The sequence below is a fragment of the Andrographis paniculata genome, unplaced genomic scaffold, assembly GCF_009805555.1.
Source record: "Andrographis paniculata isolate CXL003 unplaced genomic scaffold, ASM980555v1 Contig86END, whole genome shotgun sequence".
NCBI lineage: Eukaryota > Viridiplantae > Streptophyta > Magnoliopsida > Lamiales > Acanthaceae > Andrographis > Andrographis paniculata.
Window position 1 is genome coordinate 5,245,520 of NW_026137624.1, and position 143,689 is coordinate 5,389,208.

The window sequence follows — 143,689 nt, forward strand, 5'->3', positions numbered from 1 at the left end:
TCGTATTTCTCTTTACTCAGCTCCCAGAGCTGCTTACCGTGGGAACAATCTACAACATCGTCGTCGGTGCCCTGTCAAACCCATAAAAAAAATGAGCCTGAGGAATGATAGTTAGACTTTCTACGGGCGTGTCAAATGGGAGAGTGCAAAATCTGTGTAAAAATATTGGCTTTTTTAAGCTACATAGCACAACAGGTAATTTCAAGGTATGCTACCGTATCGATTATAAATATTGTTTATAAAAAAGCGCATTCAAACAACATGGCTTACAAATTCCTCAAGCAAGCTATGCATTCGGGTTTCTTTTTTTTTTATCAAAAGAAATCAGCAATAAGCAATAGAGTAAATTATATAATACCTCATTGTGTTTTAGTAAAAATGTACAAAATTTTTATTTATTGCGTGAATCCTCCTTGTGTTAAATGTAAAGTTTACACAAAATACTATTTTCATCCAAAGCTAATGTTTGTTTATAAATACGAACTTAATTATGCAAATTTTATACAAATAGAAGAGGTAAATTTGTTAAATAGTTCTTTTTTAATATAATAAATAAATAAATAAATAATTGATTAATTATTTATTTTATAATCTTTTTAGAAACAAATTGTTACTTGATTTTTTTCAAAATTATAAAAATAAAAGATTGATCAATTATTTATTTATTTTATTAGCTTTGGACGAAAATGGTAATTTGTGCAAACTTTAATAACACAAAGGAATTTCAAGCAATAAATAAACATAAGGTGTTCTATGCATTTTTACTAAAACAGGGTGTTATATCTAAACAATGTACATGCATGTATCGTAATTTATTTATTTTTCTCACTTAGCTCTCTCTTCCTTATCGTTTTCCATCACATCTATCCACTATTTAAATAGAAAATCAAAAATAAAATTTAAAACCAAACACAAAAGGAACAAACCCGCACTTACTTAGAATTATAGACACAATTCATGAAATGAAACCGTAATGAAAAATTATGCAAACAAACTTACATGAATAACCAAGACTGGACATTGTACCAACGGGATTTTGTCAATATTCTGCATAAAAAAAAAAAGAGTTAAGTCTAAAAACAAAGATTCATCCACATAGTACACAATCAAAATTGAAAAAACGATTGCGGGTTATCCCGTTACAAAAAAAAAAAAACCTTGAAAGAACGATAGGGCAGGCAATTTATACCTTGTAAATGTCAAACCAATATGTTCGTTTAACAGGATACATAACTCTGAGCCCGGATAGAATCGGACTGTGAAGAACAACAGCCCTTAATCGGGGCAAACGAGATGCCAAATCCAACGTAGGCCCACTCCCGACAGACTGTCCGTATAGTATTATATCTTCTTCTTTTATCCCATAAGTCTTTTTAAGACATTCATATGCAGCTTCTATATCAGCATACGTGTTTTGCTCCGTTGGCTTTGAGAAGAAAATTACAATCGTGAGTAAGAAAATCTGCAATTCAACATTTTATAATTCCACAAAGGTTAATGAGCCCGCCTCACTTCCATACCTTGCCCGTCGACTGCCCATACCCCGAATAATCATACCTGCCAAAATAAGATGGTGAAATTCATAATTCACTAAATTTTTGTATAATTAAATTCAACCCAATGGTTTTATATAATTAAAATCTGCACTGCTATAATATATTTTTCTAAGCTTCAATGAGATAGATTAGAGTTACACATGAGCTTGATCAATGATCATAACTTAGATTAATATTGAAACCAAGCTTCTTCGCATCGTGTTTCTGAAATCAATTTGTTCTTTAGACGATAAATTAAGGGTGTATAATGTAAACATCTCCATTTTTCTTGTTTGTTTGGGTCAGATAAAATTAAAATTAAGAAATGAATTTCATTTCTCTTAATACTGCGAGAAATAGAGAGAAACAAAAAGGTAATTTTTTTCCCTATTCAACTTTCACACTTCTCTATAAAAATATGATATTATTTTATGTTATAAAACATCATATCCAAATTATTATTCAAATAAAAAACTAAAATCAAAATAAAGAATTACCAACTAAACTGGCCATATTTTTCTGCGGATTTCCACTCCTCTAAAACCCCCTTTTACATGTACCATCTCTTCGTCATGTTCAATTCATCCTTTTTTTTCACTTCAATAGAACACAATGAATCATCTCCGCTAGATCAAATCATCCATATTGTCAATTTTTACATTACATTTCGCAGCATAATTCTCTTTTCAAGAATAAATTCTCAGTCTCTATTAATTTTCCTCGCAATTTAATTCTTCATAATTCTATTCTCTTTAACCAAAGCACCCGAATACTACTTTGAGAATCTGCCCACTATAATGTCTTCTGGCAACCTTCAATGAGTTTTTTGCTGATCATAACCAAGATTAATACCAAAACCAATCTTCCCTTGCATTGCCTTTCCAAAATCAATTCATTGTCTAGATGATCAAGACCAATACTGTTCTATGAAAGCCTGCACCACTATAGCTTGTTCTTGTTAACTCGAGGATTCTGTTAGAACTACATATGTGTTGGATGATCATAACTTAGATTTAATCATTTCGCTCATTTGCAAGTTATGGAAAGACGCACACAAATTCATAAAAGATAGAGTCTCACTTCAACCTAAACCTATCACCATGTTTGAAAATCAAGATCAGTAGTGTTCTCTGAAAATCTGCAACACTGTAAAAACTTCTAACATTAATCAGTTCTGTTAGAGTTGTACATGTGCTTGATGATGATCATAACCTAGAATTAATACTTCTGCTCATTTGTATGGAAAAACGCACACAAATTCGTAATGATAGAATCTCAATTCAACATAAACCTAAACCTACCACCATGTTTGAAAGGGGAACGCATAGCTGAAATTTCGTAGATAATTCCGAAAATTACCCCATTAAATTGAGTCGAAGATGGATACTGAGCTCACTGAAGAGGTCGAGCATCTGCCCTATGTCAGCTGCGTTTCCGTGAGAATACAACATTGTCATCTTCGCCGATGGATTCTTCACGTACAACGCCACGATTTCCGTCTCTCTCTTCGTCTTCAACCTGACAACGTCGACGTTTTCCTTCTCCTCCACCCCTGTCATCCGCAAATTCCCCGTCTTCTCATCAACCTTTACTCCGTACGACGGCGGATCCGGAGGAAAGAACGCAAACTTCGCCGCCACCGACGACGTCACCACACCCATCTATATTCCAATAGCAAATTAATATCACCAGATCGAACACATGACATCAAAATCGTCACCCTCCACGGTGTAAGCGTACCCAATTATGGCGAAAGGAATTTCTGCGAGCGCGCGAGGGCAGAAATTCTCCCTATGGCGATTTTCTCGGCCACGAATGGATTAACTTCGTCACCGAACGCATATCTACCAGGCTTTTGGTCAAATAACAGAGCTCCTGGACCTGTGCGCGCTCACGGGGCTCGCACGTGCGGCAAAATCGCATTTATGGATTTAGACTTGTCCAACGGTTTACACCGCCAGGTTGCGGTTTGAAATGGTCTATTTCGATTTATCAAAAATAATAAATCGATTCATCTCGCATTGTAACAAAAAAAAAAAAAAAAAATTAAAATTTTTTTTATGGTATGAGAATTCGCGGCTGCTATCCGAAAGTACGTATTGGGTAAATTCGACCGAATCTAATACCCTGCAAACGATTCACGCTTCCTTCTTCTTCTTTTTTTAGTGGAGCAAAAAATAAATCCGACGAACAAAACACCAAAAAATTCGTTGTTTGTACTTTTAAAAATAGGTCAGAAATTTTAGGGTCGTATTTGGCCTAGAACGCTAAAGAATCGGGGTCGTCACTAAGTTCATGAAAGTCAAGTCGTGTCTGACCTGACCCGATTTTTAAAATTAACATTTGTTCCGTCCCAAATCAAAGTACAATTTTACTATTTTCGTTTGTTTTTCATTCCAAAGTAATCGGGTCAAAATACCAAAATATTTTAACTTTTACTCTCTCTGTCAGTCAAATTTATTTCTACTTTTATTTTAGTCTGTCCACTAAATTTATCACATTACTAATTTTGGCAAAGTCAACAAATCAAAATTTAATTATTACTCTCTATTCAACACTTATTTACAATAAATACATTTTTAATAAAATATTCATTTCTTAATTTTAGTGTCAGACCCAAATGGGTCAATTTTAATAGATTGTGGAGTATTTAAATTATAAATATATCAACTTACTTTTTACATAAACTCAAAGAAAAAAATATTAAAATATCTTATACATTTTAATTAACTAATAAAATACTATTATTTTTTAATCTACTCTAAACCAAAATAGGTTTTGAAAAGAGAGGGAAGTATTTAAATTTGAATAAATTATATATAAATTAATATTTAAAATAAAAATAAAAACTGGTAAAGCTCGTAGTAGAGCTTGTATATGTTTCCTCGTTGATTCAATTCCAATAATTTAAAAATTAAAAATAAAATAAAAGAAAACGGGCTGGCCCGAGCACCCGGTTTAAATAAAAAGAAATCGGGTCAGTACGGCACAATACAAAAAATAATCGGCTCTGCCCGAGTCGTCACCCCTATTTTTTTTTCTCTTTTTCTTTAGGGTCCGACCTTGAGGTTAATGCATGAAAAAGCCGAATCGCCGGTTTACGGTTCGAAGCAAAAGAACCGAACCGCACCGAACCATGAGAACCGATATCGGTTTTGGTCTACGGCGGTTTCGGTTCAAACCCGAAGCGCCGGTTTTAAACCGGAGAACCGGTTGGGCAAGTCGATTGCGATCCAGCACTTCACAGTCTTCACTTTCACTTCGAATCCCAAATTCTGCGTCAACCCTAACCTCCACAGCTGCGAAGAACGAGAGCTTCAATCTGGCCAAAATTGCCCATTCGCGGTTTCGCTTTGATCTCCGAAATGAAGAACGAGAGCTTCAATCTGGCCAAACTGCCCATTCGCGGTTTCGCTTCAGGTACTTTCTCCTCTCGTATCGGATTCACGCTGCTTCTTCTTTCTCCCTGTCGTAATTTTGGAACACACGCTGTGAGCAATTGCGAGACCATAAGTGGGTTAAACAATGCTCTGCATATGTTCGATCAACTGTCCCGAGCAAAGCCTTTACCTAGCGTCAAAGAGTTCAACAAATTGCTGTCCTCGTTAGTGAAGTCGAAAGAGTTTTCCGTTGCCATTTCACTTTTCAAGGATATGCTCTGTTTGAGGATTCCAATCGATGACTATACATTGAATGTTTCCATCAATAGTTATTGCTTATCTGGGCGGACTGACTGTGGATTTTCGGTTCTGGGTTGGTTCTTTAAGCTAGGACATGTTCCCACAGAGCATACCTTCAACCCATTAGTGAAGGGTTTGTTTAGAGAAGACAGGATCAGTGAGGCACGAATTTTGATTAAAAGAATAGTGAGAGAGAGTGAGATGAACGTGGTTTTATATAGGTGCATAGTAGATGGACTTTGCAAGACAGGAAACACTGCGGAAGCTCTCGAATTGATCGATTCGATGGAGAAAAGTGGTTTTCGAGCCGACAAGCATGTCCTAAGCACTGTGATTCACAGTTTGTGCAGTGACGGAGCTATAGACGTTGCTTTGAAGATATTCGACGAAATGCCTAGGAAAGGTGTCTTTCCTGATGTTGTAACCTACAATTCTTTGGTTTTTGGATTATGTAATTGGAATCGATGGGGCGAAGTGAAAATTTTGCTCAAGGAGATGATAGGTCGCAAAATTTATCCAAATGTTGTCACATTTAATACTTTGATTGATGTGTTATGCAAGAAAGGTTTGATGGATCCAGCGGAGGATGTGATTAATAATGTAATGAGGGGGAAAGGTGTGGATCCTGATGTTGTGTCGTATAACGCATTGACGGGAGGATATTGCTTGCGAGGGCGAATGGATGACGCTAAAAAAGTATTTGATTCAATGGTTTGTAGGAATATTTTTCCCGATGTTTACAGCAACAATATTCTAATTCATGGGTATTGTTTGCAAGGGCGAATGGATGACGCTAAAGAAGTATTTGATTCAATGGTTAAGAGGAATACATTTCCCGATGTTTACACCTACAATATTCTAATTCATGGGTATTGCATAGCGAAGAACATAGATGAAGCTTTGCGTGTGTTCAATGAAATGTCGCGTAATAATTTGAAGCCGAATATTGATACATATAATGTTTTGTTGAAGGGATTGTTTCATACACATGGACATTCGGCCGCGCTGCGACTTTTTGATGATTTGAAGGTTATTGGTGTGAAACCTGACTTTTATACTTATTGCAACACGTTGGATGGCTTATGTCGGTTTTGGGATGCCGAACAAGCATTAGAGGTTTTACATGCATTGGAAAAAAATGGCGGATCTCTTCATATTAGTTACTACAATATTGTGATGCATGGATTGTGCAAAGGGAAAAAACTCGACATTGCTCTTAATATTTTTCACAATCTCCATTGTAGAGGTGTGGAGCCGAATGTTGTGACTTATAATATCTTGATGTTAGGATGTTGCCAACACGGACTACTCAAAGATGCTCAAGATCTTCTTTCAACTATGAAGCGAGGAAAATTGGTGCCGAATCACAAAACCTATAATACCATCATTCGAGGAATTATATTACATGGTGAACTCAATGATGCGGTAGTTACTTGTGAAGAAATGTATGCAAAAGGATTCGCCATCGATTCGTATACGGTTTCCTTTCTGCTCAGTTCTCCAAAGTTCCATTCCGTTCTTCTTAAAATAGTTCGTAGGTTTCGTCGGATTACTCTTCAACAGAATTTAGGAGGATGAAAAGAAAGGTATGTTTCCGGTGCACCCTTGATGAGAAAGTAGTGATTATTTGCAACTGTTTTCTTGTTGCCCTATAAATTTATCAGTGCATATGGTATTGTTACTTGTTAGAGTGCAGTTAGTTCATCATTTATAGGTGTGTATAGTTCTATTTTTTGGGCAATGTAAATTTATTTTTATCCATTCTTTGCAGAGTGTAAATTCATTTATGGCTTTTCACATTTGAATAAATTTCTGATGCTCGAATCATGTATGAAAATCATCATATACTTAGTATCAAAGCCTTTCAAAATGCTAACCAGCTTAATTATGTGAACAATTTCTAATGAGAAAATCTCAAACATAAATGGATTTTCTAAATAAAATCGAACCAAAAGTATAAATTACAGAAATAATCCATGCCATCATCCTGCGGTTTATCCGCAAGCAGCTTGTTTGCTCCCACCTTTCAGCTCGAAGAGGTTTGGCAGTTTTTTCCTAACAATTTAACGTGTTTACACTAAGAATGTGCAGGAGTGAAAGTTACTAGGGTTCTTTCTGAGCTCAGCTCGATCCAGAGGATGTTCATCATCTCAAGCAATTATATATCCTCTCGTAAGGGTGGACTGGAATTGATGCGGATCATTCACCAATGTCATGCCAGCATCGGCATTATGTATTATTTGTTTTCTGTTTTTTTATGCGCACATTTTGTTCATTGAAATGTCTCTGTTGTGTTGATGCATTGCTTTGAGGTATTTCGGACACATGATTAGCTACTTTGGTATTAAAGCTGACGTTTGATGAGCTGGTTGTTTTGATTTTGGAATCTTTTGAATTTGGAAAAAATCAAATGTAACATAGGTTATGACTGCGATGAATGAATAGTAAATAGATGTTTGAACATATACTTTGTGTGGAAAATAGGAATGATAGATTGGTTGTTTTGATCTTGGAATGTTTTGAATTTGGAAAAACTGAATGTAACATAGGTAATGATTGCAATGATTGAATAGTAAATAGATATTTGAATGAATACTTTGTATAGAAAATAAGTTTGATGGACTGGTTTTTTTTAATCTTGAAATGTATTGAATTTGGAGAAAATCGAATGTAAAATAGGTTATGATTGGGATGATTGAATAGTAAATAGGTATTTGAATGAATACTTTGTATAGAAAATAGGTTTTGTAAACAGCATTTTGAATGTTGGATTCATAAATAAGTTATGTATGTGATGTTTTGGATGAAAAATATGTATGTATATACTTTACGGGAAAAGACTTCTTATGATTAGCTAATTGTTTTCTTGCAATTCACACACACACACATGTAAATTGGAGGTTAAAGACGCGGCGAGCATGTTTAATTGTGGAGCTGTGCCTGTTGGTGTTGTTTTAGTGTCGAATTTTAATTAGTTGTAGATTATTATTTGTTGAAGCATTGTGCTTTATTATATGTTGTTTCTTGTCTCAGGCTAAAGGGTAAACATACTCTTGTGGGGTGCTTTCTGTTCTCAAAGAGGCGCTGAACCGAACCGATGAGGGAAAGACCACATGCCTATCCAACTTGATGTCGAGTTGAGTGAGCAAGATAAGATGTGGCAGGAATCAGGTAAGGGAGCAGTTCCAATTCCAATGCCAATTCTCAGAACATTGTGAGCCTAAAAAATTATTTATAGGAGGCTTTTGGTTATATATGTGTGTGTATATATATATATATATTCCTGACTGACTAGAATTTGTTTGTTTGCATTGATTGATATATTTTGCATAGGATAGGATAGGATAGGGACACGAAGGAAGAATGGAATGGGTGAATGTGGTTGGCTATCATTGTTGAGCTTGAGCATCCACATCTTGTCAACTTTATATTGCGCCGAAGACGATGAGATGAGATGCCTTCCTTGCCTTTTGCCTTTTGATCTACGTATGAGTATTATTAATTATTATTCGGAGGTGGTTAGATTGGATTGGATGGATTTGTTTTTTACTTAGGCTTGTGAGTTATTGATTGATTTAGGAAGGGGAGGGTTTTGGTTTAGAGGTGATATCTAATTTCTTTTTTTTTTTGGATGAAATGTTGAAATTGCAGTTAAAACTTGTTCCCACACAACTATTATTGAATCTAATACTCTACAAAATAGATTTAAAAAGACAAATTTCACAATTCACTCTCACATTACCGAAAGCCAGATTGGATAGTCTACCTACCTTATCATGGATTATGAAAATGTTCAGGTTCGATTTGAACTTTTTTTTCTTTATTTTTTTTCACTCTGGGTAAACCCTGAACGAATCTAAGCCCGACAAAATAAGTTATACTAGACGAATCATAAGTGACAAAAGGTTTAAAACCAATACTTCACAGTTACAAATTCACTCCTCACATCATCAGACCATTCCTTATGGTACTCTACTGTTCGATGTTTGTTTGTAAGGCAAAGAGGAGTCCATATATTTGAGAACACACACACACATATATATATATACACATATACCAATACCAAAGCACAAACCACCATACATATAATGCTAATGCTCGAGAATTTAGGGTAAGCCACTTCCATTCCATGCTTACAACCATTTGCAATTTCATTCATAACAAAATTACTATGTATACATATACATTCAAATCCAAGTTTCAGTTCAGGTCGAGGAAGGAGTCGAGGGCGGCCGTGGTAGTCTCTTGGCGATTTCCTGCCCCCAATAGAAACAAAAACTCAAGTCATTCATTCGAAATCAGAGGCCCATATACCATACTAAAACTTTTATGCAGATGAGATGAATAACTCAGGGACTTGATCTCAGATAGACTTCACACATACATAACAAATTAGTTTAAGACGACAAGTCAAGCGGCAATGCGCACAACATTATGAATCATGCAAATATGGTTGCGGTTTTTCATTGCTCATTTTATGATCGATATGACCATCCAATAAATCAAAAACATTCAAGCCATATCAATAGTTGTCGAGAAATAAGTGATGAAACAATACCTCAGCATACCTGCACGAGCACCCTGATTCGTTGTTTTGATAAACATTAACAAATGCACTGTTAAGGGTGTGTTTGTTTAAAAATTCTAATATTCATCAAATTTATTTTCCCCAAAAATATCAAATCAAACACCTATTTTTTATTTTTTATATTATACTAAAAATTAATTTTACATTTAAAGCATTACATCAACACCTATTTATATCACATCATACCACTATTACAATTCAAAATTTTTACTATTAAGATCCAACTAAAAATGCAAACCTCCAAACAAACACACTCTAAAATAGCCCAAAATGGATATACATAGCCCTAAATAAGGTTTACTGGTAAGATTCTCGTATACATAAAGATTACATCACCCTGAAAGTAATATAGTCTTAAGGTATGTTTAATACAGGAGATTAAATAATTACAACCTAAAATTATTTTTTATAGTAAACATGCCCTTGATTGCTTATTGCATAGAATAATACATCCACCCCGACACTCCGAAAAATGCTCAAGTAAATTACGTATCAATTGCACGGACAAGAAATGCATTCCGTAATTTCTAAGTGAACTTTTCCAGATAACAATTACTCCACAGGTCTTAGGGATAGTTGTCTGATCCTACAAATTACTCACTAACACACACACACATTACTAGTTATAAACTGGTACAGTAAGAAACAGATTCCTAGGAATGCTGATAAATAAATAAATAAGAGCAGGGCACCTCAAAAAGCTGGTTTATGTTGTCAGCTGTCTTTGCGGAAGTCTCAATGAAGAACATTCCATTCTTTTCAGCATATTCAGTTCCATCCTTCATAGAAGAGAAATGAAGTGAGATATAACACAAATACTGTGATCTTACGAGGGAAAATAATCCAGAATGTATTGGCTCACTTGAACTGGCACTTCTCGTCTTTCATGGAGATCGGCTTTGTTCCCAACCAAAGCCATCACTATATCGGGACTACCATGCTTTTGTAATTCCTACCAACATCCAAAGAACCAACTTGGAATCAGAAGAATACCATTCACAAATCATGAAGCAAAGTGAAAATGTCAAGAAATATTTCTCTCATATTTCCGCGAGCACGCAAATAGTTTTCCTTTTACTTCATTCTGTTAATCAGTATCCAAAACAAAAGCAAAACGCATCAATCTTGAATATACCTTGACCCAATATTGTGCCTTAGTGAATGATTCGGGGCTAGTTATATCATACACAACAACTGCGACTGCAGCGCCTCGATAATACAACGGTGCCAAAGCTGCATACCTAATTAAAGACAACAGGATGGGAAACTTTAAAATGGCTTTCATAAATCCAGAAATCAAATACAGGAGAATCAAAAGGGAATGGAAAGGAAAATAAACTATTTATCTAGTAATAATGAAAAAAAAGTAAGAAAATAAGAATTGATAAGGGTTTGCCTTTCTTGTCCAGCTGTGTCCCATATTTCAAACTTCACAGTAGTCGAATCCTGTAAAGCTACTGTCTGAGACAAGAAAGACGCTCCAACTGTGACCTGAAATCATTCAAGATATTGTGAGTTTTAACTATCAATTGAACTTCAATCAATCTGCCTCCAGTTGCCACAGGTTATATATTATTACCTTAGATGTAGGATCAAACTGACCCCGAACAAATCGAAGAACAATACAGCTTTTTCCAACACCAGAATCTCCTAACAGCACCAACTGAATATATATATATATATATGATTGGAACAAATGAGTGCCTAAGATCACATATTTTATAGCTTGAAAGAAACGAGAAAACTCAGTGTGGCTGAAAAGCATAGACAATAGATTAATAGTACCTCACCATCCCAAAAAGGGAACAAGAATCACAAAATAGCAGATAAATCGCAATTTAAGAAAGATGTAAAAAGAGCTTAATCATCATCTTATGAGCCTCACCATACCAGCATAATTCTAATCTGCTTAACTATTATACGCAGCTTCACAAGATCATATTGACTGAATTCCCAAACTCAAATTCCTTAACAAATTGAAGATCACACTTGTGTCGTGCCCTTGGCTACAATCACTTTACAAGCACATAAAAATGAAAATAAGAAAAAATCCCTTGAGATTCAAATGTCAACACTTCAAGGAAATAAAAAATTCGTCCGTTCCATTCTTCCTAATGTATCGAACAGAACTAAAAGCAATTGCTTTTCAATGTCAAAAATATAACATAATGATCATATAAATTCAAAATATCAAACAGAGTCATGAAAATACAGTAATAAAGTAATAGTTGAGGACTTAGTATTCATCGAACCTTCATGAATCTGAATATTTCAACCAGTAAAGCTACTTTCCCAACTAATTCTATTGTTTGACATAACGAATCCATGAATTTCTTTGAAGAGAAAGTAGAAAACATCTAAACTCAAAATCTCAGTCCCGTATCTAATATAATTAAAATCCTATGTTCTACTGATAAAGAATTCATTATATTCAGGGACAAAACTCACCTTAACACGAAGGTTTTTAGCATCATTCACGCACCCATTTTCCCCATTATCGGTGTTAACTCCACCTACACGCCCAACATTTCTATCTGGAAAACAGAAGAGGAGAAAAATGCTAAGTAAACATCAGATAAAGCATACACCAGTGAATCCAATTCGAAAAGCCAGTTTAAAGTTCCCAACAATCCCCAGATCATAGGGGCACCAAAAAACCCCAAATAATAAAAGACAACAACCACCAAAATCGTAAAACAGACACCGAGCATAATTTTCATTGCATATCGATTATCCAAATATCGCGATGAAGAAAATCACAACTGAAAACAACGAACGTCGAAATTCACCTGGAACTGACGAGGAACAACCCATGAAATAGCGAGAAATCCGCGTATATATACGAAATTTATGCGTATATCGCCGGATTCGATCGCAATTTATTGCTTAGCTCTAGGGTTTATAGCGCATAGGAGATAAAATGGAATACAGCCGATGAAGCCAAAAAAGGGAGTGCTCGCCCTCGTGCGGTGAAACACACGAAGACGTATACGTGTACGTGTACAGATTTTATATATCAGTAAATATAATTAATTAATTAATACTAATAAAGCTATTTTTTTTTACACAATTATTAAAACAGTGTGTATTAATAAAATATATATTAATTAGTATTTTTTATGCAAATAAATTTGTATTTGAACAAATTATTAGTATAATTATTTTTAATACTGAAATTTAACAATATAAATATAAATTAAATTTATTAATACTGAGTGTAATTATTTTAGTTGAAATTTTTTCTAAAAATTTATATTATTCATCCAATTTTTCTCTTAAATTTATCGAATCAAACATTATTTTTATTTTGTATATTAAACTAAAAATTAATTTCAAATGGCTTGTTTTTTTAAGTCTTCAAACCAAACTTCCTGAAGTTTTTAATAAAAATATATATTTTCATCCGATTTTATGGGTCTTATCTACTTTTTGTCATTGTACTTAATATTAAAAATAATATAATTTTTTGTAAAAATATTCTTGTCTTTTTTTTTTTCTTAATTTGTACTATGTTTTCATATAATAATTAATATTCAAAATCAACACTAAATGAGATTCTTAAACCCTGACTGAGGTAATATTAATTTTTTTTTTCATAAAATATCACACCAAAATATTATTTAAACAAAAATTCAAATCAAAATTCTATTTCAAATTACAATCAAATAAACCTAATAGGAGGTTTGTTTTTTTACAATTTCAAATTCAAATCAACAATGTTCACCTTATAATTTTTAATAAAAATATATTCCTCAGTAATGTGTTTTTTTTCACGTAAATTTTTTAATATATTCACCTCGTATATTTAGAGCAACAACAATGGCCTCTTAGTAGAGGGTTTTCCTTCTCACATCACTTTTTTCACTTTTTTGATAAAAGAAAAATTACATAATAGTTTTATTTTTGTGGATGAAATATTGTAACAACGTGGGAGCAGGCTGGTGCATATGAGGCCAAGCCCAAGCCCAAGCCTGTGAGATCTCGTTTATTTTTCATAAACTATTTTTTGAAATGATTTGTGTTAGAAAAATAGAGAAGAAACATCAGTGTTAACTCAGCCGATGGAGACATATTTTACTAAATGTCACTGTAGATGCTCTTATTATATTGATGTATACTAGAAAATTAAAAAAAATAAAAATAGAAAAAGACAAATGTGTGACACATACGACCTCCGAATATATCCCCACATATTCGGGCCATTCTTTACAGACATCATCGGTTTATAATTTGTTTAACACGACTGTGGTTATTGGTAATACCAGATGTATTTTTGAGGAGGACGTCAAATCTTTAAGCATTCAAATGTCCGTGGGACTCATCACTCGAAGTTGAGCTCGTTAGTTTCAAAATTTCGTCACTACATTGATTAGACGATTTTTCATGGAGAATCAATTTAAGGATGATGCTTGGAAACCACTTAGCCCTCACCTGACGCGCTTTCAATGGGATCCGCAAGAATCCCAATTGAAAGATCAAGAGAATCGCTAATCATGGAAAATTATCAAGGGAATCATCACTTATGGAGAGAATCACTAATCATGGAAGTATATAAAAGGAATCATCACTTACAGAGAGAATCACTAATCATGGAAGATTATCAAGGGAATCATCACTTATTATGAGACTTCTAGAAGTACCTTAATATATATTTCTTTTTATTATAAATTTCCATATAATATAATTCCATATTTAGAATTTCCCTAGTTATTTATTTCCTTGTAGTTAGATTTATCTTTTGATTTGTTTCCTTTATTATTTGTTGTATTTTATTTTCCTCAAAGACCTCTATATAAGGTCCTTGCCTATCATTGTAAAGAGGACCATTTTTTACATCTTGAATTGAATTTCACATTTATATTTTCTAGTGTTAGGGAGTGATTTCCTCGCATTTAGAATCTCAAATCGGGTCTTTGGAGTGATTCCATCGGTTCGTGGCTTCCAATTATTTTCAGTGAAATTTAGCCTATTGTTTGTGTTTTACCCGTGGATTGATTTCAGGTCCGAGACTTATTCTCGTGGTTGGTTATCATCCATACTAATTCACATTCTCTGCACTATCTTTTTCTTCCTTTTCTTTTCTTTTATACATATTCTTAATCCATTTGTTCTATTGACTTTGTGGGTAAAAAAATTATGTTGGTTATAATTATACTCGGCCGGGCCGTGTCAATTTTATTCCAATAATTTGTCACGTAGACCTTTTAACGGACACGATACTTTCTTTTCTCTCAATGTTAGAAATGGGCAAAAGTTGATTAGATATATTTTTAGCATGACCAATTGTGGTGAGTATTTTATAATGGGATAAAAGCCGATCTTATGAGTTTACTATTGGACTAGAAATTATATTTTTTCATAGGATTATATAAATTTTAACACAAATACATTTGTGATAAATGATATTATCTTCGTCTCATTTTAAGATCTTATTTAGTTTTTGTGTGTTAATATTTAAATATTAATTATTATATTAAAAAATTGTACAAATTAAGAAAAAATTATAAAAATACTTCATTGTGTTTTACAATACTAATAAAAATGTGATCTCTATAGACGGACCGGAAGGAGTATTAATTATACATATTATTTATTAAATTTTAATTTTTTAAAAAAATTAATATATAAAATAAAATAAAATAAAATAATACTTCTTATAATATAACCTAATTCCACAAACAACAATCCAATTATGAATAATATAGTGATAGTAAATAAGAATACTATTAGAATTTTCTATTTGTTTTTACACAATTTTTAGTCATAAATTTGCCCATCACATAAACTCAACTACTCAATACAATTTTTAAATGATTTGTGAATCCCTGCATATCAGACTAATAAAATAAGTCACACTAGATATATTATTATTATTTACATATTTTTGATCAAAATTATTACTATTATTATTATTATTATTATTATTATTATTGCTGTGGTTGTTGTTGCTGCTTAGCGGTAAGGGTGGACAAAAAAATAGAACAAAATCAAATCAAATTTTCAATTAGTCGAACAAATTTGATTCGAATACAAATACTATATATTTGATATTTGTTCGATTCGATTTTGATTTTTAATATTTTTTCGATTCAGTTAACTGAACCAAATATATTTATATATTTATATTATTATTTTTAAAATTTATATTAATAATTATATTCCGTTTGATTTCGATTCAAATATTTGAAATATTTATAAATAATTTTATTTAATTAGAAATTTAATTATTTTTAATATATATTTTTTTAATTTAGGTTCCAATTATTTGTAAATATTTTTGATTAATCAAAATTTTTTGTTCAAATACGCAATTTTAGGTATTTGTTAGATCGGTTATCAAATAGCTGCCTATTTACAAATACTCGTGTCCACACTTCTGTGTGGCCGTAGTTATTATAGATGAAGAATTATTTATTGGTAAATACTGATAAGTTAGTACGTACATAATAAAGTGCAAGACTCCAACCGAAACGGTTTGCATCAGCGCAAGTCTAAACAAAGTCGCCGGAGAAGACGTCCGGCCGCTCTTATGGATTCCGCAAGTGGCCGAGCAGCCACGGCGGAATGACGGCGTTGGATTCCACACCGGAGCTCTGTTGGTCGGCGGATGTTTGGCTCCCTCCGCTACAAAAGTCCAAACTCAATTCAGTATTATTCCTGCCAATCGCAAACACAAACACATACCAATCGGCAGGAAAGCAGCAGCGGACCCAATTTCTCGCAAGTCTATAAAGTTCGAATCACCATTACGGTAGTTAGCATTGCAATCTAGCTCGAATCCTACAAATCGATCATGGAGTTAAATTCACCGCACCGTTAATTTATTTCAATTTTTCGTATCGCACGGTTTCGATCGTATGTGCTGATTTCTTCAAATTCGCACTCATTCAAAAAATAAAAATAAATGTAGATTGCGCGGAGACATTACCAGATAGTGAATGAAGGAGATGAATACAGTTCTGGAGGAGGATGTGGAGCAGCGATTGCAACAGAAGTTTGAGGTAAAATCTCTGGATCTTCGCGTCTATTTTCCTCCATTGTGTGTTCTTCATTCTCCCTCTCTTTTAGCTTTTAATTGGAAGATTATATCCACGTATTCAAATTAAACAATAATATATTCAATTGCAGGAAAAAAAAGCATGAAATTTAAGTGAAAAAACATCACCTTCACTGATAAGATGTTGTTCTTCTGTTGTAGCAATCTCTCCTGTAAAAATCCAGAATTCATAAGATAAAAACTTTACATTTTTCATCTGCTAGTGCTATCAATGTGTTATCTAAAGAACTTTTAACTCCACCATTGATTGGATACACTTGATAAGAAATAACTGGTTAGTTTCACCTTTTTCTGAAGCTGAGAAATCGACTCATGCATAACTTGATTCTGCAATAATTCAACATCAAATCATATATAGCAACATAGAACTGAACATTATTAGGACATTAATGTCATGTTCTAGAGAAATTCAAGTTACCTTCTTTACACGAATTCGCTTGAGAGCGGCATCCAGTTGTTGCTGTAAACTCTGGAGCTCCCTCAAGCTGAGAGGATCCAAATCTTCTCCAGCATAGTTTCTACAATTACACAGGGTTTGATTCTCAAAATTCATTAACCTTCATTGTCTGAATTGAAGTAAGCAAACCCCTACTTTAGGTTTCTCTGCAATAATTCGACTCGGGCCACGAGCTTAGGAAGCTGGGCATGCTTCTTTTCCTACACTTAACAAAACAATAGAACACTCAAGATAGAATTTTGTTGCTGCATTGTAATAAAATAGGTTGGAGGGTGTGATGTTCTTAGAGGGACTTGAGATATTAGATAGTTTTTTCAAAAAAAAAAAAAAACTGTCTTTCGTCCCTTCACTTCATAGACTCGTCTTATTAACCACACTGAATCAAATAGTAATGAAGACCCTTATTCCATATGAAACATAAATGGAATAAAATAGGGAAAAAAACTAAGTCTTTTACTTAAGTTAATTTGGAAAAGGTAAAAATTGCCCGAAGCCTTGCTATTTTATTGAGCTTAGGTTTAGTTCCAGGAGAATAATATTCTAAAACTATCAAGTGAACAAACCCGAATCATAGTGTGTAATGTTACACAAGAAATTAAATAAATGAACATTACATAGACATCAAAGACTTTTGTTATCTAAAACCTTAAGCTGCCAGAAGCCTTGCTATTATATTTGAGCTTAGGTTTAAGTATGAGGAGAATAATATTCTAAAAAGTAGCAAGTGAACAAACCCGAATCATACGTAATTGTAGTGTGTACATAAAAGAAAATAAATGAACATTACATAGAACAACATCAAAGACTCCTGTTATCTAAAACCTCAAGTTAATTTGAGAAAAGATGAAAAATTTCAGAAGCCTTGCTATTTTATTTGAGCTTAGGTTTAAGTCCGACAAGAATAATATTCCACAACTAGCAAGCGAACAAACCCGAATCGTACCTAATTGTTGTATGTAATGTACATAAAAGAAAATAAATGGACATTGCATTGCATAGAACAACCTCAAAGACTAATGTTATCTAAAAATACCTTTGGTGGTTCAGAATCAACTTTAAGCCTGTTCTCCTCGTAGCAGTGTCTCTCATACTTTGCTATTATATCATCCATACTACAACAACAAAAAAAATAAATTCAATATAAAAAAAATAAAATAAAATCGGCAGTACATTAGCCAACTATGGTTGGAATGTGTAAGAGTCTGGAAGCTGGAATGGCCCACTTCTACAGAGCTAATTTAATAAGCATTACTGAATTCACTATTCAACAAAATGGGACATACATATCTTGAACCAAAGAAATGGAGACAAATATGACAACACACAATAACAACATGAAAAAAGGGTACACAAAAGTAGGTGATTCCTTGTGCTAGTGTATATAAAATGATCAAACCAGACTTTGACACGCACCAGAAATATCCAAATTAACAACATTGATAGTGGGGCAATAGTATATGTACTGAATGTTGGAGTTGAATGAGACTCATATTATTGAACAGGCAAAAAAAAAAACTTAGAAGAATGTATGCAATATGAACATTTCCCAAAATGTCACCAAATCTATATGAAACATTAAATCATTTCTTCATTAAGGAGGGTTGATAATTGGCAGAAAGAACATGAAATGCATATATATATGATCATAATCCCATGAAAATTTCATATGAGATCATCAAGAAAACCTATTAGTGAATCATACATGAGAAAATCAAAGCCTCTACAAGAACTATGAACACCTTCAATACAATTTCCTGAAAAGAACAAAAAAGCTCTAAAACGGTAGAAGATTCGTGAATCTCTACCAACATTTATGGAGCAAAAAACTGTTCCAAATCAGAGCCAACACTCCAAAAACTAACTACACATTTTAAGAAATTTGAAACAAAACATAGGATCCAGGAACTAATACGTCTCAATTCCCAAAAATCTAGAGCCAAAAAGGCTGAAAACACAAATTAACAAACCCTAATTTTTGAAAACCGTACGTACCAGGAATCAGTAGCGTAGTGAAAGAGCTTTCCCTTGGTAGAGAAAACAATCAAACCGACCTCAGCATCGCACATGACTGAGATCTCATGCGCCTTCTTCAGCAGCCCCGACCTCCTTTTCGAGAAGGTCACCTGTCTGCTTATTTTGTTCTCGATTCTCTTCAGCTGAACCTTCCCTTGCCTCATCGTCCTCGATCGCACCTCGTTCTCCTTTTCCCCCCAATTTCTGAAAACCCTAATTTCTCACCGGCAACGAGCTATTCACTACTTGCTCCAAAATCCGGTGCACGCCAAAAAAGCAACAAAACAAAAATGGATGTCCGATGTCGTTCGTGTGTGGGGTTTTGAATTTCTGCTGCATGTGGGAAAGAGCAGAGGATCTTGGGGTCGGAGCAATGCGTTGTCGAATGCGTATTGAATGGAGGAGTTTGTAGTGAGTGCGAGTGTGGTTAAGAAGGTCATGGATTTGAGAACCTGGGTATGTGTGTGGTTGAGGGATTGGTGTGAATGGGGTTTGGAGTAGAGGTCCCGGGAGTGTGTGGGGTTATGCGTTGTCGAATGCGTATTGAATGGAGGAGTTTGAAGTGAGTGTGGTTAAGAAGGTCCTGGATTTGAGAACCTGGGTATGTGTGTGGTTGAGGGATTGGTGCGAATGGGGTTTGGAATAGAGGTCCCGGGAGTGTGCGGGGTTAGACCAATGAGAGGTTGAGAATTCGTACTAAGGTAGAGAGATAGGGGGCCCTTTCTGTTTTTATTCATTATTTTGGGTCCCCTTTTTTAAAATAAAAAAAAAATTGCTGCAGCATACGCATGAATGAACAATGAATGGTGACCAAAAACCAAACAATGAATGATGACGTGGTTTTTATTTTTGATTTTGTTTTACTTAAAAATGATGGATATTTTTTAGGTGTGTAACGAAACCATTGATTTATATGTGCTTTTGGGTTTGTTCACTTAATTAACTGCGTTTAGTTATCGGTTGAATTATTGAGTTATTATGTGCTTTTGGGTTTGTTCACTTAATTAGCCGCGTTTAGTTAAAGGTTGAATTATTGAGTTAGAACTTAATTTAAAAATAATTATTTAATTAATATTTGATTTATAATATATTTCTTAGTTCTTACATTTTAAGCATATATCCGTCTGCTTTTTTTGCATATATATATTATATTAATATATAATAGAAATAAAATAAAAATAATTAAAATAATATGTTATTGTGTGATATAAAAGTAATGATATTTGCTAATATATAATAATTAGTTGTAAGAGTATTTATAATGTTAAGTAGATAATACAGTTTACTACATAGGAAATTGATAAAACCAAAATAATAAAATAGACAATTTGTTAAGGGACGAAGAAAGTATATTATAAGATTAAAAAATTAAAATGAATTTTGAGTGGGTCTCATATAATGTACTCCCCGTCCCACATAATTTGTTCGTATTTTCTATTTTCGTCCGTCTCACATAATTTGTTCATATTTTTTATTTTCATTCGTCTCACATAATTTGTCATTTTTTAAATATAATTATATATTTTAATCATATTTTAAATTTTAAATTTTATAATTTTTTTAATCTTAATTAAACTATTTTGTTATCTTAATTTTAATTTATAATTATTTTTACTATATAGTAATTATCTTTACTAATATGATTATTAATTACTTATTAATTATACTTTATTTAAATTCTTTATGTCTACTCATAGTATATGGGACGGGACGGATGGAGTAATATTTATTTAAAAAAATTGAAAGGATAGTTGCAACTGACTCCGGAAAGCCAACCAAACAGAGCCAAATGTTTTTACAATATTTTCAATATATATAAAATTATACTCCCTCCGTCCACTTACAATATTTACATTTACTTTTGACGCAGTATTTAAGAAATAATAGTATTTTAATTATAATAAATAGTTAAAAGTAGTGTAATGATATTTTTGCCCTTATTTTTTTGTGTAAAAGTAATGATATGATGTAAAGTAAGGATATTCTTAGAAAAAAATAGGATATTTAATGAAATATTAACTTTGTAATTAGAGGTCCGAAAATATAAATATGTAAACATTGTAAGTGGACGGAAGAAATATTTTATTTTATTAGTCTCATTGGAATGTATGGTTCTGGTGTTTTGTAATAAATAGAAATAATAGTATTGATTTTGATATTTTTATCCATTTGATTTTATAATGATATATTGTAATTTAATTAAAAATTAAAGAGTATTTTAATATCAATTTATAATTATATTTATTAATATAGAAAATAGATACATTTGAGAGTGAAACATATAAAAATAATAAAATATACATTGAGTTGGAACAAATAAAATATTTTTTATAATAATAAAAATAATAAAATATCTTTTACTATAAAGGAGTTATTGGTATATGAAAAATAGTGATATATATGTATACATAAATTCGCTTCTTATTTATTTGTACTTAAGAATTGAAAGTTTTATATTAATTTTAATACTAAATAAAATATTTATTTATATTTGATAAAATAATTATTTTACATTTTAGTTATGCAATTTTAAATTAGATAAATAATAAAAATAATAACATTCAAATATATTGGCCTATTAGCTCAGTTGGTTAGAGCGTCGTGCTAATAACGCGAAGGTCGCAGGTTCGAGACCTGCATGGGCCATTTTTTTTTTTATTTTTGGTCCAGTGATCGCGTTTTCGTTGCTCAATAATTTCTACAGATGCACATAATCGCATTTTATGTTTTAGCGACTTACTTATGACATAGTCGCTTTTCTTTCCCCCAAACGCTTTTCATTATTTCGGCTCCACTACTTAAAATCGCATTTGATATCTCTAACGACTTTAAACTTCTTCCACCAAATCAAACAGATACAATTGCAGAAATCTCAACTTATTTATTAATCTCAAAAGTCAAAAGCACACCTTAGATACAAAAAAGATTCATAATTAACTATACCCACCTCAGATCAGACAACATAAACATTCCATAAATTAATTAAAACTAAAACTAAAATTAAAAATCCTCTCCTTACGTCATATGTATTTCTTGATAGCTCCCAAAGTTGTGTTCTTGATCATCAAAATTCCAAATCCCATCCCACAAAATGCAATCTTGTGGGGTGTTGTAATCCAACCACATCAATCCCATGTTGCAGCATATGTTGTCGTCTTCTTGACGACGATTCTCAGCAGTCGTAGTCGACGATTTCGTGTCCATTTCTTGCATGAAATGATGAGTGTCTTCTTCTTGTTGAAAGTGTTGGATTTGGACACTATTGTTGTTGTTGTTATTCATTTCATTTTCCTTAATTAGGGTTTTTCTCCTTTCTACCATGTTGTTGGTATTAGTTCTCTTCTTGAAATGTGTTCTCCAGTAGTTCTTGATTTCGTTGTCCGTTCTTCCCGGTAAATATCGCGCTATTGTTGACCATCTGCACCATATTAGCCCGATAATGAAAATCTATATATAATTTTATTTCCTTTTTTATGCATTTAAACAATTATTTCAATTCAAAAATTTGTTATTCGAACTCTATTTTTCTTTATTAATACAAATTATTGTTTATAATGGAAATATACTTATTTTTATACAAAAATATTTGAGTTTAACACTACTATATATCACTTAAAAAAATGACAAAATCAAATCACTTAAAACACAAAAGGAATACGCCCCTATAAAGTTTTTGTCGACTTTTGGGTTATTCTGAGAGTCATAAATAGGCGAATACATTCTTAATATAATATTTAAAATTAAAAAAATAAATATATAATTTGAATTTTGATGCATAATGCAATTAACACAAATTTAAAAGATATATAACAAAGAAATTTACTTGTTTCCCCAAAGGGCATGGAGCTCGATGATGATGCCTTCTTCTTGAGGGGTTAATTGCCCTTTCTTGAGGCCTGGCCTTAGGTAATTTACCCACCTCAGCCTGCTGCTCTTCCCACTCCTATTTAATCCTAATTTAAAAAAGAAAAATTAAATTAAAATTAAAGGTATGTTAATATGTGCTTAATGTAATATAAATAAATGTTAATATAATATTTTGAAGAGAACATATTTGTGATGTTATATTTTAAATAAAAAAATTTATGTAATTAATGTAATATTTAAGGGGGAAAAAAAGTGATAGTGATTATTACTAAAAAAAAAAAAAAAAACAAAGGTGAAATAAGAACAACACAAGTACATTATTGTTAATCATCAAAGTAAGTATATAAGATGTTAGATATAAACAATATAAGTCTCGGAAAATTGGCCTCAAATTCCGAGTCTTATGTTGTTTAATCGATATAGATTAAGGTTAATCCAAAGAACATATTCGATTTAAAATTTTTTTAGTATACCATCACGGTAATTTCTTATATATATATATATAAACAAACAATTTACTCTAACAAATTAAACATACAAACTAATTAAATTCCAAAAGAACACATGTATATATATAATACCTGTACAGTCCGAGACAGAGCTCCATCTTCCCTCTCCATAGTGAGTGACATACTCAAGAAGCAGCCTATCTTCTTCAGGTGTCCATGGCCCTTTCCTCCATCTAATTTCTTCATTACTATTATTATTCTTATTACAAACCCTCCATTTCTCCATCTTCAATTTTTGTATAGGGTTTTCTTCTAATTAATTTCTGAGGTTTATTGTACTTGAAATGCCAACACACACATATGGGTGTGTATATATATATATACATATATATATGCGGGGGTGATGAACCCTTTTGTTAATTAAATTAATTAACAAGTGCACTAAAAATGTTTCCACTTTGGAAGATTGTTAATAGGAATAAGAATAAATATATTTATAATAATGTGTTGTTTGAGAAGAGTGTGCCAAGTGTGAAGTTTTGTGTATGTATATAGAAATAGGGTTTGATTTGGAGCAATGATGTAAGAACAAGTGTTGGCAAGAGAGGATATATGTGTGCCAATATTGTACGATGAAACAACAAGGACAATAATTCTTCTATTTAATTATTATTTAAATTAAATTAAATTAAATTAATAATAATGGAGTTCCGTAAGCAGGAATTAGTTTGAATTCCTCCACCACACCACATGTACATTCACATATATATATATATATTATTATTATTATTATTGATTTTATTTAAAATTATCTATTTATTTATTTATAAGATCCTTAGGCTGCTGGATCGAATCTTTTGTGCGATCTTGGTATGGAATGATATGGTTCTTGGAAAATGGCTTATGCCCCAATCAATATTGGACACTTAATTGTCTACTTACTATATATATATATATATATATATCATATATTTCATCACTTCTTCTAGATTTTAATTTTTTATCATTACATCACCATGCAAACATATATATATATATATATATTTGTAGAGAGAGAGAGAGAGAGAGAGAGAGAGAGAGATTATGTTGATTTAATTTGTGAAGACCACGTCAATTAGTATTATAATAATAATAATTTAAAATAATTAATTAATACGTGACTACTCACTCACTCATGAGTCATGTACGTAAGCTGTCTTTCGTTTGATCGTACAAATGTGTGCTCATTTGATCGTACACAAGTTTTAATAAAAGTGAGTAATAATTATTAATTTTTTTTTATAGTAAAAAATAGTACAAAAGTGGAATTATTTTTTACTTAAAAAGGAAATGAGAATATTTTTCGATGACAATCCAAAAAGAAAAGTGAGCATATATTTGAATGAATGACTGAGGGAGTAATATTTTTAGTTACTCATAAGTCATAACTGATTTTGTTCTTCCAGTGTTTTTTCTTTCAATCTTTTTATTACTATATATTTTCATGGTTTACCATTAAAAACAATTTATACTCCCTCCGTCCTGTTGGAAGGGTGGCGTTTGCTTTTTGCACATAAACTTTTTAATATTAGTATTATATTAGATTGTAGTGAAAAAGACAAAAAATACCCCTATTAGTATAGTGTAATATAAAAGTAATGATATATGTGTAATATATTGTAAGTTGAAAGGTTATTTATTATGTTAAGTAGGTAGTACAATTACTATTAAGAAATGGTAACTTTGTTTTGGGACGGACGAAAATGAAAAATAGGTAACCTTTCAATGGGACGGAGGAAATATATCTTTTATAAAATATTACATAAATTTACGAAAACTTTAGTATGTTTAGTTTTTATTTTAAATCAAATTATTACTACAATTCTCAATGAAAATATATTAGTTTTTTTTTTTTCAAAATTGTATTAAAAATACTATTTATAATTAAAACTTAATTTTAATAAAATTAAAGAACATACAATAAGTTATGATGTTCTTAGATTCAAAAAGGTAATCAACTTATTGTGGTAAAGTTGAGATGAGAAAGTTTGAGGCCAATCTAGTTTGTTTGCTGTAATTTAAAAAATGAGATAGTGATTTAAATTTTTATTTAAATAATATTTTGATAGTAATAATATTTTTGTAAAAAAAAAATAATAATAATATTAATTTTATTGAAAAAGGTAAGATAAATAATAGCAATTTTATTTTGAAATCATAACCAAAGAAACTCTTATATTCAATTCTTTCAATTATAAACTCCAACTTGTCTAATTTCTTTCCTTTTATTTTTATTTTAAGATGTTCCAAAATTTTGTTAAGTTTTTTCTACTTTATATTAAGGGAATTTTTTGGTTTTAATTTGAAATCAATATATTTACTATTTGATTTGCATAATTTTAATATATATATATATATCATATTAAAATATTTTTAAATCAAAATTAAAATAAAAAACTAAAATTCAAACTAAAACTAAAGCCAAACAAACTAATTTCAGTTCCTCTTTTACATTTATCAATATAATTTGTAAAATTTCACACATAAAATAGAAAAAACAGAATGGTAAAAAATCTATCAAAAGTATACTCTCCCGTCCCGAATAAAGTATAAGTTTAAATTTTTATAGTAGATTAATAAAAAATAATAATATTTTATTAATTAATAAAAATGTACTCCCTCCGTCCCAAACATCCTACAACATTTCATTTTTGGTATGTTCAAAACATCCTGCAACATTTCTCCTTTTTGGTATGTCCCAAACACCTTGCAACATTTCCAAAATAGAAAATAATTAATTATACTTAATTTCTACCACACACTTTATCATCTTACATCATCCGAATAAAAAAATAAAATATATATTTCTCTCCCCATCACATCACCTAATTTCTAAATTATCCTAATTAATATACCCACCTAAAAACCCGTGCCAAAAATAAATGTTGCACCTTGTTTAGGACGGAGGGAGTATAAAATAATTTTAACATTTTTACCATTTATAATTTATGTAAAAGTTAAAAATTATTTTAGTATTAATATTTGATTATTTTTATTATAATTATAGGAAATTGTTATTTTTGAATACAAATTAAAAAATAATAAAAATCCTATTTTCAACTAGGACAAATGGAATATCATCTAAATGAAATAATAATTATAATAAAACAAATACTTGAAGTAATATATAATATTTGGATTGAAGGATAATATCATCGAGCATTAAGAAGGTTCTTGATAATTTGCCAAAAGAACACCAAAATAAAAAATAATATAATTGATGGGGCTGTAATAAAAAAATTGAGTTTAAAAAATAAAATAAAATAAAATAAAGGAGTGATACATAGAATGGACGCGTGGAATGAAGAATGACATATATGGAAAGTTGGCATATATTTTATATAATTTGATTAATTAATTAATAAGGACAATGCTATATATAGGTAATGATGTGTAAACTTTAACTTGAATTAAATATTCAAAAAATAAATTGTGCATCCAAAAGTGGTCAATATTTGGCATTAATACTTTTTTGATAATATTTTATTTAATTCCTAATTTTGGATGAGTTGGGGATGATGCAAAGGATGTTCCAAAGTGTTATGCTTTCTAGTTTAAATATGCTTTTTAAAAGTGTTTTTGAAAATTTATATTGATTTTTAAAAAGTAATTGTAAGATATGTATTTAAAGAGATATTAATATGTATCAAATATAATGTTTTGAATGTATATATATTACATAATATTTTATAAAAAAATAAATGTTTAATAACATATTTTAAAAAATAGATTTGTTAATAAAATAGCAACTATTTTTTTTTTCCCTGTGATATTAAATGAAAAAATATTACTCTCTCCGTCCCAATATAATAGTCTCGTTTACCATTTTTGTCCGTTCCAAAACAATAGTCTCATTTTCATAAATAACCATGTCACTATAAACAATTGCCACTACTTTTTACATTAATACACTCACAAGGGCAAAAAAGTCTTTTATCCGTACTTTTTACCCACTTCAGACTATAGTTTTGAGATAGAGAGTATTTACTATGCATATTTTTTAATAAAAAAATATATACATTACTTTTTTTACAAGATATCGTATCAAAACACTATTTGAATAATTTTAAATTAATTTCAAACTACAATTAAACAAATTGACAATATTTTCCCCTTCCATCTCATCGGTATCCGTTGAAAAAATACAAAAGTATTTTTCTAATTTTGGCATATGACCAAGACTGGAGGCCTGTTATTGCAACTTCTAGTTGACACCATTTTGGAAAATATGCAGACAAGACAAAATGTTGATCGAGTTGGTCACTTTGGTTGTATTGAAACATATTTTATACACGTTGAAATAAGAAAAACAAATTTATATCATGAAAAGAACATACATGACATTAATTGTCTTGAGCACACTGCCCCAAAGTTGTGTACAGACCAGTCTGATCAAATTTGTCTTTCTCTCTCTTTTTCATTTTCACAGTCTCTTCGTTTTTTAAACTTCCAAACACCACAGTGAATCCCCGTTTGTCCATCTTTCATCTTCTTCTCACGAATCAACACTACTAATATTAGTGATATTATTTTAAAAATATATTTAATCGTACATTTATAGAGCTTCTATTTTTGCTCAGGGCTCCTAAAAAAAATTGAAACAGCCGTGCGAATATCCATCATCGGTTTTCTTTTAGTGTAAGATATAATGAATATTGTATATTAATGTTATTTTATGATACTTTTTTGTACATAAAAGATTATTTTGTCATTATATACTATATTGATATAACAATATTGATTTAGATAAATATAAATTTTAAAATATTTATTATATTAGTAACTCCACATTGACTATTAAAAACAAAAAAAAAAAGCCTAAATTAGCAGATTAATGACTTTCAAAGGGAACAATGAAAGTATAAATAAACACAAGCTTATTATTTTAGGGTTTTAAATTGATTTGAAGCAGAATATTGATATGAGTTTTTGTTAAAATAATATTTTGATGTCATATTTTGTAAAAAAATAAATATATTTTCATTGAAAATTATGCAAAATGAATAAATGATGATTTGTATTTGAAATTGTTTAATTAATTTATCACTAAATATGCAATAATTATTATGTTCTTATTATTTTAATTTACATTTTCTAAATTCTTCTATTCGACGATTGATTGTTGAAATTTATTAGGAATTAAATTTTAAATATAAGATCTATCATGCTGAAATAAGAAAATAAAGTAAATAAGTTTAACTTTTTTCATTAACATAATCAAATTCAAAGTATGTGTTCATCAAGTTTGTGGCGTATTCCATGGTGAAAAAAAAATGTAATTTCACGTCTTTTTTCATAATGAGATATGAAATAGTATTTTTTGTTTTTAAAATTTGGGACTACAATCTTAATATATTAGTCTTTGCACATAAGACTACTGCGCTTATTAAATATAGAGTAAATTGTTTTTTTAGTCTCGTAATTGGACCTTTTTATCATTTTAGTCCCGTAAGTGAAGTCTGTCGCAAACTAGTCCCATAAGTGAAAAATTTTCGCTATTTTAGTCCTCCGGCGTCGGAGACGCCTGCGTGGCTTGCCGGAGGTGACGTGTCCGCCAGGTGTCCCGCCGGGTCAGCGACACGTGGCGGACACGTGAATTTATTTTTTATTTTTTCATTTTTTTTAATTTTTTTAATTAGACAAAATAAAAATATACAAAAAAAATTAAAAATAAATTAAAAATAAATTTTTAAAAAATGAAAAAAAATTTAAAAAAAATCCACGTGTCCGCCAGGTCAGCGACACCTGGCGGACACGTCACCTCCAGCGAGCCAAGCAGGCATCTCCGGCGCCGGAGAACTAAAACAGCGAAAATCTTTCACTTATGGGACTAGTTTGCGACATGCTATACTTACATGACTAAAGTGATAAGGAGGTCCAGTTACGGGACTAAAAAAAACAGTTTATCCTTAAATATATTTTAAGCCAAATAAATTTTAAAAATTATGTTTTTGACTTATTATGACTAATAGCTTAAATAATGTATATTTAACCTATTATTAAATTTTTAATTCAATATTGACAAATACTAAAATAAAATAAAAATATGTGGTTGGGATATGTATTAATATTAGTAGATTGTTTATGCGTCGCACAATATAAATTTTTGGTATGAAGTTTGTGTAGTTTGATATTTATTATTTTTTAAATAAAATAATAGTTTCATATATTATTTTTTTAAAAAAATTACAATATACTTCATCCGTTCTATGAGTAAATATTTATTTAATTTTTTAAGTAGTTTTATAAATATTAGTATTATATTGAGATATAGTAGAAATAAAGTAGAAATGACTAAAATAACCTTATTAGTATGCGTGTAATGTATTGTAAGTTGTAAGAGTATTTGTAATGTTAGGTAGACAGTACACCTACTAAAAAAAATTGATACTTCGTTAGGTAGGACGGACTAAAATAGAAAAATAAATACTTTGTTATGGGACGGAGGGAATTTTTTTTATTAAAATATTCAGAAACTCAAACAAAATAATTTGTTTATTTACATTGGATGAACGTTATGAGTCAAAGTCTTGTAGTTGATTTTGTTTTTGACCAAAACAAAAAAGAGGGCATATATTTATTTATAATTAATAAATTAATACCACTATTAGTGGCCATGAACGCTAATCAAATCCCCCAATGTTTTAGATCAATCTTTTTGCTTGAAAACTACACCCATAAAGATTTAGAGTGCGTTGGGTAAATAAAATGAAATTACGAAAAAAATTAAAAAGAAAAATTAGAATTATAGAAAAATAATTAATCTATGAGATGAGATAATAGAAAATTCAATAGAAAAATATAAAGGAAAATCAATTATCATTTAATTAAAAATAAAAAAAATGCACAAATTTATAAGTTAAAAGTATGTTGATAAAAAAAAATATATATATATATATATATGTAAAACTCTCAAATTATGGTAATATATATGTAAAGAAAGAGTTTGTTCACTAAAGTGTTTTTTAATAAATTTGTTTCTTTTTTTTTTTTTTTTTTTTAAGGTAAGTATGAAAAATTGTATCAATAATATAAAAATAATATTATAACTCAATTTACAATTATATGTTCAATAAAAATATTAATAAAACTAATATTTCCAAAAAATAATATTTTAATTATATGTTCAATAAATTATATTATTAATAAAACTAAAAATATGTCCCGAGCAAAAAATAAATTATACTTATGTTCTATAAAAATATTATTAAATTTATTTTTAAAATAATATCAACAAAAAAATATAATAATGAACAGTATAAAATTAAAGTTATTTTAATTATATGTTCAACAAACAAACATACACATAAATTATAAACAATATCTTAACTATTATAAAACTAATATTTCCAAAAAATAACACAACAATATGGTCCCGTTGGACCAGAGACAATTGTAAAAAAGACAACAAATCAAATAGAAGTATATTTGTCAATAAAATTTTCTTTTATATGATCCCGTTCAATATTTGTCAAAATTTTCTTTTATATGCTTGGTCATTTTTACCTAATTCATTATTATTGTCTTCAATAAAATTCATATTTTATCAATCCCACGAACAAATCAAGTTAGAGGTAACATATTAAAATTCATAAATCTTATAAAATGCTTCATAGAAAATACTAAAAAGAGTTAGCGCAATTATCTTTACCAGGCACAACATTATTACATTCAAGATCAATTTATACATTAGATCCAAGTATATCAAACCTAGAAATTATTTTCTCAAATACAATTGTTGCTTCCAACATCAAATATATTGAGTTTCATCGTGTAGGAACTTCTAAGCACAACAAACTTTTGATATGTTTTTTCTAACTCACAATATTCTTTGAACTTATTCAATATAAATCCCGAGTACCTACCAAACCGAACAACGTTTCTAATTTTCTTCACGAAAGACTCAATCTCTTTTAAATCATCTTACATCACCAAATTTAATATATGAGCTATGCATCTCACGTGCATATAATTACAAATTATGATATCTTCTCTCCAGTGATTGATAAACATGCTTATCAACAATAATAGTGAATATTTTATCCATATCTCAATCATGTAAATATTATTTAGTTTTCAAGTAATGCATTTACCCTTATGACTAGAATTTGGACAAAATTTAATAATTTTTTTTTCTTTTTTTTTTTGGACCAATTTTCAATCATTATCAATTTAATGATTTGTTAAACACTTGTAATTAACTTTTTGAAGAGAAGTCTATGTATTTGTAATAAGAAGTATATTTTTTATTTGTACATTTCAGCAATATCATCAATATATATATTTCATCTTTATACAATTTCGTAAAATTGTTTATTTAAATGAAACTTAAAACTTAAGACAAATATCAAACATGGAGTATTGAAATCCCTTTATGTTAACAAACTAAAAATAGAATTCATCAACAATAACCGTATGAGTTAATGTATTATTACCATCTTCTTGATCTGAACTTTAAGCACTAAAACATAAACTTCATTATATGGTAAAATCAATTGTGATTATTTAAAATTTATTATTATTGAGATTTTGCACCTTTTTTAAAAAAAATAATCTCTCATAATACACACATTTTGTTTTCTCTCTAGTATGTTTATCTGTAAGATGCTCAAAATAATCCTAAACCTATGATTTTTTTGCATAGCATTTCTTGTTTTACATTGTGATTGGGTAAGTTAAAAAATTTCATCAGTCATCACCATCGTGTGTAATGTTTTTAACTAATAATCCAAATGGACGAGTACATCCAAATGTATCTTCAAATATTTCAATATTATTCGACATCTACACAAAATAGTTTAAAAAATAAATGGGTTAGCAATATATTAATTGCAACAAAAAATAATACTCCCTCCGTCCACACACAAAGTAAACATTTTTTTTTGGCGCGGTGTTTAAGAAATAATAGTATTTTAATTATAGAGGGTAATTAAAAATAGTAAAATGACATTTTTGCCTTTGCTTTTTGGTATAAAAGTAATGATGTGATGTAAAGTAAGGGTATTTGTGAAAAAGAATGAGTAATTTAATGAAATGTTTACTTTGTAATTAAACGTCCCAAAATAGAATTATGTATACTTTCTAGCTGGACGGAGTAAGTACTATATATATATATATATATATAAACTTATATTATAGTAGTTTATAGTGTTGGTGAGAACAAATCCGTCCACTTTCTAGTTAAGGGTGTGTTTGTTTGGGGGATTGGATTGAATTTACATTATTCATCCAATTTTTCCCCAAAAACATCAAATCAAACGCCTCTTTTTCATTTTTTATATTATACTAAAAATCAATTTTACATTCAAAACATCACATCAACAACTATTTATATCACATCATACAACTATTCAAATTCAAAATTTTTACTATTTAAATCTCAACTCAAAATCCAAACCCCCGAACAAACACACCCTAAGGGTATCAATAATAAAAAATTCTCAGTTAGTCCAGCTGTCGTGTTCTTTTTACTGTAAATACGAGTATTTAGTAGGGTTATTATTAGTAAATAATTAATAATGTATTAGTAAAAATAATTATTATATAATACAAATAATTATAGATTAAAATAATTAATTAGTTTAATTAAAATTAAAAAATACATATAAATTTAAAAAATTAAAATAAGATTAAAGTGTATAATTTTTTTTTTTTTAAAAAAAATAGCAAAATAATTAAGACATACAAAAATAGAAAGATAGACACGATAAATGAGATGATGGAATATAAATTAACATCACATGTCAAAATTTTAGGGGAAAGAATACAAACCATTATGAAAACTTGATTAAAAGATCTATGCAAAGAACTAAAAACTTAAATAAAAGGATTAACCAAGCAAACAATAGATCGAAGAAAATATTCAATGTAAACTCATTTGTATTTAATATATTAATATACTTATTAATAAAATAAAACACTGTAGTAGTAAAAGGAATAACTTGTTTTGTTGAGCTTAGTTTGCCGACTATTAGATTCGATCGAAAATTTATTTTCTCTATCTCAATTTAAAGTATTATTTTTACTTATTTTAATTTATTTCATTCAAAAGTATCAATTTCCTATTTTAGTAAAAGACTAATATCAAAATATCATTGACTTTTACTTAAATTTCAATATACCATTATTTATATAATTATTTTATATATAAAATAAATCGGCAAAAATGTCAAAATTTATTACACATTTTCACTAATTAATAAAATTTAATTATTTTTTAATCTATTAAATAATCTCAAATTGGTACTTTCATCCGGGACGGAAAGAGTATACTATAATTTGAAGTCTCGATTTATTCCGATTTTTAGTATACTGATTAGAATCAATTAAATTTTTTAAAAATATTTAATTTGAACCAATCCCAAAATAAAAACTAAATTTTAAATTTGGTTTTGATAAAATATTCGAATTTCCAATATTGTACTTGCTCCTATTTACTTATGATCGTTTAAAAATTAATTGGGCCTATGGTTTTAAAAAGCCCAATATTATGAGCCAAGGCCCAACAGTACATTGGACCTATTTATAAAGAAAACCCAAACATTATGACTAAGGCCCAATCAAAAGAACAAATTGGGCCTTAGGGTTTGAGCGGAACTTCTCTATAAAATCGACCTTCGCAGCCGTTTCAGAAGCCATAAGCAAAATGCCAAAAACCCTAGAGTTGTTCTCAGCCGCAGCGGCGGAGATCGGGCGGAGGTGAAGCGGGAGCGAATCGTCGGATGCGTTAGGTTGGGGGTGATGGGTAAGTAATCCTCCGGTGGCGGAAAGTTCCTTACCTATACCCCCCATGCCGAAGGCTTCCGATTTTCCTCCCCGTTCATTCTCCAGCTCTGTAGAGCTATGTGGTTTCTTCGTGATTTCGCTAGATCTACTCGGTTCTTTGGTCACAGGTGTAGTCGGATTTATTTATTCATTCTTCAACTTTTTTGGTCTAGATCTGCGTTTCCTGTTTCGATATATATATATTATTTCTCTCTCTTGATTACCTTCTTTTCTATGTTTTGGTTCATTTTCTACTGCTGGATCTGTTACATAAGCGAACAAGGAATTGTTCCATTCCAGTAAAAGTAATGTTCTTCAGGTTTGGACTTTGGATCTGTATTCTGTACTTTCAGAAAAACAAGTATGAATTAATTGTTAATGTTGCAAGTACAAATTTTACAGTCATAAAATTTTCAGCATTTGAGTATTCACAGTTCGCGTGATTCCTACGCAGGTTCATTATTAATTACTTTAATTTCATAGGTATATGTAGCGTAGATAAGAAACTGAGGAATTGCAAGAAGGATAAGAATCCAAGCTATTTAGCAACTGACATGAAGGCCAGGTTTGTTGTAGCCAGAGAAACTCCCAGATGAGCTGCTCCAGTTCCACTGTATATATTCCTTTCGTGTTATAAACTGTCAAGCTTTGTCTGTGAATTTTTATCAGAGGAGAGAAGTGACCTGGGCGTGTAAATTGGGGACTATTATTTGTGTGACCATATGATAACACGGGCGTGTTTCGATTTATCCGAACTGGCGAATTTCATACTTGTATTTTGTATATTTTTTTCCTTAAAACTTTTGAGACAAATTATAATGGTATGAAAATGGACATGAAAACAAGTGTATTATACCAATTATTGATATTCTGAAAAAAGTACAATAAATATATATTTAACATAATAAATTTTTATAGGAAAATGTTAAAAGAACCCATGCAGAAACTGATGATTGTGGAATATAATTCATTTATCCTACTTAAATGATATAAGATACTAGGAAGTGATTTTGATTACATCTATATGTGTATTTCTTGAATGAATTTGGAGTTTTAAAATATTTAATTAGATATTTTGTTAAAAAGAAAATACTACGAATTTCTAATAATAAAAAAATTAGTATATAAAATTCATAAGGAAGCACTTATATTTATTATATTCTAAATTTTATATTCCCCCCTTTCCTAAGGGAAGTATGTCATTTTTTTTTTTAATTTATATTTTAATATAATATTAATATTTTTAAAATTACGTGAAAAAAATTAAATAGATATTTAATTCCAGAAGTTTATTTTCAGAACGGGGAGTACTAATAATTATATTATATTTAATTTTGATTTAATTTAGTTTGATTTAAATAATTTACAAATATTTTTATTAAATACGATTGACAAGTTTGAATATTTGTTCCTAGAAACATCCAAACTATTCTACCCTAATTTCACCAGGTGGGGTCTTCAGATATTGTAGACGAGACAATAGATTGTAACCGTTATATTAATAACGTACAGAAGGTTAGCATCGATGTCGTTGTAGTATAGTGGTGAGTATTTCCGCCTGTCACGCGGACGACCCGGGTTCGATCCCCGGCAACGGCGTTGACTTTTTTACATTTTTTTTTTTTTTCCCAATTTTTGCTAAAATACAAAAACTGTACGTAACCACTGGTTGAACTACATAAATACCTTTATTTTGTCCAAGTGAGAAAGCTGGAAAGTGCACATTACAAAATCATACACTAGAATAAATATTCAACCTAATGATTAATAAAACAAACAGTAAGCAAGATCACAACTTGTAACCAAATAATTCCCTCCAACAAAAAAATATCAGAAAACTAAACCAAGAAGAAGTCATACCCAACTCTTCAAAACCTGTTATTCATCATTTCTTGGCATCACTTTTGGGGCTGTTGATCTGATCCCAAGCTTCAATCCATGTCACCATCGCATCCGCAAGCTTCACAAAGTAGGGATCCACCTTCCCAAGCTTCTCCTCCACCTGTTTCGCCAGCTCGACGTAGCATTTCTGCACGGTGGTCGACTCCTTGGAGAGCGTCGCATTCTGGAAAAATGGGATCGCCTCTTCTTGCCAGAAGATCCCTTTGTATTCCTTCTTCAGATTCACAAATGGATTGCTTGCCTTGCTGTGCCATATGTATGGCAGCCCTGTTTTCACTCCCAATCCCAAATGATCACAAATCACCTGATCAAACAATCCACAATATCGTATGAAATCGATCTTATCTATCTATGAAAGTTGATTCAGGCAAGAACAGCTTGTTCATAGCTTTAGGCAGCACCTTAACACACCATCCTGCCCACATGTCGTCGTACCGACCAATTGGCTGCCCGTCTCCCATCAGGCCGAAGTACATTGCCGGCCCGATGAGGTCTCTGTCGAATGCCAAATTCATTCCACACATGGGAAAGAGTGTTCCCTTTGGTATAGTCATAACTGCATCCACATACCTATTCACATATTCAAAAATTCAACGAATAAGCAACTGATCTTCACCATCATCATCATCAACAACAACAACAACTATAATATCAACAAATGGTTAGGTTTAGAGTGGAATTTGGTTGTGTTGAATTGCTACTTGGTGTTTCTTTCAACAGGCTTGACAAGCTGTGTTGGGGCATCGTAATCAGGAATGTTCAACCACAAGCCATGGGAGACTGCAGTCGGAACGCCTTCGCGGAGGCTGAATGGGTAACCGCGCACGAAATCGGTGCCCTCGCGGTACGGATCGTACAGCGTGTTGAAGAAATAAGGCGTCGATGGACAGAGGAGGTTCTTAATGTGCTGGTCTAGGGCATTGATTTTCCTCCCCGAAGGATCGTCTGCGACCTAATTTCACCACCGCAATTTCAACGATTGATCAAATCCGAGTGCAATTGCTATTGCGATTTTGAATTTGAAAATTAGGAAAACCTAAACCAGATCTTACGAAGCAATCATCGTCGATGGTGTAGATGTACTTCTTCTTCGAAACCATGTACCCGAAGCACCGGCACGCGGAGTCCTTGAAGGAGATGCAGGAAGATCTCGGACCGAGGATGCGATTAATGTCGTTCCGATTGTAGAGCTCGTAGTCGAAGCCGTCGGGAACCTTGATTGTCTTCGACGGATCGCCGTCCTGGACTATGATCAGGTGGTAGGGCTCGAAGAACGGTCTCCACATCTCCAGGAAATCGAGGTTTCGGATCGTCGGAATGACGATGTCCAGCTCATTTTTGAGAGGAGGCGGGGCGGTGGCCATGGCGGATAACGGCGGAGCAAAATTCAATTAGGCGGTGGAGGGAAGCGATGGAAAGGTTCTGCAGTTTGAAGCGGGAGGGAGACAGGTATTTAAACTGATTTTCTGGACACGTGGCGCGCACGTGCTCGCGCGGGCGGGTGGCTCGGCACGTGCGGCGGGCGTGTGTACGGACGGTAATGAGTAATTTGAAACCGGTGGCGAGCCATAGTATTTGGAGGTAAATTTCTCCTTAATTATTATCATTATCCTATTTTTGTTATCGTTGTTATAGTAATCAATTATTATTATTATTATTATTTAAATATATAGATAAATTATTATTATTATTATTAGATATTGAGTAAATGACGTAGTCAGTAAGTAAATAATTTTTCAACGTATTCCATGAAATCTATTATGGCATCATTATCGAAATATTATTAGTTAAAATAATATTAGTGGAATATTATTGAGGGAATTGTATTATTATCAAATGTAAGAAAAACCAATTAGATTATGTATTTATTTCAGAATAAATTTAAAAGGTTGAATAAAGAACCGAAAGCCCATTAGTTTATTGGGCCTAAATATAAAACTTATGGGCCTACGTTTTGGGCTTATATAGCCATGATTTGGGCCGAAAGCCAGTCTTCTTACAGTTGACGGGTCAACATCTTAATCCTCAGATTTATTTATTTATTACTCTCTCCGTCCTACGTATCGTGTCTGCTACACGGTATTTTAGAAGATATGTAATTAGTAGATAATTAAGAATGTATTAGTGAAAATAATTATCCGATAATATAAATAATTATAAATTAAGATTAAGATAACTAATTAGTTTAATTAAAATTAAAAAAAATAAAATTAAAAAGTTTAAAATGAGATTAAAGTGTGTAATCATTTTCCAAAAAATGAAAGTGACATGGTATGTGGTACGGACAGAAACAGCAACGTGGATATGGTATTTGGGTAGGAGAGAGTAGTATTATTGTGATATGTGTGTTAGAAGTATGGTTTTGGTTTTAAATAAAAATATTCCCTTTTACCCACCACAATGATACCATTTTTATTTATGTATGTTCCGTTGTCCCGTAACAATTGACATATTTCTATTTTTGGTAAAAATTATTAAATCCAAATATATTTAACAAATATAAATCAACTTAATTAACTACATAACATAAAACATCATAAATGACATGACATAGGACCAACTCAAAACTCTTTTTGTTTCTACTCTCTTCTCAAAAGAATAAATATTTTTATCTATATTTAAAACTACACTATCTTTTATAAAATTGATTTATGTTAATTATAAATGAACAAAAATATTTTTTTTATTTACTTGTATTATAGAAGATTTTATTCTCTACAAAACGATATTCATATTGCATATATTTTTTAATTGCTATATAATTTTTAAATATTTAAATATATAATTGAACTTTTTTAATCATATATACTAAATTTACTTTAAAACTATAAATATTATTAATTATATAAAAAATAATATAATAATATCATAACTAATTATTATTAACTAATCAAATATATTACCTTAAATACCGTATTTCTAATCAAATAGTTTAATTTTGATGGGACGGAGAGAGTATTTACTATTCAATTTATATAATTTTTATTATATAAATATGTATATATATATTTTTTAATAATGTTCGTTGAAAATTGTGTTAGGAAAAATTTGTTGGGTGAACACGCTAATTTAAATAAATAAATAACAAATCAAATAAAACTTTTAGAGTCATTATCTTATTATTATTATTATTATTATTATTATTGTATTTATTTATTTTTCTTGGTGGCAAGAAAATTCTTGAACATGAATTAGGAACATCAAGAAATTTCAAGAAACAAGCATCATTAAGTGTATGAGCCAAGTTCTTATAGATCATGCTGCAAAATATTTTATTTTAATCTGTCCCAATAGTAATTATATTTTCTATTAACATTAAAAATATTCTTATAATTTAGGTTACATTTATGTCACACTAGATTATTTGAGTATTTTCTACTTTATTTATACTATATCCAAATAAAATATTAATATTTTTAAAACTCTATACAAAAAAGTAACCAGATAAATAGATAATAGATGGAGGGAGTATGTAACAAGATGATTTGAAAAGTGGAGTTGTGAAACCTGAGTTTGAAGATGATAATGATCAACTTTCCTTTACAATCAAGACAGATCTATTACATCAGTTTGGTGTTGAAAAACCCTCTGCCACTCCTTGCTTCAAGATACAGAAAATTTTATTATACTTACCCATCAAATTATACATGCACACACATATATATATATATATATATAGAGAGAGAGAGAGAGAGAGAGAGAGAGAGAGGGAGAGAGAGAGAGAGAGAGAAGAAAGGGGACTGGGCAACAGATCATAACAAGAAGCCAACTTCCAGTGGGTGAGATACATCTGAACAGGACACACAAAATACTCCATAAGCCTTTCACTTTACACATTCTCCATTTTATTACATTATATATATATATATATATATATATATACATATATTTGGACAAGATCAAGAATGGTTATGATCTCAAAATTAAACATGGAATTTCTTCCTGCTGCTTTCTTCCTCTTTGTCTTCTTCTCTTTTGCAGGTAAAGGCTACTTTTAATTTTTATATATATATATATATATATATAATGTTTTTGAATTGTTCTTTTCCATTGCCATTTTAACAAAATCTCATAGCTGATGCAGTTTCTTGATTCTAATTAATGTCTATATATACATATATATATATATATTTGTGTGTGTAGATGCATACGATCCTCTCGATCCAAATGGGAATATTACAATCAAATGGGATGTCATGTCTTGGACACCCGATGGCTATGTGGTTAGTAGTTTTTTTAAAATATATTCAAAACAATATTACCGATCGAATAAAAATTTACTGAACTACAGTTTTGTTTAGACAAGTTTTTTAAGTTTTCGAAAATTTGAAAGTAAGTTTGAAAAAATAAAAATGAAAATTAGTATTTGGTTTCATATTCTATAAAAGAAAATATGTATTTGATGTGAAAGTTGATAAATTAAACAAAGCTATAATACTTGGTATTTTTTTTTGTAAAATTATACTAAAAAAATAGGCAAAATTCAGCGTAAATACTTTTTTACTTTAAAAATTGCATATTGCTCCTTTATACTTTAAAAAATATTGTATGAAATTCCTTGGTGATTCCGAAACTCAGCGTAAATTCTCATTATATTTAAATTGTATGACACCTTTTTATACTTTATTAAGTTAATCTAACTTAAATTTGAATTTAAATTCAATTTGACATCCCTAGGCTGCGGTGACGGTAAACAACTTCCAAATGTACCGGCATATCATGAGCCCCGGTTGGACGATCGGGTGGACATGGGCCAAGAAGGAAGTCATTTGGTCGATGGTCGGGGCCCAAGCCACCGAACAAGGCGATTGTTCAAAATTTAAGGCAACTATCCCTCATTGTTGTAAGAAAACGCCTTCAGTTGTGGACTTGCTCCCCGGAGTCCCTTACAACCAACAGTTCACTAACTGTTGTAAAGGCGGCGTCCTCGCCGCCTGGGGCCAGGACCCGCAGTCCGCAGTCTCCGCATTCCAGATCAGCGTGGGCCAGGCCGGTACCTCGAATAAAACCGTAAAGCTCCCAAAGAACTTCACCATCGGTCCCGGCCAGGGCTACACTTGTGGCCCGGCTAAGGTCGTGCCGTCGACGATCTTCCTCACGTCCGATCGACGTAGAAAAACGCAAGCCCTGAGTAAGTCTCGTTAAAAAATATCGATCGTAGTTTAACGATGTTTCGTAATATTTACGATTTTTTATGTTTATTTTTGAAACAGTGACTTGGAATGTTACGTGCACGTACTCGCAGTTCATGGCGCGGAAGCACCCGAGTTGTTGCGTGTCGTTGTCGTCGTTTTACAACGAGACGATCACACCTTGCCCGAATTGCGCTTGCGGGTGCGAGAACAAGAATAAATGCGTCAAGTGAGTCGCCCGTTTGCTCGATTTTAATTACGAATCGATCGACAACGCCCCGATTGACTGACGGTCGCTTTCTCTTGATATATACTTAGGCCCGACTCGAAACTCCTAAGCGTCGTCGGGATCAACACGCCGAGGAAAGACAACGCCCCGTTATTGCAATGTACGCACCACATGTGCCCGATCCGCGTTCATTGGCACGTCAAGGTTAACTATCGGGACTATTGGCGAGTCAAGATCGCCGTGACGAACTTCAACTATCGGTTGAATTACTCGCAATGGACGCTCGTCGTACAACACCCGAACCTCAACAACGTCACGCAAGTGTTTAGTTTCGACTACAAGCCCCTCGTTCCGTACGGAAACATCAGTAAGTTAATTCTTCGAATTACGACTCTCTTGTTATTACCCTTGAATCTGTTCGTCATTTGTATTCGATTTCTTGCGTAGACGACACCGGGATGTTCTACGGCATGAAATTCTACAACGACTTGCTAATGGAAGCCGGACCGGCGAATAACGTGCAATCGGAGGTTCTTCTCGAGAAAGATAAGGATACGTTTACGCTTAAACAAGGATGGGCTTTTCCTCGACGAGTTTACTTCAATGGCGACGAGTGTATGCTCCCGCCGCCGGATTCCTTCCCTTACCTCCCAAATTCTGCTCGTCCCGATCGATCATTCTTCGTCTCAATCGTCGTCATTATCGCTACTGCGATAACTTCTCTTCTCATAGTATAGTGAGGGATGTTCAAGTTTTGATCGCGTCGGAAGTCTCGAGGGTTAGTATCGACGGGAGACGAAGGATATGTAAGTGAAAATCATAGATACAAAGACAAACGAATCGATATGTATTGATGACATCGTATCGTATGTTACAAATCTATCGAATGCTAACTTATCACGACAACATTTCAATCGTATCATCGTATCGTAGACATCCAAGTTCTTTTGATTTCAATTTCAGTCACGGCTGATCTCAATCGGCGTCGAAAAACTTTCAAATTGACGCGAAATGGATCGTTGCGGTCGCCAAGATCGTGATCAATAACGAGATGGTTTTCCGAAACCCGGAGCTCGGTAGATACGGATACTCGTCGGGAGGGGGCATGACGCAATTGTCGCCATTAAAGTAAATTCTTCGCGGGAAGGCCCAACCTTTCTCGAACGTGAAAGTCGACTTATCCTTTCGAAACAAAAGCTCCGACTGTGCGTTTCCGAGTTCGCCGGCTTGCATTAGCAAGTCGTTGTAGTATTGTACTCCCCACAACATGGCCGTGTCGTCTGTTTCGAAAACGAGTAATCGTTAAAACAAAACCCTCGAGCAAACATTTTCCAATCGACGCGATAAAGGCGAGGAAGACTTACTTATGTCGCCGTACGGAGTTAACGGCTTATAATTGAAGCTGAAAATCTGCGTCAAATTGTCGAAATTCGGATGTTGAACGACTAAATTCCATTTGGTGTAGTTCATCCGGTAGTTGAAGTTCGTTATTGTAACCTTGACGCGCCAATACTCCTTGTAGTTAAGTTTCACGTGCCAATGGACGCGAATCGGGCACATATGGCTCGTGCATTGAACCAACGGCGCGAGGCTATGGCTCTTTGCTTGCTCCGAAACTACCGAGGCCAAATAAGGCGAATCGGGGCTGCAAGAAACATTACATCCGAAAACTCAAAATTACTACAAAGAAACAATACGTAAGATTCGATCATTATGATCAAATCAGGTGATTAGATTGGATAAAATAACTCACTCGACGCAACTTCCGGGATGAGTAAGGTTGTTTTGGCATCCACAAGTGCAAGTCGGGCACGGAACAATCGTATCGTTGTAGAATGACGAGAGCGAGACACAACAAGTCGGAGTTTTCTGCGCCAGAAACTGCGAATACGTGCACGTAACATTCCACGTCACTACAAAAAAGAAAAAAATCGAACAAAACTGTAAGCGCACGTTAATACGGCGGGGATCCTCGATCTCGTGAACCTAGTCCTGTATACATAGAGCACGAACGTATGCAGCGGCGGAACCATAATTCGAATTATACTAAAAATATCAAATTATATATTATTACCGTACTAAAAATATTAGATCGTACTGATGTATTAAATTTTTTAGTATAACAAAAAGATTTATATACCAAAATTTTTATTTTTACCATATATAATTTAAAATTTATATTTTGTATATATATATTTAGTTATGTATATAGCCCGCCCATAACCCCATGTGTATATATATATATACACGACCATGTATCCTAATTATTATTTTGAAAAATTCAGTTAATTCCGATTACTAACTTACTCATGGCTTGCGTCATTCTTCTTCCGTCGGGCGTAAGATATTTCGTTGGCTTCACAATTTTCGCGGGCCCGCAAGTGTATCCCGGGCCGGGGGCCTTCAACGTGAAGTTCCGAGGAAGCCTAACGGTCTTGTTGGTGGTCCCGGAGCCGCCGACGCTGACCTGGAAGGAGCTGGCGGCGTTCGACGGGTCCTGGACCCAGGAATTGATGACGCCGCCTTTGCAGCAGTTGGCGATCTGCTGATTGTACGGCGTCCCCGGGAGAAGGTCGACGATTGTGGGATCTCTCTTGCAGCAGTGCGGAATGCCGGCTTTGTACTTGGAGCAGTCGCCTTGCTCTGTCGCCTGCCCGCCCATCATGCTCCAGATCACTTCCTTTCTCGCCCACGTCCACGATAACGACCATCCCGGCGCTTGGATGTGCCGGTATTGTTGGAAGTTGAACATAGTTACGACCGCCTGTGTTTGTTAACCGTGGCCGATGAACTTCGGAAATTGATAGTAAAATTTTGAATTGAAATAATAATACTAATGTGATTTTGAAAAAAATTTGGGTGTGTTTTGTTTTGCAGAAAAATAATCAAACTCGTTTTTCCAAAAAAAATTAATATATCACAATTCACACGTAGTCGTTATTTTTGTACTCCCTCAGTCTGTCTCATTAAAAAATTGTCATTTTTTATTTTCGTCCGTGTCAGAACAAAGTTACTATTTTCTAATTTACTAATTGTACTACCTACTTAACAATAATTACCCTTTCAATTTATAATATATTACACATATGTCATTATTTTGATATTAGACAATACTAATATGGATATTTTTGTGTTTTTTTATTACAACTCAATATAATAATAATATTCAAAAATCTACTTGAAAAAAGCCAACGACAATCTTTCAATGGGACGGATGAAGTATTTCTTACACAATTCTCTAGACTTCACATAAAAAAAAAAAAAATATCCTTTCAATATATTTGATTTGATATTTTATTTAAAAAAATAATAATAATAATGTCAAATTTTTGAAGTGAATAAAATATATATGGAAGTTGTACTTTGATCAAGATTCTGTACACCAATTTTAGTAATAAGACTAATGAATTATTGCAATAAAATTTATAAGAGACTTGTGTGATAAAGTTGCCATTCTTTGGAAATCTTAAGAATACATTTACTTACCACATAGCCATCAGCTGTCCAGCTGATGACATCCCATTTTATAGTGATGTTTCCATTAGGATCAAGTGAGTCATATGCATCTGATCATCCAAAGATTTTCAAATAAATAAAAATGGAAATTCAAAAATAAAAATTCATTGTCCACAAACTGTCATCATCCTCTTACATTGATCTCCCATTTTTACTAATTTAAACAAATCAAACCAATTAAGTATCAAATCAAGAACCAATTAAAGACCAATTTTTTATGCAAATTTAATCAAGAACCAATCAAAGATTAAAAAAATTTATGCAAATTTAATCATTAACCTATCTCTGTTTTACATACATGGAAAGATTGGAATTATTCAACAATGATTTTTTTATTTTTTTTTTAAAAAAACACTAAATTAAATATCTATTTATTATGTCAAAATATATTGCATCTAATACTTTTCTTTTTTAAATTCCTTAACTCCAAAAACTTGTAAGGAGCCCAAAATTTATATGCAATTTTAATGAAGAACCAATCAAAGATTTTTTATTTTTTATTTTTTGCAAATTTAATCAAGAACCACTCAAAGATCAATTTTTTATGCAAATTTAATCAGACCCATTTTCATTTAGGCAATGCTAAGTCTCGAAACATTCAAATATGCAAAACCCACCATTGAATCTTGAAAAAAATTAAATCCCAGATAACAAGATTCATCAGAAAATGTCGAATCAAAATAAATATTACCTGTGGAGGTGAAGACAAAGCAGGACAAGAACAAAAAAAGCAAAATGAATCTTGATCGAGCTTCGAAGCAAAACTCCATTTTCCAGACAAGAAAATTTCGAAAAGATGGAAGTGTTAGAGTGAGAAAATGAAAGGGTAATAAAAGAAAAAATGATCAGTTGGCAAGGCTTGTTTAAGACGAGTTTAACAGGAGTTTTATTATTGAAGGGTTTGTCTGTTGTGGAGTCCCGGGACTTCTGGTCCATTACTTCTACACCGACGGTGCGGTTGGTCTGGAGCTGGACTCCAGGTGCTCCCAAGAACCTCTCAGAAATTGTTCTTGAATTCTTTAATCCTAGTTTATTTTATTTTATTATTAACATTTTTTTTTTTTTGAGAATTAAAAATGTTTAAATTTGGGAATGGAGTGTGGGTTATGTGTTGGAGTGTCGGTTTGTAAATTGTAAGAAGTAAAAAAATACTGAAAATAGTTAGACTGAATGAATGAGTGGTGGTTGTAATGAAAAGGACATTGACAAAAAACAACAAGAAATAAGGGTGTTCATTAGAAAACAAAATAATAATAATAATAATAATAATAAGGCAAAAATACACAAAAAAAAAAATAAAATAAATTATACTTCATTTGTGCTATGGAAAGATTGTCATTTTTCATTTTTGTTCGTTCCAAAATAAGACTATCATTTCCTAATTTAGTAATTGTATTGTCTACCTAACATAATAAATATTCTTACAACCTCAACTATATTACACAAATACCATTAATTTTATATTACACAATACTAATATTAACATTTTCATCTTTTTCACTATAACTCATTATAATACTAATATTAAAAAATTTACGTGCAAAAAATAAATAACAACCTTGCACCGGAACAGAGGAATTATGTTATTTCACGATTTTTTTATAATTTTAAAATTATGTAAAAATCTCTTATAGTTTCATAAATTCTACGTTTAATTTCATTAATAGTTATTCTTAACAATGTTTGATCTGCACATCCTCAAATGAATTTCAAAATTTTTATTTTTAAATCTTTGAAATTTAAATTTATTTATTCTTTGTATATATAAAGAACAATAAAAATACACTAGAAAATAGTTATTTTTCTTTGGTTCTAAGAAATATTAGTATTTTTAGGCCAAATATAAGATGAATATATTTATAATTTCTAAGAGATTAAAAATGAAAGTTTTTAAATTTATTCATAGTTTAAATACAGACGGATCAAACATCATTAAATAAGGACAATTGACGGAGTTCGATACAAAGTTTATAAAATTATGAGAAAATTTAACGTAATTTTGTAGTATAAGAGATTTGTTGTAATTTAATATAACCACAAAATAATTTGTGCAATTTTACTTATTTATAATAATAATAATAATAATAAAGGGAATTCAATAATGGGAGAGACAAGGGCAAGTTTCTATACTCAATTATGGCCTAGTTTTTTAGTTTCATTATTTTAAGTTAATTTTGTATGTTTGTTTTGGAGTGTGGTGCGGTTTTTAAATTATTTTTTTTTTATATTTGTCCATGAGTTGGTGTTTTTAGATAATTTTTTTTTTTTTCAATTTTTGTTTGAAGTTGATGTTTTGATAGAATTATAAATATATAAATAGGAACAAGACCCTAAACCAAACATTAATTAATTGTAAGAAGAGACTTACCATGAGCATATAACATGATCTTAGTAATTAATAATTATCTTTAAACTTAGTAAATAGATAATATAATTGTAAAATACTATATTACAATATATTGAAAATTAATTAATGTATTTATCCAACTAATTTTTTTACCAAATAATATATATATAATTTTTCACAAAAAAAATATATATTTAATACAAAATATTATATTTTATGTTAATGATATAATTTATTGTGCTTCGTATAAAAAATAATTCAAATTAAAACATTAAAAAAAACACTAAATATAAACAATTTTTTTTAAAAAAAAACTCAAATAAAAGAAGATGCTTGCCGACACAAAAAAAAGGATTAGAAACACCCGGGAGCTTAACTCCCAGACGAATCTATTCCAGTATACCATTTTATTGTGGGCCCTAGGGTGCATAATATGCACGTGGTTTTTTTAATCCAGGAATTGCCTAGCATTTCATGAACATAACATTGATTTAATTCCATTTTTACCCTATAACTATCAGTCCGGGTATATTCGGAACGATCCTTAATAAATATCAGCCGTTCGATCAAAATTTTAATCAATACGTATTAACAAATTTTTATTACATCATATACCTATTTTATAAATATTATATTCTAAATATATATGCATCGTAGACATATTAGTCAATCAAAGTATCAATAGTTGTACACAAGAATTATTTAATCAATAGCTTAAACAATAAAGACTTGCAGACTTCCATTAATTCAATTAGATACATTAACTTTATCCTAATGGTCAAATTCAATATTTGTACGAATGATATGTAGCCTGAAATTTAAAAAAAATGGTTTACATTATATTTTGAGACGGTTTTAAATTTTATTACACTTTTGTAGAATTTATGTAAGTATTCACTTAAAATTTTTAATTTTCTAATATAATTTAATCGATTGCTCTATGAAATTATATTTGAAACCAAAAACATAAAGTGTTGAAATAAAATAATTTGCCCTTAAATTTAGGATCAACCTCCTACAAATACGAAGAGTTGAAACAATCTTCAAATTAAATTATATCTATTATTTTTTCATTATTTAAATGCCTAAAAAAACATATAAAATATTTATCCAATCATATACTTCGTAAAAAAAAAAAGGGAAAGCAAGTAATTTAGTTACTCAATATTCGCGCAGAAGCGACATATCATTCGACTCTTCAGGTGACGACTATTGGACCAATGCATCTTTTTCAAGCTGTACAAGTCAATTGTAAATATACGCATACAAAGATTTGTCGTGCAATACAAAAAAGCAAAAAGTGATACATAAAAAATATACAATACATTCATTATTGTCGCACTTTATAAAAATAATAGTAAATTTTACTCCAATAATAATTGAACATGTTCAAGGATGTTGCAACTCAATTATATATATAAATATAATGGTGAAAAATATATATAACATAATTTATCATTTTAACCTGACTAATGCATCATAATTATGCAATATATAGATCATAAATAGAAATTATAAAATGAAATATATCATAACTATGCGTGCAACATCCTTATATGCAAATTACATCATTTATATTTGATATATAGTCTACTATATTTGTAAATATAATGGTGAAGTAAATCATAAATATTAACTATAACATGAAATAAAAGTATGAACAATAAAGTTTAGTATCATCAGTCTATCGTAAGTTAAACAACATATGTGTCATGAATATACATTGTATGTATTTGGAGGCCAATAAAAAGTTTTTTTGGAATAACTATGTTATATTTTTTTTTTCTAAAAGAGACTTATCAAGAATGCACATATACACATAATCACCATAAAAACATTACGCAATATTGAAAATACAACCACCAAATTTGTCCGTTTGACCGAAAAAACTTTTCATTGTTGAAATCTGTTATCTTTCTTAGAATATATGGTACTTGAATTTGTTTCGTTATCTTCGTTTTGGGTTTAATAGAAGCATTGGGATCTCACTTAGTTGAATCCGTCATTGAAAGATTCGTCAAATGTGAACTTCTAAATAAAAGAGGAATTGTGCGACTTTCGTCAACTGCGGATGTGCAGATAGAGAGGAATCGATGGCGATGACGGTTATTTGACGGCGGTGGGCATGGCTGGAGAGGTCGGCGGCGGCAACGGGCGTGGTTGAAGAGGTCAGCATCGGCGGCGGACTATGTTGTAGACGAAGGCAGCGTGACCGAAGAGGGATATCTGCGGCGGACTATGTTGTAGACAGAGGCAGCGCAACCAAAGAGGGATATCTGCATGGTGAATTTAGGGCTTGCTAAATAAGATAGATGGAAAGGGTTAAAGAGTTAATATATATATATATATATATTTGATTTTTAATTTATTTAAATAATTGTCATATCTTAATCGGCGAGCGAGTTGATAGAATGTATCATAATGCATTTACTTGGACATTGTTTAATTAAATTATATAAGAAAAGTATTTTATGGAAAACATCATAATAGTATTACATAGACATCATTTTGATATTATATACATCTTTAGAATTTGAATTTATACGATTTTAAAAGTAATTATTTGCAAAGGTTTTTGTTTTGTTTAAGAAAAACTTAATTCCGAAATTATCGGAGATAGTTACAATAAGTTTTTCTAATTAATTTTTTTTAATTAAATATCTTAATTAATTTTTTGAATTACCAAAATACCATCAATCAAACTTAATAATTGAATTGTCAGTATAATTGATCCAACAGATCAAAAATATTTAGGATCCTCTTGAATTTTAATAAACATCAAGCAGGACAATACCAAAATTCCTATAACTTTATATATATTAGTATTAAAAAGTGTCGGTGCATTCTCAATTTCCAATTTTATATTTATATTTCAATAACTGCAGTTTTTGGCAATTGGTGGGGTCTTAAGCACTTTTAATGACATTTCTATATTTAATTAAAATAATTAATTAATCCTTAGGGTGTGTTTGTTTGGGGATTTGGATTTTAAGTTGGGATTTGAATAGTAAAAATTTTGAATTTGAATAATTGTATGATGTGATATAAATAAGTATTGATGTGATGTTTTGAATGTAAAATTGATTTTTAGTATAATACAAAAAAATAAAAAATAGATGTTTGATTTGATATTTTTAGAGAAAAAAATTGGATAAATAATGTAAATCCAATCCAATCCTCCAAACAAACACACCCTAAATGCACCGATGAATATGAAGACAAAGCAAGACCTTTGGTGCAAATAAGTTTAAAATCCGAAGTATACAACAAAGTAAAGAACTAATAAATTATTAAAAACTCCCCAAGTTTTTTAAATATATACTCCTTTCGTCCCTTGACAATTTATTTATTTTTTTATTTTGGTTTGTTCCATAACAAAGTATTTATTTTATTTTTTTTTAGTAATTGTACTATCTACCTAACATTACAAATACCCTTTTAATTTACAATATATTACACAAATATCTTTACTTTTATATTATACAATACTAATATGTTTAAATTAGTCTTTTTACTTTTATTTCAACTTTATTTCAATATAATACTAATATTTCTAAAATTTCGTACAAAAAGCAAATAAATATATAGATATAGATCGGAAAGAGTATATATTTTCATTTTAATCATGTGTTTGGTATATATACCATACAATCTTATTGATTAGCATAATAAACCCAGATAGCTTATGATTGTATGTAACTTTTGAATTAGGATATCTACGAGGATTAAATAATATAGAACAGTTATTAAATATTGGGAGGTACAGGGACCCCGAGACCAGATGCATTAGTGTATGGGGTTGGAGAGTGATTTGTTTGGCCGGACTAGGGAGGACAGTTGGATTCCAGCTCTACAAGGGCTCCATGCAACTTTGATAAAGGATTATTATTATTATTATTATTATTATTATTTTAAATGTATATATTTAATAAATATTGATTAAATATATTTTTTATCTAAAAATATTATATATAATAAAATTAGCTGTTTTTTCTTTTTTTTTTTTCTTTTACAAAAGTTTATCAATTTGTACTATCAATTCTCAAAACAAAACAAATAATTTGTCTTATAGAATATTATATCAAATATATTTTATCCCTCTCACATATAGTAATATATTATATTTTTGGCAAAAAAATTAGATAGATAGTATTAATTAGAATAAACTATTTCCTTCGTCTCAATTAATGTTGTCCATGTTACTGTAAATACGAAAATTTAGGTAAAATATAATTAGTAAGTATACTAAACAAACTAAAATAAAATATATTGTAATATATGTGTGACGGAAATATATACTACTTCATCCGTCTCAATTAAAGTATGCACGTTACTGTAAATACAAAAATTTAAATAAAATATAATTAGTAAATAATTAAGAATTATATTAATAAAAATAATTATATATTAAGATAATTAAATAATTTAAATTAAAATTTAAAAAATTATAAATTATAAAATATGATTAAAGTGTATAATCATATAAAATATATCAAAATTAAATGAAGGTGGACAAATGGATCAAATGTAAAAAGTGAATTGATTGAAATAGACTGTTGGAAGATAATGAAATGAACAAAAATTAGAAACAAATAAAGCATAAAAAAATTAAAATTTAAAATCCAAAAATAACATGTGAAAGAAAACAAACACACAAAAAATAAAGGACTAAAAATTGTACTCTTTTTGTCCCATTATTATGTATCCTTTTGCAAATTGTACTCTTTTTGTCCCATAATTATGTATCCGTTTATTTTTTTTTTACGTAATATAAAAAATATTAGAATTATTTTGGAATGCAGTAGAAATAAAATAGAAATGACTAAAATAACCCTATTAGTATTGTGTGATATAAAAATAATGACATTTGTGTAATATATTATTCTCTCCGTCCCACATATCATGTCCACGTTATCGTTTCTGTCCGTCCCACATACTCTATCACTTTCTTTTTTTTGGAAAATGATTACACACTTTAATCTCGTTTTAAACTTTTTAATTTTTTTTTTAAAAAAAAATTAATTAAACTAATTAGTTATGTTAATATTAATTTATAATTATTTATATTATAGGATAATTATTTTCACTAATACATTCTTAATTATCTACTAATTACACTCCTCTTAAAATACCGTGTCTACAGTGTAGCAGACACGGTATGTGGGACGGAGGTAGTATAAGTTATACGGGTATTTGTAATGTTAGATAAATAGTACAATTACTAACAAAGAAAATAGATACTTTATTATGGGATAAACCAAAATGGAAAAATATATACTTTGTTATGGACGGAGAGAGTATAATACTATAGAGAAATTTAGGTGTTTAATTATGTCTTTGTACATGTAAAACATCTAACTAATTGTATCATCATAAAATTATTACTTATTCATGCATTAGTATTACATAAATACGATTATTATTACTTATTCATGCATTAGTATTACATAAATACGATTATTTTTTTACGCTTAAATTAAAATATATTTATACGGGCAAAAAAATATTTTACATTTATTTTTTTTACCTACTATTAATCTAATATTAATGGAAGAAGTATATTTTATTTATCCATTTATTGTTAAAAATTTGTATCTTGATCGATATAATTTATTGAATAATTATATCATAAATAAAAATACGAGGTTCATTACCGGAAATAAAAGATAAAATAAAGTTCAAATTATTAATGCCAAATCAATCACCGGTGGCATTCAATTTTAGAGACTAATAACGGCGGCGGCGGCGGCTCCCGAACAGCCAGAACCGTCTGTTCTGCATCTCCTCCAGTGACGGCGCGGCTGGACAGCGGCGGTTCTCGGAATTTCTTGCGGGGAGGAGAAGGGACATCAAGTTTATTCTCTGTCCAGGCAATTGTGTAAGATAGTTTTGATATTTTTATCTTACAAATATAGATAAAATAAATGTTATTAGAAAAAATAATTATATTTTAATATATATATATTGATTAAATAAATATAATAATTAAAAATATACATCGAATTGAATTGGAACAAAAAAATATATATATTTCCATTAATAGGCTTAGCACCAATATTTATGAAAATTCATTTAAATCAATAATAAAAAATACTTTGCTTTATTCTACAGTCATATTAATTATATGAAAACTCATAAAAATCAACAAATAATGTTATCAATTATACTCTCTTTGTCCCAATTAAAATAGTTATATTTATTTTTTTCATATTAATATTTAAATAGTATTAATTATTATATCAAAATATAATACAAATAAAAAAAATTAAACATACTTTTATTAATATCTTATAATATAAATATAATAATTACAAAATTATACAAATATAAAAATATTTTAATGCTAAGTGGACCATTAGATTGTCCCTTACTAACCATTAGACTGTCCCTTACCAATCACAATGACCATTCTCTCTCTCTTTCTTTTTTTTTTTTATTTTTCTTTATATATATATATATATATGAGTGGATTCATGTTCAACCTATAACTTTTTGTTATTATTATTATTATATACGCGATATTTTAATCCCTCCGTTCCATGTATTATGGGTCTATTACTATAGAAAATTTAGGTAAAGTATAATTAGTAAGTAATTAAGAAGTGTATTTAGTAAAAATCATTATCATATAATAAAAATAATTGTGGATTAAGATTAAGATAACTAAATAGTTTAATTAAAATTTAAAAAATTATAAAATTTAAAATTTAAAGTGAGATTAAAGTGTATAATTATATTTCCAATAAAAAAATGGATAAATTATATGGGACAAACGAAAATAAAAAATAGAGATAAATTATGTGGGAGGGAGTATTTAAATTCCAATTATCCTCTTAAACTTGTAAATTCTTATTGGGTATAAGGGTGTACTTACATCTGTTGGTTGACTCCGTCATAATTAAATAGATGAAGAACTAATGTATTAAATAATATATACTCCCTCATTCCCAAGAGTATAATCTTATTGTGTTGGACACGAGATTTAAAAAATATTAATATTATATTGGTAGTTGGTAAAAAATAAGTTTAAATGACTTTTTTGTCCTTGTGAGTATATTAGTGTAAAAAATAGTAGCAATTATGTAATAATAATAAAAAAATAAAAATAATTTTATGGTAACATAGTTATTTATGAAAATAACAAAAATGATAAATAAGACTATTATATTATGACGAATGGAGTATTAAAATTAGTATCATATATAATACATATTTTAATATCATATTATATAATAAAATATGAAAACAATATAGTCTAATTTTAGCAATAAATAAATTATACAACACAATCCAATATATAATATACATAACAAATATTCATACAATATATAATATAACATATTATATAATTTCATGTAACACAATATATGACTCAGACAACATATGTTTCTATACGACACATACTATGATATCTATTTTGCGATGAAATATTAATTGTTTCAAATTAGTGTACCAACTTAGTCATATTCTATCTGTTTTATAATGAAATATTAATTATAGAAGATAAAAATACTCTTATCAATAGTGTGTAATATAAAAATAATAATATTTATATAATATATTACAAATTATAAGATGTTTATTATGTTAGATAATTAATACAATTATTAAATTAAAAACAATATTTTTATTTTAGGACTAACATAAATAAATAAATAAATAAATAAGAAATAACACTTTTCTTATAAGACCGGAAAAAGCATTGTATCCGACCATACTAATCAGTATCCAAATAATTAGATTTTACCTTAATTAAATAAATCACATACGACCTAGCTGGCACTCACTACATACGTAGTAGGCATGGGATCCACAGCCCCAATTTTGCCCAGTCCCGCCAGCCCTGTTTAATACATATATATATATATATATTATAATTTTTTTCGGTCTATAATAATTGATATTTTTTTATTTGTCATATAAAAAGTGATATATTTTTATTTTTGATAAAATTTATTTAAAAAATAGAAATTAATTTAATTAATTATATAATATATAATAGAATTTAATCAAAAAAAATTTATTTTTATATATTCTTTAAAAAGATATTTTTATCTACGTTTAAAATTCATATTTTATATAAATTTAGTTTATGTTAATTATAAATAAATAAATATATATTTTTAATTTACTTTAATTATATAAAATTTTATTTTTTATGCAATGATATCTATATTGTATATATTTTTTTATTTTGATATAATTTTTAAAATATTTAATTATACATTCTAATTTTTTAAATTATAAATATTATTTAATTATATAATAATATTATTATTTTATTATTAATTAATTAATTATTACTCGAAAAAGATTAATTATTTTAAGGCATATATATATATATATATATTACCTTTGGACGACGGAGCTCCGCAAAATTGCGTGTACATACATGCATGTGCGAATGGACCACTGACAACTACCCACCGTTCAATATTTTTATTTATTTTTTATTTAATATTTTAAGATAAAATTAATTATTATATACTCATTCCGTCTTAACTATAGTGTCAGCTTTACTATTTAAAAATTTTAGAAAATATAATTAATAAATAATTAAAAATATATTAATAAAATTAATTAAAATATTATACAAATAAATATAAATTAAAATTAAAATAAATAATTAATTTAATAAAAAAAATTATAAATTATTAAATTTAAAATATGATTAAAAAAAGTACTATGAAATAATTAAAACATATTTTTTAAAAAATCTACAACTTTTTATTTTTTTAGACGATCTAACACACTCTAATATTATGGATTTAATATTTAAAAAAGTTAAAATAAAGATAAATTCAAAAGAGATACAAGAAAATTAAAAGCTGACAGTGATGCTCACATGCCTTCAGAAAAAGTTAAATAAATAATGAAAAGTTAAACCACCAACAACCAAAACGAAATAGTTATTACTATTATTATTATTATTATTTAAGAGAGAAAAAAAGTAATATCTCCGTCCGCTTTTGGGCGATATTATTTATTTTTTATGTGTTGATATTATTTATTATATTAAAATATAATATAAATTAAAAAAATTACAAAAATATTTTTATTAATGCTTTATAATAGTGATAAAAAATATTTGTATAAAAATTTATACAAATATAATTATATTTTTATGTCAAATATAATAATGCAAAAGGTAAATGTGACCGATAGAGTATTATTTTTCTTAAATTTTATTTTCTAATTTAAGGAAAGTTTTTAGCGTAAAATTTAAAAAATAATTACCCTCTTTCGTCCATTTTTAAGAGTCTCATTTACCTTTTGCATTATTTTACTTAATATTAAAAATATTCTTATATTTGTATAATTTTTTATACAAATATTCTTTTATTGGTATTATAAAACACTGATTGAAATATTTTTCTCAATTTATATTATATTTTGATATAATAATTACTCCCTCCGTCCCACATAATTTGTTTATATTTTCTATTTTCGTCCATTTTACATAATTTGTCATTTTCTTTTATGGAAAATTAATTATACACTTTAATCGTACTTTAAATTTTAAAATTTAAATTTTTTTAAATCTTAATTAAACTATTTAGTTATCTTACTCTTAATCTATAATTATTTTTATTAAATAATAATTATTTTCACTAATATATTTCTTAATTACTTAATAAGTATAGTTTACCTAAATTCCCGTGTCTATACACCCATATTACATGGGACAAATGAAATAATATTTAAAAATCAACACGTTAAAAAAAAAAAAAAAAAAAAAAAAAAAAAAAAGAAAGAAAGAGTAGATGAGTCCTTAAGCCATAGTAATATTTATTAGATACATTTACTAGATGAAATTAACTAATGAATTAAAGCCAAACACAAATCAATAATAATAGTACAGTAATACAATTCATATTTACCAGTTGATAATGAAGCTAATCACTCGCCATCATTCTCATACACAACACAAGCACAAATAAATATATATATATAATATATATATAGCGGATGCGATTCCCATATCATAAAACTATATATATTTTTAAAATTCGATATAAAAATCCGATGGTGGTACTTACTAATGGCGGCCGCGGTCGCCGCAGCTGTTGGCGTAGTCACACTTGCGTTTTTTGGAATCGACGTTCGGAGCGCTGATGCAACTGCCGTAAATGTTTCTACTGCAAAATTCTTTGGTAGGATTGAGGGAAACGACTGATTTTCGCTGCACTTGCTGGAGGAACCTTCTCGAAACTTCGGATTCCATCAGGAACTCGACCTCCGGTACCGATATTCGCGACCTAAAATAACCGCCGCCGCCGCCGCCGCCGAGAAATCCAGTGGCGTCGGAACCGGCGGCGCCGATCAGTAGTAGAAGGATTAAAAGGAGCGGCGCCGGAGAAATGTTGTGGTTATGTTTTGCCGACATAATTTTGGGGATGAGACGTGCAAATAAGAGAGGTTGATTTTTGGCTACTTAGAAATTTATAGGGGTGTATTTTTTATTTTTTTTTATTTTTATTTTTTTAATGTTATTGTAGCCACACTCTTTGTCCTAATATAATATTTTTATTTATTATTTTTGTCCGTTCCAAAGTAATAGTCTTATTTTTATAAATATTCATATCACCATAAACTACTACTACTTTTTCATTTTTATTACACAATTGCTACTACTTTTTACACTAATACACTCACAAGGACAAAAAAGTCTTTTATTTGTACTTTTTATCAACTATCAATACAATATCAATATTCCTTAAATATTGTGCCAAACACAACCCAAACTATAGTTTTGGGACGGAGGGAGTACTATATATTATCTCCGTCCCATAAGAAGGGCACAATTTGTTTTTTGTGTCATTTTAGTTAACATTCAAAATGTTATTATATTTGTATAATTTACTCTACAAATGTTATTGTATATGTATTATAAAATATCAATAGAGGTATTTCTATTTTTTATTTTTATTTGCATTACATATTGATATAATAATTAATGTTAAAGATAAATGCGCATAAAACTCATGATACTTTTTTTATGTGACATAGATAGTACTAAAATTAAAATACGTAAATAGTTTAATTAAAATTAAGAAAATTATGAACGATGAAATTTAATAGATGAGTAAAGTTAAGAAAAAAAAAAGTGAAAAATTATATAAGACATACCGAAATAAAAAATAGAGACAAACTATGTGTGACGAATGAATATTATAATTATTACTTCCACCATCTCAACTAAAATGTTCATATTACTGTAAATACATAAAGTTAAGAGATATAGTAAAATAAAAATATTTGTAAAAAATAAAATATTTTTAAAATAATTACTTTATAATTGAAAATTCCAAAATAGAAATACATACTCCCTCCGTCCCTTAACAATCTATCTATTTTTTATTTTGGTCCGTCCTATAACAAAGTATTCATTTCCTTTTCTAGTAATTGTACAACCTACCTAACATTACAAATATCATTCAAATTTACAATATATTACATAAATATCATTACATTTATATCATACAATACTAATAGGATTAATCTAGTCTTTTTACCTTTATTTATACTTTATCCAAATATAACACTAATATTTTTAAAATTTCGTACAACAAACAAATGAATATATTGATATTGGGAGGGAGGGAGTATATATTGAGTTATGAATGTAGTCTATTAAAATTAGGGTAAATCTGATAAATTTATTAGTGAGAAGGAAAATTAAAAGCGGACAGTGATGCTCACGTGCATTTATAAAAAGTACCCCTCGTCCCATGTGTCATATTCACGTTGTCGTCTTTGTCTATCTTATATTTCATGTCTTTTTTATTTTTTGGAAAATAATTACATACTTTAATTTTATTTTAAAATTTTTAATTTATTTTTTTAATTTTAATTAAATTAATTAATTATCTTAATCTTAATTTATAATTATTTATATTATAGAATAATTATATTTACTAATAAATTCTAAATTATCTACTAATTACACCTCTAGTAAAATATCATGTCTACAGGTATATAGGATAGAGGGAGTAATAAAGATATGAACAAACAAAATCAAATTATTATTATTATTACTTAAAAAAAAATGAAAAAAGTGATAATAGAATTGGACGAGAGAGGAAGTATTTAACATAACAAACAAACACGGTCTTACAAGTAGCAGCAGAAACTGAAGAGAGTAGAAATTAATCAGGTGTTAGAATGAGTTGAAGAGAGAGAAATTTATTGAACTTTTACAATTGCAAATCAAACACCAAACACTCGAGCAATATTTATAAGATGAAATTAATTAATTAATTAATATATATATATATATATTCATTAATTCGAGATATAATCCGATGGTACTTACTAATGGCCGCAGCCATTGATAATATTGCCGCCGTAGCTGCTGCCGAAAATGATTTGTTTTTAAAATAAAAAATAAAAAGAGTTCGGATACTAGTAAAAGGTAAATTTAATATTGAATAAAAAATTGAAGAAGTTGATTATTTAAAAACAGCCCCGGCATTTGCAGGTATTATCGTAGCCGCACTTACGTTTGTAAAATTTGCTCTTAGGTCCAATGCAACTACCGTATACAACGTCCTTACAAAATGGAATGTTGGCTATGGGTGGCTTGAGACCGATGCTTACTTTTCCGTCTAGGAAACTTCTAGAAGTTTCGGATTCCATTAGAAACTCCTCGTAGGAATTATCTCCGGCGGCGGTGGCGTTCGCTGGATTCCTTAAGCTTAAGCATTCTCCGGCGGTATTAATTAAGAGGAAAAGAATCAGGATGATCATTGCCATTGCCGCCGAATTATTATTATTTTTATTATTATTATTATTATTATTGTTGTTGTTGTTGTAAAAGAGATAGAGAGGATGTAATAGATGGGAGGAGATTGTGGTTTATTTATAAGTGAGAGCGGGTTCATGTTCGACCGATCTTATAAAAAATTTGTGGAGGAGTGTGAATTTAGAAAATTCGATATAAAATTTGATTGATTTTATTTATTAATTTATATAAATTTTTAGAGACTTGACGACTTATTTATTGATTTACATTCATTTCATAATAAATGATAGGATTGTGAAATATATATATATATATTATTGATTTATTTCTGATTTTCTGTAAACTCATGTGAAAATATGTATGAAATAAACTTGTATATAAATAAATAAATAAATAAAATATTCAAATTATTTAATAAAAATATCAAAAATATAGTACTCCTAGTTTTTTTTAAAAAAAAATATATATATACTACCTTTGTCTTATAAAAATTTTGTTATTTGTTCTTTGCGTATTAAAATATTTTTATATTTTATTATATTTATAATATACAACACTAATAAAATGTTTTAGTCTTTTTTTCTTGATTTATACAACATTTAATATATTAATTAATATTCAAAAACCTACCCATAAAAAACTAAATGACAATCTTTTTAAGAGACAAAAAAAGGGAGGGAGTATTATTATTTATATATTTTTCTTATAAAAAAGAAAAAGAAAAGCAAATGTTTAAATAAAATCAAAATCACAATTCATGATTTGAAAAAAAAATAAAAATAAAAGAATATTTTTTTAAAATAATACTTCATCCGTTCATTTTCTATTGTCCTAAAGTATATTTACACGATTTTTTTAGGTGATTGTCTTTTTGTTATGAATGGACAAATTTGCCCTTAAGTGTATGGTAGAGATTAAAAGTAATAAATGAATGAAGGGTAAAAATGTAAAATTTGTGTTTAAAAAAGGAAATAGGACAATAGTTGTTGGACGTCCCAAATAGAAAAATAGGACATTAGTTTGTGGACGGAGGGAATAATAAATATAAACAGCAGTTCAAACATAAACCATCGAAATTGAAATCAATAAATACAAGTCCAAATCGTGACTAATTAGATAATTCAGTTTCAATTTGATATTTTGACAAACAAAAACGGCCGTTCGAACAGTTTCGATAAATATAATTGTGAATCATCGATTTTAGATTCGAACCGGAAGTTTATTGCTTTTTTTTATGACATATAATATATAGATATATAATTCACTTTTACCGTAATGACAATGTGGTGTATCCTAGAGCGGATTTATTATGATAAAATGTATCTCATTTGTCAACCAGATTGATTTTTGTTTTTCTACAAAAATTATGCACTTTTTATTAATAGCAAATAAGTTTTACATACTTTTTAATTTATACCATTCAATATTTTATTTATTTACATATATACCAGAAATATCTACCTACTTAATTTATCTCCTTTTTTTTTTTATATTTCATTAATTTATTCATATATTTTTTTAAAATATTGTTACTTTATATTACAATCAATCAATATAATATTATATTTATTAAATTTCATATATAGCTCATATGAGTATATTTTTTATGAACGGTGGAATTAATATATTTTAAATATTATATATACAATTAAAATTAATATTTTTATATAAAAATAATGTATTTAAGTTATGAGGATTTAACAATGCCTATTGGCCGAAAATTCCTTCTATATAGTTTCTTTATACTCCTTTCGTCCCATATATTTTAGGTGTGTTACGGTAGATACGAGAATTTAAGTAAAATATAATTAGTAAATAATTAAGAAATGTATCAGTAAAAACAATTATATATTAAGATTAAGATAAACAAATAGTTTAATTAAGATTAAAAAAATTATAAAATTTAAAACTTAAAATGTGATTCAAGTGGATAATTATATTTTCAAAAAAAAAATAACAAGTTATGTGAGACGGAAGAAAATATAAAATAGAGACAAATTATGTGGAACGGAGAGAGTATGTGTGGTTGAGATTCAATAAAATTTATGAATCTTTAAAGTTTATAATACTTAAATATTTTTAAAAAAAAAAATTTAAGGATTTTTTAATTTTTTTTTATGTACAACATACATCAAAATTTTAACACTTTTAAAAATCAATATAGAATACTTCTAGATTTATATGTTTTTTTTTTTTTTTTTTATATTCCTTTAAAAGTTTTCATGTTTTCGAATCAAAATTATACTCTTATGTCCCATATATTTTGGGATTATTATTGTAGATACGAGAATTTAAGTAAAGTATAATTAGTAAGTAATCAAAAAATATATTAGTTAATATAGTTATTATTTAGTAAAAATAATTATATATTAAAATTATGATAACTAAATAGTTTAATTAAGATTCAAAAAATTCTAAAATATAAAATTCTAAATGCGATTAAAATATATAATCATATTTATAAAAAATAAAATGACAAATTATATAAGACGGACAACAATTAAAAAAAAAAATACAATTTATGTTGGGACGGAGGGAATATCTAATAGTTGAGAATGATTTGCATTGTACTAAGTTACAGATTGAATTGAATTTTGAACATCATTTTAATGGTTAATTAATTTTAAATTTTTAACTAAATTCAATAATATAATTTTAAAAAATATAATGCCTTAAATCATAAGGTCGAGTATTGAATAATATCATCTACCTAAGGGTCCCAAAATGCTACAATTAATAAGGACAATTTAAAGTTAGGTGAAATTTCTCTTTTATTGTAATAAAGCATGCTTGGCCATGAGATGTCACTTGCAAATTTGTTAACTATATTTTAGAAATATTTTTAATATAAAATATATAGATATTTGATACTCTACTATTTAAATAGAAAATAAATTTTTTATTTAATATTATAAATAAATATATATTGAATATAATACTTTTAGTAGATAAGTTCTAATATAAAATATGCAAAATTAAATTAAAAAATAAAAAATAATAATAATAACCAAAAAATGCATGAGTGTGTTTTGATTCTATTTTTGCATCATGTTTTATCATAAAGAAAAACACACACACATATATATATATATATATTTTCAAAAGAAAATATTAATATATTATATATATATATTTATTATTTTTATATTATCTATAATTTTCTATACTTCACACAAAAAGTTATTTCTTCAAATAATTTTAAAATACATAAAATTTGTGACATCATGGTCACAAATTTACTTTCTACACCTAATTTGTCCCACTTTATATTAGGTCATCTCTTACTGAATAAAAAAAGTATTTCCTTCGTCCCACCTAATTTGTCCAATTTAGTTTAAACACGAAGTTTTAGGTATTTTATAATTAATAAATAATAAAAAATATATTAGTGAAAATAATTATAATTTAATAAAATAATTATAAATTAAAATTATATAATTAAATAATTAAAATAAAATTAAAAAATTATAAATTATAAAATTTAAAATATAATTAAAATGTATAATTATATTTCAAAAATAAAAAATAAAAAATTATGTAGTACATACAAAAATATAAATAGCGGACAAATTAACTAATAAATAGGAAGATAATTTTGAGTAAATAACTATATGCATGCATTGATCCAACGGCTACGATCTATTACGGAAAGATCCAACGGCCAAAGACTTTTCTATTATGACAAGACAAGTCATCAAACTATTCATGCTTCTGTATCGTTGCACATCTATAATTAAATTAAATATTTTGCTCGTTCCAAAAAAAAATAAATAAATAAAATAAAATAATATTCTTCTTTGTCTCATTGAAAGGTTATCATTTTTTATTTTCGTCTGTCCCAAAAATAAGATTATGATTTTCTAATTTACTAATTATATTACCTACTTAACATAATAAATATCATTTCAACTTACAATATATTACACAAGTGTCATTACTTTTATATTACACCATACTAACAGGGGTACTTTTATCTTTTTTTACTACAATCCAATATAATATTAATATTAAAAAATCTACGTGCAAAAAGCAAACGGCACCTTTCCAACGGGAGGGAGAGAGTATTTATTTTTAAATATACACCTTTCGTTCCGTTGCAAGGTTATTGTTTATTTTTTGTACATAGATTTTTTAAAATTAGTATTATAATAGGTTATAGTGAAAAAAAATACCCTTATTAGTATTGTGTAATATAAAAACAATGACATTTGTGTAATATAGTGTAAGTTGGAAAAATATTTATTATGTTAGATAGGTAGTATAATTACAAAAATTAGGAAATGATAATTTTTTTTTGGGACAGACGAAAATAAAAAATAACCACCTTTTAATGGGACAGAGGGATTATTATATTGTTTTAATATTAGTATTATGTTAATTTTATAGTAAAAAAAATAAAAACTCTTTTGTAATATAAAAATAATAATATTTGTGTCATATATTTTAAACTGTAAGAATATTTATTATGTTAAATAAGTAGTACAAATATTAAATTAGAAAACAATACCGTTTTTGGAATAGATAGATGAAAAATAAAATCCTTCTTATATATGCGGTACAATTGATATACATAAAGACTATTATACCTCTTAACATTATGATATTAAGTGGTGTTATTTAATAGCATTTGTGTAATATTATATAAAGGGTGGGGTAATTTTATATTTTAGTAGAAGGTACATTTACTAAAAAAAATGGATATATATGCGATAGACAGACTAAAATGACAAAATTGATATATTTGCGATGGACAGACTAAAATGGCAAAATGAATAGATTGAATGTGGACAAAGGGAATAATATATTATAAAATAGAAATATTTGTAAATAAATATGGAGTTCATAGTACTAAAAGAAATATACGATAACATAAGACAGACGAAAATAAAAAAATATATACAAGAAGAAATGAGTCAAAATATCTCATTAGTTCAAAATTAATATTTGATTGTAAATTCACGACTGATTATATAAGTTTTATACAAATACAAATGTTAGAATATATAAATAGTCATTCCGTTCACAGTTTTTAAATGAATTGATTTTTAGTGTATGATATAGGAAATTGCGTCAAAAATATAAAATATGTAATACTTACGTCCAGTTTTAAGAGTCCATTTTACTTTTTGTGTGTTGATATTTGAATATTAATTATTATATTAAAACATAGTACAAATTAAAAAAAATAAATTGCAAAAATACTTTCATTAATGTCTTATAATACTAATAGAAGAATATTTATACAAAAATATTATACAAATATAAAGATATTTTTAATGTTGAATACAATGACGTAAAAGGTAAATATAACTGTAAGAAGTGAACGAAAATTATATTATTTTAAATTGAATATTTATTGTAACACATATTTGAAGTTTTCTTTTTACTTTTTGACTTTTTGTATAATGTATTATTATTATTGAAAAATCGTAATTAAAATATTTATTGAGAGAACAAAGCCCACGGATGTAAAGTTATTATTATAATTATTTTAAAATTTTATCATATTTAAAATATATTCTTATTCTAAAAATTTTAAATTCAAAATCACTGACATTTTGAAATACTATGATTCATTACTGGACTCGGCCCAGTTTATATGTAAGGCCCAACAATACTTAGTTAAATTCTTTAGTAGAATATTTATTTGATTTTGGTTTCAATTTAAATTTTGACATTATATTTTAGATATATATATATATATATTTATGAAAATTGCATGAATATAATATTATTGTTTTAATTTGAATCAAAACTAATTATCCCTTCTAATATTTAAAAATAATTCCATTTTACTTTATATATATATATATTTTTGGGTTATTGTACAATCTTCACATATTAATAAAAACATAATACTATACATGTAAAAATAAAACACTAATACAAACCAAACAAGATACCATTGGGTTTGGGTTTCTATTTAATTTTCTATTTTAATTTAAATAATATTTGAATAAGATATTTTATAAAATAAAATAATTATGATATAATATTAAATTGTGAGAAATTATACTTCTACCGTCTCACTTCTCATATTCACCTTCTTATTTTCGTCCGTCCAACTTATTTTATCATTTTCTTTTTTTTTTGAAAAAAATTATACACTTTAATCTTATTTTAAAAAATTTAATTTATAATTTTTTAAATTTTAATTATACTAATAAGTTATCTTAATTTTAATTTATAATTATTTTTATTATAAGATAATTTTTTTTACTAATATATTTTTAATTATTTACTAATTATACTCCTCCTAAATTCTCATATCTATAGTAAAACGGACAAAATATTCGAGACGGAGGGAGTATATTAAAAAGAGAAATCTCAAAGAGAACAATAAATACTTGATTTTAATTGTATAAAAATATTAAATTGAAATGAAACCTTCAAGATAGTTTTGATTTTGGCTTGGTCACCTTCAATCGATTTGTTTAATTTTGATTTGAAATTGAAATTGAAATTTATTTTAAATGGTATATGAATCGAATATAGCGGTTCCTTCTGGTCTTAGAAAATGTCCGAAAAAACCTGCTAAGGAACTACCGCCGAACAAATATTCAAATTCATGAATCGTATTCGAATCGAAAATTTTTGATTAAATATTTATAATATTTATAAAGAATTCAAACTAAACAAAATAAATAAATAAATAAATAAATAAAAAACAACTAAAATTCCAATTAAATAAAAATATTTGCAAATAATTAAAATCAAATAATTATTAATATAAAATATAAACATAATAATATAAATATATTTATTTTAGTTTGGTTAACAAAAAAATATCAAAACTAAATCATAACGAACAAATATAAATATGCATTATTTTTATTCGAATCGAATATGCTCGATTAATTCAAACTTCGATTCGATTTAGCAATTCGATTCGAGTTTTTTTTGCCCATGTTCTCGGAGCATGTACTTACTAATTACAATAGTCGGACAAATTTGTTTAAAATGGTAAAAATTGTGTGCTTTTTTGTGTTTTGGTTTGAATGAAATTTTTTTATATGAAATATAAAAATATATATAAATAATTAATACGTGTAATATGTTACTTCTTTCGTCCCAACAAATTTGTTTACTTTAATTGATATATAAAATTTTAGGTATCATGTAATTAGTAAATAATTAATAAGTGTATTAATAAAAATAATTATGATATAATGAAAATAGCCGAGTCATTGAGTTTTAGATATTATATAATTATTAAGTAATTAATAAATAAATTAGTAAAAATAATTATAGATTAAATCTAAAATAACTAAATAATTTAATTAAAATAAAAAAATTATAAATTTAAAAATGTGATTGAAATACATAGTTATATTTTACTCCATCCATCCAGCTATAAAATATATATATTTCTATTTTGAGACGTCCAATTATAAAGTAAACATTTCATTAAATACCTTATTTTTTTTCACAAATACACGTACTTTACATCAAATCATTACTTTTACACCAAAAAATAAGGCAAAAAATGTCATTACACTACTTTTAACTATCCATTATAATTAAAATATTATTATTTCTTAAACACCGCGTCAAAACTACTTGTATACTTTATGTGTTGACGGAGGGAATATTTTTTTTAAAAAAAAAGACAAATTAAATGGACGGAAAACAATAAATTTTTTGGAAAAATTTATTTAAAAGTTTTTACAAAACGAACAAAGCTAAAACGAAACACAACCAAAATTGTTTAGATAGAGATTTTTTTGGAGATTTTTAAAATTTTTAAAAAAATAAAATTTAATACTATGTAATTTGGGGAATGTTTGAGAAATAGTTTTTTTAAAAGCTTTTAACTTATTGAACAACTTTGACTGTTTGATCAGTCAAAAAACTAATTTATGTGTTTGGTAAATTAGATTTTTGGAATAGCTTTTTGGACCCAAAAAACTAATTTTTGAAAATCTAACTTACCCAACGTTTTGAAATAGTTTTTTTTTAAAAAAAATTTATTCCTTATATGCCCTTAAAAATTTATTATGTATTTTACACAAATAAATATATTTTGATTTTTTATTAATTATATTAAAATATTTTATTATAAAATAGCTTTACTTTTATAAATTTAAAATAATTAATTTTTATATAAAAATTATTTTAATTGTAAAATATATAAATTTATTAAAATCAACATAAAATAGAAAATATAAATATAAATAATTTATTTTTATATTAAAATTACATTCTATAAATTTTATACTAAAAATAAATTAAATAAATTAAATTTATTAAAAATTATAGTTATAATGAACTAATCGATAACTAACATAATAAATATATATACACGAAAAATTTATTATTTTATATTTTATATTATTTTTAATAGAAAAAACTATTTATATATTTTAATAAAAAAATATTATTATTTAAAATTTAACTGTAATAAAAATAAATACTTTTATAGCACTTTTACAATTTTTAATAACTAATAACAAAAAAATTTTAAACATTCTAAACTCAAGAGAACATAATTGAATATATTAGAAACAAAAATAAAATAAAAATATCCTTAATTGTCATTTTACGTATAAACAGCTAATATCAAACAATTAACAATTGTTTTACCAAATATTTTAATACAAACAACTAATCGAATCAGTTAGTCAAACTAGCTAATTGAATCACCTAACAGCTAATTGAATCAGTTAACAGCTCTAAGCTAATTGCCAAACACGCCCCTTTTTATGAAATAAAAATGTATTTGATGTGATATTTAAAAAAAAAAAAAAAAAAAAAGTTGCGAGTTCCAAGTACGGACAAACTTTATGCAACGTGATAATTAATTTGTAGCTATGTAAACTAGGGGTATATGTGTAATATCACATACAAGGCTTGCTTGGGAAGTCAGTAGAAAAGACAAACACAATGCCTATTGAGGTTGGTTCGTTACGTCTGCGGCGCTGAAGAGGACCGCACAGTCTCCATCTCCTTTCCTCTCTTCGCTCGTGGAGATTCTTCCTCCCTGAAATTCACGACCTTCTGCTTCTGTGGAGAAGAATCAACGATCGCAAGGTCAACTGGATGGACGTTTAAATTGCGGAGAAGCTTCGTAAAATCATCCGTTTTTGAATGGGAAAGAAGCAGCACCTGGATTGGACTTCGCGATCGATTATGTCTAGTGGAAGTGAAAGAGTTTCGCTCTTAAGAAAAGAGGTCCATATACATATATATATATATAATTTCGTCTTTGAGGGAGTTTTTTAGTGCTCGAATGGGTTTTCGACTAAACTCCTTGAGATTGGATGGTTTATAGGATTAATAAGCTTTCATTTGGATTTAACGTTGTTTTGGTTGATTTCGGTAGATAAATTATGTGATTTTGAGGATTTTATGCGTTGGGTGTTTCTATGTAGTGAAATGGAAATCTGAAAATGATTCTCGCGCAAATTCTTTATTCCCTCGTTGAATTTTTACCGTGAAATGGAATCTGCAGTGACAAGTCAATTCATGAAATTTCTTTTTAAAGGAAGAACTCGATTATGTGATACAAAGATGCTAAGTTTTGGAGCCAAATGGCTTTCTATTTACGTAAAGGAGTTAAATCTTGATTTAATATTATAATCTAGATTCATATTTTACAATCTTTTATGTTCTAGTATTTTCTACTTGTGATTAACCATTCCACAAGTCTACTCTTGCTCACCTTGGGCTTGATAAGACATGTTAAGTGGAGCTATCTGCACCTCACATTATATACTTCTAACGAATCATGACAGGGACCGAAGAAAGATGAGGATAAAACACCTGGCGATAACCCGGAAACAGATCTTGAGCAAGGAGATCAAGTAGAGGTATTCACTGTTAAAGAAACCGATCCTTGCACACCCTAAATTCTAACATTATTTTGGAGGATAGCTTGATGGAATTTGTTGAGTCCTCCATAAATTTCAGGCAGCCAATGTTGGATTTTCCAGGGTATTCCTCCTGGTGAGTGAAAATTTTAAGCATTTTATGCCACATAAGCAATGTTTACTATGATTCTTGTTTTTGTTGACAATTATGCTGGAACAGGCAAAGCCTGATGCAGGGAAGCTATTCATCGGTACTATTGCATTGTTGATAGCATCCACTACTAGCCTTCTCATAGTAAGTCACTCCTTATGTACTTCAAAATATTGTATAAGTTAGATGAATATTAATTACCTACCTAAGCTGGAAAGGTTTGATGATGTGTATAGTTTTTGTAAATGATTCAGTTCTTGACATGAGGTTTTCTTGTGCTGCAGCCTAAGTTTGGTGGTATGATAATTGACATTGTATCTAGAGATATAAAGACTCCCGACGAGCAAACTCAGGCATTAGATGAAGTCAAAAGCACTATACTGGCAATCTTTTTGATTGTTGTTGTCGGGTACATGACACCAACATCTGGCTTCTATACAGTTCATTAAGGATCTCTTTGAGAACTATATTGTATAACAAAACTTCCTTTTAGTTCTATGTCCACAGCACTTCGTACATGGTTATTCTCATCAGCTAGTGAAAGGGTTGTTGCTCGTCTGCGGAAGAACTTGTTTAGCCATCTAATGCAGCAAGTATGGTCTCTGTTTCAGCATGATATCAAGAAAAAAAAAACTGCAATATTGAATCTTATTCGAGGAAAAAAGAGTTCACCTCATTATGTGCTAATGTACCATCAATTCCCTTCAGGAAATAGCGTTCTTTGATGTTACTAGGACGGGTGAACTTTTGAGCAGGCTGTCTGAGGACACTCAAATCATCAAGAATGCTGCAACCACAAATCTATCCGAAGCCTTGAGAAATGTGACCACTGGCTTGATTGGGGTTGGCTTCATGTTTTCATCATCGTGGAAATTAACATGTGAGTTATTCATATGCATGCTCAACAATAACAGAGATCTTGCGTGCGAATTACTGATGTCTATGATTTTCCAGTGTTGGCTTTAGCTGTTGTCCCTATAATCTCAGTTGGCGTTCGCCAATTTGGGCGATACCTCCGTGAGCTATCACACGCAACTCAAGCTGCTGCTGCTGTAGCTGCATCAATTGCTGAGGTATTATCACACATCACAAAGGACACTATTTTACAGATTGACTATTAGCTGAGACACCATGCGGCTTCAAATTTAGGAATCATTTGGGGCCATTCGTACAGTAAGATCTTTTGCTCGAGAGCAACATGCAATCTCAGGATACTCAGAGAAGGTTGATGACACACTGACGCTTGGACTCCGACAAGCAGTGAGTTCTTTAAGAAGCTGCCTTATATATATGATTGAACAAAGCAGTGGAAAGCCTAAGATCATCGACCAGTTGTTTTGAGATTATCCATTGTTTGATGCAGAGAATGGTGGGTTTGTTCTTTGGAGGATTGAATGCAGCATCGACTTTGTCTGTCATTGTAGTGGTGATATACGGAGCTTACTTGACAATAATGGGCCACTTAACTGCAGGAGCTCTAACATCCTTTATCTTATACAGTCTCACAGGTAACAACACTTGCTTAATTACTAATTACTATGTGTGACACTAAAATATATACATCAGCACTTCATAGTAGTGAGGCAAATCAAATTGCTTGATTTCTTTTGATTTACAGTGTAAATTTGTGACTATATATGTATATATACACACTTTAACTGGAAAATTTCTACACTGCAGTTGGATCATCAGTATCTTCGCTGTCAGGACTATACACCACTGCAATGAAAGCTGCAGGGGCTAGTAGGAGAGTTTTTCAGCTTCTGGACCGTGTCTCGACCATGCCTAAATCGGGTGATCAATGCCCTGTCAGGTCAATTCTTGCTGCTGTTGAACTTCCCCAATTAATAGGCAGTGGAGGAGTGTTTGCAAGAGTTCTTGGTTGAGTATAGGCATCTGATATATATGCTCATGTGAATTGGACATAGATTTTAATGAATATAGTATTATATTAGTTGATTGTGTATAAAGAGTATTTTGGGAAGTGTGTATAGGTGAGTTTATAAAGAGAGAAAATTTGGATAAATTGAGTGTAGAAGGTTTTTTTTTGTTTTTGCTATAAATGGAATATGTATATTCTACGCGGACAAACAAAAAAGCAAAGCATGCATAGATTTGGTGGATGAAGGGGATATTATTACAATTATTATTGTTTTTTTTTGCACAGCAATCCAGATGGAGATGTGGAAATCAATGATGTATGGTTTGCGTACCCCTCACGTCCGAGTCACATGGTTCTCAAGGTATATCATAGATACATGTTCGTCTATATACTTCTTTATCAATCAGTGAGATTTTAAGAATGTGTTTATTCATCCGATAACTCACTACTTTTGAATTGACAAATAATGTCTAATTTACAGGGCATAACTTTGAAACTCAGCCCGGGATCAAAAGTTGCTCTAGTCGGTCCTAGTGGTGGAGGAAAAGTACTACTCTCAACTTTCTTCTTTTACTCACGACCATTCTTGCAGATTTTTACGTCTTTTCAGGACTTCTTTATGTGTAACATCTTCACATAATGTTCGATTGGTTGATGCAGACAACGATAGCTAACTTGATTGAGAGGTTTTACGATCCAATAAAAGGGACAGTTACACTGAATGGAGTTTCTTTAGTCGAAATCTCCCATGAATATCTACACCAAAAGGTAAACAATGTCATGACTCCTTTACAGCTGTATCGAAAACCTCAATTTTCGTGTGCTACATTCATATTGAAATTTCCTTGATCGAAAGTTATTTAAGTAATTGTCCTAATGAAGGTTTTACATTGTCACGTTCTACAGATAAGTATCGTGAGCCAGGAGCCCGTCCTTTTCAATTGTTCAATACAAGAAAACATCGCCTACGGCTTTAATGGCGAAGCGACTGACTCTGACATAGAAAACGTAGCTGTATGTTCGATTATCCTCGACCTTCGCTCGGCTTTTCAAAACATTATTTTCATCCTTAATGCTAATATAATATGTCTCTCAACGCCACTGCAGAAAATGGCTAATGCTCACGACTTCATAACATCCTTCCCGGAGAAATACAAAACCATTGTAGGTGAACGTGGACTGAGACTGTCCGGAGGTCAGAAACAAAGAATAGCAATTGCAAGAGCACTCTTGATGAACCCTAGAGTTTTGCTACTTGATGAGGCCACGAGCGCCCTCGACGCAGAAAGCGAATACCTCGTTCAAGTAAGAAAATTAAGAAAATTTTTAACTAGCTTTGCTCGACAATTCTTTCTAAGACTAGTTCCGTACGGTATATTGAATTTCATACAGCATATCATACTGAAATTTTTGGTACGATATTTTATCATATTGAAAATTCGGTATGTCAGATATATATAGAGGATCAATATAATTTGGTATATCAAATTGCTCATACGGTATTTGTATATATTGTTTCATACCGAAATAATAAATTTAGTATCAATATACTGAATTATCGGTATTTACCAATATATCGAATATCAAGTTCTCAAAACGATATACGGTATTTTTGGTATGTATTATTATCATACAGAAAGATTCAGTATACCAAAATTTCTATAATTTTTATATTTTTTCAGCCTATATGTTCGGTATTTTAATAATTCGCTATTTTTTTCCACATCTAATGTTTTTTCACATGCACCCATATATATATGTATATATATCGACAGGATGCAATGGATTCGCTAATGGAAGGGCGGACTGTTCTAGTGATCGCCCACCGGCTTTCGACTGTGAAGAGCGCCGATACGGTTGCAGTGATAGCGGACGGGCAGATCGCGGAACTCGGCACCCATGATCATCTTCTTAGCTTGAATGGTATCTACACTGCACTTGTGAGCAGGCAACTACAGGCACCTAGAGAGGATCATGCTTTGGTCGAATCCTGAGAGAAATTTGCACGTAGCTTGCTTCTCCCACATCGAATGTTGTGTGTCTAATTGGTGTCTAATAATCACGAAAATGTCGTGTCTATGTTTTTGTTTTGTTTTTTTTTTTTTTTTTTTTTTTTTTTTTTTCTAGAATTTATGTTTACAGCATCGAAGAGTTGAACAGTTTAAAGTTACTACTAGCAATGAAACCTTTTGATACTTCTATGTGTTTTTTATTTTGTTGCCGGACAGTGCTAAAATACACTATATCTTCATTACATAGTTTCCATTTAACAAAGCACAACATGCCATAGTTGAAATTATCTGTATCTGTTCAGGTTCTATCTATAGGATATGTTGTATATGCATATGGCTGTTTGAAATTAGTGATAGTATGTATGATGTGAATAATTATAATATCAATTTAGACTGCCTACCACAGCGCTCATAATTTAGACTGCAGACCTTGTGTTTATCCGGCTTACCATCCCCGCTCATTTGATTGGATCAGTATTCTCTCCATCCTATATCAATTTGCTTTTTTACGGAATTTTAGATATAAAGATAAATAGAGTTAATTAACCCTATTAGTATTGTACGATATAAAAGTAATAATATTTGTGTAATATATTGTAAATTGGAAGGGTATATATAATGTTGGGTAGAAAGTACAATTACTTAAAAACGAAATTGATACTTTGTTACGAGACATATCAAAATAGAAAAATGGATAGATTGTTAAGGGACGGATGAAATATATTTCAGTATATGTTGTGTTATAAGATAGTATATATGATGAATTATAAATATGTTGAGATGTGTATAAATATTAGCATATGTTGATTAGGTAAATCAGCACTATCTTGACTTGACCGGATAACAGTTGATCCTAACCCATCAATTTTTGTGATATATTTATACGTTCCTTAACAATTTATTATCTTGGTTCATTTCATAACAAATTATTCATTCTTTTTAGTAAGAGTACTACTATCTACTTAATATTATAAATACTTTTATAATTTATAATATATTATACAAATATCATTATTTTTATATAATACAATTTACTTTAGTCTTTTTATCGTTATTTTTACTAGGTGTATAATATTAATATTCCTTAAACTTCAGTGTAAAAAATAAATTGATAAATAGATATGAGACTGAAGGAGTATTATATTAATATAAATGATAGTACTATTTGTTATATCATATGTATTATGTTGGGTGTCTTTGTTTTGTGAGATTATTTAATTTTATTTTTTTTATGTGATATATATTGTGTATGAACTATACAAATAATTAACGTGTGATATATTAATATTTTTAAAAATATATATATATATATATATGCATTTGTTGTTATAAGAACACGCCCATTGAATTTGATAATATAGTACAATAGTTGATTTATTATATTTCGTACATATCTTCGAATTTAGATTTTATTTACATTAATATTATTATATTGTTTTTTTATATTAGGTACAGTGTAGTATTATTATTAAAATATATTTGATTAATTAATTAAGTAAAAAGAAATATCAGTAATTAAAAACAAAAATATTATCCTAAGACATTTTTTAAACTAAAATAGAATTTTTTATTTTTTTTTATAAAAAAAACCCAAACAAATGGTAATTTTATGTATTTCAAGATGCACAAATTTTAATAATGAAAAAACTATTTGACACCATAATTAAACAAACACATCCTTTAAATTTTGGATAATTACACTTTTGTGTAATACTAACAATTTCATCAAATTAATCTTCCTGCCAAAAATATGGAAAAAAGCAAAAAATAAAAATAAATAAATCCTATTATTTCATTAAATACCATTTCAAAGTATATTTGTATATCATAATATGCATAGAAGAATGTTTATAATTTTGTAAAACATTGGAAAATATTTAATAATAATAATAATAATAATAGGGATGTATTTCGCCCTACATAAAGCCCAAAGGCCACGGCCCACGAGATTCACATCCCTTATAAATAGAGCGCTGATTAGGGTTTTCAATTTAGCCTCGCCGTCGAAGACCGCAGCAGCAGCAGCAGGAGAGTTCTCACCGCCGGAATCGACAATGGTTAGTCTTCTTATTCCGATAGCTTCTCTCTCCCGTCTGTAAATTCCGATTTGATTTATCCGTTTTGGAACGGAAATTTATGTGGAATTCGCCAACCTTGCAGCCGTCGCACAAGACGTTTGTTATAAAGAAGAAGCTAGCGAAGAAGCAGAGACAGAACAGGCCGATTCCGTACTGGATCCGGATGCGGACCGACAACACTATTCGCTACAACGCCAAGCGCCGCCACTGGCGCCGCACCAAGCTCGGCTTCTAAGCCGTAATTTTCGATCCTCTTTTACTTACGCTTTTGATTTTAAATGTTAGTATCGGACCGAGAACGTGTTTCTGTTGTTACGATGCGTTAGAATTTGCTTGGCTATTTTGACCAGGATTTCGACGGAACGTATTTATCTTTTTGTGCACTTTCAAGAGAATTGATTCAGTTTTTGTTTTGGAGCAATTAGATGTGTTTTGCTTGCTGGTAGATAACACCAAACATCATATGTATAATCTTCATCGTGTTTGTTTGAGAAGATTAATAAGTCACGAAGATTTCTTTTAGATTGAAACAGAACTTTTAACATCACGAAGAATCATCATCACTTTGTTTGTTTGAGAAAATTAATCAGTAGTGATGATTTGTTGCAATTGAAATCAAGTATCATTGTAGAATCAATACTGAAAATTAGCACTTTGTTTGAGAAAATTAACAGTCACTGTATATGTAGCTCTGTGATGGATTGCTGTTGGATTAAAACGTCCAGTTGAGGAATTCTTTGCTCGATCCTCATTTGAGAAAATAAGTGAAGCCATGAATTATATATTTGCTCTTTCATGGTGAATATTTGTTGTTACTAACGTTCTCATGTTTTGATTGTAAAGGTGTTTTGAAATTTCATTCATTTTTGAAATAAAAGATTATTTAGCTTTATAGTGTAGTGTAGTGGTGGTTAAAACCCTAATGCTGAAAATTATATATCTAATTCATGTTGGCTGTGTTTACATCTACAATTTTCTACCTGATATTATTATTTCAATTTTTTTTCTTCCATTAACAATATCAAATTAAACATTTATTTTTTATTTATTATATTATACTAAAATTTAAATTTATTTTTAAAATATCATTGATATATATTATTATTATCAAAAAATTATTTTAATTCAAATTTTTACTATTCAAAATCAAAATAAAAAATTAAAATTTTATATAGTAAAAGCATTCGTTGTGTTTTCGACTTATGCCAATGTTTGTAGCCATTATTTTACAATGGGGAAATTGAACAAAAGAGCCTAGCCGTACAATAATTTCCCAACGTATTCAGGCTCTTAGGTTATATTTTGTGGGATTTATTACAGGTTGTTCCTATTCATTTTTTTTTTTCTTAATAAATATTATTTATTTTATATTCAAAATATTACATTAATTTTTATTTATATCCAAATTCAAGTCTTACTATTTAAAAACTAAATCCCACGTAAAAACAATCTTTACAGTTTCTCTTCTCTCTCCCTCATCTCACATTGTGTTTTGTAAGTCTTAGGAGATGGAAGAAATGGCGCCGATTGGAGATGCTTATTATATCCATTCTATTTTTATTTTGTTTTTTATATATAATGTATTAGGATGCTTTTCTATTTTTCTCATTTTTCTTGGTTTTCTATATGTTTCTTCACACAAAATTTTTCAAATTTTATTATTTGTAGTTTTGCTTTTCTAGAAAAAAAGATATTTTTTCATCTTACAAAATATGTTATCAAACATTATTTTATTACCAAATTCAAACCAAATTTTAACAAAGTTAACCAAAAGAAACACACCTAACTATCAATCATACATTGTGTTCTGTTGGCCTACTTATTTCAATATTTACTATTTATCAAATTTTATTTCTTAAAAAATATATCAAATATCTATTTTATCATATCAATATCTATTTGTATAAATATTATATTATATTAAGATTATCACATCAATATCTATTTGTATAAATATAATTTTTAAATTAAAATTTTTACTATTCTAATCATAATTCAAAAGTCAAATATGCAAACAAACACACTTTCAGAGTGCTTTATGATGTTTGAGTTTGGGTTTTAGTAAAAATTTGACCTATTGTTTGATATACTCCCTTAACATTATAAATATTCTTCTCCATGTAATACTATTTCTAAAATGGGGTCCTTCCTTCGGTAGATTATTTAATTCTTTTTATTCTATTCCATTAAAAATTAAAAATTTATATTTTATATTAATTTTTACACAAATAAAAATAAAAATAATAGTTGACATATTATTTGTCTTCCCTCGGGTGTTTAGGGTTTATTTAGCATTGTTGTCTTGAAATTTGCTTAGGAATATTTGTATTTTGAATATATAATAAAAAAATAATAAATAGATATATCAATTTTTTGAGAAATATGTCTGAAATTTTTTCTAAAAACTTGAACGTATTATTAATTTTTTATATAGCACAATATAAATAAAAATACTTTTTTTATATATATAAAAATCAATATAATATTAATATTAGTGTTTAAGGGCTTCTGGTAAATGTAAAAGGGCAAAACAATCAAAATAATATATACAAATATAACGAATAAAACTAAAAACACTAAGTTATTTTTTCAATTTCAAATCAAATTCAAATTGCATTTACTATCAAAAAGTTGGAAGAGAGAACAATAAAATGTCCTTCAATGTGACAACAAACAAGAAAAGTTAACATACACACAAACAACCATAATATATCATTTGGTGCTTATCATCAACTTTTCTCTCCAACAATTTTTAGTACCAAGAAAGAAACTTATAATCAAATATAACAGCAAAACAACAACTGCTCAGTTTACCTGCCAATCGATCAAACATCTTTCTATCATCATTTGCTGCCATCACCAAACAGGTAATTCAGAGAGGAGTTCCCCCCTGGTGCAGCATGAACCTTTGTAGATGGTCGATCCTGCAATTATCCCAACATCAACAACAAATAATAATAAGGTTAAGTGCAAATGTCGAAAGTATATATAGGAAACTTAGGTAAATGATAAGAACAGATAGAAGAACGAGGAACGGACCGTGAGGAAGTTGCCGCAATTCTGACCATCTGCTCTATAGTAGTTGTTTGAGGAGATACCGGAGGCGGCGGCAGCAGCTGCAGGAGGAGTTGACTGCTTACTGCTCTCCTCCGGCGCGGCTGTTTCTGGTGAAGGTTTCAATGGAGGGTCGTTGTTAGTTGGAGTTTTAGTTGAAGTGTTGTTTGGAGGTTGAGGAGTCGGGGCTGCCTCTCCTCCACCAAAGAGGTATCCCAACGAGCTCTGACCGCCACCCGCGCTAACTCCGCGTCCCATTATCTCTCTCTGCTTTTTTCAATCTAGAACAAAAAAGAGAAAACACAAGATTTAGTGATGCAATTGATTTATATATATGGTGTAAGGTAAATGAGCACGGATTCTATAGAAAATTTTAAGGGGGTGTGTTGATTACCACAACCATAGTATATTTGTTCTTTTTATTATTACTTAATCATTTTTTTAAGAAATATGATATCAAATGACTATTTCATATCAAACTTCTTGATACTTATACTCACCAAAATTCAAACCCTAAAACTAGTCATTACCTTCTCATCATTCCATCATCACGTCACATATAGACAGAGGGAGAGAAACTGATCAAAATCATATTTGTATGTACGTATAAAAAAATCAATTCAACACTGTTCAATTTTATTAAAACACACATCCATCACTAACTGAAAACGAAATCCAGATAGAACCAATAAAATAATAAAAGAAAAGGCGTAATGATTACAAATTATGAGTTCAAAAATGGTAAGATAGGGAAACGCAGAATTTTCTTTTTTAAAAAAAAAAGTACTCAAAAGAAGAGCACGAAATGAATAATGCACTATAACGAAGAAACCAACATCTAACTTACCAAATCACATTTGAACAGATACCAGAATCAAAATGAAACAAATACATTAACCAATTCATATACCAAAGCAATAACTCCCAATAGCACGCAGAAATCCGCAATTTCAAACCACAAAAATCGATTTCTCCAATATATATTCAAATCAACAAAATCAGCCACCAAAATCAGATCTAACACATCATCGAGCAACCGATCAACACCAGAGGCGATAAAAATAAATCTAAATCCATAAAATAATTTACATTCAGATCTCAGATCTGCCAAAACCGTCGAATAAACCAATCAAATGCACGAAATGAACCGCCAAACGAATTCATCCAAACATTTCTAACAAAAATTTAAACAACACAGAGAGAAAAACAGAGAGAAAGGAGAAACCGCATACCAGTTTTCCGCCGATTCAAATGATGGAAAACCCTTCGTCGGCAGAGGTATTTATATACCACAAAATAAATTACTCATACCATTTTCATTTTTTATTTTTAAATATATAAATTTGAAATAATGGTAACGGCTAAGCGGCGCCTCAAAGAGAGCGTTAATTTAAGTCTACCATTTACAAAAATAAAGTAATACTCCCTCCGTCCACAGTCCCATCTTGTCGTTTCAGTCCTCCCACATACAATGTGATTTTCTTTTCTTTTAAATAATTATATATTTTAATTTTATTTTAAATTTTTTAATTTTTTTTAAAAAATTAATTAAACTAATTAATTATTTTAATTTTAATTTATAATTATTTATATTATAAAATTTACTAATTACACCACCGTGTCTACAGAGTAGCAGATATGGGACGGAGGTATTACTGTTTATTGCCTTTGGTTTAGTTATTTATTTGGTCAATTTTTAGTTATGGTTTCTTTTTCGAAAAATTTCTAAATCCATTCTTTAAAAATAATAATAATAATATATTAAGTACACTTCTTATTTTTATATTTATGTTACATCACAAAAAAAATTAAAAATAAAAATCAAACCAAATCACAAAACAAACACACCCTTAAATTTATATAATTTTAATATTTTTTTGTTAATTTTATCTTTATCTTTTATTACAATAGTTAGTATTTAAAATAATAAAAAATTGTATTCTCCTCGTCTCATATTTATATATCAATTTACTTTTTGCACAAAATTTAAAAATATTAGTACTCCCTCTCATTTTTCCATTTTAGTCTGTCTCATAACAAAGTATTCATTTCTCTTTTTAGTAACTGTACTATCTACCTAATATTACAAATAATCTTACAACTTATAATATATTACACAAATATCATTACTTTTATATCACACTTACTAACAAGGTTATTTTAGTCATTTCTACTTTATTCCTACTATATCCCAATATAATACTATTATTTCTAAAACTACGTAAAAAAAACAAATAGATATTTCTTAATGGGACGGAGGGAGTATTATATTGAGATGAAATATAAATAAATGTAAAAAAACTAAATTAACCTTATTAGTATTGTATGATATAAAGGTAATGACATTTGTGTAATATATTGTAAATTAGAATGGTATTTGTAATGTTACGTAAATAATACAATTATTAAAAAAATAAATGAATACTTTGTTATGGGACGAACCAAAATAAGAAATAGATAGATTGTTAAAGGAAGTATGGAGTATATAAATAAAAAAATTACATAATTTTTGAAATGATTTAATTGAACTTAAAAATCGCCTTTTATCTTTATCATAGTAATGGTTTATTTCATTTTAATTCTAGTTTTAATTTTTATTTGAATCTTAATTTGAATTTTCGTATTTTCTATCTAGGCTTTGTTGTTTTAACAAAAAAATTTAATATATTTTTTCAAAAAATTAATATATTGCACATATTTTTTATTTTTATATCACTTTAATAATTTTTTATATTTCACATAAAAAATATCAAAATACAAAACAAACATACTTTTAATATCTTATATACTCTCTCCGTCCACTTTAAAGGTTAACATTTATTTTTTGCATGTTGATCTTTAAATATTAATTATTATATCAAAATATAGTAAAAAAAAAAAATTTCTTATTAAGTAAAAAGACAAATATTTTTACAATACAAATATAATGACATTTGTATAAAATTTTATACAAAAATAATAATATTTTTTATGTTAAATACAATGACGCAAAGGTAAATGTAAACTTTGAAAGTGGACGGAGAGAGTATATGTTATCAAAAGTGTTAATTTTATCATTTACCCCCTAAATGTTTGGATATTAATTTTACTTATATAATTTATTTTTAATATTTTTGTTTGTAATTCCATTAAAATATAGATGATAAGTTTGTATATTTCTTAAATATTGTAGATCCTGCTGATTGTAATTTTTTTTTAAAAAAAATAATTAGATGCCCTATTTAGTGTTATTAAATTTATAGCTTTCTTTTAAATTAAATTTATGCATTATATCAAGGCCCAACTTTGTGACATAAATTAATATTATTATTATTATTATTATTATTATTATTGTATTTAAAATAATAAAGGTAAATTATTTTTTTAGTTTCGTAACTGGACCCCTTTATTATATTAGTCTTGTAAGTGGAGCCCGTCGCAAACTAGTCCCATAAGTGAAAAAATTTCGTTGTTTTAGTCCTCCGGCACCGGAGACGCCCACGTGGCTCGTCGGAGGTGACGTGTCCGCCAGGTGTCCTGTCAGGTCAGCGACACCCGGCAGGCAGACACATGGATTTATTTTTTTTTTTTTTCATTTTTTTAATTCGACCAAATAAAAAAAATACAAATAAAATTTAAAATAAATTAAAAATAAGTTTTAAAAAAAATAAAAAAAATAAAAAATCCACATGTCCGCCAGGTCAGCACGTCACCTATGGTGAGCCACGCGGGCATCTCTGGCGCCGGAGTATTAAAACAGCGAAAATTTTTCACTTATGAAACTAGTTTACGACAGGCTCAAATTACAGGACTAAAATGATAAAGGGTCCGATTACGGGACTAAAATGATAAAGGGTCTGATTACGGGACTAAAAAAAACACTTTATCCAAACAATAATACTAGACAAACAAACAAATTGGGCTTTGGCATAGTAATTCTATTGTTTATGAGGGAATATTTAGTTATTTCAATTAGAACTAGAGTTGAAATCCAAAATAGTAGTATTTTGGTTGTGAAATAATTTGAATGAATATTTATATATATATATATATGAAGTATATGAAATTATTAAATAATATAAAAATAATATATTTATATAATATATTAATTTTTTTAGAGAATTGTATATGTTTCTTTTGAAAAAAAACAAACAATTATCCCCATCTTAACTCTTTAGCTATTATTTTAAGTTGAAAATGCCTCAAATTTTTTACCGATTTAAATCATGATTAGGATTAATCAACACATACAAACATGGTTCTTTAATATAGAACGTTTGTTTTAATTGAAACTATATGTTGTCGGTTTACATTTTATTAATATATTGCTTTTATATTTAATATATAATCAATAATAGTATCCTTTTCTATTTTATCTTTCTTTTAAATATAGTTTATAAAATAATTACAAACAAATAATAATTAATAAAATGATAAAAGAATTTTTTTACTAAAACTATACTACTTAAAAAAATACCACATCAAAACTAAATGAGCTCATTTAGGGTGTGTTTGTTTGAAGGATTTTGGTGGATTTCCACTATTCATCCAATTTTTTCCCCCCAAAAACATCAAATCAAACACCTATTTTTCATTTTTTATATTATACTAAAAATCAATTTTACATTCAAAACATCACATCAAACCCTATTTATATCACATCATACAACTATTCAAATTCAAAATTTTTACTATTCAAATCCCAACTCAAAATCCAAACCCCCAAACAAACACACCTAATGTCTTAATATTATATAATTTCAAAAAATATTACAAAAATGATATATAATATATACAATATATAACAATAAAAATACATTTCCTCCTATCTCACAACAAAAATTTCAAATACTAAATAAACTGTATGATTAACAAAAATAATTGTCCCATAAGGATGGCCCGGTGGTATAGGAGTTGAACGTGTGATGATTATTTTACTGGTGTTTGTTTGATTGTAGTTTGAAATGAATTATTGATTTAGTTTATGTTTAAGTAATATTAAATATCATATTTTATAACAAAATAATAATAATAATATATTTTTATTAAAAATTATATTAAGGGAATAAATTTGTAATTTCAATTATTTTAAATTTATATTAAAATCCAATGTACCATAAAACTAAGCAGAATTCACTGACACCAACCTTATATTCTCCTTTAAAGTCTAGGCAGAATAATAATAATAATAATAATAATAATAACAATAATAATAATATGCATCCACATGGTTGATTTGGTGGAGAGTAAGTTGGTAAAGTGTCATGTGGGCAATATTAATACACTCATAAAAAAAATAATTAATATAATAGTTATTTTTATTTCATCTTAATTGACTTTTATTTTATGTCTTCTAACAATTTATACATTTTTATTTTAGATAAAATTTACTAAATCAAAACATATTTAATAAATATAAATCAATATAATTAACTACGTAACATATAACATCGTAATAAAAATAAAAACCAATCAAAACCTCATTATTTCTATATCTCCTTTAAAATAAATATTTTTATATACATTTAAAACTCTACATCTTTTATAACATTAATTTATATTAATCATAAATAAATAAATGTTGTTCTTTTATTTTCCTTATATTATATAAAAAAAATTATTCTCTATAAAATAATATTTTTATTGAATATATTTTTTATTACGATATAATTTTTAAAATATTTAAATATATATTTTATTTTTTAATCATATATATTAAATTTATTTTACAATTACCAATATTATTAATTATATAAAAAAATAATAAAACAACATCTTAATTCACTAATATTAACTAATTAAACATTATTATCTTAAATATAATATAGCTGATAACATTAAAACAATTTCCTAAAAAAACTGTGCAAATATATTCAAGACAATATAATTAACTAATACTCTTCCGTTCAGCTACAAAGTATATATATTTCTATTTTGCAACGTCAGTAACCATTTCATTAAATACTTCTTTTTCTTCTACAAATACCCTTAATTTACATCACATCATTACTTTTATACTACAAAGTAAAGACAAAAATGTCATAATTAAAATATTACTATCGTCAAAAGTAAATGTATACTTATTGCTTGGACGGAGGGAGTATGTCTTAAAAATTTATCTCAACAATCAAACAAAAAAATATATATAATATTAAACTTTAATTAAATAGTATTTTAAGTAATATTTATGAATTTTTTAATTAAAAATCCTACAAAATAAATAATAATGATTTGAATTTAAAGCTCATATAAACCATATCCTTAAATTCAATATTTATGTCAAACACAACTTAACCCTATCTCAAATAATTACTTTTTTTTTTCATATTATATAAAAGATAAATTTTATACTCAAAACATAAGAATCTATTTATATCACATCAAATTAAAATTTTACTATTTAAAATCCAAATTCAAAAATCAAAATCAAATCCATCACATACACCAATCATTTGTATCTCAATAATGCTTTTGTCCAAGTAATAATCTACAACTCAGCTAACTCCCATTCATTCTTTTCAAACCATTAGCAAATTCTCTAACATTAACATATATTCCTATGCAAGTAAAACACAAGTAGACTGTCTTCATCAAAACTTTGTATTGTATTGTAAAATCACAACAATCATCGCTTAATCCACACCCTACAAACTGCTAACTCAACCAATTTTCATTGACTTGGAGTAATAGCAAACACCACATTCAATATATATATATATATATATATAGAGAGAGAGAGAGAGAGAGAGAATTTTCAGTTTTAGTAAAGTTGCAAAAAATGTGGATTCTAAAGCTTGGAACAGTGGGATATGAAATTACAGCATACCATGGGACCGAATTGGGGCCAAGCTGACAAAAGATCATCGATAATACATAACAAAGTATCTATTTCATTTTCTAGTAACTGTACTATCTACCTAACATTACAAATACCCTTCTAATTTATAATATATTATACAAATATCATTACATTTATATCATACAATACTAAAAAGGTTAATTTAGTCTTTTTACCTTTATTTCTACTTTATCCAAATATAATACTGATATTTCTAAAACTCCGTGCAAAAAGCAAATGGATGAGACGGAGGTATAAGACACAAACATATATTACATGTACACAAAAGAAGCGAATGCTAGGCATAGAGCAAATAAAATCTATCCTCTTGATTATTGGAATTTTAAAGAGCCAACACAAATTATGTTAATATATGAAGTAGGATAGAAACTAAGAATATACGATAGGGTAACCTAGTTCGATCCAATTGATCTAAGTTCAGGGACTTCTGTCCACAATAATAAATATCTATCAAATATGTAAATCATACATCAATTGATCTCACACCCCAACCAATTAATCTTCGCTTTTTTATTGCAACTAAAGTGAAAGTCTGAAAGTCTGAAACATACCCTAATACAAGTGTGATGGAAGATATTGCTACAAAGGAATCCACTCATGTTACCTGACAGGAGTTCACATGGCTAAGCACAAACGTTCTGGGCACCAGAACCCATACCCACCCACCGACCCACATTTCAATGTCCATCTGGTAAAGAAAGAATATGAACAGTGAAGCTATGGATCACTGAATTCACACAAAGAGCAAATTCATTTCACTGAGATAAATCCCCAAAACTAGTCTAATGATCACTGGAATTCCTTTAAAGATGTCTTTTTTAAAATTGCAGCTTGTAAGCATTAATGATTTGAGCTTACCTGCGAGTGCTCTTCGTTGCAAAAGGATCGCGGAGATGGTGAATTCTTCAAAAGATGACAGACATGACCTGAAAATTCAGATTAGTTATGCATCGATGAATGAGGAAACACAACCATAAATGGCAACTTCAAGGTATTTTTGAGATCTGTTTGTAAGTTAAGCAGGGTAAAGTTTAACGATTTATGTTCTTATGAACAAATCAAAGACAGAAAGCTACATCTGTTAGCATAGCTCACATTTCTAGCACGTGTAAACATTAATTTACAGTGGATTGCAAATTTAATTTTGTATATGAATGATATGCAAATTATTCCTTGTTGCACAGAAGTTGAAAAGATTGAAGATCCTATCCAAACAGATTTGTCGACTTTTACTTCATCAAACAGCTTCCAGTTAGGAGGATCAATGATATATTTCAGTAGAATGAAAATGGGATTCGCCGTTCACCTATTATTTTGCAATGATTGCTGCATAGAGTTGTTTTCTTCAAGACTTCAACGTGTGTCGAACAGCAACCAGTCACCTAAAGAAAGAAAAGCTCTCAACATAAAGTAAGTGGACAATCTATTTATATCTGCTGTTACCATAAAAATGCTCTGGTCAGATATTATTGGATCACTTACATATGGGCAGGGAAAAGCTGGGAGATGCAGAAGGAGGAGCCCGTATCATCAACAGAATCACTGAAGTCTCCTCTTCATCTGTCTATGGTTTTGTCTTCACTTCCTATCACTTGATTAGAGCAGAAACTCCTTCACTACGACAAATCCAGATACCAAATAACATGTGTATATTCAAGATTTCATGAAGGACTCAATGTTCAGAAGCCCATGGCTGTCTATTAAGTCCTGTGTCAATAACATGAAGCTCAAAGAACTCCCAAGGTTATCACAAGACATTATATACCAAGCCCAACCGAGAAAAAACACAATTCTGCCATTGATCAAGATTGGGGTTTCTTTGGCAACAAAACCTGCAAGAAAACAAATCTAAGAAAGAACCTGAGAACAACACTTGATCATCATCCAACTTCGGAGCAAAGCTATTCAGTTTGGACTCTTTTCAGGTATGAATTTCACTGATAGGGTTGGGTTGAAAAAGCAGAATAATGTTCACACCCTACTGCAGCTATCCCTACAAAGAATAATTCAGAATGGTCCAAAAATGAAAGGAAGCTCAAGTTAATTCTTCGAACATATTTCGAAGAAGATCGATGCCCAATCTGTAGTCGAACCATCTACATTTTGCAAAGCTTCCAATAAAACCAGCTTTGAAGGATACAATGAGATTCTAGTCTAGGTTATGTGAAATATCTGCACACAATAGGAATGGTCCAGTAAATACCACGCATCAATCTTCTGCAGGTTATAGGCCATTTAAGAAAAGAATACCCGAGCTTGAATTTGCAAGTATTGGAGAAGATCTCAGAACTCTTAAGCAAATACTTGGAGAAATTCACAAGAAAAGAGAAAGCGAGAAAAGAGTGAACAAAATTGCATCAGGTCTGAATGCAGTTCCAGATTGCTGAGTCAAGGATTATAGCAAACATATACAGGATTGAAGGAGAATATCACCTCACCATATCAACATCATCACATTCGAGCAGGACAGAAGGAATTCCACAAAAAATCATATGGAGAAGTGTTCCCAAAGCTGAAAATTTTGAGTGATGAACAATAGTGTCAGATTAGTAGTCACGAATATATTTTCAACAGGACAAGGTGATTTATAAATCAGAAAGCAATAGCAGTATACTAGTTCATCAACAGCGATCCTAAAGAACTTCAGCAGCTTTTCAAGGTATTAACCCATTCTCATGAGTGTCACTGATCAGACTTGAAATTTGATACATTCATTGAATAATTGACACTATGCAACAGTTTCTGTTATCCAAAAAGTATGTTGCCTACTTTATGAGCAATCATAGATGAGTACCGAACCAAATGAAACAGCTGAAAATCACGGTCCACCAGTAAACCATGCCTCGATTCTGATCATAGAACATCAACAAGATACTATTGGAATCAGGACTCCTTAAAAATTCACGTATCATCCGCATGCCTGATCAGCTTCAATCTTCATATTACATGATCGATCCCAGCTTGTTCATATTGATTGAAGAAGCAGAAGTCCCTATTGATGAAGAAAATTGTGAGCTTGTTGGAAAGAATAGCAGGGGAAAGTTTAATCATATATTGAAGTTTTTTTTTTTTTTTTTTTTTGAATCTGGTAAGTGAAATATTGGCTTGAAAAATCATATTTCATGAGTATTTACAGTTGGAAGGGGAAGGATAAGCTCACAAGGATTCATGGAAGACATAAATTCAGAAATAGACCGTCTCTGCAGGACACCACGATGATGAGAAGGATGGGTTGATCAGATTCATAACATCGGATACAAAGTATCACTCAGATGATTGAACATCTTCCAGCTTTGGTGTTGGACATTGAGCAGCTGAGCAGCTATGTTTCAATGACCTGGTAAATCAGGTAGTAACAGGAGAAATTACTGCGATCATGATAGGCTAAAGAATGTCACCAACTGCTGTTTAGTGAATAGTAATTCCTGCCAGTTTTTTCTTATTATATGTGCATGTGCAAGATCTCAAAAACGGCGGTGACTCAGATTATATGTTGAGCAGCATAACATGGAGAATTAAGAGCAGAAATCTCCTCAATTTGTTAGTACTTTGTGTTTTCCTCACCATTGCTTCAGTCTACAAACAAGTAACTAACTGAATTAAGTGATTTTGTAAGTAATTACATTACAGAATGGGAATTAGCAAATAATAACAAGGCCAAATTATGTATAAATTCACTGATAGACAATGTGCATCTAAATGTATTAATTCATCACTCGGAAAGAGGCATGTCCGTGCATTGTACATTTTTAAGAAAGAGGTAAGTATATGCATGCACAATAAGCGGCGAGAACATTGTAGCATTGGGCCATTAAATATTAGAATGATTTCGATAACCATAATCTGGGTGAAAAAAGCATAAAGGCTAACTCAAAGTATACATTAGTAATCAGAAACTAATATATTAAACTTGGAGAAATTTTTGCAAACGCATACATCTTCAAAAGGGGATAAATCACATCGTAAAGAAATAAGCGACTGAAATAAAAACTAATGAATACAGTTACAAAAATTATCAATAACAAAGGTTAATGACAATTAATACCTCAAAACTCAGCTGAAAGTGGGAACACAGCCCAAGTAGAAGTTTAAACTGTCCAGTACGCTAAAAAACTCGAGCTCATCGCCTACAACTACTCAGGAGCAAATATCAGATGCTAGCTCCATGAAAAAATTACAGTCTCTAACCAAAGACGGCTAATTTACAAGAGAGTCAGGCGGCTGCTCAGTATCTTCAAAAATAATATTCTCAGCTCGAATTTCCGTCTTAGCATTTCTGCTGATATCAATATCAAACCAAGGATAAAGTCTCTCAGTACCCACATTCATAAGCTTGGTCGTTAAGTGATGCTTACTATTTCCGATCTTAAAATGTACAGTGGGCCTCCCACTCAGGACAATCATTTTCCCGTTTTCATGATCAGAAGGACGACTCTTCGTTTCATTAGCTTTCAAAGATGTCTCTAAGGTTATATGATCTTTCTCTGTAACTTCAGAACTTCGACGGTACCCAACATCCTCTTCCAAAAGCTTGGCCGGAATGACTGGCAAAGACACTTCCCTTTCCCAAAATTGTATCGGGGGAGCCAGAAATGGGTTGCTAGCTGCAGCACGATGTGTTTGTGTAGCATTCTCGTGTCCAACAGCTACACCTTCATATCCGTTATGAAGCAATTTCTGCTGCATATTCTGCAAAGGCATCTCCACCTTTCTGTGCTTCTCTTCAACCTGTTGAATTTCGCTGGCCATCGTCGTCTCTATGTCATTGTCTTTCCCCAAAGTTACAACGGCATAAGTTTCAGGATCTGGAAACTTAGGCAACCAACTAGGTATATGCCCGTGTGGCGGATTTTCCTTAGCCTGTGCAAAACTAGGGTTTAATGTCCTCCTTTTAACAAGAGGAAAAACAGGTATCGAATACGCGAAAGGTATTTCTTCTGCTTTGCCAATGAATCGCATCATATCCTTAATGATCCCCGAACCTGAAAATGGACGACCTACATCAGCTGCACCGGGGAACCCCTGAATCAAACCCAAATCCTCCAAGCTTTTGATCACATCAAACACATTGCACTGGCTCCGATTCGCGGAATTGCACGAAAGTACAGCTACCTTCCCTACTTCTCTAATGTACCGAACCCCGACATCGGCTAGGGTATCCAAGGCAGCCTGCTGGAAGGTCTGAAACCCCACACTCTCACAAACCTGAACCACTGCAATTCTAGCAATTGCCTCCGCGAATTCGTCGAATGCCAATTTCTTCTTCTTCCCCTTTCTCTGCGGACTATCTTTCTCGCTCAGGAACTTCACACTCTCCTTCCCATCCCCATCGCTCATATTCAGCAACACTTCATAATCTCACACCACACTCAAATGAAAGCACCTCAGTCACACTATAAATTTCTCCTAAACCCTAAAACAACGCTCCTTCAACAAAAAAATGAATTATCGTTCTTAGCGACAACCAATCGAGCTCACAAAAAAAAACCCTAGGCTCGTCGATCCCAGCAAGTTTAAAAAGAGATCGAAAACTAGTAAACAATGAACTGCTTACCGGAGACTTCCTAGGGTTTAAACACGGCGGAGTCGCGGCGGTGGAGAAGAAATTGAATCAATCCAATTGAGCTCCCTGGAAATGAAGCCGCAATGAGGCGTAGATCGATCGCCGACCGCAATTAAAGCCAGGTAATGAATCTTTAGCGATGAACAAGAATTAAACCCCCACCAAAACCTCGATTGGGATGATAATCTGAGTGGCGGGGAATGGATTTCTGGAGCGGTGGCTGCCGATTTATGGACGGCGAGCTCTCCGCGTAGCACATCCGTCGCTTGGGCAGCAACCCGTGGCCGAGTTTCGTTGATGGCGGTAATTGCGTAATGCGATTTCTAACTTTGTGCTTTCATTGTATGTAACCGCAGGGAAACAAACCGGAGGGGATCTCGTTGGGAGTATTGTAATTTATGGCCCATTAAGTTATTAAATGGGCCGCATTGGAAATATGTTGGTTTTGAGGGATTTCAAGGAAAGTACTGAGCATTTTGAGCCCAATAAAGCCCAAATGTGTTAAAAGTGTGTTTATTTATGGGTATGGATTTTTTAATAGTTGTTTTATGCATATAAAAAAAAAATATTGATATAATAGTTTAAAAATAAAATTGGTTTATAGTATTATATAAAAAAACTAATTATTTAATTTGATATTTTTTTTTTGAAAAAATATGAATATTAAAATATATGTTAAACCTAAAAAAAAATACATTTAGAACCCAAAAGAAAATGTTGGTTTTTACATAAATTTTTTAATATTAGTATTAATATAATACAAACAAATGACGTTTATATTCGTATTAGTAGTGTATATTAGCTATGTAATATTTGTTATATAAAAACAAAAATATTTGTATAATATATTAAAAACATGAATTTTTATTTCGGAATGGAATAAAATAAAAAAAATATTTACTTTTTTTTATGGATGAAATATATTTTTTTAATACAAATTTGTGAAATCAAATAGTAAAAATATTTTTAAAAATCACCAAAAGCTTTGGTTTGCACCCATATTTTGTCATATTATGCATAATTCTCAATGTTCTTTTATAAAATACATTAAAAAACTATTTAAATTAAAATTAAAATTTAACCACAAAACAAACAAAACACATTTTTATTAGAAATTTAGTTTACATATATATATATAAACATATTATTATATTTTGATCCGTCGCATAACAAAGTATTTATTTTTTTCTTTAGTAATTGTACTATCTATCTGACATTACAAATATCCTTCCAATTTACAATATATTACACAAATGTCATTACTTTTATATAATAGTACAATACTAATAAGGTTAATTTAATCTTTTTATCTTTATTTCTACTTTATTTCAATATAATACTAATATTTCTAAAACTCCGTGAAAAAAAAAATTGATATATATAGATATGGGATGGAGGGAGTATTATCTTTATCATTTTATCAAATTATTTAATATTTTTAAAAATATCTTATTGCACATTTATTTTTATGATAAAGATTACTTTAATGGTTATGTGTGTTTACTTATTTTTTGTTTTTGTAAAATAATTTGTACTAAAAATTTCATATGTTTTTATAATAGTAAATATGTATAGATAAGGTTACATAATAAATATTTTTCTCCGACTATAGTTATATTTAGATTTTTTTATTATTATTATTTTTGCTTTCCGTTAACTTATGCACAATTAATTTATAAAAAATAATTTTATTTACTGTTAATATTTTATTATTTCTATTTTAACACATAATTAATAATTTGTTACAATTTTTTCTATTTGTTACATTATTTTTTTAACAATTCTTTAATAAATTTTTGATAATGCATCTATTTTACTTTTTACCTAATTCACTTTTATATTCAAATATCATTATTTATTATGTTGTATTCTTTTAACAAAAAAAAAATAAAAATACACATATTTTTCAAAAAAGTTTAATATATTACACGTATTTATTATTTTTATATTTTTAAAATAATTTCTTATGTTTTACGTAAAAAAAAAAAAAAAAAATACTTATTCAAATTATTTTACAAAAACAAGCACATTACTACACTCTGTGCCCAAACAAAGTGAAATAAGCAGAGGGAGAAAATAGTTGATTATGATTTCAGACATATTTCAAAATTTTGAGCTGTATGGTAAGAATTTGTTTGTCTGTATTTAAAATACATTTTAATATTATTCATTTTTACGATTTTTGATAAAAATATATTCAATTGATTTAGCTTGTACAATATTACATTAGAATATTAATTAAACTAAAATTCGAATCAAACACTCAATTTCAAAATGAAACACATTGAAATTTTGAATTAAAATAATACTGATGTGATATATATTAATAAATACTAAATACTCCCTCTGTCCAAAAGAGTTGTCTTGTTTTTCATTTTTGTTTGTCTCAAAACAATTGTCTTGTTTCCTTATTTAGTAATCATAGTCCCCACTTTATGAAAAAATTATTCATACTTTTCCAAACTATCCCTAATTATTACTCTATCATACTTTTTAAAATCTTTCAAAAAGTAAGGACATTTTAGTCTTTTACATTCTATTTTATACTCGCTTTGAATTAAATACTATTATTATTCCTTGATTCTCGTACCAACTCCCAACAAGACGCTTCTTCTTCTGGGACGAAGGGAGTATTTGATGCTCGTACAGTCTAATAACAATAGGACACAGGAATTAAGAAATATGAATACTAAACTGATATTTTGTGTAAAATTATTTTTAAAAGACCAAAATGTCTCTATTCTATGTTATTATTGTAAAAAAATAGAAAGCTAGTTACCAAGTATTGAAATGTGCTAGTTTTTTAGACAGAATAAAATGACAAAATGAAACTATTATTTTATAAGAAAAAAAATATGATATTTGAATATAAAAATAATATTTTGGCATACAATATCGAATAATAAAAAAGATAAAAAATTATTTCATTGTTTTGAAAGATTTCTTTTTTTATGAATTGTATTTATCCAAAACCAAATCTTAAAAAAATAGAGTTGAAAAGATCTCAATCATTTTAATAATCATAATTAATAATGATGAGCATAATCTAAAAGTGTATAAATATATAAATATACATTGTGTTGATTCTTAACTAAGCTGGTTGGGCATATCCAAGCTACTGTTTAATTTTAATTTTTAATAATTTGGAAATAATTAGGATGGGTTACTTTCTTTTATTTATTTATATATATACTAGAACACGCTATTGCGCGGTATACCGCGCGACTATTCTATAATGTAATGTAGTGAAACATTATTTATTTGAAATATAAACTGTAAAACAAATATGTAATCGAATTATTTGCGCTCAGGTCGGTGGGTCAGGTCGTTTGGTTTGGTCGGTTGGTCTGGTCGGTTGGTTAGCGCTCGGATAGGCAGGTCGGAAGGTCCTCGGTCGGTTGGTCTGGTCGGTTGGTCCTCGGCCGGATGATCAGGTCGGTTGGTTAGCGAACGGATGGGCAGGTCGGAAGGTCCTCGGTCGGTTGGTCTGGTCGGTTGGTCCTCAGTCGGATGGTTAGCGGTCGGACAGACAGGTCTGATGGTCATCAGATCGGACAGACAGGTCTGATGGTCTGCGGTCGGATAAAGTAGGTCGGCTGGTCTGCGGTCGGATAGGCAAGTCAGCTGGTCCGCAGGTGAATAGACAGGTTGCTTGGTGGGTGCGGCCAAGGAGTCTTTTGGTCTAGCGATTGGTCTCTGGATTGGTCGGTTGGGCTATTTGAGTTCTGGAACTGGTGGAGGCGTTTGGCGAGGCGGTTGATGTAACCGACCAGACGACGTTTCAATATGTTTCGTCTTAGGCGGTTGACGGCGGTTGCTGGCGACGGTTCCAAAACGTCTTTTCAAGCCAGTACAAAGGTAGGGTAAGAGCTAAATTGTCATTTTCGAAATGAGGGGCATGATAGACTTTTCAAGTGACAAATCCATACAATCTCGTGTATAACAACATAAAAGTTTTAATACCCAAATCAACTAATACATAAGGTCTTGTTACGTACAAAAATAATAATAATAATAATAATAATAATAATGGTAGCAGTGTCTTGAAGGAAGGTAGGACCCGAAGTCGGGTAGAAAAGTAGAAAAATTTGCGCTCAGGTCGGTTGGTCAGGTCGGGAGGTCCTCAAGATGGAAAGTCATCAAGAAGGAAAGTCCTCAGGTCGGTTAGTCAGGTCGGTTGGTTAGCGGGTCGGAAAGTCTGTAGGTCTGATGGTCAGCAGGTCGGACAGACAAGTCGGAAGGTTTGCGGTCGGGTAGTCAGGTCGGTTGGTTAGCGGGTCGGATAGTCCATAGATCGGAAAGTCTGCAGGTCTGATGGTCAGCAGGTCGGACAGACAGGTCGGATGGTCAGCAGGTCGGACAGACAGGTTTGATGGTCAGCAGGTCGGACAGACAGGTGTGATGGTCAGCAGGTCAGACAAACAAGTCTGATGGTCTGCGGTCGGATAAAGTAGGTCGGCTGGTCTAGCAATTGGTCTCTTGAATGGTCGGTCGGGCCAGTTGAGTTCTGGAACTGGTGGAAGCGTTTGGCGAGACGGTGCAAGACACGTGTCAATAAAGGAGGAATTAGTGGGCAGTTGATGTAACCGACCAGACGACGTTTCAAAGCGTTTCGTCTTGGGCGGTTGACGGCGGTTGCTGGCGACGGTTCCAAAACGTCTTTTCAAGTAATATTTAAGGATTTAGATTTTTTATTTTCAAGCATCTTCAATCAACTTCAACAAAGCAAAGTCAGATTTGGGGATCACCACTTTAAATTTTCAGCATTTTAATTTTCCAATCAATTTCCTTTTATGTACCGTACAGTGTTTAGAGATTCCTAATCTCAGACGCTAAAAAATCAAATTTAAGGTGTTACGTACAAAAATAATAAATAATAATAAAAATAATGGTAGCAGGGTCTTGAACGAAGGTAGGACCCGAAGTCGGGCAGAAAAGTAGAAAAATTTGCGCTCAGGTCGGTTGGTCAGGTCGGGAAGTCCTCAGGTCGGGAGTCCCTCAAGACGGAAAGTGGTCAGGTCGGGAGGAACTCAAGACGGAAAGTGGTCAGGTCGGGAAGTCCTCAGGTCGGGAGGTCGTCAAGACGAAAAGTGGTCAGGTCGGGAAGTCCTTAGGTCGGAAAGTCTGCAGGTCTGATGGTCAGCAGGTCGGACAGACGGATGGTCAGCAGGTCGGACAGACAGGTCCGATGGTCAGCAGGTCGGATAAAGTAGGTCGGCTGGTCTAGCAATTGGTCTCTGGAATGGTCGGTCGGACAAGTTGAGTTTGGGAACTGGTGGAAGCGTTTGGCGAGACGGTGCAAGGCACGTGTCAATAAAGGAGGAATTAGAGATTCCTAATCTCAGGCGCTAATTAATCAAATTTAAGGATATTTTCCATATCTTTGAATTTTACTTTTTGTCTGTTGAAAAAATACATCAACACTTTATTTTCATATTTTACTTTTTATTGTTGAAAAATTGCATCAACAACAATAAAAAATAAAATATAGGAGAATGTAGATGAAATGTTTGAGATAAGAAGGGTGACCCTGCATCTCTTTATGAGTTTTGAAATGTCAAAAATAGCAAGGATATTTCAACTTTGATAATTGTTACGCACAAAAAATAATAATAAGGATAGCAGGATCTTAAAGGAAGATAGACACGAAGTCGGGTGGAAAAGGAAAAAAAAATTGCGCTCAGGTCGGTTGAACAGGTCGGTTGGTCCTCGGTCGGATGGTCAGGTGCGTTGGTTAGCAGTCAGATAGGCAGGTCGGAAGATCCTCGGTCGGTTGGTCTGGTCGGTTGGTCCTCGGTCGGATGATCAGGTCGGTTGGTTAGCGATCGGATTGGCAGGTCGGAAGGTCCTCGGTCGGTTGGTATGGTCGGTTGGTCCTCGGTCGGATAGGTAGCGGTCGGACAGACAGGTCTGATGGTTAGCAGGTCGGACAGACAGGTCTGATGGTCTGCGGTCGGATAAAGTAGGTCGGTTGGTCTGCGGTCGGATAGGCAAGTCAGCTGGTCCGCAGGCGGATAGACAGGTCGCTTGGTTGGTGCGGCCAAGAAGTCTTTTGGTGTAGCGATTGGTCTCTGGATTGGTCGGTTGGGCTATTTGAGTTGTGGAACTGGTGGAGGCATTTGGCGAGGCGGTTGATGTAACCGACCAGATGATGTTTCAAAACGTTTCGTCTTGGGCGGTTGACGGTGGTTGCTGGCGACGGTTCCAAAACGTCTTTTCAAGCCAGTACAAAGGTAGATTAAGGGCTAAATTGTCATTTTCGAAATGAGGGGCTGGATAGACTTTTCAAGTGGCAGATCCGTACAATCTCGTCTTTTCAAGCCAGTACAAAGATAGGTTAAGGACTAAATTGTCATTTTCAAAATGAGGGGCAGGATAGACTTTTCAAGTGGCAGATACAAACTCGTGTTTATAAGATATAATATATATTTTCAATGTTCAATTTTTAATAAATTAAATACAGTCATTCAGTGACAGAACCAACCCTAAAATTTAGGAAAGCAATATGTCAATTCATTTTTTTATTTAATATTATTTTTTTATTTCTCTAAATGCAATCGGATAAACAAGAAAAAAAAAAGCTAAAAATTAATTTTTAGAGAAATATTTAAAAAAATTTAATAAAATTCAATAATCTCTACTAAAAATATTAAAATCTAAAAGTATAAATCAACAAAAATACAAAAAATTTATTATTTTTTACACTATAACATAAAAAAAAATTGAAAAATAAGGGAAGCAAAATAATAAAAAATACATAATTTTATTATTTTTTACACTCTAAAAATCTTATATTTTAGGAATTGGAAGGTCAACTGCCCCTAGCTCCTATGCAGTTATGTCTATGATAAAGTTACTGTAACAATTTATATTATAAACCTAAAAATTAAATCATTTTATTTATACTTGTTCCCTCTTCAAATTCATATCTATACATACATAAATCTTAAATTAATTTGTTTTAATAAGGGTGTGTTTGTTTGGAAAATTGGATTTTAAATCCATTATTCATTTCATTTTTTTTCTTTAAAAAACATCAAATCAAACACCTATTTTTTATTTTTTATATTATACCAAAAATCAATTTTATATTCAAAATATCACATAAACACCTATTTATATTACATCATACAATTATTCAAATTCAAAATTTTTACTATTTCAACCCCCCCCCCCCCCACAAAAACACACCCACCCAGTCTAATTGAATGTTCATTTCAAGATAATGGGTATGTGTCTTTTTGTATGTGTAATTTAATTTTTTTTTGTTGCTTTTTAGTTAAAATAGTAGCTAGTTTAATTAAGGGCTTGTTTCTTTAGCTTAGGTTTAGACATTTTTACTGTGTAAACGGTATTTTACTGTATGACAAAGCCTAGCTTTGTCCCTTTTTTTTTTCTAATAAAATAATAAAATTTTTAAAATTATAATTATAAAAAAATTATAATAATTAAAATTGAAAAAAATTTATACAATATATATGTCATTTTGTAGAGAATAATTTTTTTTATAATACAAATAAATAAAAATTTAAATATATATATTGGGTATAATATATATTCATAATCAAATCATACAATATAAATTTTATCAATTAAATTTAATACACATTTATATTATTTTTTCATTATCCATCAAATCAATACACATCAAAACTCCCAAAACCCCAACCAAATCCAAATACAAAAAAACAATAAAATTCAAACCCATCATAAAATTCAAATAAAAACCAAACTCAAACCCAATTTATCCGAACCCCCCTAAAGATATTGTGAACTATAAAACTGCATAGTAATATAATATATAAAGCCCATATAATAGGGCTATGTTTTGTTTCTTATATCATTTTTTATATTATTTTATTTTTTTATAAAAATATACTAAAATAAATAAATTACACTCCAAAATAATATTATATTATTTCAAGGTAATTTAATTAAGTTTGTTAGTTCTAATTGCATTTCTCAAATTGTTCGATTCAATTCTCAAGATAGCTTAATTTTCTCATGGGGTGATGCAATTAATTTTATAATACAAGATTATTAACATATTTATTTTTTCATACAAAATATTATATCTAATAATTATTTATCAAAACTCAATAATAATATATATATATAAGTACTACATAACAATGGATGTTTTATAAAATTATTTTTAAAATTTGAATAATATTACAATACTGAATTTAAACCTTAAAATTTAAAATTTATTATTATAATTTTTTATATATATAATATGGTTTGAACTCATAATTTCACTGTCACGAGTCTATTTTCATACCATTTTTTTATTGAATTTATTATTGTAATCTTTAATTTATTATAAGTGGTACATGCATTTAATTATGTGTTTAAACAAATGATAAAATAAAAATAAAATAAAAATAAATAATAATAATAATAAAAGGTACACTTTGTTTGTTTGTGTTTTTCCACTTTACTTTAACTATGCCTTTATGTGCATAACAAATAACAAAAAAGTTTCGTCTCTTGTCTGGTTGTGTTTCCTACTTTATTTTTATCAATTTTTTATTTTTAAAAACATCATATATTACAATAATATTTTTCATATAATACATTATTTATAAAATTTATAATATTTTTATAAGTATATCACTTGAATATTTATTTATTTTATATAATTATTTAAAAATTAAAATCTTTATACTTATCAAGTGACGAATAAATTATGTTTTTAATTTAATTTTTACTTTGAATAAAATTTTGGATGAAGTTTTAGGAAAGAAAATAAATATATTTATGAGAAATAGCAAAAAAAATAAAAAAATATATACTAAACTTAAAAAATGCACATTTTTACACACATTCACCGTTACCACGTGCAACATGGAACAAAGCAATTTTCATAAATATTATAATATATACATATATATATATATTTTTTTCAATTCCAAAACAATCATAATACAAGCTCAAATTACACACAAAAAAATTTAAAAATAAATCAATATATATTATATATACATCAATCTCTATATACACACAAGAATACATACATATATTAACTATGCAAGTAGCTTATGCATGAAACTCACTATTATTTTGTTCGCCGGAAATATTTTCCGGCAACCCAAAAAAATTCGCCGTTGCCGCGCCGAATGCACGCATCATCGCCGCCGTCATCATTCCAGGCCGATCGCCAAATTCGCGGCCAGAATTCGACGAAAGATCGGAATTCGAAAAATCAGATAATTGCTTAGGGACACAAAACTCACCATTGTTCATCGTCATTACCTGTGATGGCTGACAAACAAGAACCTGACAATGCGACATAAATCCCGACGACGGCGGCAACGGAAAAAGACCCAGATCGCATCGAACGTCCTGATCGGGGACTCCAGGGCTCCCGGGTCCCAAATTGGACGTATCGAATCTCAGGATCGAATTGTACAGGCCTGGAACCTGGAAACAGGAGCTTTGGTCCCTGGATTGCCCTGGAATTGGGAAACAGGCCCTTTCGAGTTGATCCAACGGCCTGGATTCGTCGGATCCGGCGATTAGTTTGTCGGAATTGGGACTAGGGCTCCAGGGGAAGTCCCGGCCGATTTTAGGGTTTTGTTTCTGATGTAAAGTGTGAGAATTGATCATTTGGGCGAAGCATCCGTCCGGGACCTCGAGGGGCGGGAGCTCGTCGATGCCGTGCTTGGCGGCGTCGAGGAGCCAGTCGACGACTTTGCTGGGCTGGCTGAGGCCGAGCCGGTCCTGGAGCTCGTAGAGCTGAATGGCGGTCGGGACCGAGAGGCGGACGCGGCGGTCCCGGATTCCGCGGACGGTGCAGACCTTGCTGTGCCGGTCCTTGCCGCCGAAGGCACGTGACATGCACACGATCCGGGGGTCCTTGAGCCGGGACCACGTCGGCGGCGGAGCCGTGCCACGTGCCTTGCTGCCATTGGTGGCTGTTTCCTTCTTTGTGGCGCCCAAATTTGGAACCATCTTAATTAAATTAAATTAAATTATTTATATATAATATAATTAATGCATGTGATTTAGGGTTGGAGGAAAAGAATGTACCAGAAGTGATGAAGACTGTAATTAGGCAGTGGTCTATAGATATATATATATATATTTAGAGAGAGAGAGGAGAGAGAGAGAGAGAGAGAGGAGGGAATAATGACTGTTTAGGTTAATGATAAAAAGGGTTTTACTTTTTTTTTATTATTATATTATTAATCTGACCAATAAAAAATAAAAGGATGTTTTGTGTGTTAATATTTTATATATATATATATATATATAGGTAATATAAAGGTGGGGTTTATTTTTGATGCAAAATTTGAAAAAATGTCTAATTTGAAGACTTTATTGAAAACTACAAAAGGAATGGATGAATAAATTAAAAAGGCAATTCCTATCTTTGTGCACAATGAAGTTACATTAGAAGGCTTTTCTTTGGCACGCCCCCACCCCCAACTTTTAGTTCGTGTTGATTGAGATTTTTTTATTTTTTATTTTTTATTTTATTTTTTGAAAATAATGAAATATTTTCTCATTATTTGAGAAAACAAATTGGCTCCGTTAATAAAATACTACATCCGTCCCGCAAACAGAGTAATATTTATTTTTTACACGTAGATTTTTTAATACTAGTATTATATTTGTTTATAGTGAAAAAAAAAATTGCACCTATTAGATTGTGTGATAAAAAAAAATAATGACATTTGTGTAATATATTGGAAGTTGTAAGAGTATTAATTATGTTAGGTATGTAGTACAATTACTAAATTAGAAAATGATATTCTTTTATTGAGATGGACAAAAATGGAAAATTGTATTCTTGTTGTAGGACGGAGGGAGTATATTATTTTAAATTGAATATTTAACTTTTTATAACAAATATTTTGATTTTTTTAATTAGTATTTTAATTTTTTGACGTTTTATAATGAGTATTTTGATTTTTTTACTTTTGTATAAAATATTGTATTTTATATTATTACTTCTTAATAATCGCAATTGAAAAATTATGCCGGGCTATATTTTTGGTATTATATATTTATTTTTTTCTTTTAAAACTTTAACTGCATTTAAATTTCATATTTTATATATTTTTTTAAATTTTAATTAAATTAATTAGTTATTTAAATTTTAATTTTACTAATATATTTTTAAATTATTTACTAATTATACATTTTTCTAAATTATCTCGTACTTCAATGAAACTTGATTTGTTTTGCTTACTTGATGATTTTTAATTTTATTTTACTTTAATTAAATAGTGGGGTGAATGTGATATTCTATATATACATAAAATCAATGAAGTAAAAAGGGTGTGTTTGTTTTGGAGTTTGAATTTTGATTTGAATAGTAAATTTTTTAATTTAAATAGTTGTTTAATGTGATAATTTAAATGTAAAATTAATACTTAGTGTAATATAAAAAATATGTATTTGATTTAATATTTTTGTGAAAAAAATGTTAATAGCATAAATTAAATAATTAAAATCACTTACACGAAAAATATAGTAGTTGTTATTCTCATAAAATTTGATTTTGCATTCAAAATATTATTTCAATACGCATTTATATCATATCAAATTACTATCTCAATTCAAAATTTGATTTTGCATTCAAAATATTATTTCAATACGCATTTATATTTCAATACATGTGTTTGATTTTGTTTTGAAATTAGTTTTTTTTTTATTTAAATTATAATTTAAATAATATTTTAATATAATATTTATAAGAGAAAACTTATATATATATTTATTTTTAAATTAATATTTATAGTAAATTTTATATTTATTGATATATTAATTTTTTATAAATATTTGTTAGTAATTAGTTGTATATTGTTATTGTGAAATTGATATAAATTTATTTTAATTTTTTTTATGCTGTTTATATATTTAAAAAGTTATATAAAATACAATTAATATATATATATATAATATTATTTGACCCTACAAAAATTCAAAATATTATATAAATGACTTTAGACTCTAAACAATATTATATTAAATTATAGTTTCTAAGAAGTATTATGAATATTAGAAATGAGTTGGGACCTGGGCACCCGGGACCTGCTGTATGCTCTCTTATTTTACAACGGGCAGATGAAATTGAGCTTTCAAAGTTGTCTATATCCGAACGAGGAGCCGCGCCAATAGCCTAAGTAATTTCTGATTTTTTTTTCCATAAATCCCAAACAGGACTTTAGCAGGACCACTGCAGTCTCTGTATTCTGACAGGTGAATATGAACTACTGTCCATTGAAGTTAGTTGTGGTTGAGCATCCCTACTAAGGCCGTGTTTGGATGTTTCTTTGGAACGAAAAGGAAATTCAAAAGTTTGTTTATAAAAGAGGAAAAAAAAAAAGAGGCAAACGTAACAGATAAAGTTGTCTGTCATTTAAAAAATTATTATCATTTATTTTTTTTTGGTAAAATTATACTCCATCCGTCTCATTTCTATCTATCTATTTGTTTTTTTCACGAAATTTTAGAAATATTAGTATTATATTAGAATGCGGTAGAAATAAAGGTAAAAAAACTAAACTGCCCTTATTACTATTGTTATAAATGTTTGACATTTGTGTAATATATTATAAATTAAAAGAATATTTATAATGTTAAATAAATAGTATAGTTACTTAAAAAAAAGAAAATAAATACTTTGCTATGGAACAAACAGATAGATTGTTAAAGGACGGATGTTGTACAATTTTAAATTTTCTTACTATAAAAAAAAGTAAATTTTAGTAAAAAATGCATATTCATATTAAAATTCGTGTCAAAAAATTTAAACATTTTTTTAATGCAAAGGGATAATAATAATATAATTAAAATTATTATATGTCTATATATATATATATATTTTTTTTTTATATGGCAGCTGCCAAAATTGACAGTGCATGCATGCTGCATGGATCGTATATTGCAATCCGTTCTTGCCCGGCAACTTTTGGCATGTTTTGGTATTTTTGAAATAGGTAAAAGAAAATTATTAATTAAAATAATTATTTAATTTATATAAATAACTATTTAATATTCCTTTCGTGCCATAACAAACTACCAAGCTATTGTAAGACATGTGTAATATTTTTGTTTTTAATCATATATTTGTCTTTATATTATATATTTGTTAATATTGTGCTGAATTTTGTGTTCGGATGTAAATAAATATTAATGTGATATTCTACATATAAAGTTAATTAATTTTTAGTATAACATAAAAATAAAACAAGTATTGTATTTAACTACTCTCTCCGTCCCAATTAAAATTATTATTTTTACCATTTGCATTCGTCTCACTAAATAATGCTACTCTTTTCTATTATAATAAAAGTAATCACACACTAATACCAAAATATTATTTAACTTTATATAAATTACAAACATATCATTACATATACAATTAACTTATACTCCCTCTGTTCCAATACAATAGTCTTGTTTATCATTTTTGTTCGTCCCAAAACAATAGTCTTATTTCCATAAATAACCATATCACCATAAAACTACATTTATTTTTTCATTTTTATTACATAATTGCCACTACTTTTTACACTATTACACTCACAAGGGCAAAAAAATCTTTTATCCGTACTTTTTACCAACTACCAATATAATATCAATATTCCTTAAATCTTGTACTCAGCCCAATTAAGACTATATTTACGGGACGGATGGAGTATATTAAATACAAATAACAAAATATCTAAATCATCAAGTTTTCACTAATCAATAAATTATTATTTTTAAATATATTATAAAATATCAAAATATTTATTTAAATTGAAACATAAGGAATATATACTTTTAGAAAATACATCATCCGTCCCATAACAAAGTATCCATTTTTTTATTTTAGTCCGTCCCATAATAAAGTATCAATTTCCTTTTTTAGTAACTGTACTATCTACCTAACATTACAAATACCCTTACAACTTACAATATATTACACAAATGCTATTACCTTTATATCACACATACTAATAAGGTTATTTTAGTCATTTCTACTTTATTCCTACTATATCCCAATATAATACTAATATTTCTAAAATTACATACAAAAAGCAAATAAATATTTAGTTTCGGGACGAATGAAGTATATATATATATACATACGAATAATAAAAATTGGATTCAAGAAATACTTATCTTTATTTTCAATAAAAATAGATGGGAGTTATTTAAATATTAACATTCATTCAACTTTAATGATAATATATCAATCCAACTTTAATAAAAATAATGTTAAGTTAACATCTTCTACACACCTTTTTTTCTTTTTTAAGTAACAATCATTTACGTAGGTACCAACCCTATTTTAAAAAAATATATAAATAAAAATAAAAATAAAAATAAAAAATTGAAGGAGCTAGTGCATATAAACACATGTATAATACATATACTTTTTTCCCATTAGTTGTGGAGAAGGTAATCATTTGCTTTCTATACATAATTAAAAAAAATTAAAATGTTTCTATGTGTAAAAATATTAATATTGTTGGATAAAAAAGATAAAATATACTTATCTTTTATACTTTCTTTTTCTTTAAAAAAATACTATTTTCGTCTCACATAAAGTGTCAACTGTTTTAATTTCGTTCGCTCAGTATACTTTGATTTTTTTTAAAAAAATATATATAATTATATACTTTAATCACATTTTAATTTAAATTATTTAATTATTTTATTATATAATAATTATTTTTACAAATATATTTTTAATTACCTATTAATTATACTTTACCTAAATTTTTGTATCTAAACATAAAGAGAGAGAGAGAGAATGTTATATGCACAAATTTTTTTACATCAATTTTAATGTGAATATATACTTCTTCTTTTTTTTTAAAAAATTTTCTTTAATAATAGTAAAAAAAATGTAATAAAATATTATTATGTAAGTTACGTAGTACAATATTAAATTAAAATACGGTACTCTTAATTTAGGACGGACAAAAATAAAAAATAATATCGTTCTTATGAGACGAGAATATTTTTTTACTAAAAAGAAATTAAAAGATTTTAAGTAATAGAAACAAAATGAATAAAAATTTAGATAATAATTAACAATATATATTTATAAAAATATATACTACCTTTGTCTCGAAAGAAAAGTAACATTTACTTTTTGCACGTAAATTTTAGAATATTAGTATTGTATTAATTTATAGTAAAAAAAATAAAAATGGCCCTACTAAATTGTGTAATATAAAAATAATGGTATTGTAAAAGTATTAATTATGTTAAGTACGTAGTACAATTACTAAATAAAGAAATAATATCCTTATTTTAAAACAGACGAAAATAAAAAATAATATTCTATTTATAATACGGATAGAGCATATCATATTGTTTTTTTTTTAATAATAGACAAAAAAAAAAAAAACGGTTGGAGTATATTTATTTTTTTAAAATAAAATAACGCACTGTGCTGTTCAAAGCAGAAATTAAAAAAGGCATTATGGGATGATGATTACTCTGACCAAAAGGAATATGTCTGCCTGTCTCAAACCTAAGGACCATTTATTAATTACTCTATTTATTTGTTTTTTTAACGTAAATTTTACGGACAATTGGGCAAAAATCCCTCTGTCCATTTATCATTTGGGATTCAGTCCCTAATGATAAAAACTTGCTCTGCACTCCCCCCTTTTTCCTTCTTCCTTCTTCTTCCTCCCTAATCGTATTTCTCTTCATTCTGTTTCTCTTCGCGCAAAAAATTCTTGTGAAGCCGTTGTCCTCTTCCGTGAGCTCGAAAGCCACATCCCGCACAGGTAAGCTTCTTGTCTGGTTCGATTGAAAAATTTCCTAGGGCACTCTCCGAATCCTGTTCCGGTTCCCTGTCGTCGGCGGTCGGTTGATTCGGTCGAAGAACTACCGAAGGCTGTCACCGGTTCCGTGGCCCGTATTTCTTGGTCTCCGGTGAAATTAGATGTACCAAGTGTGTTTTTGTGTCGATTGATTCGGTCGAAGAACTACCGAAGGCTGTCACCGGTTCCCTGGCCCGTCTTTCTTGTTCTCCGGCGAAATTAGATGTACCAGGTGTGTTTTTGTATCGATATCTTAGTTGGAAAATTATTATCTGGAAGAAAATGTTTGGGTATTATTTTGGGTGATTTTGATAATATATTTTGTTGCTATTTAGGGTTTAAGGGTAATATTTATTTTGTGAAATGAGTAATTTGTTGCTATTGAGGATCAAGACATTACTAGAATTCCGTAAGAACATATGATTTTAGTGTATTTTGTGTAAGATTATCTAATCGCCCATACGACCTAATATAGTTCATACGTTCATCGGTTGGATCGCTAGGTTCCGATGGACATGGAGCAAAGTAGTCTGAAATTATTAATTATATGTTCCTACGAAGGTGAGCATCATGTAATTCGTTTAGAAGAGGGCACCACGCTGGAGGATCTTTACCGGAATATATCGAAAAGATGGAATAAAGTGAGTATTGAGGCGGTAAAACTCCAATATATTGCACCTATTCAGAAAAGCTACGTGACGTTATTGTGTGACGATGATGTCGCAAATATGTGGAGAATGCATATCTTGTTAAAGGTAATGTTTGTGGATATGATTGCACGGTGCAGAAGCGAGCACCAGAGCGTGCCTCTCAGAAGCACGGTTGGACGCAGGTACGTTACTCATCATTTGTAATTAAGTAGTCTTTATTAAACTTTGTTATAGAATGCAGTCACAATTGTTCCTTATGAAAGAATGCAGTCTGTAAGCACTTATAATGCAGTATGTAAGAATGCAGTCTGTAAGCGCTTATAATGTCATGTTCAACACATCTAAAAACATATTGTTTATAGGTTACGTTAGTAATAATTCTTTCATGATATTGGCATACAACAATACCGTGGTATATTGTTGCGATGTTGTTTGTAGGTAGTAAGTATCCACCTCCGCGATTTTGTAGTAGCGCGGTGCAGAACGAACCACTGAAGAGATTGTAAAGATATGTAGTGGGGATATAACGTCTTGAAGGTATTTAACGATTTTCACTCCTTCTTCACACGCCACTGTCAATATCCTCTAGCAATCCGGTTTAGGTAGGTGTACCATGATCGATGCGTTGAAATTTCTGTAGCCCATGGCATTTACTGCATCACGTAGCCTGCTGCGGTGAATAGATGCAGTTGTTCTTTTAAATACCCTGGATGACACGGTAGGTAACCATAGACACCGTGGACATACTCGGTTGAGTAAGATGGGTACCCATGTTTTTCCATTTACTCTGAAAATATCTATTACCATATAAAATTAGAACTACTTACATCTGATATAATTTTCATTCTTATTATTGTATTTGTAATGTAGGGGTGAGGCCGAATGTTCTGGATTGAACGAAGATTGCGCCGATGGTATCTTTATTCCCGACGAAAGTACTAGTCTAATTGCAATGCAGAGATGCATTGTCGGGGAAGGGCAGACATTCAAGGGACCGCAGGAGTTTAGAAAGTTACTGAAGAATTATTCTATTGCCACTCAGAAACACTTCAGGTACCAAAAGAATGATTCGAGCAAAATTATTGCGGTGTGCATCGACAAAGGCTGTGGTTGGCGTATTTATGCATCCTTCCATGCTCGTGATGCATCATTCAGCATTCGTAAGTGCAATTTACATCACACATGTACTATGAGTCTATTGCAATCAAGAGATCATCCAGCAGCCGATGCGAACTGGATTTCTGAGGTCTACAAAGATAAGATACGTTCTATGCCAGCGTATAAGGCATCCGACATCCGGGAGCATATCCAAACAGATTATGGGATTGACGTGAAATATCATAAAGCATGGCGTGGCAAAGAGAATGCGATAAGGGCAATTAATGGTGGAGGTAGAGACAGTTTCTCACAACTTCCGTGGTACTGTCATGCACTTCGGGAGTCAAATCCGGGAAGTATTATAGACTGCGAAGTTGAGCAGGCAACCAAACGTTTCCAACGCCTTTTTGTTTGTTTAGGTGCATGCCGGCTGGGTTTTTTGAGGGGTTGCAGGCCCCTACTCTTTCTTGATGGGACACATATAAAAAACAAACACAAAGGGTGTCTGCTAAGTGCAATTGCAGTGGATGGGGATGATGGGATGTTTACTTTAGCATTTTCTGGTACGTAATTTGATATTAGCTACAGTTGTCATTTTGTTAGAATGCTGGGTATAGCTGTTCGTGTATGCTGTTTTCCATGCTCTCTTTAGGCACGTATGTACCCTTAAATGTTGGAAACCTTTGTAGTTATTTGTGTTCTTATTTGTTGACTTGCAGCTGTGTCTACGGAAAATGATGAAAATTGGGAGTGGTTTTGCTGGAAGCTGCGATCTGTTTTAGAATGTGAGGGACGCACGGATTGGAAACAGTACACATTCTTCTCGGATCGGCACTCGGGTTTACTAAAGTCAATCTCGTGCGTCTTTCCCGGAGCACATCATGCGTACTGTCTCCGACACTTAGTGGACAACTTCCGTACCCAGGTATATGTACGTCAATAGTAATTTGTAATGAACATCACTGGTTATGATCAGCCATAAAATGTCTTTTTTTTAGGTTATGCGGAGATACCCAATGCATAATAAGAAGCGATGGACCGCTGTCTTCAATAAGGCCGCCTATGCTCCGTTGAGGAGAGATTTCGAAAACCACATTAGTTCTGTGGTCGAATCAATGCCATTGGCCAGGGACTTCATTACCCAATCACACCCAGAATGTTGGGCAAATTCACTATTCAGAGGCACTCGTTGGGGAATAATAAATAATAACATTGCTGAGTCATGGAATAGTTGGGTGAGGTCCGCGAGGTCAATGCCATTCGTTGGGATGTTGGATACCATTAGAAGGCAAGTGATGGTAATGATGAATGAACGCCGCGAAAAGTCGGAGATAATGCACGGAAGGCTCTGTCCAAAACAGGAGAGCAAGTTGGCACTATCGTACATGGCGTCTCGACGGCTACAGTGCAGTTCATCCTCTAGAACTGTATTCGAGGTAACAGATTGTAATGAAAGATACGCAGTCGATTTGGAGGCGCGCAAATGCTCTTGTCGAGAATGGCAAATGTTCCGATTGCCCTGCAAGCATGCCTGCGCTTGCATTGAAAAATGCAGTATGTCAATTTATGATTTTTGCGATCTTTACTATAGCATTGAATGCTACAGAAAAACGTACCAGGAGCCAATAAATCCCGTACCGACACATGATATGGACGTGATTGTTGAAATTGAGGCGGACCAAATTCACCCTCCTCCGTCGTCTGTCCAACCAGGCCGGCCAAAGAAGCGAAGGTTCGAGTCCCAGCAGGTAAAGAATGCACGAAAATGTGGTCGTTGTGGGCGTCTTGGACATAATAGAAGAAGTTGCAAGCAACGAATAGATTAGCGAACCTTTTTTTCATTGTACATCTTTTTGGCTTCCAGGAGTATATATTAAGACAGTAGGTACATATTCAATAGCTATATTGTAATTGTTTTTTGTGTCTCTAGGATGTAACCGGTTGGATCCATCGACTTATTTGCAGTCGTAAGTGGTATGTAGCCCTCTCACGCAGGTATATGATGAAGTTGTGAAGGTTCATAGTTATATTCTGCAGGTATATTTTTCATGTACTGAGGCATTTGATTATGTAGCTCTGTAGGGACGGATGGTTAATGTAATATCTAATTGTTTTGAAAGTACATGCTATCCTATTTTTGGGTTATTACTAGGAGGTATAGTTGTTGTATTAAACTCGTCATACTAACCAACTGCATGTGTCATACAACTTAAGTATTTGTTGATGCCTTCTTTAACCATCAGCAGTAAATACATGCTACTTGAAGAAAAGAAAAAAAAAGACCGTTTCCCCAGCCACAGGTAACCGGGGCATACATAATTGCAACTGAAGTATAATGTCACGGTTGTTTTAAGTACGCAATAGCTTACAGAGGGTATATGAATAATGATTCCAACATATAGGGTTGCGGTCCGAGTAGTAACCATATTTTATTTTGTTTATACAGTATTCAAATTGTATTACCGTGTAATAACTTGGAGGCGTAGTATTGATTAAAATTCAGCACACAGCTACGTACCAGACTTCCATATGCCACACAACTATATTGTGGTTATATTATCGTGTCTATTCTATTGTGTTCTAATTCAATTAACGGGTAAGCGATGTAAGTATAATCTGTGGCCTAAAACACGTATGTCAAGATTATGGGGTTGACGAGAAACGCTACCATGGTTAAGCCAATACACTCTTACCATCAGTTCATGAATATTTTAAGAGAAAAGGCCGAGTCCCCACCCGCAGGGCACCAGAGCATTTGAAATGGTAACGGAAGTATAAAGGCTATTTCCGTAGGTACATAATAGATACTATAGGGTATTTTTAGTAATGACTCCGTTACTTATGCATCTGAGCTAAGTACCAGACTCGCTGAACGGGGTACACAGATTGCGTATGCGGGCATCTGTGTTGTAGTTGTAGGTATCGTAGTTGTAGGTATAGTAGCACTTATCTGTAACCACGTGTTGCTTAGCATTCCGCAGGAAATAGTTGATTGTAATCTAGACGTTGGCCCACACGCAATTACCAGACACCTATGTCCCGCACAAATATTTTGTTGTAATATTATCATGTTTTTTTAGTATTGTTTGTTTTAAATTAACGAGTAAGCCCTTGCAGTATCTCCGGTCGATTAAAACATGGCGTCCAGTAGGGTTTTATGAGAAACGCCGACACGGTTGAACTGATTCAAAGTGAACGCTATTTCAGTGATCAGTGCAAAAGAAATGACCAGTCCCACAAACGCAAATGACTGGAGCATGTAATATATAAATGGAAGTACATACTAGTTTTCCGTAGGCACATAAAAGCTATCAACGGGTATCACCACACAACGCAGGTATATAATGAAGATGACAAATCAATCCACATAAAAGACATTTACCAATTCCATCACCTCGATACACAATGCAATAACTTCCCAGATCAATCCAAATTGAAGACATTAAACAAATCCATCACCTCCACACAACACAATAACTTCCCAGATCAATCCAAACTGAAGACATTCAACAAATCCATCACCTCGCCACACAACGCAAAAACTTCCCAAATCAATCCAAATTCATTACATGTGTTAACCTGCCCTATTTTTCCATCGGGGTCTACGTTTCAGAAGGGGGGACCTTTCAATATCCTCGCCGCAATCGTGCCTCGGTAGCTCTTGACATCGCCGAAGTCCTCGCCGAGGACACCAACGACATTGACATCTGGACCTGCCCGCGCATAACACTCTGCGAACATGCAGACTAAAGGTCCACAGTCCAACGTTTCACCCTGGTGTCGGCATCTAATGTACTCGGGCATGTCGCTGACCATAGGCCATAGTCGTGACGCGTTCATATACAACGATAAAAATCGCGTCTGCACAAATAACGTTACTCTTTCGTTAAGGCATTCACCCTACCCATAGGCAATTAATTATGATCATTCGAAAGACGTACCAATTTCTTTGCATTCCCCTGCCCGAAGGGGTCGCGCATTGAGTTACACTCCAACACAACACGTTTGACGGTATCCAGTATGCAGAGATGCCAGTGGAACCGGGTGTGTACGGGTAGAAATATGTACCGGCACCCAGACCGGATTTTGTCCATGATTCCGGCAATCTCTTGGCCTACGGTCACTTGCAGCGAGTTGGCAAACGCGAGTACATTACCCTTATTGATGCTCGGCTTTTTCGCTCCCCTGCTTGGTCGTGATAGCGCGTCGTTCACGGCTTTCTGAAAATCGAACACAGCAATCAACGCAATAATAACAATGTGATTTGTAATACTAACCGTATAAATTCCAAACAGGATACTCACCGCTACGAACCATGGCACACAACCACACCGCACCTGCGGATTGTGTTGGAGCTGATATTCATTGCTGCATAGATGATATAGGTACGCGTCGATGACTTCGCCTTTCACAGCTTCGTCAAACAGTAGTTCTAAAACGGCATCGGCCGAGACAGACACGACGCCCTGCTGCCATACAGTGTCCCTACAACATGATAGTCGCAAACGGATAAATACATTGATTGAGAAAAATATATAAAACCGTAAGAGTGAATAGCAATACCGGACAGCGAATGACGCGAGAAAATGTTCAATGGTGTTCGTCTCATCCTCAGATAAGGAACCCTTTCCACAGTAGCTGTCGTTATTGCGATATCCCTCCCACTTTTGTGCTCCAGGGTCTGCTACAACCTTAGCATCCGAGTCCCCGTCGTCGCCGACGACAAATGGTTCCTGAACCAACAATTAAGATAATCATGTTTCCGTAGGTATCTGTATTTATTGTACAGGTATTGACGCAGAAACACTAGGTATTTATGAATCTATCTGAAGTATTTTGAGCCAGACGACTTATATTTGTATGGAACTACGTACCTGCTCATTATTGACGTCGACCGCTGACTTTCCTTTCGCCCTCCGTGTTCTTCTCGCTTTCTCAATTCGCGGTGTCGACACGGGTGTCACGAATTCAGGCTTCTTCTTTCTCTTCCGATCCTTACGTGCCATTACACCACGTACAATCGATGAATCTGCGGCCCTGCTACAAGTCTCACGGTCGGAGTCATCGCCCTGCTACAATTTCAACAAAGCAAATAATCATTCAACAGATAGACAACTACGACCGGACAAATTGTAATTACTATATTAATTAGCTTACCTTGACATCTATCGGTGCAACATAAGGAACAATGGCCATCAATTGGTTAAACTCTAGCAGGCTACCAACCCCTTCGTCATCTGACTCGTTTATCGGATCAACTTCGGCCAAAAGGATGTCCATTTTTTTTTTGCTTCGGCGCTCGGTATTCGCTTGCTCTTCCGCTGCCTCCTCGGGATCCTCCTCAGTCTGCCTCTCCTCCTCCCCAGTTTTTTCCTCCTTCTCCTCCTCCTCCTCCTCTTCACCCTGACTCTCCTCCTCCTGACCTTGCTTCTCCTCCATGTCGGCCTGCTTCTCTTTCCGCTCAGACTCCACAGCCATCCGGTCTGCTGTCTCTTCATCCCCATAGTTTGCATCACCCTCCTCGCCATCGCTCTCGTCCTCACCCTCACCTTCACTGTCGTCATCGACAACACCGGCTCTAGATCTTTGTAATTTATGAGCAAGTCTGGCAATTGCAGTGTCTTTCTTCCGCAGCTCCACCTTCAAAGCCGCAATTTCCTGCGCTGCTTCCTGCAACATATGTTAATAATGTCATATAAGAAATTATTTTATCCATTTACAACGGTAGCAACATTGAATAATGCATTTACCTCTGAAGCATGACAAATAGCACGAACGAACTTTTCTTCCGTGCCTATCCGATAGAATTCCTGAACATCGGACCACTTTATGGAAGTCAGTTCATCAACTGCATGAACCCTGGACATTGGACCGAGGCTATTCAGCCACCGAAAGAGACGCGGTACCTTCGGAAGGCACCGTGCCTTGTCCAGAGTTGGGACCCTCTCATTGAACCAGGCCTGCACATATTGTAATAGACATTACTGCCAACAATAATACATATTGTGCAATATACCAAAATAAGTAGAAAAAATTAACAAATCCGATATTACATTGCTTACCAACAAACCCGCGGTGCAGCCTGTCAAATATTTTTTCCCGGACTTGAAGTCGCTTATAGACTTCAACAGATAACGGTGACTCGCGGGTCCCCACGCGTAGTCACCAATCGCACTCAGGTCTTCCACATACGGTAACAAAAAAAGGGGTACAGAATAATTCGCAGAACAAAATAAAATATTTGCAAAAACAAACATAATAAAAAGACGAGCAACATCCGCAACAGAAAGAGGCTCCAGCCCCTGCAACAGAGCCTCACGCAGCTTCTGCAACACCTGCCCGCGGGTTACAGAACGTGGCTTGCTCCCAAAAATTCGAACAAACCATTCGCTTTCGACCGATGTATTTTCGGTCACGTAGACTCCTTTCGCGTGTAATCCTAAGACTACAGAATATTCTTCAACTTCAAACGGAAGCTCAATGTCACTTCCAATCTTGAAGGACATAGATTCCGAACTGAAGCTATTGACGAGGGCAACAAGTCGGTGCCATGGAAACTTCATTTTCGGGCAATCCAGAAAATGCCCGAATGGTGTCATGTTTATAGCTGCGATGTGTTGGTCTCTCATGTGTTGCTTCAGTTTGGCCAGCTCATTATGAAAAAAAGGTAATGCAAATCGGCTGATCACCGATTTGTGCTCCTTGCCTGGCCTGTAAGTAAAAACCATAAGTCCACGTTACCCAAATCTCTAATTTAGTTAAAAGTTTTTCACAATTTAGCAGGAGTAAAAAAGCATTCTGAGTATACAACAGTGCCGTTCAGGTATATTAATTGGCAAATTAGACCAAACAAATGAAACTCCTGGTGCCTAATATTACCGCATTTATCAACCCACAAATATGACTATTTACCGAACAATCCACCAAAAAACCTAAAATATGCAACTTCGAGTAACTAAACAAAATATACATCTCCAAAATTAACAAAATCAAAGATAAAAACAGATAAAATCACCCAAAATCGGCCGAACCGGGTTTCCTGGCCAAAAATTCGAACAATTTCAAACCACCCGTTGAACTAACACAACACCGAACACCCAGGGCTCCTCATCACTAAACCGAGGCATACAAACACGGGACCAAGGCTTCTACCCCAAACAATCGAGTAAACTACGATATAAAATTCGATTGTCAACAAAATCATAAAACGAAAAGGGTTTCGACCAGACACTTACTTTTTTGAACTCCTCGTGGGGGATCGCGGCGGATTCGCGGTTTTTCTCACCATTTCGCTGAACAAAATGTCTTACTGCTGATCGTCGAGTTCGCGAGGGACGATTTCCTTCTCGAAGAACTAGGGCTTGAACGGAGAGTGAGTGAGGGGAGTTAGGGAATGTTTCAGTTTTTATATCGTGCATATTTTCTGTGATTTTTTTTTAAAAAAAAATCACAAAATAAGGTACGCAGTATTTAAATGGAATTATCTAATCGTATACTGGGGGTAGAGCGGGAGGTAATGTAGGTATATATTATAAAATTGGGAGTATTTATTAATCAATCGTAAGTACATGTTGCATATACGATGGTGATTGAGTAGAAAATACAAGAAGGGAGTTATAACATATCTAATCAATAAAGTAGGGACTGCAGATCAATTAATTTACAATGGGGACTGAATTGCAAGCAAAATACACTGACAGGGATTTTAGTCCAAGTCTCCCTAAATTTTATTACCTCAATCCCAATTATTTTTTTTTTTAAGTTTCATTAATGTTCGTCTTAAATTTGTTATTTTTTTTAAAAAAATATATAAATATTTATTTTAATTATATTTTAAATTTTATAATTTTAATTATATTATTTAGGTATCTTAATTTTAATTTAAAATTATTTTTTTGTAATATACTTTTTAATTATATACTAATTATACTTTATGTAAATTCTCGTGTGTACAATAATATGAACAATTTAAGGGGACGGAGGAAATAGAATATTACTTTCTTCATCATGTAAAAATATATTTATTTGGTAATATTTTGGATTTGTTTTTCACAATTTTTCTAAAATATATTTTCTCTTAAAAAAAATAATATATTATATATACTTATTATTTTTATATTACTTATATAATTTTCTATACTTTATATTAAAAAAAATTAAAAAAAATAAAAAATTCAAACAATATTAGTAAACAAACGCACCCATTGCGTTTTTTGTCTTTTATGGTAAAAGAAAAAAATAGGAAAAAATTATTAAAATGAATAAAAAGGTGATATGATTTTTTATTTTTTTTTAAAAAAAAGTATCCATATTTTTTATAATAGATAAATAAAAAATAAATGAGCACAAATATAAGTATACAATTTGCTATTTTTTATTGTGCAAATATAAAATATCTATTTTTTTTTTAATTATGTATGACTCCACTATAAATTACAAATCTCATCATATTTATATCAATACTTTTATTTTGATTTTACAAAAAATATAAAATAGTTTTTACATATTAAAACTATCATCAACTATTATTAGAATATAATATTTATTATATTTAATTTAAAAATAAATATTTTCTTTTCAAATGGACGAATTAAATAAAAGAATAAATTAATTATAGACAGTTCAATTTGAATAAATTATTATTGATTGTCATTATTATTATTATTAAATAATAATTTTTTTTAGAAAAAAGAATTAAGTATCAAATTAAAAATGCATAAAATACAATTACATTTTATATATTGCATAAACTCCTTTTATTTGTTCTTTTATAAATTTAAATTAAAATAAATACTACTCACTAATACAATTTTTAATAAAAATATATTATTATTTTATTTTATAAAATATCGCATTAAAATACTATTTAAATAAAAACTTAAATTAACTTTTTATTTCAAATCAATTTTAAATTACAATCAAATAAACTCTTTAAATTAAAATAAAATATGTATAAATATCATTTTTGTTTTTTAAAATATTAAAAAATAAATTGTCAACATCATCTATCCATACAATACAAGTAATATATAGGATATGTTTCTTTAGTATTTTTGTCTTTAGATGTTTATGATGTTAGATAAAAGAAGCCGAAAGCGTATAAATAAATATAAAATAATATTTTATATTAAATTATTGATTTTTTTATATAAATAAAATAATATATATATATTGTATGAATAGAGGTATATATCTAATTTTGGTAATAATAATAAAAAATTATACTATCTCCCTCCACCATCAATCTATCTATTTATATTTGGCGTTATCGTTTTTTAACATTAAAAATATCCTTATATTTGTATAATTTTTTGTACAAATGTAGTTACATTAGTATTATAAGACACCAAAGAAAGTATTTTTTTTATTTTTCCTAAATTTATACTACATTTTAATATAATAATTAATATTCAAATATTAATATTAAATGGATAAATTAACAGTGGACGAAGATAATACTTTTTTATAAATTGGATGAACAAACTCAATATATCATCTATTTTATTTATTTTATTTTACTAATATAAGATAACATTAGAAATTTTACATAGATCATTTGTATAATTATACCCGTTGTCTTTATTTATCATAATTGTTCACCCAAATTACTTTTAGATGATAAGATTTTCTACAAATATTATAAAATAATATGATATGTATTACTATAATATATAATACTCCTCTCCGTCCCAAAATTATACTTTGTGTTGAGTTTAACACGAAATTAATGAATATTGATATTATATTAGTAGTGGGTATAAAATACAGGTAAAAGACTTTTTTAGCATTTGTGAGTGTATTAATGTAAAAAGTAACGACAATTGTATAATAATAATGAAAAGGTAAAGATAATTTTACAGTGATATAGTTATTTATGAAAATGAAACTATTATTTTAGGACGGACAAAAATGGTAAACAAGACTATTGTATTGGGACGGAGAGAGTATAAATATATATATATATTATTCATCCACAAAGGTCAATAATTCAAAATACTATTATTTTTTATATTATTGACACGATTCCCATATATAATACAAAGGGTGTGTTTGTTTGAGGGATTTCCCCAAAAATCCATTATTCATCAATTTTCTTTTTCAACAATATCAAATCAAAAATCTATTTTTTATTTTTTATATTATACTAAAAATCAATTTTGTATTCAAAACATCACATCTCCACTTATTTATACCACATTATACGACTATTCCAATTCAAAATTTTTATTATTCAAATTTCAATTTAAAATCTAAACCTCCAAACAAACACATCCAAAAAGTACATACATAAAAATAATACAAAATTAATACAATTATTTTTATGAAAAATGGTTTTTTGTTTGTTGTTGTAATTTGAAAATGCTTTGAAATAAATTGTTCTTATTTATATAATATTTTGCTATGATGTTTTGTGAAAATAAACAATAATTTTTTTATGAAAAATTGTAATTATTGAATAATGTTAATTTTAGTTTGAAATCACCGTAAATCATTATTTTAAATACATTATTCATCCAATTTTTTAAATGTGATGTTTAATACACTATTCATCCAATTGTTCAATGTGATATTTAATACACTATTAACATAAACATAATTTTAAATTCAACGATCTTAATAAATATAATTTTCATTTAAATTTATCTCAACAAAATAGCAAATTTTCATTTATAGTCTGTATAGTCTCAAATTAATTATTAATTTATATTATTTTTTACTATTAATTTTATATTTTTGTAGTTATTTAAGTGGGATCAATGGAGAGTATATTTAGTGAAATTAACTAATTAAGTTATGTTTATATAGATACTTATAATTTTTTTAACATTATTTATCGATAATAATTTTTTTTTATAATAATTTGCATTAAATAATTTTTTGTTTATATAGAATATTACATCAAATATTATTATTTTTTAAAATAACTTTAAAACTTATATCTAGTGGAACCTATCGGCGTATTTGTTTAACGTTTTAGTTTGATACGTCTATTTTATAGTCATCGTATTGATAATATAAAAAAATAATTTATATTAAATGTTTTATTTATTTTTTAAAAAATATATATTATATATGAATATATTATATTTTTTATAATATTAATTGAAAATTATGTAAAAACAAAATTATTTGTATAAATACACCCTATATTTTGTTTTCGTTTTTTTAGGGCAAATGAAGGTGGGCGTGTAATGATGATATATAAAAGCCAAGCAAAATGGCTTTTGGCACTGTCTCAACAAAACCTATACCTTTCTTTGACTGCCAAACCTTAGAGAGAGAGAGAGAGAGTATTTTCTTAAATTTTAACATATTATGTATCTCACAATTATTTTTTTTTATATGATTTTATATATATATTACTTTTTTTAGAAAAATTAATATTTAATATAAAATATTATTTTTATATTATCGATATAATTTTTTATATTTTTCATATTAAAAAAATTTAAATTAAAATACTAAACAAACAAATATTTTTCAATAAAAATTCCACTTGTATTTGAAAAGTAAAAGATTACACTTCTGGCATAAAAATATGTTAACATAAATTTAAATGTGAATGAGGAATATATATGTTGGATTTTTTTTAGTGTAATAAAAATACAAGAAAAAAGGTAAATTTGATTTGATATTATTTTTTTGACTTAAAAGTGTGTTTATATGGGATTTCACTTTTAGTTTTACTATTTTAATTTTTTTTTCAAAAATATTATATTAAATTAAATAATTATTTCAATTAAAAAATTTACTATTAAAACCAAAAGCAAACAAAAATCCATAAATAAACGCACACATTATAAAATTTATAATGGTAAAACAAATATATATATATATACATATACATATATTTGAATGACAGGGTTCAATAAAAATTACCTCACTCAAAATATCATAAAATTTTTATTATATTTTTTATAATTCCTAATAATTAACACAAATAGTTCACAAATTTTAAAAATTGACACAGAGTAATACATTCCCTCAATTCCATCTCAATTGACATATTTTTTATTTTTATTTTTCTATTTTATAACAATTAACATTTTAATAACATGATAAAATTTATTAAATTAAAATATATTTAATAAATATAAATTAATTTAAACTAACTGCATAACATATAATATCATATTTCACGACTCACTCAAAATCCCTTGATTTTTATCTCTTCTAAAAAAATAAATATTTTTATCTACATTTAAAACAATATTTTTATAAAATTAAGTTATACTATTAATTATAAATAAATGAATTTTTTTATTTCTCTTTTATTTATATCTTTTTTTAAAAAATAGATTTTTCTTTTTAATATATACTTAAAGCTTCGATCTCTTTTATAAAATTAATTTATACTAATTATAAATAAATAAATGTATTTTTCAATCTACTTGTATTTTTTAAAAAAAATTATTCATGATATTTATATTGCATATATTTTTTTTATTACCATATAAATTTTAAAATATTTAAATACATAATCTAATTTTGTAATTATATATATTAAATTTATTTTAAATTACAAATATTATTAATTACATTAAATATAATAAGATAATATTATAATTCACTATTATTAGCTAATTAAATATTATTATTTTAAATAACGTTTCACTGCTAAAAGAGTTTAATTCAGACTTATATTATACTAAAAATCAATTTCACATTCAAAACATTACATCAAACCCTATTTATATCACATCATACAACTATTCAAATTCAAAATTTTTACTATTCAAATCCCAACTCAAAATCCAAACCCCCAAACAAACACACCCTTAGATTCAAATCTGACAATTCAAACCCAAACATAAAATCAAAATCTCCAAACATATATTTTTAAAATTATTTTTAATTATTATGCAGTTTGATAATATAAAATATAGACAGACTATAGACTATATAAGAGAACGAAGTAATTTTTATCTTTTGTCTTTAATAGTAAAAATATACTCCCTTCGCCCCATAATAAAGTATTTATTTTTTTCATTTTAATCCGTCTCATAACAAAGTATCAATTTTCTTTTTTTTTTTTTTTATTAACGGTACTATCTACTAACCTTACAAATACCCTTACAATTTACAATATATTACACAAATGTCATTACCTTTATTTCAGTCATTTCAACTTTATTCCTGCTATATCCCAATATAATACTAATATACCTAAAACTACGCATAAAAATAAATTGGATACTTATTAATAGGACGGAGAAAGTATATACTTTTGATAATAATTTCTTTTTATGACAATTCAAAAGATAATAAACATTTTAATAATGGAGAAAGCATAGGTGTGTTTTCTTAATAATAAAGAAAATACATATTTTTTTTTAAAAAAATATTAATATATTATATATTTATTACTTTTATATTTTCTATACAATTTTTTTAGTTTTCACTTATTTAATACTATTTAATTTTTTAAAAAATATTATATTTTTTCTCACAAAACATCAAATCGAATACTATTTCTTTTTATATTTTTTCAAACTTTCAAATTTTAAATTACCTCTAAAAATTCATATCTAAACAAACCTATATTTTCATGAAAAAAAGTTTCACTTTAAATTATCTCACAAAATAAACATTTTGTGTATGTTTGTTTGAAAATATTACAAATTTCAAATTATAAAATTTTAAAAAAATGTGTAAAATTATACATTTAGAATTTGTTTGTTTTGTAAAATTATTTTTTAAATTTTTTTTTTATATAAATTAATAATAAATGCGTGTGATATATTAATTTTTTATTAAAAATATGTATAATTTTTTTTAAAAATGAAAAGAACAAACCAATTTTTATTGAATATATATATTTATATAATAAAACAATTCCACCTAAGCAATTTATTACTGTACAATATTTGAGGCGGAAAAAGAGAAAAATAAATAGGAAAAACCTAAGGAGTCGTTGGAGTTCTTCGTTCGAGTCGCCGTTCTCTAAAGAAACTCTCCCCAAATTCCCCCAAATCGCTCGCTGTTCTTGCTCTCGATCGACATTCGTCTGGCCTGTATCGTACATCCTTATCGGAAGGAGTACGTTTTATTCTCGATCAGGTACGGTTGATTTCCCCAGATCGAGTTTGATTCTTTTTCAGGGGTTTAGTGATGATTAAGTACGAGAGTTTTTTTTTTTTTTTTTTTATTTTTTTTTATTGGATCGTAAATGTGTGTCTGCCTTAGGTGATAAGCTTGTTTGATGATCTGTTAACTGTTTGCTTCGAGGGTTTTTGCTGCTGTCTCTCGCTACAATTGGATCTGCTGGTTCAATTTGTGTAAATCTCTCAAGGCTTTTGTTATTGTTTGGTTTTCGAATTTAATTGTGTGTTGTTATGTAAAATAAATTGACATTCTTGGGAGATGGCATTGGAAGAGATGGTAATGATTGGGAATGAAGGGATTAGGGTTTTTGGGCGAATTTGGGTTGCTATACTGTTATTATAGAATGGGATGCTTATTGGCTTTGTTTAGTTTTTACTAATGATTCTGAGATATGATTTGGTAATTAGTAAACTAATGTTTGTGAATTTTCATCCCCTGATTTTTATTTTTATTCTTTTAATTATATTTCTTGTTTTGACTGGATTGCCTAGCTGATCCCCTGTTGTTAATCTTGACTTATTGGTCTGTATTTGTTGTATGCCCTGCAGGAAAGTGGGACTACTGAAGTTGCTTTGTTTTGATTTTGTTCTTTGTTGTAGTCTCTCGGAATGGCCACGGAAACTACAAACCCTGTGGTGGCTCCTAGTGCTAAAGTGGTTGGGAATGCCTTTGTGGAGCAGTATTACCATATTCTCCACCACTCTCCTGAGTTGGTTTACCGATTTTACCAGGACTCAAGCGTGTTGAGTCGCCCAGATCCAAATGGTTTGATGACTACTGTGACAACTATGAAAGTAAGTTTGTTTTTACCATATGCATCACTTTGCTATGCTGATCTTGACCATCTGGGCATATTTGGCATGTTATATCATTTCTTGGCACCTGAAGAAATGTTTGCTGTTGCACAATTAATCTGTCTTTAAGTCTTAACACTTGTTGTACTGCAGTGAACACCTCCCCTTATGTGCTAAGCTAGCTTTGTGAACTGTACTTGGCTGATTATGATGTTTTGGTATATTCATTTTTCCTCCTCTTCTCATAAATGGGTATTTCATTGTATGATATACCATGTTCGTGTCTTTCAACCACTTACTAGGTAGATGCGTTTGATGAAAGAATGACACTTGCCAAATGTAAGTGGGATTGAGGGCTATAATTAATATTTATGAAAGAATGATACTTGCCAAATGTAAGTGGGATTGAGGGCTATATAAGTAATATTTATGCATTCTTTTGGTATAGTTTAAGCTAGCTGAATACTCTTGCAGATAGTATTCTTCTAAAAATATTTTATTATGATTTATGAACCTCATATATGTACATAGCCATAGGTATCTGTTCTGAAATGATAATAAAGCCTTGGGAAATTACCCCATACAAAGTTGTAATGTGGTTCTTGTTTTTGCATAAGATAACGGTCTACAAGAATGCAGGATGAAGAACAAGGCAAGTTTCCTAAAATTTGGTCTTAATGGGGCACTATTTGTCGTGAAAACACATCACAACAAAGAAAGTAAAAGGGTTAATTTAAGTTTCCTTCATGTACTTTATCATTTCACCAATGTTTGAATTTGTAGAAAAGCCCTGTAGAAACAAATTGTTTCCATAGGTGATAAAAACACTAAGTTATCAATTGAACAATTATAGTAATAATATGTTGGAGTGCATGGCTATCTTTATCTCTTGGTACAGCAAAATAATGATGATGAACTGAAATAATAATAATATAAATTTGTATGACTTTGTTGCAAATAATAAAACAATATTAGGTCTGCAAGCAAATGCATACCCAAAGTTAAAAATTTCTACACCCTGTACTTTGCACGAAACAAGATGCAAGGCATGTACCAGAAAAATGCTCTTGTTAGATGCTTCTCTTGACGTTCTTCCACTACGATAAAACTATGAAACAAACACAATCAGTTAAAACCTTTCTCTGAAACAAGCCTTTAACACATTTTTATGTTTTATCCAACTTGTTACTTTTGAGCAGGTTTCCAGATGTTGAATGAACATAAGTTTGAATATCATATATTCATAAGCTTCTTGTGCATGTACTATGAGCCAGAATAGGGATATCCTAACAGTTCTTTCTTTCTTTTATCAGAGCATAAATGAAAAAATATGCTCCTTGGACTATAAAAACTACAAGGCAGAGATAAAAACTGCTGATGCTCAGGAATCTTTTAAGGATGGGGTCATTGTACTTGTAACCGGGTGCTTGACTGACAAGAACAACTTGGGAAGGAAATTCGCGCAAACATTTTTTCTCGCTCCTCAAGATAAAGGGTACTATGTTTTAAATGATGTCTTCCGATATGTGGAGGGCAGCGAACCAGAAACTGGTACTGATATGGCTGTTGGAGTTGACAATGCGCCAACTATTTCAACAAAAGATCCAGGTAGCTTTTACTTATCATTCTATCATGTTATATGGCTTTAAGTAAACACATTATTTAAATATTTAATATCTTCATTTTGTTTCCAGAGCCTGTTCAGGTTGTTGATTCTTCCAAACCAGACCTTTCAACTTCTCCTTCGGAAGAAAATGTGACTATTGAGGAGGAGAAAGATAACAATGAAGTAATCATTGAGGGATCATCTATTCACAACAGAGACGCCATTGTGGAACCTGAATCTCACGTCAGTGATAACCAAGCATCTGTCGAAGAAGAATCATTAACTTCTGCATCCCATGATGATGCTCCAAAGAAATCATATGCGTCGATTCTTAGTTCACAAGCAAAGAAAGGACCCACAAAAGTTTATGTACCTGCTGGCTCAGCCAAAGAAACTTATGTAAGGACTGAGAAGCAACCTGTTCACCCTGCTCCTGAGGCTTCAAGCTCTGAAGCATCCATAAATGATCCACCTGTTCATGCACCTGAGACGAATGATGCTCCGGATGAAGGTATATTTTGGGGGGCTATTTCATTACAGATCTGCAGTATCCAAGTTACTATTGCAGAGCTAAAGAAAGATGAGATTAACTCCCAGATGCTAAGCCAATTGCTTGATATCTGCTTGAACTCTTTGATTGTTGGATTTAATTTTTTTCTTTTATACTCCTTGTTGCTTTGCAGTTGAGGGTCACTCTATATATGTCCGCAATTTGCCCCTAAGTGCAACGGTTTCTCAGCTTGAAGCTGAATTCCAGAAGTTTGGACCCATTAAGCCAAATGGCATCCAAGTCAGAAGTAATAAGGTTGTCCTTTTTTACATTTTTTTTTCCATTGATGTCTTATGTTTTTGCTGACACCTTCCTTCTCTCTATAGCAACAAGGATTCTGCTTCGGCTTTGTTGAATTTCAAGACTTCAACTCCATGCGAAATGCAATTAAGGTTTGTACTTCTCTTCTGATTTTTATCGTTTGTCTCCCATGTTTATTTTACAATTATTTTTATTTTATTTCTTGTGTATTTGTTATGGGGTGAGGTCTAGCTTTTAGATGGCATATAGACAGTGTCTTAATTGCAGCAATTCCATCTCCCATGTAAGGTTTATGTTCATGAGAAATCTGTTCATGCTGAATGTCTTATGTGGGATGAAGTTTTGTTCATTCAAATATTTTTGCCAGTGATTACTTACATTGTATAACCCTGCATTTAAGACATCCTTATCCAATTTATTAATCTTTTTGTGTTGCCACTATGGTCATAATTTATAAACTCATCAAAGTGGCGTGGAAGTTTTAGTTTCGTTTTTTCCATTCCCCCTGTATCTCCACATGTATCCACCAAGAAAACATGCTGTGATCAATGTATTCCTTTGATAACTGCTTCATACTATCGGGTCATATTTGAATTTGCCATCTGTTTTTAGAATTGGGGATTTCTTGTTCTTGGTCATATCGCTTCGCAAACTTATTATAATAAAGTTATTTCAGTATTGAAGCAAAATACAATTGCAATCACTTATACATGTAGTTGTGAACTGTCATCTTTAATATTGTGCCTTTACATCACTGCAAGTTTCCCTTCCAGCTTATTATAACAAAATATTTCTTTTCAGGCATCTCCTGTAATGATCGGGGACCGACAGGCTTTTGTGGATATCAAGCGGACCACAACTCGAGGTAACAACGGATCTCGATCTTCACTAATTCAATCAAAATAATTTTGTTATTCTCTTACAATCTTACAATCCACACCTGTATCTCTTTATTGTGCTTCAAGGAAAACAAAATAATTCGGTTATACTCTAATTCCATCATTTCTTCTCAGTAGGGGGTGGGAGGGGTCGGTTCACATCCTCACGTGGAGGTTTCCGTAGTGACAACTTCAGGGGTCCTGGAAACCTCAACAATAACAGAACTTATGTTCGAAGTGACAGCTTCCGGGGCGGTCGGGGGAGCTTCAGCAGAACCAATGAAGGCTACCAACAAGGGCGGGGTAGGGGGAGAGGGAGTCGTCAGCCCGGCCCCATCCAGACATGAAAAGGTACACTGCTGCCAAATTTTGACTAAGGTTTTTAGTTCCTTATGTGATCTATGATGCACAGTAGTACTAAATTGCTGGTAATATTGAAACTTTATGGGACTTGAATTATTTTATTTTTGGGCTTCAGCTGTCTCTGAATGAGATATGACTGAATGGTTAATTGTTATAGTGTAGTTTTAGTTTCCTAACATATCTTTGTTAGGAAAATATTTGAATTTAAGAGAAATTTTAGACTTAAATGGTGGTAAGCTTCTTGTTTTATTGATGGTTTTGTTTTTGTTTTTGTTTTATTTTAATTTTTTCAAATTTAATCAAATGCTCCACTAATTTAGAAGCTATATTAATTTTAGGATTGTGGTTTTAAGAATTTTATTTTATTTTTTTATTTAAGGAATGCTTGCTCATTAGATTTATTTTAAATTATATTAATAATATAGAAATATGTATAATTTTTATGTGTTTTTATTTGTGTGTATGGTATAAATTAAGGAAAATTGCAAAACATTTAGGGAAGTTTTATATTAAGGGTGTGTTCGGTTGAGAGATTTGAACAAAATCTCACTATTCATTCAAAAATTTTCCCCCAAAAACATCAAATCAAACACCTATTTTTTATTTTTTATATTATACTAAAAATCAATTTTACATTCAAAACATCACATCATCACCTATTTATATCACATCATACAACTATTTAAATTCAAAATTTTTACTATTCAAATCCCAACTCAAAATCCAAAGCCCCAGACAAACACACCCTAAAAGTAATAACAAATATATTGAGATGGATTTATTCTCTATAAAATAGTACTTATATTGGATTTGTTTTATTAAAGTATAGCATTAAAACAAAGCTCTAATCTCCCCATTGGACATGGGGTGTGTTTGTTTGGGAATTTGGATTTTGAATTGGAATTTGAATAGTAAAAATTTTGATTTTGAATAGTTGTATGATGCGATATAAATAGGTGTTGATGTGATGTTTTGAATATAGAATTGATTTTTAGTATAATATAAAAAATAATAAATAAGTGTTCGATTTGATGTTTTTTGGGGAAAAATGAGATGAATAGTGTATTTAAAATCCACTCTTCCAAACAAACACCCTAAATAGTTTTTTAAATAGTACTCTCACCATCCCACCACATATGATTTTTTATTTCTATTTTTAGCACACTTAACAAATAACAAATAGTATAAGTTAATTTAATTAAAATTTTAACCTCTTATATGTAGGATTTATTCAAAACTCTTTTATTTTTATTTTTCTATTCAATTAACAAATATTTTTATTAGTTTTAAAACTTTTTATTTTTTTATAAAACTAATTTATGGTAATAATAAATAAATAAAATATATTTATTTATTATATAAAATTTTATTTTTTACAAAATATTATTCATATTGCATATATTTTATTAAGATATAATGTAAGCTTTTTGTTGTTAGATTGTGTTCTTTCTATTTTTTTTTTCTCCATACGTTTTCCAAAAAAAATTTAATACACTATGCACATTATTATTGTTATACTTTTTACACAATTCTCTATACATCACATAAAAAATTTTCTATTCCAAAATCTCACAAAACAAACACACCGAAATTCTGAAAATGTTATAGATATTGTGATTTTTTTTCTTCTGAAAATTAATTTTGTTTGGTGTGTTCTTTTTGTGAAAAAACATATTTCTCCCGAAAAATTAATATATTATACACTCATTATTTTTATATTTTATACACAATTTTCTATACTTTATGTAATATTTTATTTCTTCAAATCAAAATACAAGATTGTTTTTGATCTTTAATTAATTCATTATATTATAAATCTTAATAAAAATAGTAATATTATTATAGCAAAAATGATAAAAGAATTGTGAAAGAGGCTTGTATTGAAAATATTAACTAGAATTTATGTTTTAAAATATTAAAAAAAATAATAATAGGTTTTTTAATGTATAATTAATATTTATATTATCATTTATATACATGATGTGACCAACACAATACTTTGTTTACTATTTGAAGGTTGAGAATAAAACATAAAAATATTTTATGTTTTATAATTAATCATAATATAAAATTTTGTAACGATATATCTTATATTTAAAAAATATATATTTTAATGAAAAATTAATTATTAGACTAATGTTTTAATATGCATTTATTGTTGATCTTTACTCAATGTTTGTAGGATGTTTAGAACTTGTCGGAACAATTAGCCTATTGACGAAATGAACGACTAGTCTTTAGTTTTTAGATCGGGAATGATTGTAATGCGGCAATATCATGTTGATTAAATTATAGTTATTAGATCAAATACCGGTATAATGATTGTAACGATATATCTTACATTTAAAAAATATATATTTTAGTGAAAATAATCTTTCGACTAATGTTTTAATATGCATTTATTATTGATCCATACTCAATGTTTGTAGTATGTTTAGAACGTGTCAGAACAATTACTCTATTGACGAAATGAACGACTAGTCTATAGTTTTTATAGTTATTGAATCAAACATTAGTAAAATGAAGGATCGAAATTTAATAAGAATATATTAGTAATTTAATATATATATATAGTATGATGTTACGATGTTTACAATTGTTGAGTAAATGAAAAAAATGCCATGTTCTTGCATATTAAATTTGCTTATGCAAACAAAAAAGCAAAGTAAATAAAAGAATAATAATAATGTGTGATAAGTATGCTAAACATATTTAATTTAATTAATTAGATTTTCTTTTTCATTTATGAAATAATATTTGATGCCGTGCTTTTTCGCTTTTCAATTATCATTGTAATTTATTTGTGTGTGTTTTGAACAAAAACAATTAGAATCGTCGAATAGCTTATAACATAACTACTTTCTATATGAACAAAAAATATTGAATAGTTAAATTAAATATCAACGATAATCATTCTTTAGAATTGAAAGAGTTCGTCGGATTTCCTTGCTAGATTTATATGATGCGCTTATTCAGCGTAGATCATATGTTGAATGCATATGTATCATGTGCTGTGATACCAACTTTTAGATCAATCTCTAACTCTAATCATCATCTTATTGTTGTCTTTTAGATCGGGTTGACTGATGAGCTTAATTATGCATAAGCAATGTTTGGTTTATAGATAGATACATGGGAATTTGGAGATTAGAGGGAAAAAAAAATAAAAAAAATTCAATCATTCTATATGCCTTAGATTAATAGGTTGTTCTTCGAGAAGTTAAACTTGTGTGTGCATTCAACATGTTCTTTTGAAAGACTTTTGATCAAGAAGAAGAGTGGTGTAGTATACCATTCTTTGCTATTGAAAAAATGATCATTAGGACCACGCTTTTGAATAAAATTTCGATACTGCGATTTTGAAGAAGGTCCAGAAAAGACTGAATTCAAACAAAAGTAAAGCTGCAAATGTTCGTGATTTTGGATTTGAGTTAGTGAATGCTAGTTTATTCAGTATAGAGTAGTGAGATTAGATTAAACTTGATATGTTATAGAGTAGGATTTTAGAAAATCTAAATTGAAAGGAAGTAGTGAATTTTATTTCCTATTTTTTTGTTTATTAGAAACTGTGTAAAGTTAGCAGGGTGACAAACTCTGTTTGTGTTCATGAGTTTTGATTTGAGTTAGTGAGTGCTAATTTATTGTATTGAGTAATGAAATTAGATTAAACTTGATTGGGATTTTAGAAAATCTAAAGTGACTGAACAAATAATGAAATATTCTCTATGTCCGCATCTAGAGTCATATTTACTTTTTGTATCGTTGTACTTAATATTAAAAATATTTTTGTATTTGCATAATGTTTTGTATAAATGTCATTCTATTAGTATTATAAGACACTAATAGAATTATTTTTGCAATTTTTTCTTAATTTGTACTACGTTTTGATATAATAATTAATATTGAAAGATCAACACGCAAAAAATAAATGAGATCTTTATAACCGGACGAATGTAGTACAATGTATTGTTTCTTTCATTGTACATTGTATGGTGTTTGGATAGCCTTTGCCCTTTGGTTAACAATATTAGAATCGTATTGCAAAATATTTATGGTTGTTTGGTTGTTTGTACTTTAAAATTGATTTGAAACGGGGTGTTATATTGTATTTTATTTAAATAGTATTTTGATGTGATATTTTGTAAAAACAACAGAATCTGAAAGTTTTGAAATTTTAAAGAATTTTGAAAACAAAAAAAGTTTGTTTAGTTGTTCCAGTTTTTGTTTTTTATTTATGTTAAATATGGGGAAGCAGTAGTAATATAAGGAATGATATTTTGTATTTGAATGGTTGAATGTGAATGTTGGGTATATAATGTTTATTTTGGTATATATGGTATGAATGATTCCATTTTGCTAATATAATATATCCTATTATTCACTCATAAAAAAAGTAAATTATTCAACAAAAAATATCTAAAAAAAAGCTGAGTGAACATACTGATATATATTGTGTTTTTTCGATAATATTTTTGGAGAGTCTTCAGTTGTTTTAGTGAACAAAAAATAAAGTTTTGTTTACCTAGACATCAAATGAAACACCCAACTATTTGTAATGTGTTTGGTTTGGGTTTTAAACTCCAATCAACAATTATTTTATTATATTTTTAATAATAATATAGTCTCTTACAAAATATTATATTAGAATATTATTTAAATTAAAGTTGTAATTTCAAACAAAAGTAAATTTTAATATTTTTAAGGTTTAAAATTTTAAATTTTCTATTTAAAAGAAGTTAATTAGGGTGTGTTTGTTTTGTAAAATTGTTCGAAAGAAAAAATTATACTCCCTTCGTCCGCAGTTTAAGAAATATTGTGTTAGATAGTTAATTAGTTTGATTAATGAATTTAATAAAGTGTTATATTAAATATTTTTTATTTGATAAAATGTTAAATTAAAAGTGAAAATATTTTTTATTTAAATTTTTAAATATTGAATTTTTTTATTTACTGTGATTATTTAAAAAAAATAATAATAATTGTATTTATTGTAAATTAATACATGCATTTAGATAAAAATATATATATATATATAATAATAACAATAATTTTAATAACTTAAATGTAATTTATACAATAAAAAATATAATTAAAAAAATTATATAAACAACGCATAAAATTTTTCAAATTCGGTTGATGTTAGAGATAGTTTGTTATGACATACCAAATTTAATACCACACGCAAGGTACAAAATTTTTGATATGATATTTTACCGTACCGTACTAATATTTTGGTATACCGAATTTGCAAATAAAAAATATTGAATTACGAAAATAACATGCATACTCATAAAAAAATATACTGAAAAAATTTCAAAATTTCGATAGAATATGACTTTTTTTTATATGATGATGTATATAATAAGATATTTTCAGTGTATATAGATAATTTTAAAAAATGGTATTTTTGTATATACTGATTATTTGATACAATATTGATATTTTTTTTTTAATAAATTAAAAAATTTGCTACAATATACAATATATTTCGATATTCTCGTATACTAATCATCTCTAACTGAATTGTATACACAATATTAGAATATAATATTTTACAAATACCGAAATTAAAAATATTTTTTATAATTTTACTTCATAAATAAGTTCTTTTATTTATTTTTTTTGAAAAAAGAAAAAAATCAATCAAATCTCATTTTTAATTAACTTTTCAGTCATAAAATTCCAAATCAAACATCAAATTTTTATTATATATTACATTAAAATTTAATTTTAAAATTAAATGAATATTTATTTATATAATATTAAATATTTTTATTATTGAAAATTTCAGCCCAACTTCTAAATTTACAATTAACGAATAATAAAACTAAAGATACTAGTTAGTTAATAAAATATAGTTAAATTTTGTTTAATTAGAAGTATTAGTTATTAATTATTATTATAATAGGAAAGTTGACTAATTTCGTGGGACGGCTAAAAAAAGAAAAAGTGGACTAATTTCGTGGGACTGAGGGAGATAAATTATAAAAAATTGTATAAAAATATAAAATTAATGAATGTGTAATGTATTAAATTTTTTTTAAAAAACTATCTAAAAGAAATAACAGAAAAAACGAAGGCTTGATACTCTGTCTGCCTTACCACCCATAAGGTAAATCTTCTTCTTTATATATATATATATATATATATATTTTTTTTTTAGTAAGTTTGAATATATACATGTTATAAATACTTCTGAAATTGTTTTTATTTTTATAATATAATTAATCAAATTAAAAAGAAATAATTTTTACACAGAAAAGTCATATAAATTATTATTTAAATATTATTATTTTTTTAATATTTTTTTGCAAAATAAGAATATACTTTACTATCGGATGAAAGTAGTATGAATTTTTTTTAAAAATATTATTGAAAATAAATAATACTCCATCTTCAAAATTATTGTGTTGGATTTCTTGTTTCATTATTTGTTAAATTTATATATAAATTATTTATAATAACAAATTTTGTTCAATTATAAATTTATTATTTATATTTTATTATATAATAATAAATTTATTACTTTTTTTTTTTTACTTATACTATGAATTTTTATTATAATTTTTTTTTCTGTTTTATATTAAAACACCAGCATTATTTTAAAATTTTTGTATCAAATAAAAACGGCATAAATATTTGTACAAAACGAATAGTAATATTAAATATTTATTTTATTTTCTATTATATATGTTACCCTACTTTTTATTTTATTTATTATTATATATTACTCCTACTTTATATTTTAAAAGTATCAACGAATATTCAAATAAAATAAAATAAAATAAAAAGATATAATACTATAAGGTTTGTTTGTTTGGGGTTTTAGATTTTGAATTGAGATTTGAATAGTAAAAATTTTAAATTTAAATAGTTGTATAATATGATATAAATAGATATTTGATTTGATATTTTTCAAAAAAAAAATTGAATAAATATTAAATTTAAAATCCAATCCCCAAACAATCAAATTTTCTTTAATTAAGTCTCTAATTTCTAGTACTATTTTAAATATGGTACCAAAATCAAACAGAAGGAATATATGAATAAAAATTATTATTATTATTATTATTATATTATTATTATTATTATTTTGCATGATTGAGAGTGGCATTGGAGATTGACCTGAAAAGACATGTGGGTGTGAGGGCCATGTTGCTGTCGCCATCGGGCAAGTTGCACAATGGTTGCCTGCTGTCCATTTGCACCACTGCCCGACACGTGTAACATACCCCCACGTGTCTCACACACTCTACTACGTCCTATCTATTTCGATAAAGATGAACCATTTGGTTATAAACATGATATTTTAGATAGTTTAGATTATTAATTTATTAATGATATTCTCTCCGTTTTTTAATAATTTTTTTTTATTTTTTTATTTTGGTCTGTCTCATAATAAAATATCCATTTTTTTTAATAACGATATATTTTATTAACATTAAAAAATACTATTACAACTTATAATATATTTCTCAAATATCATTGTCTTTATATAATACAATATTAATAAGGTTAACTTAGTCTTTTTACCTTTATTTCTATTACACAAATATCATTATCTTTATATCACACAATATTAATAAGATTATTTAAATTTTTCTACTTTATTTGTACAATACTTCAATATAATATTAATATTTCACTACAAGAAAAAATTATTTTTGTAACAAAACATTTTTGTCTCTAAATCTACTTTTTCCGTTACTAATGACATTAGAGATGGAATTAGGAATGAAATTACGTTAGCTACGTGAAGTTTAGGGACGAAATTCCGTTACAAATATATTATTTTTTTGTAGTGTTTCTAAAACTCAGATATACACCAATAAGGGACGGAGAGAGTAAGTTATAATACTTTCTCTGTCCTAACTACGGTGTTATCTTCACTATAGATACGAAAATTAAAATACATATATATAATTAGTAAATAATTAAAAATATATTAGTAAAAATAATTATCGTATAATAAAAATAAAATAAATTAAAATTAAAATAATTTAATTAAAATTAAAAAAATTATAAATTAAAAAAATTAAAATATAAAAAAAAAAATTCAAACAAAAAAAGTGACATAAATTAAAATGTATAATTCTTTTATTTACTTTATTCCTACAACAGTCATGTTCTAACATCATCACGTTATATGGACATAAGCTATATACGGTCGTGTGACAATATTACTGTATATAAATTGTACACAGTCGTTTTGTATACATGTCAGTTGCCATGTTAATATCTTTATAGTTACGTTAGCAAGTTAAAAATTTAAGCTGTTGAAGATACATACTCCCTCCGTTCCACTTTTTATGTTCATCTTTTCATTTTCGTCCGTCTCACTTATTTTGTCACTTTTCTTTTTTGAAAAATAATTATACACTTTAATCTTATTTTTAAAAATTTAATTTATAATATTTTTTTATTTTAATTATACTAATTAATTATCTTAATTTTAATTTATAATTATTTTTATTATACGATAATTATTTTTACTAATATATTTTTAATTATTTACTAATTATATTCCTCCTAAATTTTCGTGTCTACAATAATGCGGATAAAATATCCGAAACGAAAAAAATATCATTTATTTACAAGCGAAAGTCAACCAACAACGTTGAATTCAAAATGGTCGTATTGTCTGTCTATAAAACTTAGTCATCGGAATTTTCAAATACGATCACATTCAATTTAATACGACCGTTTTCAGTCGATGTCAATTACTATAAAACTAGTGTTGGCACCCGTGCCTTAGCACGGTTTGTATGAATTGTTAAAATAATATTAAAAAATAATTAATTATATTCAAATATTTTGTAGAAAAATACAAATATTCTTAAAATTCATCAACAATTAATAGTAAGTTTACTATATGACAATTTGTTTTATTATGTCTATGAAGATATAGTAGTACTGTACATATATAAACATAATCTATAAATGTGTCAATTATATATTTATACGTGTAAAATATGTCTGATTTTGTAAATTTTCAAAATAGCATAGTTGACATCGAAAGATAAATTAAGATTGTTTGTGTGACAATTTTAAATTCATATTTATGGTATCGTCTTTTATTGACAAATTAGCATCGTACCCACATTAAATTTTTTATATAAAATATAAATAAAAAATTGCGATGTATTTATAGTTATATAAACATACAATTTTTGTAAAATTAATTTCACTTCAAATATTTTGAACATCAATATGGTTCATGCGTCAAATAATACGGAAAACTTAATATTTATATAAAAATTAAAAATTAAAATTTTAAATTGAAAAAATTAATTATAAAGTAACTATATATTGTGCTATAATTATATAACAATAACATACCATCTTTGTAAAATTAGTTTTACTTCAAATATTTTGAACATCAATATGGTCAATTTATCCAGTGATAGATAAAATTTAATATTCATATAAAAAATAAAAAAGTTATAATTATGAGTTGAAAAAAAATAATTATAAAGTAAGTATATATTGTAGGATAATTATGTAATTTTTAATATAATTATTATATATGACATAATTAAATTATTTATACACATTAGAACAACTACTTAAATAAAATAGAGAATTTGTTTTAAAAACTTATTTTTAGTATTTTTTTAAAAAATTTGTGGATAATTATTTATCTTAATTTTGTATTACAAATTTATTAAATAAGCAAAAATTTATTTACCTTTAAAACTTTCAATTTTTTTACAAAAATAATTTAGATTTATGATAAATAAATAATAATTTTTTTTATTTATATTATATATATTTTATTGAGATATATAATGTTTAAAATACTCAAACACATATTAAAAAAAAATTATTAAATAATAATATTCATTATTTAAATAATTAATTTATATTACATAAATTCTCGTGCCAAAATAAAATATTTCATCTTTGCCGGATGAATGGAGCATATTTTAATACTTATCGAATTCAATATTTTTTGGAAAGCGATAGAGAAAAATTATATATATATATTCATGAAAAAAAAAAAGTTAATATAAGAATAGAAAATGAGATTTAAATAATTTAGAAATTATCAATTATAAATATTATTAAGTTTATAAAAAAAAACTATAAAATAAATAAGATCTTGCAAAATATAAGTAAATATCATATTAAATTATTTATATACTATAAAAAAGTATAAAAATAAATACGGTGATTAGATATCTTCTCCAAAATAGTAAAATAAAAAAAGGAAAATCTTTATATACAATATGATTTGAATGCTTCAGGATTTGACACCAAAAACTATACTGATCAAATAGAAATAATTATAAAAATATAATCTATAAAACTAATGACTTTTTTTTTTTAAAAAAAAAATCGAAATTATAAACCTACACCCTTCTGAATCTTCATCTTTGTCTTTTTCTTAAATCAAAATAAATATAAAATTAAATTCATTGAGGAATATGAAAAAGAGATGAAAACATGAATTTCAAGCAAATAAAAAATAAATTTAAAAAAACTTTATAAAATTTAAAAAGTGTATATATCAACTAATACCATAAAAAAAATTATAAAAAATATACAGATTTTAAAAACTGTAAATACCCCATTACCATATGATACAAAACTGTAAAAAAAAATCAAAAAATCAAAGAAATCTCAAAACTCTCGTAATTGAGGGATTGGAGACTGATCTCAAATACATAATATACAGATAATTAATTTTAATTTTAATATTATTAATTAATAAAATTTTAATATAATTAGGGTGTGTTTGTTTGAAAGTTTGGATTTTGAGTTGGGATTTGAATAATAAAAATTTTGAATTTAAATAGTTGTATGATGTGATATAAATAGGTCTTGATGTTTTGAATGTAAAATTGATTTTTAGTATAATATAAAAAATGAAGAATAGGTGTTTGATTTGATATTTTTGGGGAAAAAAATTAGATGAATAGTGAAATTTAAATCCAATCCCCAAAACAAACGCACCCTTAAAATATGCAGTGAAATAATTTTTTCAAATTCAAAAAATCAGGCGAACTAACACACTTCAATAAACAAACAAGCCTCTCTTGCAATAAAATTGAGCACGCCACACAAACCCGATAACAAAAAGGATTTTAGGTAGGCCTCGCAAGCTGTGTAGGTGGCGACACGTGTCCATGCCACGTGTCAAATTAGCGAGGCTGTTACGTCACGCTTCACCTGCCCCTTTTTGGTCATTTCGTACGATTTCCAGCGTGAATTAAAATCCGTCATCCTTTTCAACCATTTCCTGCTCTCAAGAGAGCTTTTCGCTTTTCGATTCTGCAATTCATTGGCCGCCCTCTGCTCTGCTCTGCTTTTCTCGATTCCAGGGAACATTTCGTCGTTTTGATTCCTTTCTCCCGTGGATTTCAGCCATTGACGGATTGCGTCGGCGCGCGGCGGAGTCACGGAGGCGTTGAGAAGACTTTTGTGCTTTTTTATTTTTAATTCTGTGGCGAAATTTAGTTAGGCTCGTGATATTGCGATTTTTGTTGCGATTCGTTCGAGAATTTGAAGATTTTGTGGTTTTAATTGCGGCTGGCGATGGAAGGAGCTGAAACGAGCATAGAGAAGTTCAATCGCCTCATGAATATTGAGGTTTCCAGAGATCCGCCGGAGAAATTCGCGAATCGGAGCAATTTTCCGGCTGAAATCAAGCGCAGAAGAACGGACGACGACGAGGAAGAAGAAGAAATTGAGTTGAGCTTGGGGCTTTCATTGAACGGTAGATTTGGTCTGGACCCTGCGGCGAAGAGGCTTAAACGATCGTCTTCGGTGTCGAATTTAATCTCCACCGTTGATTTCTCCGATAACGGTAGTAGTAGCGGCGGAGGCGGCAATTACCAGATGCGTGGGAGCTACGCGCCGCTGGCGAGGACGTGCTCCTTGCCTGTGGTTTCCGACGAGTGGCGCCGGCGGAAGGAGTTGAATTCGATGAAGTCTATGGAAGCTAGAAAGAAGAGGATGGAAAAGCTGAAGAGTGGTAAAGTGGTGCGGGATAAGGAGGCCTTTACTGAAAATGTTCAGCCAGGGAATGGGTCGCCAGCGGACGCCATTGGAGTTCAGGCTACGCATCAATCGCATGGTTCGTCTGCGCTTTCTCCATTCCAGGGGCAAATGATGGATGGTATACTGTTTATATCCCTAAATTTCTTCTTCATTTTGCCATTATTGTTCTTGTCCATTTTTATGCTATTTCTTGAGCTTTTTTAATCTCATTTTTGCACATATAGTTATATTTGGTTTATGGTTTAATATTATCTTAAATTAGATTAATTTGTTACTATTTGAGTTTATCTTTTGTTTCTATCATTATTAATAACATACAACTCTGAACTTAGCAAAATGTAAATCTAGACAATGGAATTTTATTTTATTTTTATTTTTAATAATGTTGGAACCTGCAGCCGCCCGCCACTTCTTGCGCCGGTAAACCTTCGGTAAAATCTAATAGCCTGGAAACTAGCCCAAGGCAACTCACACTTGAAGGCGTTTGGAAGTTTAAACCATGATCTTACGGTTACGAGTTCACCTAGACCATCAGGCATCTTTTACGGGTTTAGGGTTACTTGTGGATTGTGTTTTGAGAAGGTTTCTTGTCAATCCTTACAGCCTTACGGCAACGCCTAAAAGATAGGCGGATTGCACATGTTTTCATTTAACGCAATACATATTTGTATTATTTGAAAACATGTAGAGTCAATTCATACTTGTAGGTGTGTTTATGAACATATTTCTTGTACTGGAATCAATCGTAGTATGTGTTGTGCGGATTATGTTACGTGTTGCATTAGTATTATTATGTTAACATAAATAGTATGTTGTTTGTTATTATATTAAGTGTTGTTTGTCTATTAAAAATCGTAACCTTAACTGTCGTCGGGTTCTTGTGATAGCTTATTTGCTTATGCTGCTGTGTTGAGACAATGTGGCCTGTGCATGGGTGAATCTATAAATAGTATGTGCTCTTTAGAATGTAGGTTTTCTAAAAGAAGTAGCTCCTTATGTTTTGTTACTATATATATATATATATATATTTAGAAGATATATATTTATATGTTATAATTATGCTAATAGCTTTATTTGTGAGATCCAGTAGGATTTTAAACTTTTTTTAGATAATTTCAATTTCATATTCTAATATGTTCTATTTTCTTGTTTTTGTGATATTAGGCAGACTGACTGATACAATGAGAATTTGTATATCGTGGAAGTTATTAGCATTTATAGGCATGTGTGTGATTTTGAATTGCTTTCGAGGATGGATTTTGGAACATGAATGTTTACGTTGACCGGCCGCGTGTGTCCATTGATATCACTTTGTTGGAATCCCGACTATACATGAGATCGAGTATTCATGACCTGTTAAGTTTGCCTCTATTCGATGATCTCTACACATCTTTCAGTTACATTTATTTCTGGCTTTAGTTTTATGTAGTCGTGGTTGTCATCGTAGACTGCATGTTACGTTGAATATACAAATGAAAATTATTTAACTTGCCCGATTGATTTGGTGATGTAAAATATCGTCTCACTCTTTCAATTATTGCTCAACGAGTCGAACCAAAGTCTTCATTTGATAAGTAGAAATGTATGCTATTTGAGAACCTCCGTAGAACATCACATTGGATCGTTATGCTAAGTAAACTGTATGCCGGAATTTTGTATTTCCTTTCAATTTATTTATATATTCAGCATTTCTCTTTTAACATGCCGAATAAATTTCAAATTTCAAATAGGAATGAAGACAATGTCCGAGAGCAAGAGCTCTTCGAGCCTCAACCTTCCACACGACGACGAGGCGGAGCAAAGATCTTCGGGGAGAGGGGACAACAAATCGCTGAAGAACGCCTTATTCGACATGCCGTACGTCACCACAAGGGGAGACATGCCCAACAGCACCAAGGTCGAAGGATTCTTGTACCGTTACCGGAAGGGCGACGACGTGAAAATCGTCTGCGTCTGCCACGGTCTGTTCCTTTCGCCTGCGGAATTCGTGAAGCACGGCGGAGGCGGCGGCGAGGACGTCGCGCAGCCGTTGAAGCACATTGTGGTGAATCCTTTCCCCCTCTTTTAATCTCCATAAATGAATGAGCTTTTTTAAGTTTTCGAACGAAAAAAGTGACCTTCCTCGATGAAATAGGTCACCTAAAATCGAAATTTTCTTAACTTCTTGAATTCAGTAGCTTTCAGTGTGTCAAAATCGTTATTTGTCTCTGCTTCTTGACCCTTAAGGCTAAATTGGATTATGTATATATGTAAAGAGTCGATGAAAGCCGTCGAACCTTTAGCCGCACCGTGGCCAACACGGGAAGCAAGAATGCCATCTGTTCCCGGATACGGCGTTCAGAGCTGCTTTCGGATCTTTTTGTGGTGGTTTAGGTTCCGGCTTAGGCGGTGGTTCCGGTGGCTGTGGGGACTGGGGCTGTGGTTGCTCCGGCGGCTTTTCCAGTACAACCTTCAACGAGCTGGCGTTACTCTTTGAGGCGGCGTCGACCAATCTGATGCAGAGAACGGAAGATCGTGAAGTTGTAGGTAACATAGAATAAAAAATGTTGCTGTCTTACACCGGGAAGGCGAAGGAGCTCCCGCTGTTGCCGCTCTCGTTGGAGAACCGCGGCGGGCTCGGGAAAGTTGTCGGTGTAGACGGCGTCGGCGGGGTTGGAGGGCCTGGCGGCGTTGTCTCGGCTGGCGCCGGAGTTTTTACGGCGGGACTTTTTGGGGAAGCGGCAGGCGGATCGACAGCAAGATCTGAGATCGATTTCTCCCTCGTATGATTCGCTATGACGATTTTCGGACTACTGCTGTCTTTCTTCTCGGGTTTCGATTGCTCGTCCGGGGACGGGGACGGCGACGGTGACGATATTCTGCCTTGTTCCGGCGATCGCGCTTCCGGGAGGGTGGCCGGGGAATTACTCGGCTCAGACTTGGACGATTCTTTGAGTCTCGGGATGTCCCCAGGCGAGCCAAGCGGGTGCGACGGAGAATAGCTCCAATCGTCTATCCTCGGAACCTCGTCGGATTTCCCAAACAGAAACATGTAGTCCCGGGAGAAGCTGTTGTTGCCCATCTGAATACTGAACAATGACTCGTTCGACGTCGCGCTCCATTCTGAAGCATTCCCCGGCGATTTAGCGAAAACCGACGCCGGAATCCGGTTTGGATCGTATCCCGGCGGGTGGCCCATTGTTTGGACGGGCGGCGGAGATTTCATCGGCGAGGATTCTGCGGAAACGGATAACGGTGGTTCCTGTGACGGCGGCGGAGAATATTGCGAGTGGCCATCGAATTGCGTTGAGGATTTACGGATCGAGCCGCGGGCACCGATGTCGAATTCGATTAGGGAGCCAGTAGGCGACGAGGGCTCTTGCTTCCTTGCTTCGCCGAGCGACATTTCTTCTGAAGCTCTCCTTACATTGTTGTCGTTGGCGCGATTCGACTCCATTATTCGCCGGATTCTTCGATCTCACCGAAGATGGCGATTGACGGCCAGCCGTGATGCTGCATTATGGTTCGTTCGATCGATTCATCTGCCGATGCAATTGAGACGTAGACACATAAATGATCTACGACAAAAAGATTTATACAGCATAGACCTATCGAATAATTGGTTTCGAAAATTATCAGTCAAATTTTCGAAAATTATAAATTTAATTTAATTTAAAACAATCGATTTTTCAACAATTGCATCGTCAAAACAGATCAAAAGAAACAGCAGACGTTATCAATTTGAAGAAAATGGCAGGTTCAATTCAGAGGCTAATCATCTCCACGAACAAAAAACATAAAAATGCAGCGAGATTTTGCACGTAGATGAGGCGATTCATGGTCTCGCAACTTGGTATCGAAGATTTGCTTAATTAAGATCGCAAGCAATTGCTAGTAAATCGAAGAAATTAT

The 143,689-nt window shown here is 29.7% G+C and overlaps 19 protein-coding genes, 1 long non-coding RNA gene and 2 other non-coding genes across 51 annotated transcripts in view; 10 read left to right on the plus strand and 12 right to left on the minus strand.

The window, feature by feature from the left end:
• Positions 1–3,419, minus strand: part of LOC127242142 (uncharacterized) — a 3,871-nt gene extending 452 nt beyond the window's left edge. The window contains exons 1-6 of one of the 2 annotated variants that reach the window (XM_051261547.1): positions 3,276–3,419; positions 2,895–3,196; positions 1,521–1,557; positions 1,190–1,426; positions 1,000–1,047; positions 1–71 (exon numbers count right to left, since the gene is read on the minus strand). The exon at positions 1–71 is cut by the window's left edge and continues 452 nt beyond it. In XM_051261547.1, the coding sequence (XP_051117504.1) occupies positions 1–71; positions 1,000–1,047; positions 1,190–1,426; positions 1,521–1,557; positions 2,895–3,196 (695 nt within the window). In that variant the 5' untranslated portion in view covers positions 3,276–3,419. Of the gene's footprint in view, positions 72–999; positions 1,048–1,189; positions 1,427–1,520; positions 1,558–2,894 lie in introns of both variants that reach the window. The other variant, XM_051261546.1, reaches the window with a different exon arrangement.
• Positions 3,420–4,775: 1,356 nt separating this feature from the next.
• Positions 4,776–8,923, plus strand: LOC127242141 (pentatricopeptide repeat-containing protein At1g63330-like). 2 transcript variants are annotated; one of them, XM_051261545.1, is made up of 4 exons: positions 4,776–6,801; positions 7,298–7,448; positions 8,249–8,386; positions 8,549–8,923. In XM_051261545.1, exon 1 carries the CDS (start codon positions 4,901–4,903, stop codon positions 6,791–6,793), a length of 1,893 nt encoding a protein of 630 aa, XP_051117502.1. In that variant the 5' UTR covers positions 4,776–4,900; the 3' UTR covers positions 6,794–6,801; positions 7,298–7,448; positions 8,249–8,386; positions 8,549–8,923. The 2 variants fall into 2 exon arrangements, with proteins under 2 accessions (XP_051117502.1, XP_051117501.1); XM_051261544.1 differs by having other exon boundaries at positions 7,307–7,448.
• Positions 8,924–9,229: 306 nt separating this feature from the next.
• On the minus strand, positions 9,230–12,783 carry LOC127242144 (ras-related protein RABF1). The gene is made up of 8 exons (XM_051261549.1): positions 12,593–12,783; positions 12,252–12,337; positions 11,383–11,466; positions 11,200–11,294; positions 10,939–11,044; positions 10,666–10,755; positions 10,496–10,582; positions 9,230–9,471 (listed from the first exon to the last, which is right to left on the minus strand). The coding sequence occupies exons 1-8, from the start codon at positions 12,615–12,617 to the stop codon at positions 9,421–9,423; spliced, it is 624 nt and encodes a 207-aa protein (XP_051117506.1). The 5' UTR covers positions 12,618–12,783; the 3' UTR covers positions 9,230–9,420.
• A 3,410-nt stretch (positions 12,784–16,193) lies between these two features.
• Positions 16,194–19,732, minus strand: LOC127241950 (truncated transcription factor CAULIFLOWER A-like). 4 transcript variants are annotated; one of them, XR_007836673.1, is made up of 9 exons: positions 19,310–19,732; positions 18,351–18,429; positions 17,453–17,517; positions 17,279–17,378; positions 17,146–17,187; positions 16,969–17,010; positions 16,732–16,871; positions 16,488–16,583; positions 16,194–16,427 (listed from the first exon to the last, which is right to left on the minus strand). XR_007836673.1 is itself a non-coding variant. In XM_051261248.1 (9 exons), the coding sequence occupies exons 1-8, from the start codon at positions 19,492–19,494 to the stop codon at positions 16,559–16,561; spliced, it is 678 nt and encodes a 225-aa protein (XP_051117205.1). In that variant the 5' UTR covers positions 19,495–19,732; the 3' UTR covers positions 16,194–16,427; positions 16,514–16,558. The 4 variants fall into 4 exon arrangements, 3 of the variants coding, with proteins under 3 accessions (XP_051117205.1, XP_051117204.1, XP_051117203.1); XM_051261248.1 differs by having other exon boundaries at positions 16,514–16,583; XM_051261247.1 differs by having other exon boundaries at positions 16,194–16,583.
• A 2,170-nt stretch (positions 19,733–21,902) lies between these two features.
• Positions 21,903–21,976, plus strand: TRNAI-AAU (transfer RNA isoleucine (anticodon AAU)). The gene has a single exon. It is a non-coding gene; the product is annotated as a tRNA-Ile (tRNA).
• A 654-nt stretch (positions 21,977–22,630) lies between these two features.
• LOC127242056 (transcription factor MYB59-like) lies at positions 22,631–23,932 on the minus strand (the record flags this gene model as incomplete). The annotated part of the gene is made up of 3 exons (XM_051261388.1): positions 23,779–23,932; positions 23,154–23,283; positions 22,631–22,748 (listed from the first exon to the last, which is right to left on the minus strand). Coding segments are annotated over exons 1-3 (402 nt in total), but the record flags the coding sequence as incomplete, so codon positions are not given.
• A 10,398-nt stretch (positions 23,933–34,330) lies between these two features.
• On the plus strand, positions 34,331–35,308 carry LOC127242119 (uncharacterized). The gene is made up of 2 exons (XR_007836697.1): positions 34,331–34,768; positions 34,904–35,308. It is a non-coding gene; the product is annotated as an uncharacterized LOC127242119 (long non-coding RNA).
• A 668-nt stretch (positions 35,309–35,976) lies between these two features.
• On the plus strand, positions 35,977–36,048 carry TRNAD-GUC (transfer RNA aspartic acid (anticodon GUC)). The gene has a single exon. It is a non-coding gene; the product is annotated as a tRNA-Asp (tRNA).
• Positions 36,049–36,160: 112 nt separating this feature from the next.
• Positions 36,161–37,756, minus strand: LOC127242117 (probable UDP-arabinopyranose mutase 1). Its single transcript, XM_051261515.1, has 4 exons — positions 37,404–37,756; positions 37,053–37,303; positions 36,753–36,921; positions 36,161–36,655 (listed from the first exon to the last, which is right to left on the minus strand). Exons 1-4 carry the CDS (start codon positions 37,713–37,715, stop codon positions 36,335–36,337), a joined length of 1,053 nt encoding a protein of 350 aa, XP_051117472.1. The 5' UTR covers positions 37,716–37,756; the 3' UTR covers positions 36,161–36,334.
• Positions 37,757–40,221: 2,465 nt separating this feature from the next.
• On the plus strand, positions 40,222–42,618 carry LOC127242116 (COBRA-like protein 4). Its single transcript, XM_051261514.1, has 6 exons — positions 40,222–40,332; positions 40,495–40,574; positions 41,029–41,482; positions 41,565–41,712; positions 41,802–42,079; positions 42,160–42,618. The coding sequence occupies exons 1-6, from the start codon at positions 40,257–40,259 to the stop codon at positions 42,447–42,449; spliced, it is 1,326 nt and encodes a 441-aa protein (XP_051117471.1). The 5' UTR covers positions 40,222–40,256; the 3' UTR covers positions 42,450–42,618.
• LOC127242115 (protein COBRA-like) lies at positions 42,537–46,087 on the minus strand. The gene is made up of 6 exons (XM_051261513.1): positions 45,920–46,087; positions 45,199–45,278; positions 44,020–44,476; positions 43,466–43,625; positions 43,077–43,357; positions 42,537–42,992 (listed from the first exon to the last, which is right to left on the minus strand). Exons 1-6 carry the CDS (start codon positions 45,996–45,998, stop codon positions 42,709–42,711), a joined length of 1,341 nt encoding a protein of 446 aa, XP_051117470.1. The 5' UTR covers positions 45,999–46,087; the 3' UTR covers positions 42,537–42,708.
• A 7,117-nt stretch (positions 46,088–53,204) lies between these two features.
• LOC127242156 (uncharacterized) lies at positions 53,205–58,541 on the minus strand. 2 transcript variants are annotated; one of them, XM_051261581.1, is made up of 2 exons: positions 57,616–58,541; positions 53,205–53,402 (listed from the first exon to the last, which is right to left on the minus strand). In XM_051261581.1, coding segments are annotated over exons 1-2 (348 nt in total). In that variant the 5' UTR covers positions 57,963–58,541; the 3' UTR covers positions 53,205–53,401. The 2 variants fall into 2 exon arrangements, with proteins under 2 accessions (XP_051117538.1, XP_051117537.1); XM_051261580.1 differs by having other exon boundaries at positions 53,205–53,437; positions 57,616–58,518.
• Positions 58,542–69,216: 10,675 nt separating this feature from the next.
• LOC127242206 (ABC transporter B family member 27) lies at positions 69,217–74,416 on the plus strand. The gene is made up of 17 exons (XM_051261662.1): positions 69,217–69,491; positions 70,055–70,129; positions 70,230–70,265; positions 70,350–70,424; positions 70,565–70,689; positions 70,774–70,873; positions 70,989–71,160; positions 71,235–71,353; positions 71,430–71,540; positions 71,644–71,788; positions 71,961–72,093; positions 72,448–72,523; positions 72,644–72,709; positions 72,823–72,930; positions 73,069–73,176; positions 73,270–73,467; positions 73,938–74,416. Exons 1-17 carry the CDS (start codon positions 69,408–69,410, stop codon positions 74,154–74,156), a joined length of 1,950 nt encoding a protein of 649 aa, XP_051117619.1. The 5' UTR covers positions 69,217–69,407; the 3' UTR covers positions 74,157–74,416.
• Positions 74,417–76,132: 1,716 nt separating this feature from the next.
• On the plus strand, positions 76,133–76,673 carry LOC127242172 (60S ribosomal protein L39-3). The gene is made up of 2 exons (XM_051261600.1): positions 76,133–76,231; positions 76,335–76,673. Exons 1-2 carry the CDS (start codon positions 76,229–76,231, stop codon positions 76,485–76,487), a joined length of 156 nt encoding a protein of 51 aa, XP_051117557.1. The 5' UTR covers positions 76,133–76,228; the 3' UTR covers positions 76,488–76,673.
• Positions 76,674–78,941: 2,268 nt separating this feature from the next.
• On the minus strand, positions 78,942–80,677 carry LOC127241962 (protein SPIRAL1-like 3). The gene is made up of 3 exons (XM_051261262.1): positions 80,539–80,677; positions 79,292–79,587; positions 78,942–79,176 (listed from the first exon to the last, which is right to left on the minus strand). Exons 2-3 carry the CDS (start codon positions 79,562–79,564, stop codon positions 79,096–79,098), a joined length of 354 nt encoding a protein of 117 aa, XP_051117219.1. The 5' UTR covers positions 79,565–79,587; positions 80,539–80,677; the 3' UTR covers positions 78,942–79,095.
• A 5,957-nt stretch (positions 80,678–86,634) lies between these two features.
• Positions 86,635–92,064, minus strand: LOC127242113 (transcription initiation factor TFIID subunit 8-like). 20 transcript variants are annotated; one of them, XM_051261511.1, is made up of 9 exons: positions 91,699–92,034; positions 90,190–91,571; positions 89,305–89,720; positions 88,939–89,136; positions 88,583–88,656; positions 87,627–87,735; positions 87,451–87,526; positions 87,003–87,070; positions 86,635–86,832 (listed from the first exon to the last, which is right to left on the minus strand). In XM_051261511.1, the coding sequence occupies exon 2, from the start codon at positions 91,479–91,481 to the stop codon at positions 90,342–90,344; it is 1,140 nt and encodes a 379-aa protein (XP_051117468.1). In that variant the 5' UTR covers positions 91,482–91,571; positions 91,699–92,034; the 3' UTR covers positions 86,635–86,832; positions 87,003–87,070; positions 87,451–87,526; positions 87,627–87,735; positions 88,583–88,656; positions 88,939–89,136; positions 89,305–89,720; positions 90,190–90,341. The 20 variants fall into 20 exon arrangements, 19 of the variants coding, with proteins under 19 accessions (XP_051117468.1, XP_051117462.1, XP_051117469.1 ...); XM_051261505.1 differs by having other exon boundaries at positions 87,627–87,976; XM_051261512.1 differs by having other exon boundaries at positions 88,578–88,656.
• An 8,580-nt stretch (positions 92,065–100,644) lies between these two features.
• LOC127242294 (transcription factor TCP4-like) lies at positions 100,645–101,725 on the minus strand. The gene has a single exon (XM_051261778.1). The coding sequence runs from the start codon at positions 101,659–101,661 to the stop codon at positions 100,747–100,749; it is 915 nt and encodes a 304-aa protein (XP_051117735.1). The 5' UTR covers positions 101,662–101,725; the 3' UTR covers positions 100,645–100,746.
• Positions 101,726–108,633: 6,908 nt separating this feature from the next.
• On the plus strand, positions 108,634–111,319 carry LOC127242058 (uncharacterized). Its single transcript, XM_051261389.1, has 6 exons — positions 108,634–108,676; positions 109,010–109,800; positions 109,957–110,162; positions 110,236–110,985; positions 111,168–111,170; positions 111,275–111,319. The coding sequence occupies exons 2-6, from the start codon at positions 109,092–109,094 to the stop codon at positions 111,317–111,319; spliced, it is 1,713 nt and encodes a 570-aa protein (XP_051117346.1). The 5' UTR covers positions 108,634–108,676; positions 109,010–109,091.
• Positions 111,320–112,558: 1,239 nt separating this feature from the next.
• On the minus strand, positions 112,559–116,559 carry LOC127242059 (uncharacterized). The gene is made up of 9 exons (XM_051261390.1): positions 116,473–116,559; positions 115,300–115,948; positions 114,988–115,197; positions 114,395–114,907; positions 114,112–114,309; positions 113,801–113,970; positions 113,542–113,722; positions 113,179–113,457; positions 112,559–113,098 (listed from the first exon to the last, which is right to left on the minus strand). The coding sequence occupies exons 1-9, from the start codon at positions 116,523–116,525 to the stop codon at positions 112,847–112,849; spliced, it is 2,505 nt and encodes an 834-aa protein (XP_051117347.1). The 5' UTR covers positions 116,526–116,559; the 3' UTR covers positions 112,559–112,846.
• Positions 116,560–123,131: 6,572 nt separating this feature from the next.
• On the plus strand, positions 123,132–131,906 carry LOC127242306 (nuclear transport factor 2-like). Of its 4 annotated transcripts, XM_051261792.1 has the most exons (9): positions 123,132–123,298; positions 123,892–124,137; positions 125,451–125,745; positions 125,832–126,254; positions 126,427–126,548; positions 126,620–126,685; positions 127,356–127,419; positions 127,568–127,783; positions 129,978–131,906. In XM_051261792.1, exons 2-8 carry the CDS (start codon positions 123,952–123,954, stop codon positions 127,777–127,779), a joined length of 1,368 nt encoding a protein of 455 aa, XP_051117749.1. In that variant the 5' UTR covers positions 123,132–123,298; positions 123,892–123,951; the 3' UTR covers positions 127,780–127,783; positions 129,978–131,906. The 4 variants fall into 4 exon arrangements, with proteins under 4 accessions (XP_051117749.1, XP_051117748.1, XP_051117751.1 ...); XM_051261791.1 differs by lacking the exon at positions 129,978–131,906 and having other exon boundaries at positions 127,568–129,040; XM_051261794.1 differs by lacking the exon at positions 129,978–131,906 and having other exon boundaries at positions 127,571–129,039.
• A 7,117-nt stretch (positions 131,907–139,023) lies between these two features.
• LOC127242135 (ninja-family protein AFP3-like) lies at positions 139,024–143,544 on the plus strand. Of its 2 annotated transcripts, none has more exons than XM_051261536.1 (3): positions 139,024–139,916; positions 141,529–141,842; positions 142,025–143,544. In XM_051261536.1, exons 1-3 carry the CDS (start codon positions 139,334–139,336, stop codon positions 142,049–142,051), a joined length of 924 nt encoding a protein of 307 aa, XP_051117493.1. In that variant the 5' UTR covers positions 139,024–139,333; the 3' UTR covers positions 142,052–143,544. The 2 variants fall into 2 exon arrangements, with proteins under 2 accessions (XP_051117493.1, XP_051117494.1); XM_051261537.1 differs by having other exon boundaries at positions 139,025–139,916; positions 142,054–143,544.
• LOC127242136 (uncharacterized) lies at positions 142,353–143,234 on the minus strand. Its single transcript, XM_051261538.1, has one exon. It carries the CDS (start codon positions 143,232–143,234, stop codon positions 142,353–142,355), a length of 882 nt encoding a protein of 293 aa, XP_051117495.1.
• Positions 143,545–143,689: the final 145 nt, after the last annotated feature.

Coding starts and splice junctions, on each gene's coding strand:
- LOC127242141 (XM_051261545.1), top strand. CDS start 4,901: ATGAAGAACGAGAGCTTCAATCTGGCCAAACTGCCCATTCGCGGTTTC.
- LOC127242144 (XM_051261549.1), bottom strand. CDS start 12,617: ATGGGTTGTTCCTCGTCAGTTCCAG. Junction 12,338..12,592: donor TTGTTCCTCGTCAGTTCCAG/GTGAATTTCGAC, acceptor TCTGTTTTCCAG/ATAGAAATGTTGGGCGTGTA. Junction 11,295..11,382: donor AGTTTGATCCTACATCTAAG/GTAATAATATAT, acceptor GAATGATTTCAG/GTCACAGTTGGAGCGTCTTT.
- LOC127241950 (XM_051261246.1), bottom strand. CDS start 19,494: ATGAGGCAAGGGAAGGTTCAGCTGAAGAGAATCGAGAACAAAATAAGC. Junction 17,188..17,278: donor AGCGAATTCGTGTAAAGAAG/GTAACTTGAATT, acceptor GAATTATTGCAG/AATCAAGTTATGCATGAGTC. Junction 16,428..16,731: donor TCTCCTTCATTCACTATCTG/GTAATGTCTCCG, acceptor GGACTTTTGTAG/CGGAGGGAGCCAAACATCCG.
- LOC127242117 (XM_051261515.1), bottom strand. CDS start 37,715: ATGGCCACCGCCCCGCCTCCTCTCAAAAATGAGCTGGACATCGTCATT. Junction 36,922..37,052: donor CCTGTTGAAAGAAACACCAA/GTAGCAATTCAA, acceptor ATATGTGAATAG/GTATGTGGATGCAGTTATGA. Junction 36,656..36,752: donor GGGCAGGATGGTGTGTTAAG/GTGCTGCCTAAA, acceptor TTGTTTGATCAG/GTGATTTGTGATCATTTGGG.
- LOC127242116 (XM_051261514.1), top strand. CDS start 40,257: ATGGTTATGATCTCAAAATTAAACATGGAATTTCTTCCTGCTGCTTTC. Junction 41,483..41,564: donor TAGAAAAACGCAAGCCCTGA/GTAAGTCTCGTT, acceptor TTTTTGAAACAG/TGACTTGGAATGTTACGTGC. Junction 42,080..42,159: donor CGTTCCGTACGGAAACATCA/GTAAGTTAATTC, acceptor TTTCTTGCGTAG/ACGACACCGGGATGTTCTAC.
- LOC127242115 (XM_051261513.1), bottom strand. CDS start 45,998: ATGGAGTTTTGCTTCGAAGCTCGATCAAGATTCATTTTGCTTTTTTTG. Junction 44,477..45,198: donor GGACAGCTGATGGCTATGTG/GTAAGTAAATGT, acceptor TAACAAACACAG/GCGGTCGTAACTATGTTCAA. Junction 43,626..44,019: donor AAGAATGACGCAAGCCATGA/GTAAGTTAGTAA, acceptor TCTTTTTTGTAG/TGACGTGGAATGTTACGTGC.
- LOC127242156 (XM_051261581.1), bottom strand. CDS start 57,962: ATGTCGGCAAAACATAACCACAACATTTCTCCGGCGCCGCTCCTTTTA.
- LOC127242206 (XM_051261662.1), top strand. CDS start 69,408: ATGGGAAAGAAGCAGCACCTGGATTGGACTTCGCGATCGATTATGTCT. Junction 71,161..71,234: donor ATCATCGTGGAAATTAACAT/GTGAGTTATTCA, acceptor ATGATTTTCCAG/TGTTGGCTTTAGCTGTTGTC. Junction 71,789..71,960: donor TATCTTATACAGTCTCACAG/GTAACAACACTT, acceptor TCTACACTGCAG/TTGGATCATCAGTATCTTCG.
- LOC127241962 (XM_051261262.1), bottom strand. CDS start 79,564: ATGGGACGCGGAGTTAGCGCGGGTGGCGGTCAGAGCTCGTTGGGATAC. Junction 79,177..79,291: donor ATTGCGGCAACTTCCTCACG/GTCCGTTCCTCG, acceptor GGATAATTGCAG/GATCGACCATCTACAAAGGT.
- LOC127242113 (XM_051261510.1), bottom strand. CDS start 91,481: ATGAGCGATGGGGATGGGAAGGAGAGTGTGAAGTTCCTGAGCGAGAAA.
- LOC127242294 (XM_051261778.1), bottom strand. CDS start 101,661: ATGGTTCCAAATTTGGGCGCCACAAAGAAGGAAACAGCCACCAATGGC.
- LOC127242058 (XM_051261389.1), top strand. CDS start 109,092: ATGCAGAGATGCATTGTCGGGGAAGGGCAGACATTCAAGGGACCGCAG. Junction 109,801..109,956: donor GTTTACTTTAGCATTTTCTG/GTACGTAATTTG, acceptor GTTGACTTGCAG/CTGTGTCTACGGAAAATGAT. Junction 110,163..110,235: donor TGGACAACTTCCGTACCCAG/GTATATGTACGT, acceptor TCTTTTTTTTAG/GTTATGCGGAGATACCCAAT.
- LOC127242059 (XM_051261390.1), bottom strand. CDS start 116,525: ATGGTGAGAAAAACCGCGAATCCGCCGCGATCCCCCACGAGGAGTTCA. Junction 115,949..116,472: donor CCCACGAGGAGTTCAAAAAA/GTAAGTGTCTGG, acceptor TTTTACTTACAG/GCCAGGCAAGGAGCACAAAT. Junction 113,971..114,111: donor TCGACGTCAATAATGAGCAG/GTACGTAGTTCC, acceptor TTGTTGGTTCAG/GAACCATTTGTCGTCGGCGA.
- LOC127242306 (XM_051261792.1), top strand. CDS start 123,952: ATGGCCACGGAAACTACAAACCCTGTGGTGGCTCCTAGTGCTAAAGTG. Junction 125,746..125,831: donor TATTTCAACAAAAGATCCAG/GTAGCTTTTACT, acceptor TTTTGTTTCCAG/AGCCTGTTCAGGTTGTTGAT. Junction 126,686..127,355: donor CCATGCGAAATGCAATTAAG/GTTTGTACTTCT, acceptor ATTTCTTTTCAG/GCATCTCCTGTAATGATCGG.
- LOC127242135 (XM_051261536.1), top strand. CDS start 139,334: ATGGAAGGAGCTGAAACGAGCATAGAGAAGTTCAATCGCCTCATGAAT. Junction 139,917..141,528: donor CCAGGGGCAAATGATGGATG/GTATACTGTTTA, acceptor AATTTCAAATAG/GAATGAAGACAATGTCCGAG. Junction 141,843..142,024: donor AGCCGTTGAAGCACATTGTG/GTGAATCCTTTC, acceptor TTGACCCTTAAG/GCTAAATTGGATTATGTATA.
- LOC127242136 (XM_051261538.1), bottom strand. CDS start 143,234: ATGGAGTCGAATCGCGCCAACGACAACAATGTAAGGAGAGCTTCAGAA.